This window comes from Ambystoma mexicanum, chromosome 2q (assembly GCF_040938575.1).
Source record: "Ambystoma mexicanum isolate Mex_15411 chromosome 2q, UKY_AmexF1_1, whole genome shotgun sequence".
NCBI lineage: Eukaryota > Metazoa > Chordata > Amphibia > Caudata > Ambystomatidae > Ambystoma > Ambystoma mexicanum.
In genome coordinates, this window is record NC_090924.1 from 446908147 (window position 1) to 447052325 (window position 144179).

The 144179-nt window shown below is 45.7% G+C and overlaps 1 protein-coding gene across 2 annotated transcripts; it reads left to right on the plus strand.

Moving 5' to 3' along the window:
* Positions 1-5760: 5760 nt before the first annotated feature.
* On the plus strand, positions 5761-104397 carry LOC138569500 (myosin-4-like). Of its 2 annotated transcripts, none has more exons than XM_069647529.1 (40): positions 5761-5857; positions 52924-53139; positions 54423-54566; positions 57941-58097; positions 58179-58206; positions 58300-58417; positions 58514-58606; positions 59839-59902; positions 67630-67728; positions 67921-68024; positions 68123-68261; positions 69697-69815; positions 69924-70073; positions 70154-70324; positions 70420-70732; positions 70826-70896; positions 71175-71262; positions 71357-71474; positions 71633-71756; positions 72349-72485; positions 72581-72836; positions 72942-73184; positions 73291-73467; positions 73586-73731; positions 74723-74813; positions 74936-75325; positions 80676-80802; positions 83345-83463; positions 89848-90044; positions 90139-90322; positions 92729-92894; positions 96785-96909; positions 97025-97333; positions 97432-97635; positions 97724-97849; positions 98017-98187; positions 98269-98373; positions 98477-98572; positions 99308-99442; positions 104251-104397. In XM_069647529.1, the coding sequence occupies exons 2-40, from the start codon at positions 52936-52938 to the stop codon at positions 104269-104271; spliced, it is 5829 nt and encodes a 1942-aa protein (XP_069503630.1). In that variant the 5' UTR covers positions 5761-5857; positions 52924-52935; the 3' UTR covers positions 104272-104397. The 2 variants fall into 2 exon arrangements, with proteins under 2 accessions (XP_069503630.1, XP_069503631.1); XM_069647530.1 differs by having other exon boundaries at positions 52927-53139.
* The last annotated feature ends 39782 nt before the right edge of the window (positions 104398-144179 follow it).

The window sequence follows — 144179 nt, forward strand, 5'->3', positions numbered from 1 at the left end:
GTAAATGCCGACGGACAGCCATAAAAGGCGTACTTTTCGCATTGGCCAGCGCGTGTTGCCTATGAGACAGCGCAGCCTGTGCTGGCAAATGCACTTCAGAGGTCGCAGGGAAGATGCTGGCCCCAGTGCCCCGCTGGGCACGGATACACAGTGGGCCCTTTGCAGCAGGCCCTTACTGCAGAGGCTTTGCCAGAGGACTCGCGCTCTGCGGCGGAGATCTTCCCGCTCAACGCTTCTGTCGTGAGGAAACGGAATAAAGAAGCGATGGGAGCGCCATTAAATAATGGCCACTTACACGTCATCGCTTTCGAGGATCTTTTAGGCTTGCTCAAATGCCATCGCCTTTACAAATTAGAAATCGTATCCTTTGGTCTTAGCATGTGCTGGCGGGGGGGTGATATATGGCGGGCACGCCAGGATTCTCCCGAGCAGCCCCTCAGGCATGCATGGAAACATTCCCCCCTAAACCTAAAGGCCCGGCACAGCCTAAGAGTGCCTAGGCTGCACTTTCTGTCTCGAGATTAGAGTTATTAATACGCCTTAATTACAAGATGGAATCCGGCCTCTGCTGGGGGATACTGCGATGCCCGCGCTACTCTTTCCATACATAGTGGCCCAGCTGTTTTCTGATTAGAGCCCGGGTCGTATAAAAGCAGGGCAGCCGCTGCTCAAGGCCTGGGTCGCTCTGCTGGGTAAGTGTCTCTCTTCTCATCCTCTTGCATGGCTTCCCCGTGGCATGGCAGCTGAGTTATCACGCAGACCGAACAGAGCACTACTAACAACTTCTTGAAACCTGCAGGCGTCGATTGTTAATTGGCAGCATATGAGTGTGCGATAGTATTTATGGCAATTTCTTATTTCGTTCTTGCTCGCGCAGGGATGTGATTGCGGCTAAGGCCACTTAAGGGCGTGCGTGCAGCTCACACGGGTAGGCTCGGCTGCGCTGGTATTGCGCCATTGTAAAAGGCTTTTGTAAATCAGGACCTTGGCGTCTTTTGTTAGAATACTGTGCTACCCCCATTGACAACCCCATTACACCCCAACCACCTCCGCAGAGCTCTGTCTGCGCTCCACTCATCTCTTTCCAGGTGGAATGAAAATGGTGTGGGGCGGTGCGGCAGAGGTGACGCATGCATGCACAATGCGTGCAGGGCATTTGCAGAATGTGTGCAGAACATGTGCAGGACGTGTAAAGAATGCATGCAGAATAAGTGCAAACCTCTGTGTAGCCTGTCCAGACAGGGTTGGCTCAGGGCCTTTCAATTTATCAGTTAAAAATGGGACCCCGGCTGCAGGGGGAGCCCCCAGTAGCTGCCCCCCTGTTGGCAGGCTCACTATGCAGCAACATATTTCTTTGACACATTGCATTAAATGTTGCCTTTCCCGCATGCCTTGGCGGGCCCTCGGCATGCATCCAGCAGCGTTATCACCTCATTGCCCTTTACTGTGGGCTCGTCTGGATTAGCCCCTTGCTCTAAAAGAGCCGTAGCTAGATTTCCAGTGGAGCCTTTAGTGTTACAGCTCCCAGCTGACTGCCTGCCCATGATAATCTGCAGCGATTAGCCTCCTCGTTGCAATCCTTTGCATCATTATTGTGTAAACACCCTATGGAGGCCTCCGACTGATTCTCCAAACAACATATTGAAATGAGCCTCCACGAGCCCTGGGAAATGTTCAGCCGGACCCGTGTGCAGAACACGTGCAGAATGTCTGTACAATAAATATGTCCAGGGTTGCTACACAACTCTGGCAAACATTTGTTGGACTGTGTGCAGAACTTGCCCGGAATCTATGCATCCGTGATACATCTCGCATACAGGGCCCTTTCGCCAAGAAAACACATGCACATTCCATAGGTTTATACTGAAAGGGACTATTCTGGAGCTATTGGAGGAACTTTTCAGCAAATAATGTGCAGACCGCCAACACTCAGAATAATCGTTAGGTTCGCCCAGACACCCGAGTTAGAATTCTACATATTTTGCCTGTAAACTGTACTGAGAAATCTTACGAAAAGAGTACATTAGTACTTTGGAATAGGCAGATTGGCCGCTCAAGCTGCACTCACTGGCTGTGACCTCTGCCCTCACTGGCTTTAACCTCTGCCCTCACTGGCTGTGACCTCTGCCCTCACTGGCTGTGACCTCTGCACTCACTGCACTCACATGCCGCTCCGCTGTGCACGTGGAACCGTGAGAAGCCACTACGGTGTACTTGGCATGTTCTATGTTATAATAGCCCAGGAATAATATACAGGACTGAACATAATGCAGTAAATACGGCGAGGTCAAAAAAGCGACTTATATAAAACTAATTAAAGCGTCGTTAAAAAGTCAAAATCAAGTTTAAACAAATAATAATCCTGCGATGGTTAAACAGTAAACCTTGCACACATGAATCTTAAAACCATACACACTATTAGTGCAACACGGATGCATGTTCATATTATTCCTAGTTCATTTGCCATCATCTCAGCTATTGAAAGGAAACACAGAGGTGTCCCCCACATTAAGATGCGACTCTGGGCAGATATGGGGCGAATTCATTGCACGCGCCTTCGGGGCGGTAGGCCACGAGCAATCTGTTCACCCACTGAAAGGCCACATGCTGAGAATTTCTCGCCCGGAAACACATCTATCACGATGTGTGCGGCTTACATCCTAAACACCAGCACAATGTGAACAGAACATGACACAAAAGTTCCACTTGAGTCATGAGAACATCGACAAAAAGCGTTCGGAATATCGCACCCCTGTGCTGGCCCCTACACCTGCTGCACGCAAACAGATGCAGTCCAGTCTGGTGTACTCTAAGATGGGGGCCCTGGAAAGGCAGGGGCCTGTACCGCCCCTGTGCTGGCCCCCTATACCTGCCGCACGCAAACAGATGCAGTCCAGTCTGGTGTACTCTTAAGATAAAAGGCAGGAGCCTGTACCACCCCTGTGCTAGCCCCCTACACCTGCTGCACGCAAACAGATGCAGTCCAGTCTGGTGTACTCTAAGATGGGGGCCCTGGAAAGGCAGGAGCCTGACCCGCCCCTGTGCTGGCCCCCTACACCTGCTGCACGCAAACACATGCAGTCCAGTCTGGTGTACTCTAAGATGGGGGCCATGGAAAGGCAGGAGCCTGACCCGCCCCTGTGCTGCCCCCCTACACCTGCCGCACGCAAACAGATGCAGTCCAGTCTGGTGTACTCTAAGATAAAAGGCAGGAGCCAGTACCGCCCCTGTGCTGTCCCCCTACACCTGCTGCACGCAAACAGATGCAGTCCAGTCTGGTGTACTCTAAGATGGGGGCCCTGGAAAGGCAGGAGCCTGACCCTCCCCTGTGCTGGCCCCCTACACCTGCTGCACACAAACACATGCAGTCCAGTCTGGTGTACTCTCAGATGGGGGCCATGGAAAGGCAGGAGCCTGACCCGCCCCTGTGCTGGCCCCCTACACCTGCTGCACGCAAACAGATGCAGTCCAGTCTGGTGTACTCTAAGATGGGGGCCCTGGAAAGGCAGGAGCCTGTACCGCCCCTGTGCTGGCCCCTACACCTGCTGCACGCAAACAGATGCAGTCCAGTCTGGTATACTCTAAGATGGAGCCCTGGAAAGGCAGGAGCCTGTCCCGCCCCTGTGCTGGCCCCCTACACCTGCTGCACGCAAACAGATGCAGTCCAGTCTGGAGTACTCTAAGATGGGGGCCCTGGAAAGGCAGGAGCCTGTCTCCCCCCCCCCCGTGCTGGCCCCCTACACCTGCTGCACGCAAACAGATGCAGTCCAGTCTGGAGTACTCTAAGATGGGGCCCTGGAAAGGCAGGAGCCTGTACCGCCCCTGTGCTGGCCCCCTACACCTGCTGACGCAAACAGATGCAGTCCAGTCTGGTGAACTCTAAGATGGGGGCCCTGGGAAGGCAGGAGCCTGTCCCGCCCCTGTGCTGGCCCCCTACACCGGCCGCACGCAAACAGATGCAGTCCAGTCTGGTGTACTCTAAGATGGGGGCCCTGGAAAGGCAGGAGCCTGTCCCGCCCCTGTGCTGGCCCCCTACACCTGCCGCACGCAAACAGATGCAGTCCAGTCTGGTATACTCTAAGATGGGGCCCTGGAAAGGCAGGAGCCTGTACCGCCCCTCTGCTGGCCCCCTACACCTGCCGCACGCAAACAGATGCAGTCCAGTCTGGTGTACTCTAAGATGGGGGCCCTGGAAAGGCAGGAGCCTGTCCCGCCCCTGTGCTGGCCCCCTACACCTGCCGCACGCAAACAGATGCAGTCCAGTCTGGTGTACTCTAAGATAAAAGGCAGGAGCCAGTACCGCCCCTGCGCTGTCCCCCTACACCTGCTGCACGCAAACAGATGCAGTCCAGTCTGGTGTACTCTAAGATGGGGGCCCTGGAAAGGCAGGAGCCTGTCCCGCCCCTGTGCTGGCCCCCTACACCTGCCGCACGCAAACAGATGCAGTCCAGTCTGGTGTACTCTAAGATGGGGGCCCTGGAAAGGCAGGAGCCCAGGTAAGGCAAGCACGATGTTTGAGACAGGCTGGCAGACACCCCTGTATCTTTTGGCTCGGGTAAATGTGATCCTTTTAGATTTGGCGATCTTAATAGTCAGGTGGTTCTGGGAGGCAAACAGTTGAAATGTTTGATTAGTACGATAAAGATATTGAAAGTAGAAATTACTTCATTCTTATTTTACTTGTTGTGAAGCAGGGGAAATTGTGTCCAAGCAGATGTTTCTTAAAAGAGTGCATTTCAGCAGTCTGGCAGGGTCCCGCTTGCACATTCCCAGCGCCCTCTCATTTGTACTTCCCTACGTTGTAGCCCCGGATAGAATCTCAGGAGCTACAGCAAAAAGGCTAGCTAGCCCCCAGTCCCAACAGTTCTGACATCAGCGTAGCCCCTGGTCTTTTCCAGACCTAGCAACTCCCCTGCCTTGCAGAGCTTTGTGACCTCGGACGGGGCCCTGCTTTCATACGCTCTCCTATTTGTCTTTGTGACCTTGGCCCAGGGCCTTGCTTTCATACGCTCTCCTATTTGTCTTTGTGACCTTGGCCCAGGGCCCTGCTTTCATACGCTCTCCTATTTGTCTCCTTGCAGAGCTTTGTGATCTTCGGCCCGGGGCCCTGCTTTCATACGCTCTCCTATTTGTCTCCTTGCAGAGCTTTGTGACCTTGGCCCGGGGCCCTGCTTTCATGCGCTCTCCTATTTGTCTCCTTGCAGAGCTTTGTGACCTTGGTCCGGGGCCCTGCTTTCATGCGCTCTCCTATTTGTCTCCTTGCAGAGCTTTGTGACCTTGGCCCGGGGCCCTGCTTTCATGCGCTCTCCTATTTGTCTCCTTGCAGAGCTTTGTGACCTTGGCCCGGGGCCCTGCTTTTATGCGCTCTCCTATTTGTCTCCTTGCAGAGCTTTGTGACCTTGGCCCGGGGCCCTGCTTTCATACGCTTTCCTATTTGTCTCCTTGCAGAGCTTTGTGATCTTCGGCCCGGGGCCCTGCTTTCATGCGCTCTCCTATTTGTCTCCTTGCAGAGCTTTGTGACCTTGGCCCGGGGCCCTGCTTTCATGCGCTCTCCTATTTGTCTCCTTGCAGATCTTTGTGATCTTCGGCCCGGGTCCCTGCTTTCATACGCTCTCCTATTTGTCTCCTTGCAGAGCTTTGTGACCTTGGCCCGGGGCCCTGCTTTCATGTGCTCTCCTATTTGTCTCCTTGCAGAGATTTGTGACCTTGGCCCGGGGCCCTGCTTTCATGCGCTCTCCTATTTGTCTCCTTGCAGAGATTTGTGACCTTGGCCCGGGGCCCTGCTTTCATACGCTTTCCTATTTGTCTCCTTGCAGAGCTTTGTGATCTTCGGCTTGTCACCTGGGTAGTGGCATAGGTAAGTAAATACCTCTGTACTCCCCTACTACTGTGTACTGTGCTTGACATAAAAGCAAGGTTCATCAAATTATCGGGGGGGAGGCGGAGGCTCAGATCAAATGACCAATTAAAAAATAACACTAAAATGGAGAAGGGGCATGGCACAGGATGGCAGCCAACTGTTAGCAATTTGGTACATTTTTGGACAAGGCAATGCAGTTTGACGTATTACTATAGCTTTCACGCCCCTGCTGGGGGGCAGACATGGGGTTTAATGTCCCGCCAGCCCAAGCTTTGTAAGGCCAGAGCAGAGCAATGGCAGCGGCCAGGCGGAAGGAGATCAGGGACCAGACTGCAAGGCTCTGGTCCTGCAGGTAAGTTGGAGAGGGGGAAGGGGAATCAGTTGATTTGGAGGTTGGGGGGGGGGGGGCAAGGCAACGCATCCCCAGGTTAGGAAAAAAACAGCACCACCCGCGGGAAGGCCCTCGGGTGGCTGGAACAACGGGCAGGGATTGCCTATTCTCGCCCGCTTTTCCAGTTACCGGATTGGTTGGCTCACCCTCCGCGGGTGCGAATAAGTCTTTATCAATGGTGATGTGTTTAATATAACAAGTAAAGCATTAATATAAAAAGAGGTCAGAATGAGCAGCGTTTGCCCAAGATCAGAAGACTGCCTCCCGCTATACTGCTAATTGCTTCTCTTGCGATGTGCAGCAGCTACAACAAGACATTCTGGGCCTCGATTTACAAAGCCCTTTCCGATGGGCTTTTCCCATTCAAAAGTGTTTTTGGAAAACAGTCCTCTATGTTTGGATGTGAACCGTGACGAAGAAGTTGGGGAACTCAAAAAGGACTGCTTGTGTGATCTTCATCACTCTGAAAGCACACATCGTAATGCCTACTTATTCAAGGTGGATGGGTCTTCCGTGATTCAGTAACAGCTGGGGTTCAGAGTAAGCACTGCCGGCGTGCTTTCCATCCCTCTGCAGCCCGCTGGCTCAAACACAGAGCAACATTGGTTGTGCTCACCTACCTTGTTGGACCCATAGAAAGTGCTTCCCATGGTGTCCATTGGCATTCACTAAGCACTACAAGCATCGGTGGAGTAACTTTGCTGAAAATGTTGGGGGGGGGGCATGACATCTGAAGAAAAGGTGCCTCAGCCAAATGAATGGGGACAAAATGGTGTGCCATGAAAGTTGGGGGGGACAAACACCCCTGCCCCCCCCGCCCATGCAGGGAGCATGCAGCCGGTGCCGGCTCATCAGAAACGGCTGCTTGCTAGGAGCCTCTCACCGATAGCTAAACAGGTTCTTTTTCTCTACGATTTTTAGTGTGGATTTTTCCTCTTACATGCAAGTACATTTTGTGGGTCATTTAACAATGGGTGAGCGTAATAACAGAGTGTGATAGCAAGGCATGATGCTTCCATGCCTTGGTTTGGCGCTCTGACCCATTTTCAATTACTTTAAAGACGGGGTACGGGGCACAACGCGGATTTAAAATCTCTGCTGCGCTTTGCTGCTGCGCTTTGAAAGTGCAATCTGTTTTATGCTTGCATGAGGTTTTCATGCTGGTTCAAAGGAATGGATTCTTTTGGAATCCGCCTCCATTTACCACCTGCTAAAAAGGCAGGTGGCTGCCATGGGAATCCATTGTAAATGCTCTCTGCACAGGTGTACATTTCAGGCAGCATTTGCATTATATACAAAACAGAGAATACAAGGCAAGAGTAAATGGGGTTGTGCCTGCTTTACTCTTTCAAAAGGACCCTTGCCTTGCAAAAGATTGCATTGAAGAGAGTGGGGGCCCAACATCATCTAAGTGCTAACATTGGTGGTCCCTGCATGCAATTAGCACTTTTAATAAAATGGTCTCTTTATAATGTGTCTGATACCAATCACTGTCTATCTCAAGCTCTAATTTACCGCGCTCTCCTGCCGCCCATCCCCAATTTCCTGCTACCCATTCACGCCTTCTCCATTGCCAAACAGGACCTTTGCACTGCTTTTTCCATTGAGCGGCATGGACTCCCTTTATGACTCTCCCCCTTCTTCGCTCGTGACTCTCCCACTTCCTCACAGGCATCAGGATCCTCATCCTGGCCCTGGCCCCTTCTCCCTGCAGGCCAGGCTCGGACTGACCTATAGGACAATAGTAAATAAAAGTGTGTGTCCCAACAGGAAAAGGATTTAAGGAATACCAGTCCAACCAATTAACTGTATCCTGTCTCTCTATATGAGCAAATCCCTCTGAACACTCTCCTTAATAGGTGTGTAATATAAATTCTTAGTTCTAACAATCGTGCACTCTGTATTTTCCAAACCAAGGGTACATTGATTCATACACCGCATTGTATTAAGAATAATCTAGAAAAAAAATCTGTATCACAATTTATTATTTATTTATTTATCACAATTAGGGCCTCATTACAGGGTATTTTACCGGTACCGGTAAATCCTTACCGCCTTACTACGAGGTCCCTTTGCGGGTTGGGGAATTTAACGCCTGCTTTTTGCAGGCGTTAAAAACCAACCCGCAAAGGGACCCAGGGAGCTAATTACGGTACCGCAATTTGCGGTACCGTAATTAGCGCCTTCCCCATTCCCATTATGCCCTATGGGGCAAAAATGGGAATGGGGAAGGGCAATGGTGGAAGGGGGAATTACCGCCCCGCCAACCTTGGAATGGGTCGGTAATTCCCCTTTCCGCCAAGGCGCTGCCGGTATTTTACCGGCATGAACCATGGCGCTATTAGCGCCATGCTTCTCCGCCATCCGTGTAATGAGGCCCTTAGTGTTCGGAGGGATTTGCTCATATAGAGAGACAGGATACAGTTAATTGGTTGGACTGGTATTCCTTAAATCCCTTTCCTGTTGGGACACACACTTTTATTTACTTGTTACCCTTCCCAGTACTAGGCAGAGTTGGGAATCTCCCTTTCGTGTATTAACTACAGGACAATAGGGCAACGTCTGAAGGGCCAACCACACATTTTAGTGTGGGCCCGTTTTTTTGGTCACACGGGGCCAGTGTTTTTTAGCCAATCCGGTCGCGTTTAATACTGCTCTAGTTTTAACAAATGTTACTAACCAAATGTGCCTTAAAATGTGGTATTTGTAACACATTTTACTGAAACTCCCCCTTGGGTGTCAAAATGTCTGTCCGGGAAAAGGATGAGTTGCCATTTGCAATTTTGTGCCTCTTTTTCATTGGTGCCTGGGGTGATTAGATGTCCCAGTCCAACCCTGCTGAAGGCTGCCAAATTTGATCAAATATTCAAATATGCTCACTTTCCAGACAGATCAGCCTTTCGTGTAAAGCCTCTCGCGTCGTGTGTTCCTCCCATGTCCAGCGCATAAGCAAAGGGGTGGGCAAACACCTGGGGATCCCACCTGCTTGCTGCAATTTTACAACTATATTTTGTGCGCAGTTGCACTCTGAGCGGGCTTCACTTTTGGGGCATAAATACATGGCAAATAGTGGCCCACATAAACTACCACTATCACAAGTACAGCTGCCATTATTATGTAACTTTTTGAAAATCTCCTCATGCATGCCATTATTTGTTTAAATAAATTGGGCATGATTTTAAAAAAGCATTTTCAATGGGATAACGCCATAGAAAACTGCTTTGTAAATTGGCCAATTGTCTCAAACTGAGTGCAAATAACAGTAGGAACAAAATGTATTTTTTGAGGTTATGGCATTTAATTTTTGATTTGATCATTACATTTCATGACGCATGGGGCCTGACTCACAGAAGCATTTTATAATGGCGCAATCCCATTGGAAAACGCTCTGCAAATCAGGCCTCCATTGAAAGCTCAAACTACTGTCAGGAACTTGCCGTACCTGTCTTGGGGGATGATCGGGACAGCCCATGAAGGTAAGGCCGATCCTGCCTGGTAGTCATATGTCCCTGAGAAAGGAACCACTCAGGTGGTCAAACACGACCAAGGATGGATCCAGAAGATATTCAGCATTACGTCGTCGTACCGCTGGGGGCTCCGAATAGTATTTCGGTCAGATTGTTCACAGCCGAGAACACGCACGAGTCAGGAAAGCAGCAGACTGGGAGATCACAAGGAGACATTAGGAGAAACGATAGTAGAGGGAAATAGACTCAACAGTGGGCCACACCTGCCTTACCTCCGTGTTTTTCCCGGAGACTCTGGATTTTTAACCACTTCTCCGGGTCTCTGGGGAAGACCCTGGAATCTCAGGGTTTTTGATGCAGTTTCCAGGTCCCGTCCGATCCTCCATCCGATTGACTGCAAAAGACTGCTGCCGGTAGCCAATCGGGTGGAGGGGTGGGCGGGACCCGGAAACTGCATCAAAAACCGGACCCGGAAACTGCATCAAAAACCGGACAGTAGCTTCTCATCATCCGCCATCTTGTTTGGTCACTGCAGCGAGTACAAGTACCAACAACAAGAAACACGCTGAGTCCGCCGATGTTGCAGCCTGGGAAGTCTAAGGGCCTCATTACACGGTAGGCGGTAAGGGTTTACCGGTACCAGTATTTTACCGGTACCGGTAAACCCTTACCGCCTTACTACGAGGTCCCTTTGCAGGTTGGAGAATTTAACGCCTGCTTTTTGCAGGTGTTAAAAACCAACCCGCAAAGGGACCAGGGAGCTAATTACGGTACCGCAATTTGCGGTGCCGTAATTAGCACCTTCCCCATTCCCATTATGCCCTATGGGGCAAAAATGGGAATGGGGAAGGGCAATGGGGAAGGGGGAATTACTGCCCCACCAACCTTGGAATAGGGCGGTAATTCCCCTTTCCACCAAGGCGGTGCCGGTATTTTACCGGCATGGACCAAGGTGCTAATAGCACCTAGGTCCACCGCTGTCCGTGTAATGAGGCCCTAAGCATCTGATTGGCTAAACATCACGAAAGAGGTTGGTCCTCTAGTTCCCTCAATATGCCACGAACATGCTCCGCTTCCGTTTGGCTTGCGCTTTCTGTCCCGCCATCAAGCGACAATGCAGATTGGATTATTTCTTTCACTTTACTTTATCCCGATAGTGCACCTAAATACTAATTTCGTCCATAGTAGATCTTTTAAAGCTGGCAAGTCTGCGGGTGAATTTTAAATGAATAGATCTATTTTTTACCTGTACTGCACACATGTTAACGTTTTCAAAAACATGAATTGAAGAAAATATCATCTCTTGGTTTTGTGTGTGTATTGATTTTATGGCAGGCGAATGCCATTTGTCCTATGCAATTTGGGTGGTTATGAAAAGCCAATTTAATGAAATGGGCATATTTCAGGTTGAACTGCAAACGTCACATCACATTGCGTTTGTTTATTTGCCCCTGCAGTTTGCCTTATGTTTTTGACAGTTGGGCAGGTCGTGCGCGCGGAGCCGTTTGCAAATGGGGGGTTTTTAATTTTCAAATGTAAGCAGGTATGAGGGGAAGTGGGAGTGGAAGACCTGCCAAACAACCTGGAGCACGGCCCCGGATAGTGTGAGGCCTCACATCCAGTCATGGGCGTAGGACATAGGGTCATAGGGGGGATAAATCCCCCCCCACAAATTTAAGTGGGGAGGATATAATGGTATGTATCCCTCCCAGAATATGTCTGGGCTGTGCACAGTGCACTGAGTCTCTGCCACTGTCTGTACATTCCAGTTGCATCATGCAGCGTGTAAAAATACTTGAATGTGCCCAGAAGGTAAGTGTCGTATGAGCAGAGGGGCCTGTCTTGCCTCCACGGATGGTGCAGCTTTGTTTGCCAAGGTGGAATTCTCTCTGTCAGATGACAGCTTCAGCCACCTGCAATGTCATTCTGCATGGAAATCAGACATTGGAACATTCCCACTCCTCGGTGCAACTTGTTGGAAACTTTGTAAGTGTCTCTTTGACATGACCCCAAGACTCTGCCCCCCACTGCGGTGCGGCAATGAATCTCACTTCTCCAGCAGGTGTCAGTGGCGTAGTTAGCGGTCTTCCAGCAGCTTTGGAAGCCGAGCAATTGTTTCCATTCGCCTGAGAGCCCAACATCATTTAACAGCTCCATGAAACTATACAAGCAACCTGATATGCTTTTTCGTCACCCTCACAGGAAGATTTTTCTATTTTTTGATGGAGTTGGGTAAAGAAACACTGCACAGCGTAGCAACAATTTTGGCCCCATTCAACTTAGTTTCTTCTTTTATATTTATGTTCTCTCCTGGCATCATACAATTGCAACCAGTCCCAGTCACATACATTTTGTGCCCACCAGCCACAGTGCCATCAGACCACGGGAAAAAGAGATTTAAAAGGCCAAACATAGAAGAGAAACAAATACACCGCTGGGGATGCAGAGCATTTAACGTGGTGTTGGAATGAACCCGCATTCACTGTGCAAAGTAAACCGTTTTTCAAATATATTTAGGTAACCTGACTTTGAGTTGCTGACTATATATGTTCTGCGCACAATGAGTGTGTGCGGGGTGTATAGACTTTTGAGATGCACAAAAATGACTCTGCTACCTTCGGCTGTGAGTGTTATGTTATGAATATGTGTGGTACACCCCACACGCGTTTACATGACCATGTTCCCCGACATATGAGTTGCTACAGCCTTTGACCGGGAAACTATGTTTTGTGCATTTTCTGTGATACAAGACTTGGTACGTTCTATGAACCAGTCTGGAATCGCGATTACTCTAGTTGCAGGAGGACGTGTTTTACAAAAGCGAAAATTAAATCCACCCTTCAATGCTAATTAAAAGTTATAGTCCATAAAAGCTGTAAGTATATCAAACATCAAGCTGCCATATACACAAATGTTCACATTATGATTACACCTGCACATTTGGTACGTGCCGGTGCCCGGGCAAGGGACCAAACTGCACGTGCCCCTGCGCAGTGCATTGCTTCGCAGCCTGCGTTTGTCCAGTCAGTGTGGGACAGCGTGAGGGTGTGATGTATATAGGTAAAGGGTTACCTTCAAGCCTCAGAGGAGACAAGCATTGGCCGTTTGCATTGGTATTGTATACGTATCTTGCTCTTGATGCAGCGGGGAGGCACACCTGTGCGGTGTGTCCTCCCCGCCTAGGTTTCATTTATGAACCATAATTGTTTGGATAAAGAATGGAAACCTGCCGTGTCGCATAATCGCATTCTTTCTCTTACTACCCGACATAAAATTAGCAAGCAACAATTCATTATGTACCATTGAGTCCAATTCCATCGTCTATTATTCCGCCGACAAGACTGTCCCACTCGGCAGCATTACATGCTTCAGACATTCAAAGCCTTTGAGCGCTCGGGCCCGGCTTATTCTCACCAAGTACCCAGTAATGCTTCAGACATTCAAAGCCTTTGAGCGCTCGGGCCCGGCTTATTCTCACCAAGTACCCAGTAATGCTTCAGACATTCAAAGCCTTTGAGCGCTCGGGCCCGGCTTATTCTCACCAAGTACCCAGTAATGCTTCAGACATTCAAAGCCTTTGAGCGCTCGGGCCCGGCTTATTCTCACCAAGTACCCAGTAATGCTTCAGACATTCAAAAGCCTTTGAGCGCTCGGGCCCGGCTTATTCTCACCAAGTACCCAGTAATGCTTCAGACATTCAAAGCCTTTGAGCGCTCGGGCCCGGCTTATTCTCACCAAGTACCCAGTAATGCTTCAGACATTCAAAGCCTTTGAGCGCTCGGGCCCGGCTTATTCTCACCAAGTACCCAGTAATGCTTCAGACATTCAAAGCCTTTGAGCGCTCGGGCCCGGCTTATTCTCACCAAGTACCCAGTAATGCTTCAGACATTCAAAGCCTTTGAGCGCTCGGGCCCGGCTTATTCTCACCAAGTACCCAGTAATGCTTCAGACATTCAAAAGCCTTTGAGCGCTCGGGCCCGGCTTATTCTCACCAAGTACCCAGTAATGCTTCAGACATTCAAAAGCCTTTGAGCGCTCGGGCCCGGCTTATTCTCACCAAGTACCCAGTAATGCTTCAGACATTAAAAGCCTTTGAGCGCTCGGGCCCGGCTTATTCTCACCAAGTACCCAGTAATGCTTCAGACATTCAAAGCCTTTGAGCGCTCGGGCCCGGCTTATTCTCACCAAGTACCCAGTAATGCTTCAGACATTCAAAGCCTTTGAGCGCTCGGGCCCGGCTTATTCTCACCAAGTGCCCAGTAATGCTTCAGACATTCAAAAGCCTTTGAGCGCTCGGGCCCGGCTTATTCTCACCAAGTGCCCAGTAATGCTTCAGACATTCAAAGCCTTTGAGCGCTCGGGCCCGGCTTATTCTCACCAAGTACCCAGTAATGCTTCAGACATTCAAAGCCTTTGAGCGCTCGGGCCCGGCTTATTCTCACCAAGTACCCAGTAATGCTTCAGACATTCAAAGCCTTTGAGCGCTCGGGCCCGGCTTATTCTCACCAAGTACCCAGTAATGCTTCAGACATTCAAAGCCTTTGAGCGCTCGGGCCCGGCTTATTCTCACCAAGTACCCAGTAATGCTTCAGACATTCAAAAGCCTTTGAGCGCTCGGGCCCGGCTTATTCTCACCAAGTACCCAGTAATGCTTCAGACATTCAAAGCCTTTGAGCGCTCGGGCCCGGCTTATTCTCACCAAGTACCCAGTAATGCTTCAGACATTCAAAGCCTTTGAGCGCTCGGGCCCGGCTTATTCTCACCAAGTACCCAGTAATGCTTCAGACATTCAAAAGCCTTTGAGCGCTCGGGCCCGGCTTATTCTCACCAAGTACCCAGTAATGCTTCAGACATTCAAAGCCTTTGAGCGCTCGGGCCCGGCTTATTCTCACCAAGTACCCAGTAATGCTTCAGACATTCAAAGCCTTTGAGCGCTCGGGCCCGGCTTATTCTCACCAAGTACCCAGTAATGCTTCAGACATTCAAAGCCTTTGAGCGCTCGGGCCCGGCTTATTCTCACCAAGTACCCAGTAATGCTTCAGACATTCAAAGCCTTTGAGCGCTCGGGCCCGGCTTATTCTCACCAAGTACCCAGTAATGCTTCAGACATTCAAAGCCTTTGAGCGCTCGGGCCCGGCTTATTCTCACCAAGTACCCAGTAATGCTTCAGACATTCAAAGCCTTTGAGCGCTCGGGCCCGGCTTATTCTCACCAAGTGCCCAGTAATGCTTCAGACATTCAAAGCCTTTGAGCGCTCGGGCCCGGCTTATTCTCACCAAGTACCCAGTAATGCTTCAGACATTCAAAGCCTTTGAGCGCTCGGGCCCGGCTTATTCTCACCAAGTACCCAGTAATGCTTCAGACATTCAAAGCCTTTGAGCGCTCGGGCCCGGCTTACTCTCACCAAGTACCCAGTAATGCTTCAGACATTCAAAAGCCTTTGAGCGCTCGGGCCCGGCTTATTCTCACCAAGTACCCAGTAATGCTTCAGACATTCAAAGCCTTTGAGCGCTCGGGCCCGGCTTATTCTCACCAAGTACCCAGTAATGCTTCAGACCTTCAAAGCCTTTGAGCGCTCGGGCCCGGCTTATTCTCACCAAGTACCCAGTAATGCTTCAGACATTCAAAGCCTTTGAGCGCTCGGGCCCGGCTTATTCTCACCAAGTGCCCAGTAATGCTTCAGACATTCAAAGCCTTTGAGCGCTCGGGCCCGGCTTATTCTCACCAAGTACCCAGTAATGCTTCAGACATTCAAAGCCTTTGAGCGCTCGGGCCCGGCTTATTCTCACCAAGTACCCAGTAATGCTTCAGACATTCAAAGCCTTTGAGCGCTCGGGCCCGGCTTATTCTCACCAAGTACCCAGTAATGCTTTAGACATTCAAAGCCTTTGAGCGCTCGGGCCCGGCTTATTCTCACCAAGTACCCAGTAATGCTTCAGACATTCAAAGCCTTTGAGCGCTCGGGCCCGGCTTATTCTCACCAAGTACCCAGTAATGCTTCAGACATTCAAAGCCTTTGAGCGCTCGGGCCCGGCTTATTCTCACCAAGTACCCAGTATTGCTTCAGACATTCAAAGCCTTTGAGCGCTCGGGCCCGGCTTATTCTCACCAAGTACCCAGTAATGCTTTAGACATTCAAAGCCTTTGAGCGCTCGGGCCCGGCTTATTGTCACCAAGTAACCAGTAATGCTTCAGACATTCAAAGCCTTTGAGCGCTCGGGCCCGGCTTATTCTCACCAAGTACCCAGTAATGCTTCAGACATTCAAAGCCTTTGAGCGCTCGGGCCCGGCTTATTCTCACCAAGTACCCATGCACAGAGAAGCAGCTACTCTTCTCCCCCGCCTTCTCCTGCTGCCGCAAACACAGCCTCCAGTGTCGTATGCCCTGAATTTCACTTTGACTAATCAGGAGAGATTCTATGAAAGTTTTCATTGGCCTCTGTGACAGCCAAATTCAGTTTTATTAAAGGATTCATTTTTGCATTTTCTATGGACAAGTGGGTCCGTTAACATGCTGAATTTTTAGAACAAAGCTTTTATACATCCTGCAAGCGTGTTAAATGTACAAAGTCGGTATTACCTGTTGCCGTGGGAGAGGCGCAGGTAAAGCCTCAGGTTTTGCTTATCACTAACAATCAAGTTAATTAATTAGAAAGTGTAATTATAGGGGTCAAATACGGGATGTTTCATAAAATGACGCTAGCTCTTAAAAGCAGGTATGTGTGGGGCAGGATCATTCACATATCGGGCGTGCCTGACTCCGATTTTCATCCTTCTAAGGATGAGGACGTGAGTAAAAGTGAGGTGGGTAAATATTAATAGGTGAGATTTAATATTACAAGTCAGAACCTCTATGACTCTGGAGGTGCTGGGGAAGAGTCTGCCACGTGTAAGGATTTGCATTGCTCAGGCTTTCATACTTTTAAAGTATGATATGATTTGATATGACATTTATTACGTACCTGTACACAAGTGTTTCTACTAGCGCGACAAGACAAGGTAGGGAAGACAGAGGGTAGACAAATCCCCTTCTTACTAGGCCTTGTGTCATTCATATTGTGCAAGTAAGGGGAAGAGGGAGAGGAGAAGTGCCAGGGAGAAGATAACATGATAACATTAAAATCAGCACTTGGGAATTTTCATGACAGTCCAGGGCTCCTCAAAAGCCAAAAAGGCTCAGGTATAGCCATTCTTAATTTTCAGGCCAATGATTGGCCCACTTAAAGGCATTTTACTTCGAGCATCCACTGAAAGGCCATTCTAACTAAGCCATTTTAATTGTGCCTTTCATCCCTCAGTTGTTGGTGTTGAAATGTGGAGTGCTGGGAGCAGGTAAAACACACTCATGTCTCCCAATATGTGAATACTGGAAAGAAGACCCCTGGAGCTATCTTACTGGGGTTGAAACTGTACGCAGGCACACACACACACCCTGTAGCCAGGGGCCGACCTCAACCCTGGCAGTGCCCGGGCAAAACTAAATCTGTGTACACCCCTGTCTCCTCAAGGCGGCAGGGGGCACCAAATTTGGGGTTGCGCTGCCACACCAGCACAGGGCTTTTGAAATGTTGCCCTGTGCTGGTGTAGCAGCAACGCTCTATTAAAATGAAAAGCGTTGGGATGACTGGGAGTATTTGAAATCATGGTAGAGGGGCATTGGCAGAGCTATATGGATGTGTCAGCAACCAGATACCAGTTCATACTGCAGGTTAAGCAAGAGGTCCTTCGTGTAAGCCCTGTGGATCCCTCAAGACTGTTGCACTTAAAGGCAGGATACGACAGTATTGCAAAAGCTTTGCAGACGTCTCTATACTTGGAGACAGGTGGGAAGAAGCACATCGAGGGAGCATGGTGGATGTCTCAGTACATATATACTACTATGCGATATAGGCCAAGACAGAGGTGGATTGTATGAGCTCTTTGGATGTTCCATTACTGGTCGACAAGTGCATACTGCAGGCCGGGCAATACATGAAATGTGAGACCTCTGACGAGGCCTCATTACTCTGATGCAAGGTCTCCCCGAGGTCAGGCAAGATGTACATTGAGACACCTGTACACCCACAGTGTCCACTCTGTAATAGACATTGTGACAGGCGAGAGGGTGCCTTCAGTCCTACCCCAACAGTTTGATCCTAACTGCAGTACATGCTGTTCATGGCCTCTGGTATTCACTAAGCCATACTTAGAGCACAGAGGGCCTGATTTAAAAAAAATATGTAGCAAATTAAACCCTGCACATTAACGAATTGCCTTCTTCAAGACTTCCGTAATGTTGACGAAACTTTAATACGTACTGCTATTTTAATTTTGTGCTTTTATGAAAAGTCGAGTTCTTTCACTAAAACACAATAAATAAAAAATAAAAAAGCAAAGTCCCTAAGGTGTCCCCTGTCCCCCCAGATTTCATGGGTCTCCTACGCCCCTGCCAGTCAAAGATACAATTCCCTGCAATTAAGAGAAGTCTGCAATCCTTATACTTTTGATCATCTATCGGGTGGCTATTGGATATCGGATAGCATGTGTAGGCCCTTTTCCCTCAAAAGAAGCTTATGATTGGCCAGAAAGGATCAGGTGACCAGATAACAATGCGTTTTAAACCATCTACCTGGCTTTCAGTCTCTGATTCCATTTATTTCTGTATGTCGTGGGCATACCTGCCTAACCTACAGGTTTATCCCGGAGACTCAGGGTTTTCACGCTCTTCTCCGGGTCTCCGGGGAAGAGCTTGTAGTCTCTGGCTTTTCACAGTAGGCCCAGAGTTGCTGCTTCTCTGAGGCTCGGAAGGGCTGGAGCAGGCAACATTGAAGCGGCTATGGTGGCACCTGCATCCCCGAAAGGGGTGTTTTTTAAATTGTCCTTGATTTTCTAATTAAGGGTTACTTTTCTTTGTTCCTGCCAGGTGAGCACTGATCAAGGGCTTGCTAAAATGTTACAGAGATGTCTCTGCAGGACTCTACAGGCATTTCCCCCTCATTCTCTTGGAACTGGATAAAGTCTTGTATGGCTACGGGCGGGCCATACTTCTCAGGGTTTTTGATTTTCAAATGTAGGCAGCTATGCAGCGGACTAAAACACGGGAGAGAAACAAACAGGGAAGGAGGAAATGAGGGAAATGAGGGAAAACCAACTCTAGACAAGGAAGTACCTGAGCGTTGCGATGCGGCACGCAGCGGTTCAGCGTCTGCAGAAGGATTCCGAGCCGGCAAAGAGACTTGCTTGAGGAACGTACCCCATCACAAACGCTCTTTTAGGCAATGTGCTATGGTGGCCATCTTGGTATGGGCTGAGGATGGTCTTTGACAGCATTGCCTAGCAGCTATAGAATGCATCCAGGAGCGTCACAGGTATCACATGGAAACATGACAAGTACCCCCCCCCATAAACATCAATAACCATATCATTTGAAAAAGACAACAACAGAATGCATCTCACACATCACAACTTTTTAATGAAACAAATACTACAAAAATGTGTTGTTTTATATTTCAGTTGAAACATAGCATGACAAATATTACAGAAAGGTGATGGTGCTTGCAAGGGTGGGGTCCCTATAACAAAACAACAGCAAATGACATGTTGTGATCTTGGGCAAACAGTATAGTCAGAGCCATGGCAATTTCTAGCCAATTTGGTGCCCAGGATGAAACACTGGGATGCGCCCTGTCCACCCCCCCTGACTGGGGCACGTGCTTAACCTTTTCTGTGGTGGCGAGCTCAGAGGCAGCAGTCCGGGTGTGATCCTTCCTGCGCCCCATCCCGCACCCACCCGGCCAGTCACCCCTCTTCACCCGACCCAGGAAACGGGGCTGGTCAAAGCTCTTTTGTTACAGGTGGAGGAAAGGTGGGCAGTGGGAGTTTTGTTGCAGTGCAGCGTTGTGGTATTGGCCAAACAATACAATCCAAACTCTAATGCTCTACGGGGATAAAAGAAAAACAGTTGAGGCAGGAAGGTCGAGGCATTGATTGCAACATTATGATCTTGGGAAACAACATATCTTTACCTACTGTGTTGTGTCAGGAGTAAAGGAAATCAGTCAGCATTTAGAGTTGTATAGAGACATTGCAGTGCAGCCTTGTGATCTTGTGACAAAATATATTCTGAGCTTTTGTGTCCATGAGGAGGAAAGGAATGTAATCAGAACTGTAACATGTAGGGATCGGCTGGAGTGTGACTTTGTGATGTTAGGCAAACACTGTTAACTACGCTCTTGTTCTCTGTGAGAGAAAAGGGAAAGCAAGCAGCACTGGGAGGTGGAAGGATTTGTTGCAGTGCAGCCCTCCAAACAATATAGCCGGAGCACTTGTGTTCCGTAGGGAGGGACGGAAATCAACCATTGTCGAGAGGGATTTATTGCCATGCAGTTATGTGATCTTGGGCACACAGAAGGGATTCTGAGTGCTTCTAATAAATATGTTGCTCAGCATATTAAATACAACTTCTTTTAATCATCCCATTTTAGACTATAATACAAATTAAACAAATCTCAAGCGGCGGCTACTTTAAAACTGTAGCCGTATGCAATAGTTCACACGTCTTCGTTTCCTTCCACTTCTGGTCTCCCTTTTTCTCCTTCATAGCGCCTGGAGATTATATTAAAAACAGACAAAGATTAGAAAAAAGCACATTTTAACTCAATGAAAATGTTGTAGAAGTAAGTTTAGGGTCATCGGTACCGACCAGATATTGAAGAAGGTAACTGGCAAGAATGTATTTTATTTTATTTATGTGTACATTTATAGCAGCGCACAAAGCCCTGGGGCATCTAGGCGCTAGTGCAAAGTGCAATAGCACGGTCCACCAGGTGTGAGACCACACTAAGGGTTATATCTTGAAAACACAAACCGGTAAAGTCTCGCCTCATGAAACGGGGGCTACTCCAGGTATGTAGGCAAACATGACAAAATAAGTATGAGTGCACATTCTGGCAAAGCCTCGGCTCATGGTACGGGGGCTACTTCAGGTATAAGTACCTGGGGACTGCCCTTGGGTGGCAGCGGTGTGCGGTACACATCAACATTATTTAACATAACATGTAAACAGACATGGAGAGCCACGGTGGTGTGCGTGCGTAATATGACCGGCCTCCAATCTCGGTGCAGGAGGCTAAGTAGTTGCAAAGCAGTTACAGGTTAACAAGCTGCAGTGGTGTGACAGCCGTAGAAACACGTTTAGTGACAAACCTCGCTTGCATGGTCCCACCTGCTGGAACCATAATGGGCACGGTCGGCGCGCATGATCTTAACAGGCAAGCACGGGGAACAAAACAAGCAGTGTTAGAAGCTCTGAAAGTGAGGGTGTGAGATGTAGGAAACCATGTCATGGAGGGCTACAATCAAACAAAAGTTGGCAAAGCCGCACACAAAGTGACTGGGGGCTACATCAACGGTGCGCAGTGATAGCTGCAGAGTTATTAGTCAAGAAAAGTACTTTTGTGCAACTACGAAATCAGGTCATTGGGCCTCTTTAAGGGTCCAGTGGTAACTGTGCCGGTGGTACCGGCAGGTTGCCGATGGACCCGTAATGATTTACCAGCGCCTGTCTTCCCGGTAACACAACGCCAGCATTCTGGGAAGTCAGACGCTGGCAAATTATAAGTCCCCTTTCCCATAGAGTTGTTAACGGTGCCGGTGCTTCTGTGACGGCTTGCCTACCATGGCCGCTGTGCCTGGCAAGGTCGGACCTGTCAGGCACAGCAGCTCCGGCAGCAAAACCCATAGTGTGCCGGTCCAGAAACAACGGTGCCGGCACTGTTGTTTACGGACAGGCACACTTATAGTGAGGCCCAATGTCCACTTTGGTGGATAAATAGTGCGCAGAGGTGTAGTACGTGGCGAGCGCTGAGTGCTCATTGAAGGTAATTGAGGCAAATCTGCTATGCGCACACGCATCTCTCGTAGACTGGAGGAGGGCAAGGAGGAATTGGGTGGGACATGGGGGGCAGAGATTTCAAGCTCAAGAGAGTAGTGTGAGGCGATAATCGGCAGTAGGCTGCCTTACCTGCCAGGAGGAACGTTGGTGGCAGCAATACTTCTGTGATGGATAGACATGGCAACAGATGGAAGGAGGAAGCTGGGGGAAGGGCGGGCGGGCCCGCCGTGCTCCGACAGGTCCACACTGTGGGTCATAGGCCTTAAGAGTTGGCCTTGCTAAGGGGCCGGTGTCGCCTGCCTGATCACTGTGAGTGGCCCAGAAGTGTCTGTGAACCGCCAATCAGTTGTGGGAAGCTGTAAACCCTTTCAAGAAAATAGAATTTGCGGGCACATGCAGCGCTCACCTCCATCGCGGCAGCTGGTGTCGGTCGTAATCTGCAACGTTAGGCTGAGTAGTGTGGGCTCGCTTTGCTCCTCTTACCAGATCCCTACCTAAGTAATAAATCACAGACAACTTATGTGTATGGAAAAGTTGTAGGCCGTAGGCATTATATTTTCTTACAGAAAATACAACACACCAAAAATAAATACACTGCCATATGCTTTTGGGCACCTTGTGTCCAGTCCCGAAGTTGCCCAAGGCTCCTCCTGAGTCCTTGTTATCCCTGGGCCTTAGTTCCTGGGCACATGCCGCCTACGACATGTCTTGGACCGTGTACCGAAAGAGTACTCGGTGTTCCCACTTCAGCCTGCTCCTTATTTTCTTGCTTTTTTGGACCGTGTACCGAAAGAGTACTCGGCGTACCGGCTCCTGCCTGCACCCCTCTTCTTCCGCTATTATTGCAGGGTGGGTTCCTGCCCTTTCCTGGGCTTTCGTTTCTTGTGGCGCCGTTCGAACGCCCCTCCCTATGCTTTTGCGCCGTTTTCCCCCACCCCGTGCCTAAACTCCCAGACCCTCTATCGTCATGCATACATAACCATCTTTGCGATCTGCTGTTGACTGGCAACAGGCTGAATGCAGATTTAATGTCTGCTTTCGCCATCCATGCCCCTTTTCCCGCTTTCCTGACCAGTTCTACTGCCTCCTCGAAGTCTGAATATGATACTGTTGCATCGCTCTGGGCGATGCCGTCGTTCACCGAGGCCCCCGGGGGGTAGGATAGGTGGTGTATCAGCCTGTATTCCCCTTCGTCTTTTTTCAGCACCAGCCCCAGTGGAGAGTATATAAATTCTTCGAATGGTAAGGCCGTAAAGGGGCCCTCCACCCTCCCCAGTTCTACCTCTTTCCGGATCTTACTGGTCACTATATCTCTGTTCTCGGTTGCCGACTTTAGATTCCTAGGAATGTCTTGTGCTCCCTGCCCGGTAAACGGGATGTTAAAACCTTCTCTAAAGCCTTGTCTGATCTGATCTACCGTTTCATGGTCTGGGTATTTCTGGAGCCACCCTTCCATCCTCTCAATTTTTACCAGCGTGGCCCCCTTCCGCGTCTCATCGCTTCTGCCGCTTGGAGCTGCTGTCCTTGTGCACTTGGCGCTGCTGTGGTCACCCTTATATCTCTCGCACTTGTGGCTGAACTTGCACTTCCATCCCCAGCTACAGGGTACCCCCTTTTCAAAACTCCGACATTGTCCTAGTTCTGCTCGTGTTGTTCCCGTGCTCCCGCTGCCCCCCCCCCCTGTGTTGTCAGGGGCAGGCTGCTCTGCCACCCTCTCTGTGACCCATAATTTCTGCTCCGAAAACTCTGGTCTCTATTTCTGTCGTAGCTGGATTCGTACCTTCTGTTATTGTATCTATAATCCACTTTGTAATCATTCTGCCAATACTGCCTTCTCTGCTGCCCCTTTGTGCTTCACTCCTTGGAATCCCAGTTCTCCTTTAGCACATTAAATATGTAGAGATTAAAGTTTTCTTCATCCCAACCCATATCCGGAAATCAGTCCATCTCCTTTCTGAACTCGTGATCATACTCCAGCCATGCGTCACCTCCAAACGCTGCGTGTACCTTCAGCACCCTCTGCTGATAGGCCACTAATGCTACCCCGTCTTCTGGGAATTTTTGTAATATAATTGTAGACATTATGGTGAAGGCTGCCATCCAGTTGTCAAAATTCCTTACCACTGGCCCCTTTTTTAGTAAGCTTTTCTCGTCCTCCTTAATGTCCTCTGAGGGCCACATTCATCCCCCTCTTTTGACAATCTAACAATGTGAAAATATCGATCAATTCCTTCCTCCATATTTTCTCCTCTACGTTGTCATTTATGTACCAAGCCATTGCTTTCATTGACCTGCCCTGTGCATCTTTACCCATGGTTGGCCTGCCATATTTCGTCATGAGTGGCCCCCCATTTTCTGCTGCTGCCGTCGGTGCTGCCCCCGGTGGTGGGTCCCCTGACCGTGTTGGCGCCGCCGGTTGTGGGTTGGGTCCTTGCGGTGCTCCCCCTGCGTTTGGCCCTACCGGTGCACCTTGTGGTGCCGGGACTATTGGTGCCCCTTGTGGCGCCAGGACTACTGGTGCCCCTTGTGGCGCCGGGACTACTGGTGTCCCTTGCGGCGCCAGGACCGGGGTTTCCCTGGGTTCTGCCCCTGCCCCCCCCTGCCCCTCTCTGTTTCTCCCTGCTTACCACTCCTCTCCATTTTACCCAAGCCCTTAGATGATCCCTTTCTTCGTCATCACTGCTTGCTTCAGTTGAGGAACTCCCCTGCTGCTCCTCCCTGGATCCCTTCTCTCATCTGCTCTTCTTGCCATTGGTTCTGGGCGATTTACCTGAAACCGTGACGCCATTTTTTAACATTTTTACGATTTTATTCCCCACATTATTATTCACAGTACCTTTGTTTTTATCTTTTTTCTTTCTCTTGGTCTGTGCCTCTGTCTGTTCCTCCGATATCTTCGACTCCGTTCTCCCCCTCTTCTGTCCTTGCGGTACCTCGTCTTCTCCTTCGCTGCTGCTGGGCTCTATGAACAGCAGAGGTGACGTTGCCTTCGCCCTTTCTTCTTTCTGCATTATCTCCAGCACCCATTGTGCCCCATATTCCTTCTCTGCCTTTCTCGCCCATTCTGAGAATTCTTGGGCCCTTTTTACTCTTCCTTCCGCCATCCATCTCGTCTGAATTCTGTCAGCCACGCTTTCCGGCTCCTCCGCACCGTGCGTCCTCTGTTTTTTTCTGGTTTTCTACTCCCTATCTTCCTCGCCCGTCTTGTTTGTCCACGGCGAAGGTGCTTTGTTCGCTCACAGCTGGTACTTGTGGGTCGCTCCTGCTCCGGCACCACTGGGCGTTTCGTAGCCACTGCGTTTAGGTCGAAATCAGAGGAGGTGGAAATGCGTGAGCCCGCAAGAGCAAACGTTTTTCCTTCCCCTTATCCAGGCACTAAGAGCCTACCCGAGAGAGGTGAGCTCTTACCTGGTTTGTGCCGCCTCTCCTTTTCCTGGCTTACTTATACACCCCCGGCCTTTTGTTCCTTCTTGGGGGCGGCCGGGTTACCCCCCTGGCCCCTTGCTGTTATATTTCGCACCTTCCCAGGTGCTGCTTCCTGCCCTTTCCTGGGCTTTTGTTTCTTGTGGCGCCGTTCGGACGTCCCTCCCTACGCTTTTGCGCTGTTTTCCCCCACCCCGCGCCTAAACTCCCAGACCCTCTATCGTCCCGCATTTCATGCGGCCCGGGGCCTGGGCCATTCTGCTTTGCAAACTGGCAAAAGTAGGTTTTGAAGTGGAAGATATCCACTTGCCAGTGTTAAATTCGAGGCTTCACACTGAGGCTGGTGAATGACTAGAGACGATTCGGCCCTGCACCAGCCCTCTGCTCGGCCAATCCCAATGCAGGTAATGCAGGCCTTGTCTGCCATGACAAACCTGCATTACTTGTGTATTGTCCCTGCTGCCCCTCAGCACCATTTTCCCTCATGCCTCTCCTCACCATGTGCTTGTTTCACCTGTTGGTAGGCCCAGCTGATCCGTCCCTCCTTGTTCCATCAGCTCGACCTGTTTGCTCCCTCCTCCACTGTCTGTCCCTGATGCCTTCCTTTGGTTGTCTCTCTTGCTCCCTGTGTCTCTCCTTGTCCTACCCTCCGCCGTAGCACTCTCTATATTTTTACTGGCAGGCATGAGCGTCAGTCCATCTCATGCGCCCACCCGAACCTGATGTTTTCTCCACCCCATCCCCCAAATCCTTTCAGTTAACACGACCATTCGTCCATGGATGATAATGGCCACTTCGCCGAGCTGTACCATCCTGATAATGAACCACAGTCCTTAGTAAATGTAATTGCCTGAACTGTGCAGCATACATGTTTGTTGGCATTTGGATACTTTGAAGTTGCTACTTAGAATAACTTTATAAAGCTTTATTCAGTATAAAAACCTTTAGCACACAAACATTTTAAGAATCATATACATAGACACAATAAATTAGATATATACCCTAAAAACAAACCGACCCACTCCAATAAAACCAAAAAAAACACTATTACAGATATGACATCATTGTTCTCTACTATGACATCTTTTGAGGAGAGCACGCTCGCAGCCTCTTCATAGTTTCTTTTTCGTTCTTGGCTATTAGAGTGAATCAATTACCATACATCTTTGTCTCAATAGCCATTGGTCAATAAATAACGGTTTCAAAAACAGATGCCGTAATTCCAAAGTAACAGGGCAAATTAACATGTAATACATTAATGTTTCTTCAACAGATCCACACAATGGGCATAAACCAGATCTCGAAATTGACCACAAACGTGCACACCATGCAGTGTGCAATACACGTAGTCTCATTCGTACATACAAAGAACACTCATAGGGTGGATGAATTTCGTCCAGGAGGCTCTTTGAGTTTCCCATCATATCGCTACGCAAGAACTCAGGGGAATTCTTCAAAGAAGCCCTTTCATTTCCAGCTTTTCCATAGAGCTTCTCTTAGCATTTGCTTTAAGATCTGCTTTTGAGGTCTTGTCGTAATTCAAGGGATTGTCCCAGAAGGATCCTGCATCCAACATATACAGCAAATATTTTACAATGGCCAACCAACAGCAGCTTTTTGTTCCCTCCAGAAGCAAGAAGTTACTCAAAGCCTCTCGGTACATTGCCAACCCCGGCGAGGTCCAAAGTCTAACCCAGTATAACACCGGTTTGAGGGCAATCTGGTCGGCTATAGGAAAAACATTAAGGTCCATTAGAACCAGCAAAGTGGGGCCACTTTTGGGTAACAAAAGTAATTCTTTCTTAAACGTATTCTCAATGGTGGAATTGGTATAGCCCCACAGTCCCAACCCATAAAGGGCTGCTGGCAGAACTTGTTTATGATATAAAACCATAGCTGTCGAAGTTGCCCCACTGCCATGGCTAGAGAGAAAAGAATATATTCCCCCACTAGATTTCCCCAGGCTTATCTTAGCCTTGACAAGCTGTTCGGGCCATCCTCCTGATTCATGGAACCTAATCCCCAAATAGTAAAAAAAAAAGTGACTTGTTCCAACATTGTATCATCTCTTACTATTCTCATGGGGATGCTTTTCGCAAAATCAGGTTTGAAGACCATGGCCCTCATTACGACCCTGGCGGAGATCGTGGTGCAATATGCACCATGGAGCATGGTGGAAAGCTGCCGATACCGCCATGGGGGTTGGCGGATTTACCGCCCCATTCCAACCTTGGCGGGGCGGTAAATCCCCATTCCCCATTTTACCCTTCCCCATTCCCATTTTTGCCCCATAGGGTATAATGGGAGTGGGGAAGGCGTTAATTACGCCACCGTAAAATACGGTGGCGTAATTAACAACAAGGTCCCGTAGCGCCATGGATTTCTCCGCCCGGAAAAACCAGGCGGAAACCGCTCCATGGCGCTACGGGAACTCGTAGTAGGGCGGAAGGGTCCGCCGCGAATACCGCTGGCGTAAACCCACTCCGCCAGGGTCGTAATGAGGGCCCATGACTTTAGTTATTTTCACATCCAATTCCAGTTTGAGCTCACTGCTCTTGCTCCTAAAAATAGCCAGTGATGTCTCTAGCCCCTTAGGGGATGTTGCCAGAATTACTGCATCATCAGCGTAAAAAAGGGTTGGCCATCTCCAGGCCGCAATTCTGGGGGCGTCGAGAGCGCCCTTTTCCAGTGCATCTACTATGCCCTGTATATAGATTTAAAAAAGGAGGGGCGCCAAGGCACAGCCTTGGCGCACCCCTCTATACATAGCAAATTGCCTTGACTTTTCCCCCCTAATCCATAGGGCAAAGATGCCTGGGTTTTTGAATACACCATTTTGATAGGTGCGACTAATGGCACAGTGCTTTGCGTTTACTTAACACTCGCCAAAGAGCATTTCTTGTAAATGTGTCAAAAGCTGTTTTCAAATCCAAGAAAATGGCATACAACTCAGTCTTTGCCAGGATTACATATTTCTGAATTAATAAGTACAGAAGGAAAGCAATGATCCACAGTGCCTGTGCCGGCATGGAAGCCAGCTTGTGCTTTAGTAATTACCCCAACTTCATCTGCCCAGGTTTGCAATTTGGTCACAATGACCTCACCAAATATGTTCCCAACGCAGTCTAATAGTGAAATTGGGTGGTAATTCTCTGGGTGACCGCTCCCCCCTTTCTTAAATATGGGGATTATAATCACACCTCTCCAGGTCTTGGGATTTCTCCAGAGTTAATTACAGCAATTTCCTCTTTATAGAAGTTAACAAGTATCAAATCAGGACCTGCTGCTTTACCTGACTTTTGCGATCTTAAAGCATTTTGGACCTCATCTATCAAAATTTGCCAATTCCAGGTAGGGGTCAATCTATCCATGTTTTCTTCAGAAAAAATCCCTGCCTGGGTTTCCACACTTGCGTCTGGAGAAATGCCCCCACCCCACATCCGCAGGGATGCAGCATTGTTAAACCTGGTCACCATCCAGCTCACTTGATGTTAGCAGCCTCCAGAAGCCAGCACTATTTCCCTCGACTAAAGCCGTGTGCATAGCTTCCCACCGTGATTTTACATAGTCATCTCTTTTCTTGGATAGTAGGGCCTTATATTCTACTCTAAGGCCCCAAAGCCTATTCTTATCAGGGACTGCACCAGATCATGGACATGAAATCATAGCTTTCTTTGCCCTAGTACAGTGCTCACCACACAAGGCATTTACCACCGTCACCCTGTGTACAGGAGGGCGCACAGTCTTCTGACGGGCCCATAGGTCAGAGCACACCCTCTAGTACCTGTAAAACAAGATGGCTGCACCTTGAGGAGGTTGGGGTGCAGGATTCACATACTCCAACACAATTCAATAAGGACAGCACAAAAATGTGGCAAAGAGAATGTTAAGTTCATAAAGGTTTATTTCATTTCCCTGCTGACACAGCGCAGCCCTATCTGCTGTGGTCAAGTTCCCTGCCTCAAAAAGAACCCCTCTCAGCCTTACCCAGAGCTCATTGTTATAGCCAACTATGAGGAGGCAATCTGCCCCCACCGCTCCTGCTCAGTGTTAGACAACTTCATTGTTAGCATTTGCTCATTGGGCAATTAATTTTAATTGGACTAAAACCTTAAAAATGAAATACGCTCTAGCATACATTACTGACTCTTCTTTCGGTGCACTGTTCAATTATAATTTTGTACAGCTGAATTCTTCAGATAAGGGTTTCGAACTGGCACGATTTAATGTCTGGTTTCTGTCCCTTAGTCAAGTTTCTGAAAGCATGGTGTCCTCAAACGTCTCAACTTTAAAATGATCTCATCATTACACACTTTGAGCACTACTCAGTTTCTTCTTATTTTAGTCACAATTTGGTTACATGTATTTTCATCAAAGGCATTTTAGCCAGACGATTTTCTGTCTGTGTTACAGATTATCTTATTGTTCATTCATTGCCTCGCCACCATATTACATCACGGTAATGCCATTTTCGACTTTATAAACACAATGCCTTTGAATACTAGTATGTTGTAACATTATAAATACAATTTTCGCATAATTGCAACACCACATAACTCCCTTTGAATTTCTCTGTTTAGGTTTAAGTGGGGGGGCTCCTCTTCATTCAGCTGTTGATTCAATATATACGTAAGTCGGGACCTTCATTACACCTCCCTTTTAATTTATCAGCTGGGTATGCCAGAAATGGGATTCGTTTCCTACCTAACAATTCAAATTCTGCAATAACCATACTATCTGACAGGCTTTTGCTACAGATACCTCCCAGGTTATCTTTAAATGGAGCATAGACTTTTGATTGTGCTTCCCTTTCTACCCATTTGGCCCATTTCACTGTTTTTCTTGAATGGCTCTCAATAGCCAGGGGTTGGTTCATGCCCAAAGCAGGTTCTAATGGTGTTATTAAACCCCTCCCGCAAAATGTAAGTACAAGGGCATTATGATCACTCTCTCTTCTATCTACCACTTCAAAATCAAGAGCTTCAATCCAACTACTATCTGTAATAAAGATATAATAGATGCAGGACGACCTATTATAGCCGGCAAATGTTATTTTTGCTGGTCGATCGCCTAATAACCTGCCATTGCAAGCTCTTAGGTTTAAATTGGCAATAGCACAGGCTGATTCCACCGCCCACTTATGTACCTTTTTTACGGTGGGGTGGCCATAAGAGTGGGTATAGCCAAGCTATATTCTGGTCACCCCCTAATTCATCATAAGTTTTTCCTGGGCAGGCACATTGGTTCTATTACGTAGCCATTTATCCATGGGTCCCCTGAGTTCAACATGTCTTGTGAACCCGTTCCCCATGTCATTAGAGATGGTGGTACTTCGGGGGAGCTGCATGGTCAGTACGCCTGGTCCTAGTAGAGCCCATAATCTCATTGGCAAACTCCACTCTCTGAAGACGCTGTGACGGTTTTCTCCATATCAGTCTTTTTCCACGCCTTTGCTGCTGCTTAGGTGAGCATTCCAACGTGGAAATCTTGTGGCGTGCTGCCTCTATGGCGTTCTCTTCTGTTGCTGCAGTTAAGGTTAAAATATCTCTCTGTATCATTATGGGATCGGGGGAGGGTGCATTAGGCTGTTGTACTGCTGCAATAGTTGCCATATCTACCACTGATGTTGCACTATTGGAGGGCTCAATTAGTTCTCCCTCCCCTGCTATCACTTGAATCCCAATAGGGTTCTCGCTCAGTAGAATTCCCAAGTGGCTGTTAGACTCCGAGCTACAGCCCAGAATGACTTCGATTACTTTTCCAATAGTACATTTCAATTTATGATGTTCTGTTGCAGGGTTCGTGCAAAGTGTAAAGAGCGCCTCAACTTTAGAGGGAATAATATGAAGGGAACAGGGTAAAGACTCAGTTTCCAATAAAGAGCCATCATTAGAAACGACTGTCACTGATTCCATAAACGAACTTTCCTCGCCTGCGGGCACAGGACTTAAGACTAGTTCTTCTAGGTTAGGGCTGGCTGATAAATCAGCACATATGATGTTATTATAATTGGGCGGGTTTTGGCCCAATGAGCTGAGCTTCAAATTTAGACAAAAGTTTAGTAGTGAGCCATCATTGTCAATCGTAAATGAATGAGGCATGTTATTAGTCTCAAGATGAATTGTAGATTTAATAGATGGTGAAGGTGTTGACTTGTCAATGATAATCGATGGTGGTGGTGTTGCGAGTGGTAAAAAGCTGGTCATTTTCAGCTGATTTCTAGTAGTGCTGTTGGTAAAATCAAAAAGGTCTCTTATATTTTTTGAGCGTGGCTGGACCTTCAAGGTCTCAGTTTGTTTACCTGGGCTTCGGGGACGCTTGCCCGAATTGTTTGCCCCACTACAGAGTCCATAACTACGCAACCTCACATGTTTCATATTCACCGTCTATCAGATTAAGGCAAAGGATGAACCTGGGGGGTTGATTTGACCAAATGAATTAAATAAATTGGAGGTGAACTTGATTTACACGCATGAAGAATAGTGCCGCAAGAGGCTGGTCATCAAGCACCAAGCCAGCCCTAGAAAGCGAACACGGCCAGGGCAATATGGCCGCCTTGCCTCCACCCCCCTGGACTCCTGCACACAGCAGTGCTAATGGCACCTCAGTGGTCACATACAGTGGCAGACTCAAATCACACAACATCAGCACCAGCCCACTTCGGGGCGCCGGGGGTGAGAATTAAGAGGGGCAGCTTACTGCCAGTTTTTCTCAGTGTGCAGTTTGCACTCACTGAAGATCGCTGGCATCCATTGAAAAGCCCCCTATCCCAGTCCTTAACCACCTTACCGCAGCAAGGTCCTGAGACAACAGTGCCCACAGCTTTCACCTGTTTTCTGGATTTCGATGCTTCGAGCCGCTTTAAGGCCACTTCGAGACTGCTTTGAGGCCGCTTCAGGACCGCTCCAAAGCTGCTTCAAAAATGGCAAACCGCCCCACACAAGAGGCTCGTCGCCAGCATGGCTCCCCGGACAAGCCAGGAGCTAGAGGTTAGAGGAACAGACCATCAAATGACCTGCATCAAGCCGCACTGCAGAGACTCAAAGAATCAAGGCAGCCGCTTCCGACACAACCATAATCCAGTAGTAAATTCCTGTAAAAGCAAACAGTCAACTTTTGAAACGATGGCTGCTATGGCATTTTCTTTTTTTGTTAACAGGGATGGTGCAAGGAGCACAAACCTGTTTAAATAAAAAGAAAAAAGGACTACAATAAAAGTTGGCTGGCATGGAAATACAAAATGGAGTACTTTCAAATTGAAAGTACCTTTTTGCGGCCGAGTAGCAGAGGTAGATGGCTGGAGAGCAATGGATGTGAAAGAATCTTGACAGCAAGCAAGCCTATTTGCCTTCCTTTTATAAAGACCCAGGGAGCAAAGAGTAGGGTAGCCGACAGCTTACGCAGAATGTGGACTTTTATCACCTGAAACAGTCGATTAAGACCCGGTCTGGAAAGAATGGTGGTGGTAAATCCGCCACCACCGTTCTTTCCGGGCTGGCTGATTAAGAGTCCTGCAGGCGGGAGGTGTCACTCTCGCCAGGTCTGACCTGGCGGTTTTAACGCCACCCGCCTGCAGGCGGACATGGAAACACCAGCTCTGTCATAGACAGAGCCAGTGTTTCCGTGGTCCACATCCCTATGGAATGGGGATTTACTGATTTCCGCCTCCAGAATTACCGGGTCACCGGGGTTGTAATGCCCCGATGATTCGGCAATCACGGAAGTGGAATGGTAATTTCCGGCACGGTTCTCGCCGGACTCGTAATGAGGCCCATGTGTCGAGTTTGCTTATTTATTTTACTTGTAAGGCCCTCACTGCGAGAGCATTCACTTATTGGTTGAGGGTCCAGGCCAGTTGCTAATTACAAGTTGACCTAAAGATTTACACACGTGCAACCCCATAATACATGAAAAACACTCTACTCTGTTAGCTACATTTCCAAACTCCATTTTGGTGCAAGATCTTTGGCAACACTGAATCCACTGGTTTAGACCTCACCCCGTGGTTCCTCATATAGCAACATGATCATAACCAATTTCAGAATCTGAAGACCTTGCTTTTCTTACAAGATTTAGTGCTTTCTTGGAATCGTCCCTTTCAGCTGCCTCCCCAATCGCAAGGCAACATGAATTACAAGTGGCACTAGACAACTCACACACTATAGTATATAAAAACAAAACAAGACTAAACGACGAGTGCCCCAAAACAGGAATCAAGTAATGAAGACTGTTGTTGTTATAATACAACTTGTTTTGTTGTTAAACTGTTATTACATGCAACTAAGACAATGATGGCAAATTGAGATGCTAAGTATACATGCACGCTATAAATGCCAATAAAAACATTTTAAAATAAATAAATAAAAACAAAACAAGGTAGAAGCAGTTTGAGGAGTTTCTAAAAGCTGCTCCTAGTGGCTGCAGCATAGCCAAGGTGGAAGGTGTAACAATGTCAAGGTACTACGAGATAAGAAGAGACACTGAATATCAGCATGGTACTGGATGGCAAGGAGGAGGTCAAGGGTAGTGAAGGGTTATGGTCCAAGAGGTGATTAAGGCTCTGAGATTGGCCTGGGCATGGTATACCAGAAAGTGGTGAGTCCAATGTGAGTATGTGAAACTAAAGAGGGCTAACCCTTCCCGAAACAAAGTCTGTAACTTTTAATGGACAGTGAGAGAGGGGGAGGGGCTCTCCATTCATGAAGGTTTTCTCCGCAGATGTTATCTGTCCGCCAGCCTGGAACTGGGGGTGCTGGAAATGAGTGGATTTGAATATTAGCGTGAAGGACCAAGATCTGTAGTAGTGCTCTCTGAGAGCCCGCCTGTGGGGTGTCTGTATGGTGAGGTGGAGGTGGCTTGTTGAAGGTTGAACAAGGTTGGAAAGTTGTGGAATTTGGCAGGGGGCTAGAAGTAGAGGAGGTCAGCTGCCACAATAGGCCAGTTTATGGAGCACTGATGCTTCTGGGAGGGTGTTGGCCAAGTAGACATTGTACAGTATGACAGGTGGTTTAAGGTGATGTAGTGTAGTACATGGGTAAAGAGGTTGATGTTCAGGTGATGAAGTTTGAAAGTCTGAGATTCCCATCAATACTGAGATTTCCGGCCCGTGGAGAGTCTAAAGTAAGGGGCAAGTTTAGGGAGATGCGATGATTAGTAGTGAAGGATAAAGCACAGCTCAGTAACACGTAAACTGCTGGTATTTGTATCTCATTAGAACAGTGGTTCTATCTGTTTCCTATATAATGTCTCATACGTAAACAGTATACCTGGCCCTGCCTTCATGGTTACCATGTGAGTCTTACCACCTACGTCCAAGTGCATTAAATACCTCCAGTCTTGGCGTGGTGCTCATGTGTTTCATCATAATGGTGTAAATCAGGCTCCATGGGAAACCAGCAGTGCCTATCCCTGCCAAGACTCTTCCCATACCAAGTTACTTCATAAAGAAGGCTTTCGTTTTTACAAACATGCCATTTATATGGTAAACTAGCTGTTGCCCGTAGCTCCGTTCGCATGGATTTTGGGATGTGGTACAATAGTGGGTTAGGTGAGCTCACTCTGGAACAGGCCACGTAAAACTGCCCATGCGAGATGCAGTCTTCCCTTAGGTCAATCCCCGCTACCTTTAAAGTCTGCCCCTGAGATTTGTTGATGGTCATGGCAAAACCTTAAGGGAAACTGAAGTCTTTGGAATTCAAACAGATATTCTGAATGTATAAGAGGTATTCGTGGTATGAACACAGACCCCTGGCCAGAACCACTTAGCACTGTAGCCTCAATCACATTTCTGTGCACAGCATTCACTCGCAATCTGGTGCCATTACAGCGCTTGGTGGGTTGATGTTAAGCAATAATATCGCAGGTGCTCCCACTTTGAGAAGAAAGAAGTTTGTGTTGGGGAAGACCAGATGGATTTAAAGGGCCTGATTCATGGCATTTTCTGCACGGTTTCAAAGTGACTTTGCACTGGCGACACCAACCCTGATTAATGGAACTGTGCAAAGTGCAATGCAAAAATACACTTTGCACAGTTTACAGATTTGTACTCCATTTGGACTCCTCCAAAAGAATGAATAAGTATCTTATTGATTATGGCAGCGATACTGTTGTCTGGCGTTAAAATGGCACGCTCACATAAACATTCTGTAGATTTCTCCATTAGATTTTTTATGTCAGGGTACATTTTGGATGTGAGGTCTGCTAGGGATTTGACGACTGTGCCTAGGTCGGAAGGGATGACAATTTTGCTCTCAAATATGGGATACTCTCTGTTACCAATTTTAAGAAACAGTTCAGACACTTACTTTATCATGAAGATTTAAAATGTGAATTTTTACTTTTCGAACATGTTCGGTTTGTGAGATATGGGTATCCTTAAATAAAAATGCACCCCCTTTTCCACCTCCCTTAACTGGATTTGATTTTCAGAAAATGGTAAAACACGTGTTTCTCTATTTTTGAAGAAGAATCCAAATACCAATTTTCATGTCTCTGTAACATCTTTGGTTTTTGAGATATAGGTATCCTAAAAAAAAAGTTTCACCCCCTTAGGAATGGAATTTCCCAAATCCTTCCTTAGCGGATGCCTATGTCATGAAAACAATGTACTTTCCAAAATTCACGTTCCTAAGTTAAACGGTTGGAGCTGTGCATTGATGAGTCAGTCAGTCTGGACTTCTTTTTTAATATATTATAGGGCAGCGGTCGCCGCCCTATAGTTAAGGTGAGTCGGCCTACCGTAGGAACCCCTCAAAATTCTATTGTTAATAACTTTTGATTTGAGTAACAGATTTGACTGAGTTTTCGAAAGTCATTACGGTCTTGCGGGTCCCCCTGACTGCAAAGTTACACAAAGATTTGTTAAAAAATAAAAATGTTATTAAGAAGGCAAAAATAAAATTCTCCAAAAAGTGCGCCCTATTGTTAATTCATTTTCCCATAGACAAACAAGGTACATTTTTGCCAAAGTGCACAGCCCAAACCGCTGGACGGATTTGGACCATGTCCAAAACAACTTGGGCACGAAGCGTTGACTCGCGATCCATGTATGGTTTGGGGTTATTCCGTGCAGTAGTTATTTAAATATTTGGAGGAGAAGAGGGTGCCACTTCTCAAAAATAGAAAGCTATACCTCAGGATTTTCCCAAAACTGGGTGTTTTTAGAAATGAAACAGCCGCCGTCTTGTTTTTCTCTTGATGCGAGAGATAACCGTGGCTATAACCGAGGATATGGCAAAATAAAATGAAGGAAAAAAGCCATTTTCAGGTCAAAAAAACAACATGCAAATGCCATTAGGCTAGAGGTGGGAGGGTGGCTAGAGGGCACCAAGTGAAATATGGGCATTGGAGGGGGTCTAGGAACTGAGTTTGCAACACAAAGCTTTCTGTAACCTCGGCTATACCCTTCGAATAGCTGACATCTCAACTCAAACTGTGTCACAGAAACAGCAGCGTGTGTTGTGGTGATAAAGGGACAGGGCAGGGGAGGCGAGGAGGCTATCTGGGAAGTGGGGGAGCTGGCACAGATGAGAGGGGCACTTGATGAGGGCCTTAGGGGGCAGGAAAGCATTTTGTTTGTTGCCCCTTTTTTTCTGACATTCGTGGCTATATTCAGGGCTACAAAGGACTATGGATAGCCGCGGGTAAGAGTAGTTCTCGGGGGTGAAAAAACACTGGCAATGGCCAAAGACACAATTGTCATCCAAGTCTCCCATCCATGCAGTAATCAGCACAGACCCTGCTTAGCTTCAAAATGAGAAAGGGGCCAGTGTCCCATGTTGCAGGATAAATGAGCCAAAGTTACAAGACCACTTAGAGAAACGGGCCGGCCCTTTTCTTGCTTTGAATTAAGCAGGGTTGGTCCCGCTTTGAAGCTCCGTTGACTGCATGGATGGGTGACCGGGGGGCCACATTTTCTTTTTTTTTTTTAAACGTGCTACTGTCAGTCCTTGAAAGTTTTGCACTCATAGACCATTTTTTGCCTTTTGCTGTACTGTATTCCGGTATTTGTAGTGTCCCAGTCAATAATAATTAAAAAAAAAACAATAGATATTTTTACAGCAACAATTGGTTTCCCATCCCTTTAGTATCTGGAATGAACCCTGCTTAGCTTCAAAATGAGGAAGGGGACAGCCCCCTAAGCCATGTTGCCTAATAAATGAGCCCATTTTACAAGACCACTTAGAGAAACGTGGCCTAATGGGGCTGGATGCTTCCTCGCTTTGAAACTAAGCAGGTTCGGTCCTGGTTACTGCATGGATGTGAGACAGTCCACAGTCCCAAATGTTGTGTGTTTTCTTAGTTTTAAATGTCTCATAACACACGGCATCCACATTATTTTGTTTTAAACCGTGCTACTGTCAGTCCCTCAAAGCTTTGCACTCAGAGACCATTTTTATTGCCTTTTGCTGCATTGCATTCTGGAATTTGTAGTCTCACAGTCAAGATAGGGTAATAATGCCACAATTGTACACTTTTCGACTAACATAGTTCTATAAGGATTTATATATTTGAGTGACACTATGTTATGTGTACTTTTCAAGTTAGCTTTATAAAGCAGAGTATTGCTGAAAGCCAGGCATAGGGGTGAGCAGAGGAAATGATCAGGGGGCAAGTAAGTCATGAGTATTTGCCTACGATGTGGCAAGAGAGTTTGTAATCCTGGACACTGTTGCAGTTATTCTCCCGATTGTGGCTGCGTTTCAGGGCACAAGTAAAGGACACATGTGGGTGAAGAGCGTAACTTTTTTTCAACGGGCGATCGCAACACATGTTTTTTTTTAGGCTGGCAAGCTTGCTCAAGTATTTGGCTACCAGGATTTTACTTGTGGTGTCATGTTCCCAGTGCAGACGCTTACCCACAAGACCACAAGCACTTGTTTCGGGTTGGGATTTTGTTTACCAGGGAATATTTCATAACAGATTCCTGGGTTTAAAAGGTCAGCACCTTTTATACTTTGCCAGCATATTTATTGGAATATTTCTGCTATTTTGTCTTGTGCCCCTTCTTCTAAGGGGAAGGTCAAATGCACTACATTTATATATTTCACTTTAAGATATATGTTCACTTCCTATGCATATATTCGTGGGTGCCAGCTTTTGATTTTCGTTATGGGTGCAGAAAGTACTGGGCATATGTTATTCTTGCAGCCCATCATTTTTCTCCATGTCTGTGCTGCTTAAATGAAGTTAGTTGGAGTCGTGCGATGCATCACAACAGTCACCAAGAAACCGGCCCATGTGTGGTCCATAGCAAATAATTTACTCTAAAAAAACTTGCCTAAAAACATTGTGAGTTCTCAAATCTTGCAATGTTTTATACATGATAATACCACAGTTAAAACAGGACAAAATCAGTTTGTGATTAACGTCTTTGAGCGATGGGTTGCAGGTGTTTTAAAATATAGAGTGGCCGTGCCCACCAGCCATGGACGAAGGCCATGGCTGGTGGTCTGGGAACGCTCTAAAAATGTATGGAATAACAAAACCCTTGAAATTCAAGGAAAAGGGTTTAGTTGCATGGATGTTAAGGTGAGCAATACATTGTAACAAAACCTTTGATAATTAAGGAAAAATCTTTAATTGCAGGGACATGAAGGTGAGACCCTTACGCAACAAAACCCCTGAAATTCAGCTAAAGCCACCTTAACTGTGCGCCCCGTGTTGCACAGCCTATGACCACAATAATGACATCACAGATCACTTCACTGATGACATCACTTATTACATGCTGTACGAGAACACTGATGACAATACAAATCACATCATTGATGACATCACTGGTGACAACACTAATTACATTGTATGAAAAAATGAAGCAGGGTGAGGCACGCACTTCAGGTCCTGGTCAATTAAACCTGTTGCAAAAAATATATATATCTGGGTTAAATCCCAAAATGGACAAGTATTCACCAGGGTTAAATCCCATCTACTGCAAATCCCAAAGATGAATAAATATTAACAGGGTTAGATCCCTTCTGCTGCAATTCAGCTGCTCAGTATTAACAGGGTTAGATCCCATCAGCTGCAGTTCTGTTGTCTGTAGTTGTTCTCCTCCAAGCGCTTTCTTATCTCAAAAAATCATCATGGAGGCTGCGTTTCTTTAGCAGGTGTTACTGATTATTTATTTATTTATTTATTTATTCGGATTTATTTAAAGCGCACGTCAGCCCGGGGGCATCGTGGCGCTGTTACATGAATACATACATAGTCTGGTTACAATGGAAGGAAGATGGTTACAAAGCAATTTTCATTACATTCCAATTAGACTCAAAGGATTCTGGTAGCTGTAGTGAAAAAGTTTTTTCAGTTTAGGTGACCAGGGACCGACATCCCTCCAAAAGCACAAGTCCGTCCCAAGTTTGTGGGAGGGGAAGACAAGCATCTTTATGATTCTCTCTAAAGTGGGGCACAGTAACCCCGGTGCTGCTGCCTCTGGAGCCCGGGACTCCCATAGCATTAAGTGAAAAAATGAAGGAGGGCGAGGCGCGTACTCCAGGCCCTGGTCAATTAAACCTGTTGCAAAAAATATATATCTGGGTTAAATCCCAAAATGGACAAGTATTCACCAGGGTTAAATCCCATCTGCTGCAAATCCCAAAGATGAACAAATATTAACAGGGTTAGATCTCTTCTGCCGCAATTCAGTTGCTCAGTATTAACAGGGTTAGATCCCATTAGCTGCAGTTCTGTTGTCTGTAGTTGTTCTCCTCCAAGCGCTTTCTTATCGCAAATAATCATCAGGGAGGCTGTGTTTCTTTAGCAGGTGTTACTGATTAGACTCAAAGGATTCTGGTAGCTGTAATGAAAACGTTTTTTCAGTTCAGGTGACCAGGGACTGACACCCCTCCAAAAGCACAAGTCCTTCCCAAGTTTGGGGGAGGGGAGAGAACCATCTTTATGATTCTCTAAAGTGTGGCACAGTAACCCCGGTGCCGCTGCCTCTGGAGCCCGGGACTCCCATAGCATTAAGTGAAAAAATGAAGGAGGGCGAGGCGCGCACTCCAGGTCCTGGTCAATTAAACCTGTTGCAAAAAATATATATCTGGGTTAAATCCCAAAATGGACAAGTATTCACCAGGGTTAAATACCATCTGCTGCAAATCCCAAAGATGAACAAGTATTAACAGGGGTACATCCCTTCTGCTGCAATTCAGTTGCTCAGTATTGACAGGGTTAGATCCCATCAGCTGCAGTTCTGTTGTCTGTAGTTGTTCTCCTCCAAGCGCTTTCTTATCTCAAATAATCATCAGGGAGGCTGTGTTTCTTTAGCAGGTGTTACTGATTAGACTCAAAGGATTCTGGTAGCTGTAGTGAAAACGTTTTTTCAGTTCAGGTGACCAGGGACCGACACCCCTCCAAAAGCACAAGTCCTTCCCAAGTTTGGGGGAGGGGAGAGAACCATCTTTATGATTCTCTAAAGTGGGGCACAGTAACCCCGGTGCCGCTGCCTCTGGAGCCCGGGACTCCCATAGCATTAAGTGAAAAAATAAAGGAGGGTGAGGCGCGCACTCCAGGTCCTGGTCAATTAAACCTGTTGCAAAAAATATAAATATCTGGGTTAAATCCCAAAATGGACAAGTATTCACCAGGGTTAAATCCCATCTGCTGCAAATCCCAAAGATGAACAAATATTAACAGGGTTAGATCCCTTCTGCTTCACCCTCCTTCATTTTATCACTAATTACATTGTATATAACTGATTGCATCAATAATGGAATTGGACATAACATCATTTATAAGTTAGCTCATGAAAACTTTAATTACCTTAATGACAATTTAGGCCGTGGACTTATACCCTCCTCTATTTAACTTGGACCTTTGAATCTGTCAACTTATCCTACTTCAATTTAATTACAACTCTTTATTCTTGCCCCCCCCCCCCGCCAACATCTTTCCACACTACCTGCAATACTGGATCCCCCTTGCAGCAGGCTATATTTTATTCCCTGGCCATAACTGACTTTCCACATGAAATCTCTCTGGCACTCATTCTCTGGATTGCCAATGCCAACCCCTCCACGTGTTCCGTTGTTGACCCATTTGCCTGCAGACCATCATGAATTTGCATCTCTCACTTGTTCCTACCCTTCCTCTCTATTTAGGTTCTCTCTTTCCCTGGGAATTTTTCCAGCCTGCTTCAAGGTAACAACTTTCCTACAAACCTAAAAAAGTAATGGGCGGATCCCAAAAATACTGCTACCTACCTGCTTGTATCTCAACTCCCTCACTTTTCTGAACTCCTTAAACAGCTTCTTTGTAATAGGATCTCTTCCTTTCAGGACACTAACATCTTTTGTCCTTTACTAGTCAATCTCTACTCCTCCACCCTCATCCAATTGATCACCTCATCGGGGTTCTCATAACACCTCTTTTCAGACTGCATGCAAATCCTCTTCTATTTCCTTTCTTGGATTCCTGAATTCTCTACCCACATATCTGCATGGCTCTCTGTGACACAGAACTGGGTGGCACTTGTTGTCAAGAGCTTAACTCCCCCAAAATTGAAGAGATTGTCAGAACTTGTGTAACTTTGCCAGGCATCTCTCATGAATCTGGGAAGATGTGCCACAACTACAAAAAAAGAGGGTTGCCTTCCCCCCCTTTTTAACTACTTAAGGTATAAGGACTGTCTTCCTCCCCAGAGGACATGATGCGCCCCCTCAGCTAATTAGCAGGATACGGCTCAGAAGCAGGATAGTATGCTGGGTAAACCTCTGGGAATCCTATGGCCTTCTCTCAGAGGTTGGATTGTCTGAGCACCGTTGAATCACAGGGCCTGATAGACGTTACGGAGGATAAGGGGTTTGGACAAAATAGATAGGTGCCATTCAGGAACTGGCACAGCTTTAAAGAGCTTGCTAGATCCACAAAGTGAAATGAATATAACAAGAAGGTAAATACCTAAAGATTACAGAAATGATCAGGCTGGATTCCTCATCCATTAGGAAGTTTGTGAGACAGGTTTGTGTGGGTTGTGGGTCTTCTTATGATCGCAAAACAAACAGGAGAGCCAGAAGTGTCCAACGTTCTGTGTCTAGACGTGCACGTCAGACATTTTGGACTGGGCTCTCTAGGGGAAATCCAGCAGCCAACTTAGAATGGGATGCCTCTCGCATTATGAACATCAGGAGCTGAGTCCTGCCGCCATAATGTATCTGCAGGTCCAGCAGGGCTGCCACTGGTGGCCCGGTAGAAGTGGGGCATGTCTCCAGGGGCTGAAGTCCCAACGTTGATCTTCCAGTCTCTAATGCCCCCTCTCTCCTTCCTTTACGATCTAATTTCCTCCTGATTTACTCTGCCCCTCCCTTAAGGTTTAAAACCTTTGGTCCTATTCAATAACAAAATTAACCTTCAACACTTTATTATTTCGACCTCAACTGCAGCTAGGATTACCCTCATCATCATCATCATCATCAAAATGTTTATTTCGGAAATGTACAAAACCTTCCATAAAAACAGTACAAATCCAGAATAATATAAATAACAATAAATATGCCATAAAAATCACCTATTTTAAAAACAAGATCACAGTAACATCAACTCATGAGAAACAACCATTTAAAACCAAACCATATTTCATGACATAGTCCCAAACAAACATTTTCTGATATAAAGTGCCTTTTTTTAAATACAATAAGAAAGTCCACCCAAAACTTGGGGAATCAGCCCAAAGTAAAAACATCAGTGCAGGTCGATATTGCACAAAACCCAGACCATGTAGCAGAGGGCAGAACAAAGAGCCACTCGCACTCTCGTTTGCCGGGCAGAAAAATAAGAGATGAGCGAGATCCTCATGTTGGGCATCACACAGAAAGCAAGACTGATTACCATACTCCCCTGACCAAGAAGCCACCACAGCCCTTAACAGAATACAGTCAAACCTTGCCCTTGGTAGAATGACTTGGTCCACTGGCGACTCAGCCCATAATAAGTATTTCTGTATGCCAGGAGACATAATGGTCATCAGCCTTCTATTCTTAGGTTGGTTTCACCAATTCCAGACTCTCTCTCCTTAGGCCTACATGATCACCGAAGCAGCCAGCCAGCAATCCTATCTTCCCTTGTAATATAACATTAGGGGGCAGGTACAAGTGTATGGTGCTGAGTTCCAACGTGTGTTTCTCTTGAGACTCCAATGCACCCCCCTCTCCTTCATTCACTATCTAATTTCCTCCCAATTTACTCTGCCCCTCCCTTAAGGCGTGCAACCTTTGGTCCAATTCAATAACAACCCTAACCTTCAGCACTTTATTATTTCTGCCTCAACTGCTGCTAGGATTAACCTGCTCCTTATCAGGTACTTCAGCATCCTCCTCACCTACACTGCCACCAAAACCCTCATACTGACCCTGGTAATCAGCCACCTTGACTTCTGTGCCAACATCACCATTAGCCCCGCTTCATACTCCTTCTGCCTGCTGGATAAAGCACTCCATTTTGCCACCTATGACTTATATAATATTCCCCACTCTTCTCATATCTCTAAACACTGCTTCCATGCCGGCTGGCCTTCCAGGAAGAACTGGCCCCTCTTCAAATAAAGAAGCAAAATAAAAAAATACAGGGGAGTGTGAAAGGAAGGACTAATAGGTAGAGCAGGAGGTGGAGAGAGATGCATTGATGGAGAGTGGGAAGAGGTGAGGGGCATCTGGAGAGAGAGGGGATAAGAACAAGCATTGGCAATGATAGGAGTTTTGTGTAGGTATTGGAAAGGCATTTGCCAGCCACTGACATAGTGGTATTAACTGGCCATTGATAGTAGCAGTTGCAAAGTAGTGCAAGTACCTGGCCATCTAATAGCAGTGCTTGGCAAATGCATGATACGTATAAACAAACCAAAACTGTTGGCTTTGCCAATGCTTGTTTTTAACAGGACTTCAGTGAAGGACACACATAGTGCTTATAAAATGATTTGCTGAAGGAAGACCTGTTTAAGACATTTTCATTACGCCAGTAGTGCTTTTACAGCTCCAATTAGCCATTAACTCTCAGAAGATTGCTTTGAAAAAGTCCTGGCAGGCACTTCGAGCACACATTTTGATTGTGATCATGTTAAAGCGAGCTCAAAGATATCCCAGGAGGATGTGTTTTGAGTGGGGAGGGGCAGGAGTGGGTGGGAATAGGCATAGGGGCATGGGCATGGGCCATGGGCAGCCAATGGGTGGGTAAATAACCAAACAACACCTACAAGCATTGTGTCCCTTCTCTTAGTCTCCAGCTCTGATTTGGTCTCATACTGGTTCGTTCTCATGTTTTAATTAAAGGAGAGTTCCGGGACTTTTTTTTTATTGTCCCTACGGGTCGGCCATGTGTTTGTAAGCATAAATCGGTAGATCGTAGGAAACTTTCCTATGGACCTTACCCGACTTTTCGCCCCTTATCGCACTCGAAATCAGCCTCCATTTTGTGATAATCCTATCATTCCGCCGCATCGACCTGGCTCACCTGCCTTTGCGGCACTAAATCAAATCCCCCGCCCCTGAAACAGACTTTATCAAAACATTCATATTCCCCGCCTCTATCCGTGACGTGACTGTGCTGCGTAGGCAAACGCGCCCAGGCGTCTTCTACGCGACTCCACACAGACCCCGGAAATCAACACAGATCAGCTCACAATACAGCGCACCACAATTCGGAATATGAAACTGTACTTTGAAATCAAACCGCAAGATTGTAAATGTGGTAAAGTACATTTATTTGACATCAAATGTTTAGAGAATATTCAGCGATTTGCATTTTTATTTGCTCATGTTCCAAAAAGTTCGTATTGAGGAACGCGATGGTCCTTTGCTGTACACAGGGTCTTAGAGCATCTCACAATACAGCACCACAATTCGGAATGTGAAACCGTGGTTTAAAAGCAAACGGCAAGATTGTACATTTGGCAAAGTACGTTTATTGGACATCAAATGTTTAGAGAATATTCAGCGATTTGCATTTTTCTTTGCTCTCGATCCAAATTAGTTCGTCTTGAGGGAAGCGATGTTCGTGTGCAGTACACAGGGTGTTGGTTTACGATAAAAATAAGCTCTTCTGTCGCACTGATAATCGCATGGCTGTTCCAACAACGAGGCGCTAGGCCACCACAATGGTAGGTATGTTGCATCTAACCGTTAGTACCGCGTAAGGGCATACTTGTACTTGGCGATCGTCCCATAAAATGGTCAGGGTGGTAACGTTGTTCACGCGGAGAAGCAACTGGCGGCTGTAGAAGCCGTCCGCCGGTGTCTGGTACTCGTGACACAGACAGTAGTGAATGATGTACCTAAAAACATAAAAAATGAAATTAGTCTCACCATCAGATCCTTATTAAAATTATTCATTTCATAGCGAGGACAGCGCTACTGGGTGTACACAAGTGTTTAAAGGCGTGGCGAGGCATGGAGGGGGGGGGGAGTGCAGGTGGAGAGTGGAAGGGCCCAGGACTGAGGTCGCAGACAGTGGACCAGTTGTAGCAGGGGAGAGGGAGAGAGAAAGCAGAAGCAAAGAGGAAGGTTTTGAGGTGCTTCAGTAAAAGCAGATGTTTCTCCTCAAGATAGTGCGCGGTAGAAAACAATATGCCACATAGAACGAACAAGTACAACTGAACCCGTCTTTAAAGCCACTGTATAGTAATGAAATTGCGGTATAAACTCATCAAAAGTTACTTACATTATATTTGCATTTTCCATTGTGTCTCTGTGTAGGGCAGACCCGAAACACCACTCCTTCTTTGCCGACGTTACTTCTTCTAATGAACGTGGCTCATCGTTTCGTTTCTGAAATTTTATTCATTATCTTTTCTTAGTCTTTCAGGATGGTCCCGGCCTGTCAAGGTCAAATCACAATAGAACCTTATATTGGGTCGTGGGCCGTTCCGCCACCCGAGCAAAACATCAAAGCAGCTGACCTTCACTTTGAGCGAGCACACATTTCTAGTTAGCTGCAGTTAGTTTTAGGGACATCTTGTCTGCGTGCCTTTTTTTTTATTGTCCCTATGGGTCGGCCATGTTTTTGCAATACGGAAACATTCTATAATTTTTGTAAAAATGATTTATATTACTGTTTGGTTTAATTGCAATGGGCCTGCAACATGAGGAGACTCGAGAGAACAGACAATCAAATTACAATCATTTAAACCGTGATGTGTATTTCTCAATGAGCTCTGCTTTAGGTGGACATGGAACAGAGGCAATGTTGGGTGGCAATGCAGTTGTCCCCTGCATAGGTTCGTTCACCACTCCATGTATGTGCCTATCGAGGACATCTACGATAAGTCTCTCAATAAACTCATATTGCATATCCTCAAACACTGGTTTGATCACCCATTGTTTACTTCTTTTAGTGAAGGCCTTATTGTAGCGAAGCGTCCCTAAAGTTCCGGTCGTCCTACTTTGTTGACGGCCAACATTATGGTTATGTGCCAAGACCGCTAAAAGAGTCCGATTTATCATGCCTTCCATGCCAAAATGCAATCTTTTGGGCCTGTACTTGAGGCACATATTGTGGAACACCTCCAAATCTCCTGTGTGGCAGAATTCCGTGAGTCCCCTCAAAGCTTTTGTTATAGTTTTATCAAATACAATCTTTTCAATGGCTTTGTGAGTGGGTGATGAAGGAATCAACCACTTCTTCTTCCGTGCCTCCTCTGTGGACAAATGGCCATGTTCACATTTGTGGAAATGCTCATTTGTCGACCATCGATGTACGTTGCTACAGTGCAACATTACTGACCGCCATTTTTCCAGTAGAATTTCCAACGACCCTTCACATGTTTTTGAGCTCCACCAAAGATGGTTGCTGATTGACTTGGACCACTGTGAAATACCTTGCAATTCTTTTTTTTTACCTGCAGCAGACAATTTTTTATTGATTGATTTTGCAAGATGCCAAACGTCAAATTGGTGATTTATATTTTTGTACTGTTCTCTCATTGTCTTGGCAATTGAAACGTGTCTGTCCGTGGCTATCAGGTCGATCACCATTCCCCGCGATTGTAGTTCTTGCAATGATGCTACAAAGCCAACTTTCTCCATGGCCACTGAGGATGTACTTTGTGACACCTGCACGACCACCGAACTCACAATTTTCTTACTTTCCATGTCCTGAAAGTGGTAGGTGCAGTACTTGGCTGAAAATCCTGGGCTGTCGCACTGTCCATCACCGGCTAGCCTGAAGCGTTTGCCCGCGAATGTACTTTCCATTGACATTTTTTCCATTCTCCAAGCTTCGCTGATGGCTGGAAATAGATAATCGGTTTGGTATTTGTAGAACTGACTTTTCGCAATGAAATGGATTCCCACAAACTGAAAGAAATACTGTAACTTTTTAAAACTTGAACCACTAAAAAGTGCGGCCGCTGCACAAAGTAGATTGCCTGCTGGCAGTTGCCCCAGCATGGGTTGTGCAGACCATGCGAACGGATGATATTGTGTACAGGTGGCATGTATTTTAAGGTTAGTGCCTCGAATTGCACGAGTCACATTAATCAATGGCTCCCCACATACTTCCCCACCAACCGAATGCCCACATTTCATCATCATAATAATATCCATCAAACAGCTATCGAATACAATGAATTTGGCCTCTTTCCTTATACTTTCACTCTGCATCCCAGCTGGTTCGGCCTGTAACGTTGAGGACATGTCACTCGCATGAAAGGTACAATCTCTGATATCGTCTTCCGCTATGCTGAGTGATATTGATGGTGTTTCATTGTCGTCCACGTCATTCTCTTCCATTGCAACATCTGTTCCTTGTCCGGAGATGGGAGAAAAAAACAATGTCTTCAACTTTCGCGCGCTCTTATTTTTTGCGGGTGTGGATTCTGTGAATTGATCTCCGACTGCATCCAAACTACCAGGAGGACATTCACTATCAATGGCTGGTGGTGGTATAGCTCCGTTGTCAATCACTTCATATTCTTCCCATTGGCACGATGCATCTCCAGTCTCAAGTCCCTGCCAAAAGGTTTGACAAGCAACATCTCTCGTTCGCTTCACTGTCTGTGTAGATTTAGTTCTTACACCCACTCGCAACTAGAGGACAGATTAGAAAAGGGATGTTCAGTTTAAACACAACTTACAGTATTGAACTATTGACAGTGAAAGACAACATAATATAGTGAACAGGACACTAACCTTCTTTTGCTTTCTTTTCTTTGAAACTTTCTTGCCTCGAACTTCAACATCTGGACGCTGTTGCTCCGACTCGTGTGTGCATGTCTCCACTTCCTCTCGCGCTGCAACGACTATATTTTCATGATAAGCACATCCATCACTCACTGAGGCTCCATCGACTCCCTGAAACATAGAACTTTCATTAGTATGTATAATAATATTGAAAACACAAAATGTACTTGGGGACCAATACCCATACGTACATCTCAATAGCAAAACACGAATGAACGCATTGTGTAGAACATTCAAACGACAATAGTTCACGCATTGTTGATCTAGTTAGATTGAACTGTCAAGATCCATACCTCGGGCTCCGCATAGACTTCCATTGATGATATTATTGAAGATGACGCTTCAGCAACTCCCTGAAACACAGTAATTGCATTAGTATGCTTTTCTATTTTGTTAAAAAGAACATAAACTTTGAGCAGGCGTCAACGGCTCATCTAAATAGACCTGCACAAATGATCAGTTGTCTAAAATAAATAATGGATATGTAAATATGATTCGATTTGCTCGATCGTTGGAAGTGTCACCACCCAGAGATCTGCATCAACTACTAGGGGTGATGTTCTTGTAGAAGAAGCTCCGTCATCTCCCTGAAACATAGTACTTGCGTTAATAAAGAAGGAAGTATAGCGGATGTAATCACGTCATATGATTTCGCTTGATCGAACTGTCAGTATCCATACCTCGAAATGCATAAGAACATCAAGGGACGATGTAACTGCGGTGCACACTTCTGCAAGCTGTTGCGCCGACCCGTAACTGCATGCTCCCCCTTCTACTTGGACTAATGCTCCATCGACTCCCTGAAACATAGGACTTTCATTAGTAATGAACACAATATTGAAAAAAGAAGACAAATAGGAGGGCGACGACAGAAGGACATATCAATGGCTAAAAACGAAAGAAACGTACCTCGAGCATCTGAGTGACATCTACGGTTGTCGTCAATGCGTTGGACTCCTCAGCATCTCCCTGAAAGACAGTACTTGCATTATTTTGGATAACAATAATTATAACTGAAAACAAAGACTAGAGGACGAGTACAAGGGTGTACCATTAGGTAAAATAATTACACGATCAATTAAAACTATTGATTTACATGCCTAAAACAAGTCAGTGTCAGAATAGCTAAGTAAGATTACCCGATAGGCGCTTGAAGTGGCTGATGACTGCAATAACGACACGGATGGAGAATCTTCCGCCTTCATATTGAGTGGATACATAAATGGGGAAATTATTGTTAGCTACTGCTACACACTACCGCAAGGCCGAGAACTAGATCCGTAAACTTGACTCACCAGTGGAGGCATGTGGACGAATAGAGTGGGAATAGCGGTTGAGAGCAATTTTCGCCTCGCTCGCGGTGTTTTCTTCTTTATTAGCAATGATGTGGAGTACATGTCTGGGCTAAAGTGCCTGCTGCAGATGCGGTATCGATCACCCCTCTTGTCCGCAAAGACTTCTAGGACTCTACTTTCTAGCTCAGAGGCTGGATATCCGCAATATCGGACCCATCCTCTTATCTGATCTATTGTCTTAGGGAAAACATGCATTATAGTACCTTCAGATTTGTTATGGGTCTTCGAAGGGCAACCGCCAATGGAACAGGCAGGCATTATGGAAAGTTCTGAAAAGTAAAGATCAACAATTCTCTATGAATACCAATGTGTTAAAACAGTAAATGACACATAAAAGGTTCAATGCAAGGTCCGTTTTGGTTCTTGGAACTATACACGTTATTCACATGCGGATAAGTATTTCAATAACTTTCAAAAAATAGAAAAAGTAATTTGACTAAACTCAGAACATGTGACTAGTTCCTTGCATGTACTGTCGTGAACGAAAAGAAAACATGGATGCAATTTGATGACTACTAGCAAATAGATATAAATTAAAAAATTGGACGCAAAATGATTATGGTACATGGACTTACCTTGACGAACAAACAGTTAGATGCAGGGATCAGAGTAGTTTCTTGTCGTAGAACAGGGAGCAGTTCACAGGTTGCAAACTGACGAGTTTGCTCAAAGTGGTCACGGAAGTTCACAGAGACGAAGAGCAGATAACCAGCACCTTCACGGGTTGACTAGCAAAGCGCAAAGAAGTTCTCATTAGAAATATGAGGTGGGTTATAAAGAATTCGAACCAGGGGTGTGTTTGTGAATGAATGACGTGTATATGTCGTGGCATTATGTGGATTGCAGGGGGCCGTCCAGCGTGAGGGGGATGCTTGGCAGGAGACACGGGGTCTGGAGGTAGACATGGGAACAACAAACCCATGCTCTATAGACCACTTTGAAGTGTACATGGTCTTTGGCACCTCTTGGCCTTTATCGCTCCCTGACAGCTCCACTTGCCAGCAGCTCAAGTACCCCGGTGCGAACTGCCTTTGATAGGGCGGGGGGTGGATCGGGGCGGTGGTCGTGCAGACAAGACACAGGAAGACTCGTGAATGGAGACACACTTATGTGGATTGCAGGGGGCCGTCCAGCGTGAGGGGGATGCTTGGCAGGAGACACGGGGTCTGGAGGTAGACATGGGAACAACAAACCCATGCTCTATAGACCACTTTGAAGTGTACATGGTCTTTGGCACCTCTTGGCCTTTATCGCTCCCTGACAGCTCCACTTGCCAGCAGCTCAAGTACCCCGGTGCGAACTGCCTTTGATAGGGCGGGGGGTGGATCGGGGCGGTGGTCGTGCAGACAAGACACAGGAAGACTCGTGAATGGAGACACACTTATGTGGATTGCAGGGGGCCGTCCAGCGTGAGGGGGATGCTTGGCAGGAGACACGGGGTCTGGAGGTAGACATGGGAACAACAAACCCATGCTCTATAGACCACTTTGAAGTGTACATGGTCTTTGGCACCTCTTGGCCTTTATCGCTCCCTGACAGCTCCACTTGCCAGCAGCTCAAGTACCCCGGTGCGAACTGCCTTTGATAGGGCGGGGGGTGGATCGGGGCGGTGGTCGTGCAGACAAGACCCGTTTGCCGCAGGGCCTCACCAAGGAGAGGCCATCTAACTGAATGTAAGAGGATGGCTGCAGGATCTACTACATGGAAGGCAGGGGGGTGAGTTTATAAATACCTCACCCTCCCAGGAGAATATACACTAGATTCATTTAAAAAATCAAAACAACCATTGTTAAAATATATGTTGGGCTTTATTTTAGATTTTAATTAAACATAAATAATAAACATTACACATTGTAAAGTTGAGGTTGCAGCACATCGAGGGAAAATCCGCGGTATTGTCCACTGTCACTGGGGAAATGTTGTCTAATGGCAAGTACCGCACAGGCAGGTATTACTCTCCGAACGCGGTGTCCGAGCCTCCCGTGAAGCCACCAAGTGAAGCAACGATAGGCCACCAGCCTGTACCACCTGTGAAAAAAAAAGATGCAAACTGTATTAAACTGACCAAACTTTCTTATCAATGTCGATTCAGGTAACACATGTCATTTTTCTTAGAAAAAAATTATATCTAGAAAATGCACTATATGGAACCAATTTACATGCGTTCCAATGATATGTAAATGTAATTTTATATGTGGGAGACGACCATGAAATAGTGGTGGCATCACTGACATCACAAACAGAGTATACTTACTCGTTACTCGGATTACGCGGACGAACAGTGCCACGAAGTTCGTGCATAAGCACCATCATCATCCTCAACACTGTCCGTGAGAGGCAGGCTTCCCTGAACTCTGGCAGCTCGGTGATGCATTGCGGACTTTGCTCGCCTTCCTGCTGACTTTGCTCGCTTTCCGAAATGTAGGCCAAGCACCCGGAATTTTCACGGCAGCAGCAGTTCTCCTCCTCAGTTGGCATTAGCTCGCACCGATTGCACGTGCACCAGGTGGAGACGCCGTCCATGCGACATGGTCCAGGCTCTTCATCCGTTGACTGGTCCTCCCAACTGCCGTCCGAATCCCCATCGTTTTCGCGTGCTTGCCTTTCCAGTAGTTCTTCCTCGGTGTACTCGGGCTCGTACATATACGGCATTATTGTGGCCATTGTGCGGTAAAGATAGTAAAATAATTTATAGCGGTGGTACTGGTATCTGTTCACACGGGCTACAAGCGGCGAAGGTAGCTGACCAGAGCACTGAAACGAGTCACAGAATACTCAAAGTAACACAGAGAGAGGAATGGAATCGAAAATCTGCTGCTGTATGTTGTGAAACGGTCTGTTTATACTTATTGGGGAAAGAGGCGTCCTGCCATTTCCATGGCAACACGTCAATAGCTGAGGCGCAGCGATTGTTGACACGAGACGTGCTTGAAATGGGCAGTACGCGTCTGCTGATGTCAGGCTCAGGGGCGGGGGATTTGATTTAGTGCCGCAAAGGCAGGTGAGCCAGGTCGATGCGGCGGAATGATAGGATTATCACAAAATGGAGGCTGATTTCGAGTGCGATAAGGGGCGAAAAGTCGGGTAAGGTCCATAGGAAAGTTTCCTACGATCTACCGATTTATGCTTACAAACACATGGCCGACCCGTAGGGACAATAAAAAAAAAGTCCCGGAACTCTCCTTTAACTTTGCATGCTCAAGTCACCCTACGTCTTCTGGTGGTGTGGGGCATTTAGTATTTTGAAGCCTGAGAGCTCTATCACCCATTGACAGTGTGGGTATGCAAAAGGGAATCGCGAGACAGCCGATATAGTGAGAGTTTAATCCATGGGCAGTCTCTTGAGGTGAAGCATTGACCAATCACACTTTTCTTTATTTCTAGTAGACTGCAAAGATGTCCTCAGACGCGGAGATGGCGGTGTTTGGGGAGGCCGCACAATACCTGCGCAAGTCTGAAAAGGAGCGATTGGAAGCCCAGAGCAAGCCCTTTGATGCCAAGAACACGTGCTTTGTGACAGACCCCAAGGAGCTGTACGTGAAAGGCCTGATCTCAGCTCGAGAGGGAGGAAAAGTGACAGTGAAGACCGATGATGGCAGGGTAAATATAACTGCTGATCACACAGTGTTCAAAGTAGAAATCCAGGAGTACCCGTACCCGCACAGTGATATCTGTGGTATGAGCTATAAATGGTTACTGTGTGTGTGCGCGCATGGGTGATTGTGTATAGTTGGAGTCAGTGGTCGAATTCGGTGGGAGCGGTTGGGACTGGTGCTCCTCTACTTTAAAAAAAAAGTGTTACTGTTCCTATACTTTTTTTTAAAGAAAAAAGAAAGGTTGGTTAGAGAGGACGAAGGTCAACCAGTCCAGAGCCAGGTCCGTGATGCCAAGGGTATCACAGAGCCGATTTATAAGGGTGGCATGATTGACTGTCTCAAAGGCAGAGGAGAGGTCAAGAAGGATGAGAATGGAAGGAGAGTTGGAATCTAAATTAGAGAACAAGTCTTCACGGGTGTTCAGGAGTGCAGTTTCCGTGCCACTGGCTGCTCTGGAGCCAGACTGGTGGTTGTGGAGACAACCAACAGAGCTAGAGTGGTGGATAAAATGGGAAATGGCCAGGGGTGCAGGGTTTGTAGTCTGATGAATAAGGGATTGCGCAGTGAGGTCGTTAGGTGCGATGCGCTCCACAATAAATAAATAAATAAATTCATGACATATATGCCTATGCACCTGGTAGAGTTTGAGTATTTGTGGCGCTGCAATAATCGTAGAGATATGACATGCCATTTATTTATTAGTCTCGGGAGGATAGCTCAGGGGCAACACGCTCGTCTTGGAAGCAAGAGGATGGGAGCAACACAGGTTCCATCCCCAGGGTCCGTGCTTAGAACCCTCTGGGTATTAAGCATGTTACAAATAACCCATTACGATTACGATTATCATTCGGAATGGATGGAGGGGAAGTTCATGGTGAGACAGAGGGAGTAGTTGAATATTTCAGAGCGCAGTTCAGCATATAAGGAAATCTAGGTGCCATTGCAACTGACATGGCTGAGATGTTTCAGTATTATCTGTACTGTCCCATTAAAAAAGAAGCACCAGTGTTGGCTTATTAAAATTAGAGCATTCCGTTTGAGAAGTATTGGTAATACTTCATTAGTAGTTACAACAGCCCTAGCTAAAAGTGTCTGTTTAGTCTCATCATAAGTAAGAAACCTACTGAGATAAACCAAACCCTCACTTTAGGACCAAGAAGCTAAGGTATTCTGAGCCTGGCAGTACCTGTGTTGAGACATCACAGGACCACACTTTGATTCAGATACAGCCCTCTTATCTACCTGTGTCCCGCTTACTCAGGGTTACCTTTTTTCTCTTCTTTCTAGACTGTGACGGTGAAGGAAGATCAGGTCTTCCCACAGAACCCACCGAAGTTTGATAAAATTGAAGATATGGCCATGTTGACCCATCTGAACGAAGCCTCTGTGCTGTACAACCTTGCCGAGCGATACGCGGCCTGGATGATCTACGTAAGTATTTGATAACTAGACGTAAAGACCACATCTGAGGACATGAACCATGTGTTCGCCTGACAATCTTCCACACATACTGCACCTGCAAGAAAGAGCTGAATCCTGACCATGGACCGGGGAACCATAGAACGACATAGAGAAGATAGCGTGTTATGAGATGATAAAGAGCAGCACGTGAGCCTATCGGTGCTACAGAGTGTCCAGAAGTCAACATGTGGGTGAAATACATAAACATAATATACAGAAACAGAGTATATCTGCAACCTGCAGAACAGTTCATCTATAAAAGTGTTCAAGATGCCAAATGGGGAGCGATAGATTTGTCCTAAGGCTTATGACAGCTGATGCTACGCTCTAGGGAGCTCATTTTCATTGAGCACGTAACGTAACTGAAAGGTGAAAAATCCTTGCAGACGGCTGTTTTACGCCTTTCCTTCATGTCACGTCTCATTTGTATGCATTTGTATGGCTGAGAGGAGTGGCAGGTCGTAACCTGCGATTCTTCCAACCCCTTCCTCTCCTCCATACAAATAATACAGCATTTGTGCTGGCATGGATTTTCACTCTGGCGCAAATGCTGTGGATTCCTATGGAGTACCAGACAACAAAAGAAGATAACATTTGGATGAATTGGAAAATTGGACTAGGACAACCAAGTCCCTCAGTGTTTCTTGACCTCTTTATGCCTCTTACAAAACCTACAATTTGGTGCTACTTAACACCTGGATCTTGCAGGTAGTGAAAATAATGGTGCACAACCTTCACAGGGAACACACATAGGATATAAAGTGCAGACAATATTCACATCAACTAAATGGGAGTTCTGCAAATGTTATATTAAGCAGGTAATCCAACTGACAATGATTCTACGGAAAGGTTCACATAAACATTCTATATTCCATTCTCTAGAACAAACAGTGGTCTCTGTTGACTGTTTTCACACAAAGACACACTTTGCCGACACTGCAGGGGGTAAATTGGGTAAATCAAGTAGGTATGTGCTGACAGTGTCTCCTGAGAGTCTACTATGTGTGTTCCCGCTGATCTTTGCAACAGCGAACCTCTCTCTAGTTAAATATCTAAGGGTCGAAACCTATGTGCTTTGTGAATTATTGTTTGTGAATCTGAACTGTCATGTTTTGGTAACCATGTCCAATTAGACACATGTTCTCTTGTTTATGTTTAATACGTGTACTTTTCACAATAGTTATTTTTCATTAGGATTTTTCCAGTACACTGTGTTTGTTTTAGAAGCAATTTCACCTTTAGGGGTGCCATTATACTTTCTTAATCTTGTATTGTCAATTGTGAAAACCAACTAAATTTTTCAAATATAACTAACTGAGCTTACTCCTCAGCTTGTCTATGTGTTTCCTTTTGGACAACTTACGGATTTTATGATTTATCCGATCAGTGATAGTGGGGATCTCCAATTAGGTCTTCATTAATATGACCAGCATGGGGAAGACCCCTTGGTAGCAGTACTCAATTTTTGTTCATTGTCGGCATGTGAGCAGAGGCCTGGGTAAAGAGGATGGCCATCGCCAGCAACCGTCTGCCCCGGGACCCAAGGGGGCAGGTGGGGACTAAGCTTCTGTGCCTGCCCGTGTTAAGCCAGAGTCCAGGTGGGGCAGCGAGAAGCTGTCTTAAGCCAAATGTGTAGCATGAGGTCCCCAGGAGCCATCCTCTAGCTCAAGAGTGTAGAGTGACCATGGAGGGATGGTAAAGGGGCCTTGCTCGGGCTGTTCGCATCAGGGGTCTGTGTTGTGACTCGCTTGATGGTGGGGTGTGTAGTCGAAGTAATGCCTCACTATCTGGGGCTTTGCAGGGAGAACCTGATGAAGAAAGAAGTTGATACTTATCTGTTATATAGTTTTACAAAATATTATTCCCCCATTGGGGCTAAATCATATCCTGGTATCTTTGATTATTTGGTCTGGGGACGTTTAATGGGAGCACAAGACGTAGCTCAACTCTTGCTGAATAGCTTTATTGGGGCCTTCTTCATGCTGCAGGTTTCCTAACACTCTCTTCCTTTGGATCTGGGCTATGGTGCAAAGTGTGCCCTGTCCTGCCTGGGAGTGAGAGCTCAGTGACGGCCAGGCCAGGGTAAAACACACCAGGGCTACATTTGTCATCTACCACCAGACACTGAGGCCCACAATTACAGAATTTAATTCAGGATCAGGATTGCCCATAGATAGAAGCAGATCTTCATTGCTGGACGTTTGATTTCAACAGTTGCTGGCAGGAATGCACCTGCCACTTTGTGACTGCCATGTCGCCAAGCATTTAAAATAAGCCTGATTTTAAGGCCCGTAGCCGGTTGATTAAGTGCCGGTGTTCTACGTTTCTCCTAATAATCCCCTTTTCGGACAGAATCTAGGACTGTCTCGAGTGTGAGTACCCTTTTGTCGGTTTTTGTAAATTCTACATACTTTGCCCCCACTCACACCTGCACACAGGGGCTCCCCTATTGTTTGTTACATTTACTTTAGCAACCACGGTTGCCTAGGTTGTGCATTTAAAATAAGCCTGATTTTAAGGCCCGTAGCCGGTTGATTAAGTGCCGGTGTTCTACGTTTCTCCTAATAATCCCCTTTTCGGACAGAATCTAGGACTGTCTCGAGTGTGAGTACCCTTTTGTCGGTTTTTGAAAATTCTACATACTTTGCCCCCACTCACACCTGCACACAGGGGCTCCCCTATTGTTTGTTACATTTACTTTAGCAACCACGATTGCTTAGGTTGTGCATTTAAAATAAGCCTGATTTTAAGGCCGTAGTCGGTTGATTAAGTGCCGGTATTCTACGTTTCTCCTAATCATCCCCTTTTCGGACAGAATCTAGGACTGTCTCGAGTGTGAGTACCCTTTTGTCGGTTTTTGTAAATTCTTCCAAGCCAAAAGGCAGCTGTGTCAGTAGACAGAGCAGCAAAGTCACATGTGTGCACTTTTCTGGGCTAGCATGGGGCATTCTGAAAAGAGGGTCTGATTAGCAGACCTCAGTTTTACAGACAAAGCATGATTTTATTAACACATACCAAAAATCTCAGGCCTTTCTTCCCTCACAGATGGCATTCTGCCATAGTGACCCACTTGGAACCCCCTGCAGAGATGCTAGAATCCTATTACCCAAGGGTCTTTGGTTGGCAAGGATATATAGGATACATGCAAGGAGGAATGAAGTAGCATTACCATATAGCAATATGTCAGTTGAAGACTGTGCTAGTGATAATGGTGACAGTGACTGTGTACTCACACAGCCCTTGCAAGGATGACCACTCTTCAATTAACCCAGGAGATGATATATTTTGCAAATGGGGCGGCTCTTCTGGTATTGTTTCCTTTAATAGCCCTATTTTCATTTCAGACCTACTCTGGCCTGTTCTGTGCCACTGTGAACCCCTACAAGTGGCTGCCAGTATACAACGCAGAGGTGGTCGCAGCCTACAGAGGCAAGAAGCGCCAGGAGGCCCCACCTCACATCTTCTCCATCTCTGATAACGCCTATCAGTTCATGCTGACAGGTAAAAGTTTACTCTGTTCTTTGATTTGAAAATGCGTTGTTTTGTGACTTGGTTATTGATAGCAATTTTTCTTCATGGCAGACCGAGAAAATCAGTCCGTCCTGATCACGTGAGTGCTGAAGAATTGGTGGCTCTGCGCTTGATTTTGCAGGGGGCATGCTCCAGCGTATGTATAATGCAATGTATCCCTTTACCTCACTAGTGGAGAATCCGGTGCCGGAAAGACTGTGAACACCAAGCGTGTCATCCAGTACTTTGCAACAATTGCAGTGTCTGGTGATAAGAAAAAGGATGCTCCCGTCACAAGCGGCAAGATGCAGGTTTGTTGATGCTCTTCAGTTCACTTTTTACATATACTGCCTGTAGTGAATTTTACTTTAGGATAGTTCGATGACAGTGAACTTTGTCTCTACCAGGGAACACTGGAAGACCAAATCATCCAGGCCAACCCGCTGCTGGAAGCCTTCGGTAATGCCAAGACTCTGAGGAACGACAACTCTTCTCGCTTCGTAAGTATATCGAGTAACTCTTTTCAATTCTGGCTGGAGAGAGTATAAGCTCTCTGCCAGAGTGCTTCAAGCAGTATGTAGACAGCCTCCAGTGTGAACCATATATTGAGTGATGCAGAAAGAATGCATCATGGTGAATGCTCTGTTATAGTGGTCTCCATTTTGTAGACGATAGTGCAACTGTGCAAATTGGGGAGAGGGTGGTCAAATGTTTTTAAGAGCTTCTTTTGCTTTCATTTTGCCCGGTAAGTTAGATGTGTTTCCACTTGTGTAGAGCATCACATCGTGGTTAAGGAATATAATAACTAGGTTCCTAATCTATAACAATCGGGTACTATGTGATGTAGAGAGTGCCTTTCATTGGGCCATTGAATCTTAACTAAAGCAATATGCTTGCTAGGGCATGCCTAACAATATTCTTCTTCAATCCTATGCGTTTGTTCCATGATAATGTTTCTATTCAGTGTACATTTTGCTTGTGTGTAACAACTTTGAACTGTGGCATATGACAATATATTTTAGGCAATTAATCACTGTTTTAAATTATCAAGAACCATTTCTGCTGGGAGATTAGTGCCCTTGCAAGACAGCGTAATTGTTTCCATGACATTATACACATTTTCTTGGGTGGAGTTGGGGAAAGGGACCCCCAGGGGAGTGCATCGCTTTTGTTAAAATAGCCTGTGATATTTCTTGACAGTGTGGTGAACTGAACTAAGTAGACTAAATTGTTATATGTAGAGTACTAATTATGAACTATGTCAAAATTAAGCTGACCAGGTTTATTCTCACACCACTGCCCATCCACTGAACTCTCCGCACTTCGTCCTTTGTTTTCCATTATGCGTGAAAATATAGCATGATTTAGAGAAAGAAACCTAATTGAAACAACAGGGCTTCGTGGGGAATAACAGGAGACCTGCCTGATTGCAAGAGCATGCATGATAGCTGCTGGTCAGAGAAATGAAAAACTCAATAGGACTGATGGACAAACAGTAAGGGTAGGGCTTTGAGAATGGTCTTTAATGGTAAATATTACATAACAAGTACTGACAAAACCAATTGGTCTGGCTTTGCAAATGTAAAGGGTAATCCTTTTTTGTCCAGAGGCTTTACAAACAAAATACCCTCTACATTTACAAATCCAGACCCATTGGCTTTGCCAATGCTTGTTTTCTTTACAGTTCCCCCCTGAAAACCCAAAGTCACTGTATCTTCTGTTTACTTTCTAGGGCAAATTTATCAGAATCCATTTTGGAACCACAGGAAAGCTGGCTTCTGCAGACATTGAAACATGTAAGAGTCACATCACAATTAAAACATTTCAATTGTATATGCACAATATAGATCCGTGCTTCTTGGTATTTATTAGTCACTAAATTGTCACAGTTGTGGCCTTTTAGCGCAGGGAGCCACTCAGTAGTGCACTGCCACACCTAACTGGGGTACCCTGTAGAGCGTTGTCTGAAACATTTAATATATTGAATTCACAATCACAATTATTGCAACAGTAAAAGTCTTTCCTGAGGCCGTTCGGTCCTTTTTGAAATAGTGTACAGGCGGAAGCCATATGTAGAAGGTTCTATGTTGTTAGATCACCACGAATATTTTCAGATAGTTTTTTGGCTGAAATGTGTTTTCTCTAAAAAACTCATCTAATATGTTTTATATATTTCGAGGGTCCCACACAAACCCCACCACCTATTATTTTCTCTCTATTCCCCACCCCTACCCATTATATACCCTTATTACCCGACCTATATTTTTTATTTAAAATGTTTTGGCAAAAAACTCATCAGAAAATATATTGGCGATGTAACAACGTCGTACCATGTAGAACTGTGGGATACGGCATGATGTGGCTATGTTGGTTGTGCGATGGTTTGAAAAATGGTTTGAAAACGTGTAAAGTGAGAACTCAGACTCAGGGGCGGATGAGCGAGTGAAAACCAGGCAACAGGTAAGGCAGCGTGTTGCTTCTGATCCGGCTTTGGTCAGTGGATTGTCACCGATTGTGGACGGGCCTAAGAAAGGTATGTTGCCTTGGAAACAAAGCCGTCTTGTCTTCTCAGTAAAAAAAGCACATGTGCAGGACCAGCCCCAAGCACCAGCCATACAAGAAATCACTTCTATTGATCTGGTACACGATGAAGGGGATTCTGGCAATACACTGACGGAGGCTTTATTCAACCCAGACCTAGAACAGAGCCTACCTGTGGCGGATAGGCCCCAGGGGGAACAGAGTCAGCACACCTTGCCGAGTGACCTAGGGGGAAATATATACCTGCAAAACCCTTTAAAGGCAGGGTCGTCCACACAGGGGTCTCATTCTATGGAAATGCCGGGTGAGGCAGAATCCTCGGAAGGGGGGCTAGATATGCACAAGGAGAATCTGGTTGTGGAACAGCCCCATGCTGTGAGCCAAACAGGTATGGCTATGGAAGCAAAGGTAGAAGGGTCAGTTTCTTATGATTCAGCCCCATCCATGAACAAGGAAGACCTGAATGAGCAACAAGGGACTCTACTCTGCAGCAGACAATCAGAGAAAACTAGGGAAAATCTGGAAATTATATCAACTCAGAAGGCGGTGATCACAGAATTTCCAACTACAGAGAACGAACTGCCTCAGAGGTATCCTGCCACTCTGGAGAAATCTCTCAGCCCACGACAAATCCATTTAAGCTCTGGAAGCAGTTTCATCGATATGGATTTAAGTGTCAATGTCTGCGGGGAGCACAGGCCCGGTTCTTTGCAGGAAACCTACCCTCAAAGTGCTTGCTTGGACAGGACCTGTGAAACCCTTAGTAATACTAGCCTCGCTTCCAAATTAATCCAGGATATCTCAAACCTCACGGGCAAAATAATGAGAGAAAAAAGGAGAAGTTTATCGTTCATCAAGGATAAACTAGCTGCGATTGATGGTGAAGTGGATCCTGCAGATCAGTTTCCTTCGAACTCTTCACAAATAGGGGGTAATCTGCATCAAACCCCAGGAATTAGACAGAGGGATTACAGAAACCAAGCCTCCCACAGGGAAGCGAAAAAGGCCCACAAGCTGGGCATAGATGACATCGGCTTGGAAAAAACAAGTGATCCATGCTCAAAGGGAAGGCAGGAAGACCTAGCTCACATCCAAAATGTGGTGATGGCATCACTAAACATCACGCTTGCTCCCTTTTTGAAACTCTATGAGACTCTAAATGAAACTTTGCAGCTATTACACCTATCAACAGTAAAAACTGAGATAGGGATGGGTGAAATAGTTAATTTCACGAAGCAATTGGACATGAGATTACAAAAAGAGTCGGACCTCTCACATCAATGGCAAAATCGCCTATGTGATTTGGCGCGTCAGGAGTCCAATGATAAGCAACTACTGATGGAAGCCATACTGGACGATCACAAATGGATAAGAAAATTGAATCAGCAATCCGCCTTAAAATCAGAACCAAAGCGAAGCCCTATAATGGACAGGGACCTGGTAGATCCTAGGAGGAAAGACCTGGAAGACCGGAGAAGGGCAGACCAGGAAATAGCCAAGACAAAGGAAAAAGTTGGCGGTCCCTTAGTATTAGGGAAGGGCATAAAGACGTCTAAACCCACTAATCCGGACTGTATCTTGATAGTAGAGCATGAGGAGGCAAAATCAAGCTTTGCGATCTTCAAAGAACTCCCACAGCAACTGGGAAAAAACTGCACTATGACAAAAGACCCTCCCCACAAAGACCAGAAAGAAACAGGTCAAAAGAGAGCAAAAAAACAGGTATGCAAGCGTAAGGCTAATGGATCAAGAGCCTTCTTAAGAAACATCAATCTGCCTATCGAGGACCCGGAAGAGCCATTATCTAAGAAGCCCAGGAGAGAAATTAACCTGTTGAGTGTATCGAAGGAAAAAGATGTGCAGACGACACCTCAATCTGGGGAGTCGGTCCTGCAAAAGAAAAACGGCCGGGACACAAGTGGCTGTCTGAGTGATCTCATTGAAATAATTGAGGAAACCAGAGAGGAAGAGATGTGGGACGACATTAGCTTATCAGAATGGCAAGAAATTGATAAGCAGTTAAATGATGTCCCGACAGGAAAAGAATCAAGAACAAAGGAAGAGCAGCGAATGAATAAGCTCACTGGGAAAATAAGGAAAAACGAAAATGATAAACAAAGACAGAATCGTTTGCATGACCGCAAAGACGAACATCGGGATGCCATAAGGTACACACGGGACAGGCATCAAGTAAGTAGATCCCAGCGATGGTCAGAACAACGAGACCGAGTCCCAAAAGAAGAGAAGGAAAACGCTAAAAGGAGGCCACGGGACAACTACCGAGAAAATTGATCTCATCGTTGGTCTAAATCGCCGTGTAAATCCCGTGACAACAGGGCAAAAGATCTCAAAGGAAAAAAGATTGACACTAAAACCCAAGAACTACGATCAATCCAAACGGACAAGAAAAGGAGCCCGAATAATGCAACAAAAAGATGGGACTTATTAAAACAAATAGAAGCCAGAAGAATGTCTAGACGTCAGACAAGTATAGGGAATCTTTCGAGAAAGATCCCAAGATACAGGAGTCCTGAAAAGTCAAGGACAAAAGTTCAGCAAGGGAAGAGATGGGACACCCCAGTTGAGCATGAACATTTCCACACACTGAAACTGGAAAGGACCTGGAGAGACAGACGAAGGATAGTGCTGAATAGGAACAGGGTGATGTCAATACTTAAAGATCTACCAGTAAGTCGGAAAATCCACACTGATGACGTGGCAATTGTGGAATTCATTGTTGAAGAAAAGCCGGACGTGGTCCTACTACATTTGACTACAAGAAAATTGAAAGATAGCTTACTGGATGTAAAGAATAATCTGAAGTCCTGGGGATATAGACTTACTGACCCAGATATTAAAAGTACCTGGAGAGAGGCAAATACCAACAGACCTGTCGATGATAGGGGGGAAAAAATTATAAAAACCCGAGAAAGGAAACCCATTAACACGCGACAAGAAGAGAGATCGAAGCAAAAGTTAAAGACCAGGCAAGATCGCGTGGATACAAGGGACCGCAGCCCAGAACCAGTGCCTAAAATAAACAGCACCCAGAGGTCAATAGATAACCAACTAATAAATCTGAGATTTACAGTTGATAACTCTAGTAACTCAAATATGAAGACAAAACGGGCAGGAGTCAGTAATCAGACACTGACAAAAGTGGAGAGTCGAGGACTGACGCCCAGTATCAATCCAGAAAAAAAGCGACAATAGACCGACTACATTGGAGCAGGAACCAAATCCCTCTTAGCCTCATGGAACACACGGGGATTTGTCCACCTATATTCGGGAGAAAGTAACTTCCTTGAGAAATATGAAATAATTTGCATACAAGAGAGCTGGATTAGAACAACTCCCGTGTGTGAAGGTTACTTGGTCTATATGAATCCGGCACAGAAAGGACCTTTGGGAAGACCCCGGGCGGGGCTTATAACCTTAGTGAAGGATGATTGTCAACTCCAAGTCTTAGACCATCTGACGCCAAATCCGCTGCTCCAAATACTTAAAATAGTGAAAAACAGAGGACGGTATGAAAAGAGACTCCTGTTAATAAACACATACTGGAATGTCTCTGAACTAGCTACGGAGAATTATCTATCGGACTTGACGGTGGCTCTTGATGTCTCAATGCGAGAAGACAAGGATCAACTGATTATCATATGCGGGGACCTGAATATTAAATTGCTGGATAAAAATGGCTTGTTACAAAGAAGACACAATCTCCCGAACAATGAAAAACGATGGCTGGTAGAAATGGACATTCGAGAGTTGTCAATGTTGAATGGTCAAACAGCAGGTGATATTCCGGGAGCAGACACCTGGTTTGTGAACTCAACGAAAGCCTGCTTGGATTGTTGCTTTGTAGCAAGAAATACACTGCCTTGGATAAACTCCTTTAAAGTTGTCCCACAGACTCGTAGCGATCATGCTCTCCTTGAAATTGAATTACTCTGGAAAACGGAAGAGCCGGAACATCAAATCATCCCCGAAATGGAACTATCATGGGGACGTAACAGGCTGAAAATCAAAGCAAGGTCAATTCCTCAACTAGCAGTCCGGCTTACTCATAACTTTGAAGTTAACCACGAAACGGCGGAATATGGCTGCCTATTAAAGGAGTTTGAGATCAAAAAGGGATTAAACAAAAAAAAAGATTTTACGAGGAATCACGCATATAGCAAAATCCTGGTGGAAAAAAGAAGGGAATATCGTGCAGATTTGAGATATCTCCAGAAAAGCAGCCACATTAACAAAGAGGAACGTATAAGACACTGTAAACAGTCTTATAAAAATTGGTTAAAATCCACTAGGATTTGGCGAGCACAAGCAGATGCCGAGAAAATGATGGCAGCAATAACTACATCTAACTCTAGGTCCCTGTGGGAGATAATCAATGAAGGGGATGATTTTCAGTCAGCCTTGACAGCCAGTAATGTCTCAAAAAAGGACTCGGTAAAGTTTTACAGTGACCTCTTTCATGAGAAAAGCCCAATAAAGACCAAGAAAAGTTCAGGGAACGAATGGCGTATTGAAATAGACAGGGATGACATTCTAACAAGAATTCAAAAATTGAGTTCATCGCGAGCTGCCGGTCCAGACGGCATCTCGAATTTAATGCTGAAGGAAAACAAGGAAGAGTGGGCGGATTTTATCCTGGTATTATTCCAGCAGATATTAAAAACAAGATCAATCCCACAATCTTGGAAAGAGGCCTTAATTGTACCCATATATAAAAAAGGAGATCGTAACAACCCAAGGAATTACAGGCCCATCGCCCTCCTAGATTCCATAGGGAAACTGTTCTGTTCTATCTTGCTAAGAGATCTCAAAAAGTGGGCAATTAGGGAAGGGATTTTGGACAAAAGACAAACAGCTTTCATGAGTGGCGTCGGAACATCATTGAATCTATTCATTTTGAACATGCTAAAGATGCGGGCGCTAAAACAAAAAAGGAATATTTACCTGGGCTTCATTGATCTCGAACAGGCCTTTGATGGGATCTGTCGAGAACTGCTTTGGTCCAAACTCAGGAAATGGAACTGCCCGCAAGATCTGCTACAGGCCATTCAGGAACTGTACACTAACACCTCAGTTCAGATAGTGGTCTCAAAAGGAGGAGATCTGACAGAGAAAATCTTAACCACCAAGGGCATAAAGCAAGGGTGCGCCCTGGCACCTTTCCTATTTGCTTTGTACCTAGAAGACATGAAAGAATCACAGGAACACATTTGTGCATTCCCCCCAGTATTTCAGGAGGAAGCCCTCTCATGGATCATCTATGCGGACGACGTGGTATTTATGGACCAAACTCCCATAGGTCTGCAAAGATGCATGGTGGAATTCAAGTCTTACTTAAGCAAAAACCATCTGTCGGTCAACGTAAAAAAATCCATGGTCCTAATAATGCAGTCGGCACGAGGTCCTAATAACGGGAAAAATAAAAAGGGCTTTACATGGTCATTGGATAATCAACCTCTGCAAATAGTTGATTCAATAGTTTATCTGGGGGTCAGAATAAATAAAAACATCAACGAGCAGGGCCAATTAAACTTTATCAAAGAAAAGCTGATGAAACTCTCTAATCAAGCTAGAGCCATGCATCGACGCTACGGAACCTATTCAATGATGCCACTAATTATATTCTACAAGCAAAAAGTAGTGGCAAGTATAACATACGGAGCTGAATCATTGTTAAATCTTCACTGGAAAACGTGGGCAGTTCTAGAGGCTTTTTTCTGGAGAAGGGTACTTAGGCTTCCGAATTGTCTCCCTGCATCGATAATAAGACATGAGTTGAGATTACAATCAATGGAGTCAATAGTGCTGTGGAAGACCCTCTCGCTATTTCGGAAATGTATTCTTGATAAACCTCCTATTTCATTCGAACTACTAGCGAACAAAGAGGTAATCAATGCAGATCCGCATTTCAATGCTTGGAAACAGAACTGCTTTGAAATTCTGGAACATCAGCATATCAAAATGGATACACTAATAGATAACCCCGAGAAAGCAAAGAAAAAAATACGAGAAAATGATTGGATAACCACTGACAATCTAAAGAGGGAGAACACAAAGTGTTATTATATCACCTGGGAGCGCAAGGCACTGAATGATCCTCCACCATATCTTCGAAGATTTCCCTCCTCAAAATACAGGGATCTCTTGATGAGAGTCAGATTTAACATCCTGCCAACAAGAGAAGTGCAATATTTAAGAAAACAAATTCTAAAGGAAGCTGCTAGTTGCCGCTTCTGCAATGCTCCGGACATCTTGGAATCAGTAAAACATTGGATGTTTTCTTGTCCGGCTTTAATCACCCGAAGGAACTTATACCTAGGAGATTGGGTGGATAACATAAATATATTGACAGATGAGGATTATTGGGAACGAGTTTTGACGGTCCAAAAACTTGGTCCGACCCTGGAAGTACTACGATTCATAGAATCGATATTAAAAGGTATCGAGGGTAATAATGATGCAGTGGAAGAGGAGGTTGAATCCTCGTAAGAACGGTGGGGTCTGGATAAGGACATTGACTATTTCCTGACTATTTCCTGGGCATTTGTTAAAGGTTGAAAATTTATTTAACCAATAAAACATAAAAAAAAAAAAAACAACGTGTATAATGCCACTGGGAAGTTAGGTGATGCTGTGCAAGAGGACGAAAATGCTTGTTGGGTAGAAGTGTGCTTGGTACCCAGACAATTTTTTGCCAATGGTTGGCTCTGTCTTTCTTTCCTTGTAACAAATGAAGTGCAGATGATAACAAAGAAATGAAATAGAGGGAATTGTGTCATTCATTTCTTGCAGACCTGCTTGAAAAGTGCAGTTTACCAAATTTGTAAACCATGATTTTCATGCAATGCTACCCAGAGAATTGTTTGCCAATTGTTGGCTCTGTCTTTCTTTCCTTGTAACAAATGAAGTGCAGATGATAACAAAGAAATAAAATAGAGGGAATTGTGTCATCCATTTCTTGCAGACCTGCTTGAAAAGTCCAGAGTGACTTTCCAGCTTTCAGCAGAGAGGAGCTACCACATCTTCTATCAGATGATGACCAACAAGAAGCCTGAGCTCATTGGTAATGAATGAGATTGTCTGTTTCTTTCTCTAGGATGGAGCTCCTCTAGGCAGGAGGAACGGCTGCACCGTTCATGATCCGCCCTCACCCGCCTTGCGGCATGCTTACCCTTGTAGTGGCATTGATCTTCTGATTTCTTTACAGGAACCTACTTGTCAGAATTAACAATGCACATTGTTTCCTCCAACTCAGAAATGCTTCTCATTACCACCAACCCATATGACTTCCCATCCATCAGCCAGGGGGAGATTGTGGTCAAGAGCATCGATGATTCAGAGGAGCTGATGGCGACTGACGTAAGTGATCAGAGAAAATGTTCCAAAGAACATAAGACCTACACAATCATGTTTCTGATTCCCTGCTAACAACTGTGCTGTGTTCCCTGTTACCGCAGGAGGCCATTGATATCCTGGGCTTCAACCAAGATGAGAAGATCGGCATCTACAAGATGACGGGCGCAGTGATGCACCACGGAAACATGAAATTCAAGCAGAAGCAGCGTGAGGAGCAGGCTGAGCCAGACGGCACAGAAGGTGACATACACAATGCAACTACCGGTGGAAAAAGTGACATATGAACACACATTTGCCTAATGTAGACAGACAAGTACACCAGATGAGCTAGCAATGAGCTTGTGTTTCTTCCGATGCATTGACCCGGTAAGAGAGATGACCCTGACAACTGAATCACTATATAAAAAAGTGGAATGCCGTAATGGTTCACATTAAATTAATTAAGCTGCTATGCACACTTTTCCAAAATCCACATTTCTGTGTTATAGACTTTTTCGAGTATATATTGATGTGTTTGATGAAAGGTTATTTATAACACGCTTAATACTCATAGGTTTCTAAGCGTGGACCAAGGGATCAAACCTGTGATGCTCAGTGTCGTCTTGCTTCCAAGGCAAGCACGTTGCCCCTGAGCTATCCTTCCAGAGGGTCTTCGAGTAGGACAGCATATTGTCTCTGTCACATCTCAAGAGCCCTCGCCCACAGCCCAGCTGTCTCTAGCTCCAATCCCTGAGAATAATAGTTTGTGCAGATTTTCGCCACGTCCACTAAGTAAATAACTCCAATTTAGGTTCAAATTTATTTTGTGCAGATATTCTGAAATCATGAAATATATTTTTCTATCAAGGACTGGGCTGGATACCCATTAGGAGAGACTGTACATCAAGATTTTGAACTGAATCCTGTTACCCACTGGCAGAGGAATGAAAGGTTGTCAAAGTGACAAGCAGGGGAGTTGCTAGGTCTGGAAAAGACCTGGGGCTACGCTGATGTCGGAACTGTTGGGACTGGGGGCTAGCTAATCTTTTGGCTGTAGCTCCTGAGATTCTATCCAGGGCTACAACCAAAGGAACAGGGGCTATAGCCCCCTTAGCCCCCCCTAGCAACGCCCCTGGTGACAAGACCCCGTTCCTTTCTCACACCAAGAGGCAAACAGCCAGTGTGGATACATACAACCCGTGCACCCTCATACAGGCCCCTCATCAGCCTCCAAGCTGAAGTAAATAGATATATACCTGTCGTATCTAGTTATGACATTTGCTTTGCGAGAGAGAGAGAGAGAAAGAGAGAGAGAGAGAGAGAGAGAGAGAGAGAGAGAGAGAGAGAGAGAGAATGCGAGTATGTGTGATCTGCAGGTCTTGGGTTAAGTTCCCAGTTAAAACTCGGCCTTTCATTAGTCTGTCAATAGAATGATGAAAGTTACTACCACTAAGCAGAGCAATAGTAACACGTGTTATCACAACACCAATAGACTAGCCCTGTTCCTATATGAAAACAGGAGATATTATTATTATTATTATTATTGAGTTCTCATCGTTTCTGGTTTATCTGACACTGAATTATTAAGCATGTATCCTCTATGACATGTGCATTTTCCATGTTCAATACACGCAAAGCAAATTTGAGTAATGTTCAGAAGACAAACCCTTCTCTTAAATGTCATTACATTCTACAGTCGCCGACAAAATCGCTTACCTGATGGGTCTGAACTCAGCCGACCTGCTGAAAGCGCTGTGCTACCCCCGAGTGAAGGTCGGCAATGAATACGTTACCAAGGGGCAGACAGTGCAGCAGGTACCAAAGAGTGGCATCGTTTGTACAGCATGTGCATCTTATTTGGTACTCCAAAACACGCCTGCAATAGGGAGCATTGCTTAAAGTCTTTACCTTTTGCCTTTATAGGTCTACAATGCCATCGGTGCGCTCTGCAAGTCTGTGTATGAGAAGCTCTTCTTGTGGATGGTGATTCGTATCAATCAACAGCTGGACACCAAACAAGCCCGACAGTACTACATTGGTGTCCTGGATATTGCCGGCTTTGAGATCTTTGATGTAAGTGTATGTGGTGGACACTGTAGTTGAGTCTTGAAATCACTACATTTACTCCTAGTGAGCAATTCTGCTGTCTTTAGTTCAACAGCTTGGAGCAGCTGTGCATCAACTTCACCAATGAGAAACTGCAACAGTTCTTCAACCACCACATGTTCGTCCTAGAACAAGAGGAATACAAGAAGGAAGGCATTGAGTGGGAGTTCATTGACTTCGGCATGGATCTGGCTGCTTGCATTGAGCTTATTGAGAAGGTGGGTCATAGTCTGAATAAACTCTTAATCTATGCATTCATACTACCAGGGTTAGTTATTAAGTTAATGTATAATTCATTTCCTTTTTTTTCTAGCCAATGGGAATTTTCTCCATCCTTGAAGAAGAGTGCATGTTTCCAAAAGCTACAGACACATCCTTCAAGAACAAGCTGTATGACCAGCATCTGGGCAAGTGTAAGAACTTTGAGAAACCCAAGCCAGGCAAAGGAAAGGCAGAGGCCCATTTTTCCCTGTTGCACTACGCTGGCACAGTAGATTACAATATTTCCGGCTGGTTGGACAAGAACAAGGACCCACTGAATGAAACAGTCATTCAGCTGTATCAGAAGTCATCAGTCAAGCTGTTGGCATTCCTGTATAGCAGTTATTCTTGCAGTGGTGATGCAGGTAATTATTGGCTGGATTATGTTAGCAAAATACCATGTCCTTTGCCATTTTGCTCATGCCATGTGATCATATGATCCTTTCTTAAAATTGCAGAGGTTGGAGCTGCAAAAGGTGGAAAGAAGAAGAAGGGCTCTTCCTTTCAGACAGTATCTGCCTTGTTCAGAGTAAGTTCACAGAGTAAATTATATTTTGAAATAGGATTCTCTGGAGCCTATTTTATATATTTATTTTAAAAAAAAATAATAAGCCACAGAAAGTCCTATTTCAAAATGTAATTAATCTTTAACAACATCATGTTACATGTTTAGAGACTGCCAAGCATGCTAAATGTATTCATACGTGGTCTGATGTTTACTTGTTGTCTACCAATGCAATTGATGGCATGTGTTGGCACACTGCCTTCATGTGGGGGACTTACGTGGTTTGGTGTTCCTCTTTACAGGAAAACCTAAACAAGCTGATGACTAACCTGAGGAGCACTCACCCCCATTTTGTGCGTTGTCTTATTCCCAATGAGACAAAAACCCCAGGTACAGTATCTAAGGAAGACTTCTAATGTTAACAAAATGTTAGACCTTAAGATCAAATAAATAATGGACTTTGCTTGCTACTTTTTGCATTCAGGTGTTATGGACAATCATCTACTGATCCACCAGCTGAGATGCAATGGTGTGTTAGAAGGCATTCGAATTTGCAGGAAAGGTTTCCCAAGCAGGATCCTGTACGGTGATTTCAAACAGAGGTAAATATCTCATAGTACCTTCCTATTAATGAAACCACAATCTACGGGACAGGTATTATTCAAAAATAGTTATTAATGCAATTCAAAATAAAAATGTTCCTTTTGTTCTGGCTCTCTTTTGACCTGTGAGGCAATACTGAAGCAGCTATTTGTTTTAGATACAAGGTTCTCAATGCCAGCGCTATTCCTGAAGGGCAGTTTATAGACAGCAAGAAGGCTTGTGAGAAGCTGCTGGGATCCATTGATGTTGATCATACACAGTATAAATTCGGACACACAAAGGTAAAAATAGCAGTTCCCAGTGTAATTAACATATATGCAAAACACAAGAAAGCATAATCTGAAATCAAGAGCTTAAAAGGCCTCCTAAAATGGGCAGTACACAAATATTAGTTTGATAGAAAAGTTTGTATATACAAAGTTGGTGCCATAGCATTTGCATTAAAGTTTTATGAATGTTGGTAATGAGGTTTATGTTTTTCACTTTAAAAACAATGTGCATATGTAATATCGAGGACAAAATGTGACTATAGGGCCTGACACCTATGAAGACTTTCAAATTATGAACTATATTTTTGAATCGAAACTCCTTTTCAAATATGTCTTTGCTTTTCAAGCATGATAATAGAAATGCCATCTGTCACACTAGGGTTTTGAAATTCTTCTTCAGCACAAGGAAGCACATTGTTGACAGGGACATCTATATAAATAATGAAACATATCCAATGATAACATGTTTACAATTTCAATTAAACTATTTTATCAAGTTTAAAGTATGTGCATATATCATATTACAATGTCATTATTCTTAGTAAAAATGCTAATTTTAATAGAATCACTTGAAAATATTCAAAGGAATTTTCTCTTATTTAAGGTCTTCTTCAAAGCTGGTCTACTAGGTACCTTAGAAGAGATGAGAGATGACAAACTGGCAGAGCTTATTACCCGCACACAGGCTCTTTGCAGAGGTTTCCTCATGAGAGTAGAATTCCAAAAGATGATGGAACGGAGGTACTACATGGATTCAATGACCAGTAACATATACATTCATTATTGACATGCACTATCTTCAATGGTGACCTCTTTCCGACTTCTACCTTGTACAGAGATGCCATATTTGTCCTCCAGTACAATGTCCGATCATTCATGAATGTGAAACACTGGCCATGGATGAAGCTTTACTTTAAGATTAAACCTCTTCTGAGGAGTGCTGAGACGGAAAAGGAGATGGCAAACATGAAAGAGGAATTTGGAAAAACAAAGGATGCTCTGGCAAAATCTGAAGCAAGGAAGAAGGAACTGGAGGAGAAAGTGGTTGCTCTTCTGCAGGAGAAGAATGATCTTCTCCTCCAATGCCAGTCGGTAAGAAAAGAGAAGCAAACAAAAATCTATACAGTACATAATATAGATGATACCACAAAGTAAACCTATACACAGTTAACTAATGTGCATTGCATATTTCATTAGGAAAGTGAAACCATTGCAGATGCAGAGGAAAGATGTGAAGGTCTCATCAAAAACAAAATTCAACTTGAGGGTAAAATCAAAGAACTGTTAGAGAGACTTGAAGATGAGGAGGAAAGTAACGCTGAATTGACCGCCAAGAAGAGGAAACTGGAGGATGAGTGCTCCGAGCTAAAGAAAGATATTGATGATGTTGAGCTCACTCTAGCCAAAGTAGAGAAGGAAAAGCATGCCACAGAAAACAAGGTAAGTTGTAAAAGCAAATCATCAAGTCATCTAATTATGGAAAACCTAAAATGTAGATTAGAGATGTAATTATGATCTATGCATCTTTCATAAATTGTGATTACAGGTGAAAAACCTTACAGAAGAATTGGCGTCTCTAGAGGAAAACATCACAAAGATTTCTAAGGAGAAGAAGGCCCTTCAGGAGGCACATCAGCAGACCATGGATGACCTCCAGGCAGAAGAAGATAAAGTCAACGCACTGACAAAAGCCAAAACGAAGCTGGAACAGCAAGTGGATGATGTAAATACTTGTCAAAATACAGATATTTGGTTTAATAGCATAACTTAATAAGATTGATAATTTGATCATATGTTGCATAGTTCTTTGTACATCATGTCTACTTGATTTTCAACATCAGCTTGAAGGCTCTTTGGAACAAGAAAAAAAACTTCGAATGGACATGGAAAGGGCAAAAAGGAAGTTGGAAGGTGACCTGAAGCTGTCCCAGGAAACCGTAATGGATCTGGAGAATGAGAAACAGCAAAGTGATGAAAAACTGAAGAAGTTAGTGTCTATTTTAAATACAAATGATTTAGTTCAATTATTTTGTCAACAAAGTTCTAACAGTCATGTACCAATGATACCTTTGATGCAACAGCAAATACATGTTTGTTGACATTAGCATGTTTGGATACTTCAACCCTTATCGCAGGCAGATTGTTGATAATTGTCCAATATTCAAAGAGAATCATTCTGGGCTCAATTTCAAAGTTAGAATGCTGGAAAATAGTAGCAGTGGTAGGAAGAAGCTGGCTGTAGTATTTTATCTAATGTCAAGAAAAAAATATATCATCTCAGATTGACTTGACAGCCTCGCTCACGTTTATCTTTAGTTAGTTAGATATATGTAAAGCACTGTGGGCACGGAGGCAAATGAAAAAACAGCAGTAAAACTCAGATAAAAACATCAATAAAATATACAATACCAACCAAATAAAATAAAATATAAGAGTACGATAAAAGGAATTAAAACAGAGGCAGAACAGCTAAAAAAAGAGAAAACAAGCAAAAAGGTAAAATCAGGAAGTGGACGCAGGAATGTGCAATTTAGGTAAAATAAACGGTTTTCAGACGCGAGAGAGGACTCGAATCGCATATGATAGGGGAGACCATTCCACAGATGATGGAACAATAAAATTGAAGGACTGTCTGCCAGCTCCCTCAAGCTTAACTTGTGGTACTGCTACCAAATTGCTATGACTAGATCTGAGCACCCGTGTATAATGCTTCAGGCATAGTCTCTGCTTAAGATAAGCTAGGCTCCTTCAAAACATTGATTCATAGCCAGTAGTCAGAAGCCTAAATTGTACGTACTCCCTTACTGGCAACCAATGCAATACCTTTCTGGCAGCCATAACATGGGCTCAGCACTTTAGACCGACTACTATCATGGCAGCATTGTTTTGTCATTTGATATCTAGCCTATTAAGTGGCATTGTACCCGGTATGTCTTAAAATACATGTTACCATATCTTTCTTTCCATTTTTAATTTAGGAAAGATTTTGAAATTAGCCAACTGCACAGCAGGATTGAGGATGAGCAAACGCTTGGAGCCCAGATACAGAAGAAAATCAAAGAATTGCAGGTACGGATTGCAGTGTCTACATTTGTACATATGCAGATATTTAATGGTTTAGGGGCACATTTCTAGTTGGTGTAATCCTGTTATAATATGTAAACACAAACATGTGCATCACTTCGTACCAGGCTCGAATTGAAGAACTGGAGGAGGAAACTGAAGCTGAGCGTGCAGCTCGTGGCAAGGTTGAGAAGCAGCGGTCCGATCTCTCAAGGGAACTGGAAGAAATCAGTGAAAGGCTGGAAGAAGCTGGTGGAGCCACTTCAGTCCAGATTGAAATGAATAAGAAGCGTGAAGCAGAGTTCCAGAAATTGAGACGAGATCTAGAGGATTACACTCTGCAGCACGAAGCTACCGCTGCCGCACTGCGTAAGAAGCATGCTGACAGCGTCGCAGAACTTGGGGAACAGATTGATAACCTGCAGCGGGTCAAACAGAAGCTGGAGAAAGAGAAGAGCGAATTCAGGATGGAAATCGATGACCTTTCCAGCAACATGGAGAATGTTTCCAAGTCCAAGGTAAGCAGCTTTAAAGAAAAACGATTTGAATGCTATCTATATTTATCCAAGTCCAAGGTAAGCAGTTTTGAATAAAAAAAAATGGAATATACATACAATATTTATACTTAGATACTCCACAATGCCTTGCTGATATGGCTCAGAAATTGAGGTGAACCTCCAGCAATGGCTACTAGGAGGCATTGTGAATGTGTGACCTGGCCCAAAAGGATTACCTACTTTCAAATTTCAGGTGAACGAGTTTTTAAAGCTTTTTTAATCCCACCATCCCTTTCTTGGTGTATTGCATACATGCCCCAATGCTCCAATCACAAGGCTGTCAGGACTACACTGCACTGATGATGCCTAATAAGGGTGAAGCCAGGTATGTGGTTGTCTTGAACACCTTGCAAAATGTCTGTCCTGGGATGATTATGCTATAAATAAAGTAGCACTGCCCTCTAAAGCAAAGACAATTTCCTTGAGAACACACCTCATTCATTTGCATACCCACAATGCCTTGCTGATGTGGCTCAAAACTGCAGGTGATCTTCCAGCAATGGAATGTGTGACTTGACTCAAATGGACTATCCAACTTATATATATATATATATATATATATATATATATATACACACATATATATATATATATATATATATATATATATATCAATGAAAAAACGTTGTTAAAGGGACATTATGGTTAAGTTGCACTAATAAAAACCTATGAAATTCCGTTAAAAAAAGTTGTTAAAAGGACGTTATGGTTACAAGTAAAATCGAAAACCTCCTGAAATTTGCCAGTTATGGTAAGATAAGCAATCATAACTCGCGCCACTGCTAAGACTAACACCCAGGACATTAAAGATGACATCACAAATATCATTGAATTTCATAGGTTTTTATTAGTCCAACTTAACCATAACGTCCCTTTAACAACGTTATTACAGGGAATTTCATGAGTTTTTACCAGTGCATGCTATTTTCCTACAACTTACTAATATCACACTTAACAAATATAACAATATTTGTGTCCAATTTACAAAGTGTCACCTTAAAACTCTGCCATTTCCCACCTTCTAGAATCATTTTTAACACTTATATACACTTTTTGCAACTATTTCAACTAGTTTTGCATCCGTAGATGTCTACGAACATCTGACTTCATTGCGGACCTTCCTGACAGTGCCACATGACCATACGCTAGCGCGTGGCATGATGACGTGTCCGAGATCCGGTACGCACTTCACAATAAGATCTGTCCTTCACAGACAGTTCGTAACGGCATTTTCTACTGATCTAGGAACTTTCAACTTCAAAATTTCCCTTGCATACCTCCTACACCTTTTCGCACTCATTATCCATTACCAATCTAGTACAGAGTACATACTTGGAAGAATTTTATCAAAACTGCTATTTATTTTAAAAATTGCATCAGTTATTGCCATCCTTCCTCCCAAGAGCCACCACCACCACCAGCTGGAGGACCTTCACAACATAAAAAGCACAGTACTTTCAAAGACAATAAAGAGGACAAAGAAGGTGAGGTAGAGGAAGTGCCTACTTCTAGCATCAAGATCAAATCATGGGTGTGTTAGTTATTTGCTACTGTTGGGAGTGTACCAAAGGCTAAAGCTACCAAAGTGAAATGCACTGAGTCAGACTACCTGGACAGTACTCCTACAAGACCACCTCCAGGCGCCGCCACACCAAATCCAATGACCGCAATGCTCTCAGAAAGGTTGTTCCTTTCTCAGTAAGTAGTAAGCTGTCTTCCTCCACCTCATCATCTTTAACAAATACTGTAACCACACAGCCTGATGTCTGCGGGCATTGGTGCATTATAAATTAATTAATTAATAAGGAGGGCTACAGACCATTATCGTCCATTGCAGCCCTGAAATGGGGGATAAAGGCCATTAGCACCCCTGGTTCCCAAAGCGGGAACCCAGGTTGCTAAAACATAGATTTTTCTTCCCATAGCGGGACGCCACAGGCGTCCCGCTGTAAAATGTAAGGATTATTCTTCCTACAGCGGGATGCCACCGGCGTCCCGCTGTAGGAAGGAAAATCCTTTTCCAAGACAGCCAACATGGAAAGAGAAGGCGGGGCTCCGTACACAGCCCCTCTTCCCTTGCCATGGCAGCCTGCAAAACCCTATGAACATATTACCACAAGCACTTTTTTTCCCTTTCAAACCTATCCTACCTTCGAATAACTTTACCACATAGCCGGTCCCAGGTAGACATAGCCACTTTAACACCATTTTCCGTCCCTAGCGGTCATGGTCAGTAGCCAGATTGTCCACGTCATGACCTTATGCCATAACTCAGACAATCTGGCAAATGCCCTCGGCCACAGGCTATACCTCAGTCACCAAATGTATATGACCATTTTTTGTACCTACATTATTACACTTGTCAAAAAATAAAACACGGGCACATTTGCAAAACCATGCTTTAATGTCCTTGCCAATGCTCCTCACGAGTTTGCTCAAAACCCGCCCATGTTTTTTTTTTAAAAGTGTCAAAATAAATGTACATACAATGGTCATATAACTTAGCCCCCACTTGACAAAATCCATTCAGTCTTTACACAAACTATGAAGGTTGGGTCTATAATCTTTCTCAAAACTTTTGTCCACAATCGTCAAATAGCAACAAAGTTCTAAGCCATCTAAAAATGTTGAAACCTCCACTGTAATTTCGCCCTCTCTTGAGAAAATCCCACCAAACTTTAGAAAACCATTTTTATCGAGATCCAAAATCGTTTTGCCAAATGTTGTGCAGATTCGGCAAATGACACTATGCCTTTACAATATTTGGGGACCCCCCCTCTAATTTTGCCCCCTCATGACAGAATCCCACAAAACTTTGCAAAACCATTCAGGATTAGTCCTAGAATAAAATTGCAAAATTACATGCAGTTTCACTGAGTGGCGCAAAAGTTCAAAGCCATCCAAAACCTGCTTTTTCCCAACACTGTAATGCAGAAATAGGAATTGTTGGGGGAAAATGGGAAATGGTTAAGTTATTTAATTGATTGTTCAAATAGCTATTTAGTTTGTTAGGCCATGGAGCCAGTTAATGCGTTGTGATTGTAAGCTTTGGCCTGTCACATTAAAGCGACCTTTTCCACTTTTAAATGAGTCTGGGTTTTTGTGCAGTAAGCCAAAAATAGGTACAGATGTCCTAGGACATCTGAAGTGTCAGCGAACACCACAGGACTGCCCCAGGACATCTGGAGTGTTTGCAGACTTTCGGGGGGTGAAACAACCCATTTTTTGGCTTCTTATGGCCATAAACAATCCAATCCTCATCCCCCACACATCCCCAGAGATTGTTTGTTGAGTTTGACAAGTGAAATGCTGCTTTTTAAAAAAATGTTTTCACTGTGCTGTCCCAAAAAGTCAGCGAATCCAAGATGGCAGGCGTTTCAGGAAAACCGACGCATCTCACGTTTTCCCACCAGCCAATCAGCCAGCGTGCCCCGATGTCGCGGACAGAACAGTCAATCAGAGGCCAGTCCGCAGACCGAACAGGGAAGTGAGTCTGCAGAGTGGACATAGATATCACTCATTTTTTTGACTTACATTTTTGTCTTGGATGGATTTACACCAAATTAACAAAACCACACTTTCGGGACCAAGCCGCCGCTCCTGCTGCAAATTTGGTGAAAATCCGTCCAGCGGTTTGGGCTGTAGGCGTGAGCAAAGTTTTTTCCCATTATGTCTATGGGAAAAAAATACATTTTGGGACCCCCCCTATAACTTTGCCCCCCCTTGGCCAAACCTCACCAAACATTGCAAAAAAATTCAGAGTATACTTTTTTTGCAAAGTTTGGTGAGGATTCGTCCAGGGGGAGCAAAGTTATAAGCCACCCAAAAAGTGCTCTTCCTATCGGTTTAGCAACTTAACCATAACTACGTGGCCGCTAGCGCATGCCATGTAATGAGGCAAAAGGGAAAGTAATTGCTTTCTCTCCCAGGGGGGATAGCACGCAGTAGGACAAAGTCGAACGCCAGCAGATATTTCCTTTCTACTAATTCACCAAAAGCAAGGCCATAATGTGAAAGTAGGAAAGTTCATTTGAGCCAAGCAACACATTCCACAACACCAAGGCATTGTGGTTATGCAAATTAACTCAAATGCAAACCTTTATCTCCAGGAAATTGTCTTTGTCTATGGGGGCAGTGCTATTTTATACACAGCTTTAAGACAGACATTTTGCAAGGCTGTCAGGACAACTACATATCTGTTTTCACCCTTATTAGGGATCATCGGTGCAGTGTAGTCCTGACAGCCTTGTGGTTGGAGCATTTGGCCATGTTTTCCCAACACCAAGAAAGCTAGGGTGGGCTTAAAAAGGTCCAAATATATTCTCTCACACACACACACACACACACACACACACACACACACACACACACACACACACACACACACACACACACACACACACACACACACACACACACACACACACACACACACACACACACACACACACACACACACACACACACACACACACACACACACACACACACACACACACACACACACACACACACACACACACACACACACACACACACACACACACACACACACACACACACACACACACACACACACACACACACACACTTTTAAATCATTTAAATGCTTCAACTCATTAATCAACATTTGAGAAAAGATGATTTAATTGCGGAGCTTTGCTGACAGAAATGCATTCTACTTGCCAATAGCTTGGGCAACAGATATTGTACCCGTCTTTGTATTATTTGTTTAGTTAGGAGCAGGTGCTTTGTAATTTCCAGTGTTGTAACTCATGGGGGTCACAGTACAAGTGTATTCAAAGTAATTATATTGTTTCAATATTGTAGACATACGGTATGATGTCTACACGTTTTTCAGGAGCTATCTCTGTTTAAGTTTTGAAGAAAAATTCAATGCAGGTAAAACATTTCAAATATATATCCATTCGTTTCTATTTTGCACGGGTTCTGCCTGTTCCTAAATGACCATCAAACATGACTGCCAATTGACAGTCATTGAGGAACAGGTGAAACCCTTGACGAGCAGAAATAGATCGAGATGAAGTTGGAACATTTATAAAGCATAATTTTTCTGCAAAATGCACGCACAGATATTTGATGTCCTGATGAGGCACTTGAGCGAGAAACATGTGTAGGCATTAAGTTGAGTTTTTTTGTTTACAATATTACAACATTGCTACCACATTGAATAATGTGCTTTGTGAATAAATGTCCATTGTGAAATTTTGTTACATAGCAACCATGCCACAACCAGATTGACACCCCTCCTAATCAGAGCCCATCACTGATCTTAATTATTGTTCAACAGGCCAATCTTGAGAAGACGAGCCGGATACTGGAGGACCAACTCAGCGAGCTTAAAACAAAGACGGATGAATACCAGCGGCTTCTCGGTGATCTCACAAACCAAAGGGCTCGCTTGCAAACGGAAAATGGTATGCACACTACGCTTTTACTGTTCGTCTGAAGATACATACACCATTAAATAACTGTAAACAGCAGTAGGAGTTCATTTGAATAATGGGGTTCCTATTCACATAACAAGCATCTAATCGAAGGCATGCCGTCCTCGAATCTTTCACATTTCTGACTTGATTTTAGCATAGATGGAAATACTTCACTTTTACTTTATGTTAGACAATGTGGCTTAATGACAATACCACATCTCGATCGCGACGTAGCCGCATTTTAGACATCCAGTACTTGCGATCAGTTTACGGTCATCCAATTAAACAGGAGATCTTGTAGTCTTTTAAAAGTATATAAGAAAATGGTGGGGTATACTGGGTTCTGCTGCGCTTAGGAAACCAAATGTCTGTCGTGGACTACTGCTCCGACAGGTGCCTATAGGTATCCCACTAACCTATATACTTTCAACATAAAACATTGTAGCACCTCCTAGCTTTTTGTTGGATTCAATTGATGATGTAAAGTAGCAGTTTCAGTAGTTTTCAATGTCATCCCATAGATGCCAAAAATGTCATTGTTTCAAATCCATAACATGTTTTATTGGTAATAGCCTCCTCCTGAATCTTCTTCCTTCCACTCTGCAACCTCCCCAGCTAATAGAGATTAGGGCAGCAAGACTTATCCTTGGCCTCAAGTCCAGGGACTGTATCTCTCCTGCCCTAAAAAGTCTTCTCTGGCTCCCGGTTGCTTCACAGATTAAATTCAAATCCCACTGTATCATTCACAAGGCTGTCTGGGGCCAGGGACCACCCTATCTGCAACTCTCTCTTACTAAATATTCCCCAGGCACCAACTCTTTGTGCGTAAAGCATTTCGCTAAACAGAGGGCAGTAGGTTGATCTCTTTCCTCAGCTTTGAAACAGCCTCCCCCTCCCTCTTCGTCTTGAGCAGGACTTTCTTAAATTCTGGAAGCTCCTAAAGACTTTCCTCTTTTCCTACCCCCCAACCCCCACTCTCCACTGCTAATTTCACAGTTGCGTGTTTGGTGTTCAGGGCCCTTATACATCCTCAGGGCCCTGACCTCCCACACACCGAATCCCCCCTGCTTCCGTTTATACTTAGCACTTGCCTCAGCTCACTCTCCACCCTGGAGACTTGCACTTTCCTTAAATTGCACTTCACTTGTTGCTCACCCTTGAGCACCACAGCACCTATCCCATTCCCCCTCCCTTCTGCATTTGCACATTCTGTACACTCACAACGCACAGTGGGTTTGTCTGCCCCCTCACACTGTATTTAATATATGTATGTATTTCAATCGTTTTCACATCCCCTTGCCCCCTCCCTGTTGCCCTGTGGGCACTTTGAAATAGTATTTACTTCCTGCATAAGTGCCAAACAAGCAAACAATAAGTAAATAAATATTAGGTCAAAAGACCTTTTTTAAAAAAAAAACGAAAAAGAAACGATTTAGAAAGACTGCTCTGTGACCGCACAGTGTGGTCTTTCTAAATCAAACTGTCAGCCCCTGCGACGCACACAAGTTCGCGCGGAGGCTGACAGGCACGCTAGGACCCGGAAGAGCCGTCGGGGGAGAACGGGTGTTTGTGTGTTGCATGTTTGAGTTTGTGTGTGTGTCTTGAATGCTTGTGTTTGTGAGTGGGTTGTGTGTTTGCGTTTTGGTGCGGGAGAGTCTTCGGTCGGAGGCAGGCAGCAGGGCTGAGGGAGGAGAATTCATAGGGGGTGAAACCCTTGATTTGGAAGAAATCCCACAAGAGAGAGTGGGGTGTGTAGGAATTTCATTTTATTTATTTTTGTAGGCTGCCTAAAATGGGCCAGAAAAAAAAATCGGTCTTTTTGTTAGGCTACCTAAAAAAAATCTAAAAAAAGACATAGAAACGTTTTATTCCATAGTCCAATACCAAGAAAAGAAAAGAAAAAATGGGACATCCCACAAATGCTACATAGGAGGTGCCATATTGTTTTATGTATTTTAAAAGTAGTCTATACCAAAACTCCTGCAATATAAAGGCCACGCAAGGATTTTCCAAACGTTGCTTTTGAACTCCACATTGCAAGAGCTAGCTCAGGGTGGCTTGGCAGTCTGTCTATCCTCTCTATTTCCCATAGGATGCCAGTGGACTCAGAGATTTTCCTTGATCTCGTTTTTGGCCACTGCAGAATGTCCGTCCTGTGTGTAGTGTTTTGACCTCTTGCTAGCTACTGCTCCGGCATGCCATGGAGGTGGTGCTCTCTGCAGCCTTAAGACTCCGTGGCCATACAGTGGCTTTGGGTGCCTTGGGCTCGGAGGAGGCATCAGCGAAACAGATGGATGGGCCGACTGCCACAGAAGGCACCTGGCACTGACGCTAACCCTTTGGGTGCCACAAGGTAGTGTGATGACGAGTAAAGAAGTGCCAGCCAGATGCATGGGGGCAAAGGAAAGACAGCTTGCGCACAGACAACAACTGTTTAGTCAACAGACATAAAGATATAGAAACATTTCGAATTTAGAAACCCGCCCTAAGGGCCTAAGTAAATGTACGTGTGATTTCACCCTACCTTCAGGTGAGCTGTGCCGCCACCTTGATGAGAAGGAGTCCTTGGTGTCTCAGCTGGCAAGAGGAAAACAGGCCTTCACTCAGCAAACCGAAGAACTCAAGAGGCAGCTTGAAGAGGAGACCAAGGTGAGAGGCTTTGGTCATCTCAGAGTCACAGATTTTCCATTTTGGTCTGGTGCAGAATGGAATGGAGTTGGCTGCCGAAAAATGGCCACCCCTTGACCTCTTATTTATTTATTTTATTTTTTACATTTGCACAAAGCAGCCCTGGGGCATCATGGCACTGTTGCAAGCAGGCTTACTTAGTTACAAGAAGAGAACAGAAAGGGGGGAGGGAACAGGGGAAACAAAAAGAAACTGCCTGACTGTGGTTCGTGGTTACAGTGAACCTGATAGCAATAACGGTAACAATGAATACAATAGTGTAGGGAGGGAGGGGGGACTCATAGGAGCAGATATTACAAAAAGGCCGGATGGAGAAGGTCAGTAGGATACGAGACTGTTGCCGAAAGTTGTTGTGGGCAGGGGTGGGTTAGTTGAAGAGCATAGTTTTTAGGGTTTTCCGGAAGGACATGTGTGAGGTCTCTGCACTGAGGGTGTTTGGTAAGGCATTCCATTGCTTAGGAGCAATGTGAAGGAAGCTGGAGCCTCCTGATTTGACCCTTTTTATTGTGGGATGTCCGGCTGGTTGGCGTGACAAGCTCTCTTTGGTTGGGATGAGGTGGCTCGACAATTTTCACAGACAGGTAGGGGGGGCTGCAAGGTGTGTGTGTGCTAACAAACATCTGATACGAGGAAAATGCACTTACCTCGAACATTGATTACTCAATAGGCCAGATTCACATGCTTTAGAATTCTTCCTTCTAGAGAGGGAGGGCCCCACAACCTTTTATCCAAACCTTTTGAAGCTTTCACGTTTTATAGCGCCTCTCATATAACAGAGACACTTAGCATGTTGTGCCTCAGGGGCACTGCCCCTTAGTGAAGGCGTTCCAGAAATCCTGCGAAGGCAACAATGCCAAAATGCAGTGAATCATCTGTTTCACTTCAGGGTTGTGTTTGTCTGGACACTCCACACCACACCTCCTAAGCAGGGGGGGTTGGAAGGGTCGCACATGAGTCTGAAGGTGATATTCATGCTGGGGAACCATTGTCACAGGTAAGTAACCCTTCTCTAGCAAGGGATTACCCCAATTTAATTACTAAACAGTAATAAGAACCCGACAGAAGGGCTCGTAGAGGTCATGTCTATCGGAACAATTTCACAAAGATTTGCCCTCCCCCATGAGAAATAGCAACAGTGTCTGAAACCTGACAGTAATGCCTGCACAAAGTGTGAACCCACTTCCACGTGGCAGAATTATACGTTTGAGTAAACGTGGTGTTCCACGTCCGAGCTACTATTACCACTGCGCTTCCCTTTTCCAAAGGCCAGTAGATCATGACCCGTTCATGTTTTAGTAACTCAGCTGAATGTATGCTGTAATCACCCCCAATATGTTCGGTTCAGAGACTCGCTTCCACCGCATTGGATTAGCATAGACCACAAAGTGCTGATCAATTTGTTTCTGTCCTGATAGAATCGCAAAGCATTGTTGATACGATATGATATTATAGAGTATTAATAACGCGCTTAATACCCAGAGTTTTCTAAGTGCGGATTATGGGACTGAACCTATGTTGATCTGTGTCGTCTTGCTTCCAAGGCGAGCATGTTGCCTCTGAGCTATCCTCCTGAGACAAGATACTCAAAGGACAACGAGCTTCAGCCTCCTACCATATAATGCAGCTTCAGAAAGAAGACAAGGAGATTAACCTCCTGAGTGGTATGGAATTCCGAAACCATTAATGAGCGGAAAGCCAAGGGAAAGCTTTACAGAGCATGACTCCTGAACAGACAAGGCTTGAACCTCGCCCTTCCTGTGAGACACTGTGATTGTACTTCTTTCATCTCATACCTTTGTAAGGGTACAGATGTTGCTGATAGAAACCTTAAGAACCCCCTCCACTCTCGCCATTCCGATGGGTGGAAAGCTACAGTGAAAACTCCAGTTAACTTTTTGTAAGAGAAAGTGGTCAAATTCCATACCTAACACTTTGAAAGTCTGTCCATTCGTTTGCAGGTCCAAATACTCTATACTTAATATTTTTGAAGTAATAACTCCACCAAAAAAATAAATGTCTCAATAGTAAGGCAGGGAGAGCTCAGGGCTCACATTGTCCTCTGCTTTGGTCTATGCCTCTTGGTGCTCATGCTGCGGCTAAATCCTCGAAGTGGGTGTCAGTCATTGGAGAGCTTGTACCCACACTAAGAAGAATGCACGCTGGACCCCTAAAAGGTCCTCCGAACATCTTTTCCTTCCCTAAAGCAACCACCCTGGTGGCATTGCTTTCCACCCAGGTGCCATGGATGGTAAATACACATTCCTGGGCTCCAGAGAGCACCCGTCAGGACTTTACGCACAGGCCCACGATCTACCCTATGTCTCTGCCAACTAAGTTCACCATATCCACACAGGATATGATATGATAGTTGGATAACTGAACTTGCGCTTTAAACAGCATTCCGGGGCTCAAGTCGAGGGTACACGCAGGGGGACGGAGTCCACGCACTTTTTTCACAGGGTGGACTCAGCCCTCCACCCCCCCAGCTAAAATGAGAAACATTGAATGTCCTCTTTGAATTAATGAATTAACACCGACCTCGGGGATCGAAATGCAGTTGTCAGGTTTGCAAGCCGGAAACTTCACTGCACTATATAACCTGATGAAAAATAACTAACGACTAAAGGTGAAATGACTGCACTATATAACCTGATGAAAAATAACAAACGACTAAAGGTGAAATGACTGCACTATATAATCTGATGAAAAATAACAAACGACTAACGGTGAAATGACTGCACTATATAACGTGATGAAAAATAACTAACGACTAAAGGTGAAATGACTGCACTATATAACCTGATGAAAAATAACAAACGACTAAAGGTGAAATGACTGCACTATATAATCTGATGAAAAATAACAAACGACTAACGGTGAAATGACTGCACTATATAACGTGATGAAAAATAACTAACGACTAAAGGTGAAATGACTGCACTATATAACCTGATGAAAAATAACTAACGACTAAAGGTGAAATGACTGCACTATATAACCTGATGAAAAATAACAAACGACTAACGGTGAAATGACTGCACTATATAACCTGATGAAAAATAACTAACGACTAAAGGTGAAATGACTGCACTATATAACCTGATGAAAAATAACAAGCGACTAAAGGTGAAATGTCCCATTTCGATACTACAAATCACAGGGAAAACATTAGTGTGGATTCTTGGATATTAAAACAAGCACACTTTTTAACGTTTTCAAAAACACTTTTAGATGAAAATATCCTCTCTTGGTTCTTTGTGTGTGTTGATTTTATGGAAGGCAAATGCCATTCGTCCCGGCCAATTTGGGTGGTTATGCAAAGCCAGTTTAAAGAAATGTGCATATTTCAACTTAATATGTTAATTTCTGGTGACGTCACATCCCATTGCGTTTGTTGATGAGTCCCCCCACTTTCATTTTTAGGACTTGACCCCTGCAGCATTCACACCATCCCCATGAATCATACAGGGTGGAATTGAACCAAATGAGGCAGTCGGTCCCATAACGTTCTTTCGTCATGGACCAGAATAGCAATACAAGATGATGCTCCAGCAAACATTTGTTATTTGTGGGGACTTTTCTACAGCGCCATCTCTCTCCACTAGGGCATCCTAGCACCATGGTGCTTTGACCAGCAGTTAATTCACTGTATCTAACGGATAGTAGAGAGAGGTTCCAATGTCTGCCCACTGTGTCAATGCTGTATTCTCCTTGACCGTTAACCAAGGAATTGCCTCCTGTAGTGAGTTCACTTAGTTTAATGGCCGAGGCTATGCAATCCATGTGGGATTGAACTCGTAGAATGATACACAGGTAGGTTTCATTTCCATGGTTCAGTGCTTTTTCTTTGGGTGTGGTGTTGGCCGGTGTTACGTGTCAAGTGATAGACAACACTTGCGGCCCAACCACAGCCAGAGCAGTAGTTTGAATAGCAGCACACACAGGAAAGGTGATGAAAGAGTCAGAGCTCGCACTGCCTGTCTTTCTATGGGGAAAGGAGGATGAAGATGTTCATCCTTAAGGCCTCAGGCATCATTTACACAACATGTCTGCACCCAGAAGAGGTTACTTGGCTTTTGCATCTGTTTTTCCTGTCTTGGTGTTGCAAAGCTCTCTAATACACTGGGTCTCTGGCATTGAGAACGAGAAAACACTTGACATCAAAGGAGGGGCGTTCAGCTTTCAAGGCCTGCTGGACATTGTGAGGAGAAGCGACGAGCTTGTCAATGCTGACATGGTGAATCATTTCTAGGTGGGCAACCCATAGGGACCTCAGGACCATTAGGGGCTATGACCACCATGGCTTCTGCCTTCCTTTCTAAGGTGTAAAGATTCATCTGTTTTAGGGAAGGTCTTGGTGCTCTATCTGCGAGAGGCGAGAGGCCATGCGTAAGCCATGAAGGGGTCAGCAAAATATGAGGATCCTTTTTCCAAGAAGAGTAATGAGACTAATCCCTGTCAGCCACTTGCAGCATTGCCCTTGGAGCTCCAGGAGGGATATAGTCAGGTACATTTTACAGTGATCGGTAAAGTCCCCAGGTGTTACTATCCTAAACAATGCTCTAGCTTTCGAAGAATTGTCCCACGGTCTGCACGGGCTTGGACAACCAAAGGCTAGACAGGTTTTCACTCCGCAGCAAAACAAATTACAAATGTCAAGGACCTGCAAACACAGGAATGGAAAATGCAGCCGACAATTGGCTTTAGTGGAAGAAAAGGAAAGATTGGCAAAAGCTATGAGAAAAATATATCAAAACAAAACTATGTAACTAGGCAAAGATTGAAACAACTCTAAAATATTGGCAAAACTCCCAGTCTTCAGACAGCCACATGCACAACATGTTCTGCATGGGGTATCACGTAAAAAAAAGAATCAGAAAAAACCGAGGCCGAAAAGATCGATTTGTTTTGGCCGAAGTTTTGTGGGATTTTCATACTGCTTAAAAAAAAAAAAGATGGTAGGTTTGGTAAGGGTATAAACAAATGCTCGGGCATGCGGGGGCTTGCTGAGGGTCTCTCCACACTTCAAAAAAGGGTGGGAAAAATAGTGATCTGATCAAAAAAATCTTTTTTTCGGCCTCGTTTTTTTCTCAATATTTTTATGTCGATCTGCTGTATTGCGGGACCCTTTTGGGGCTTTTTTTAATTGTATACTATGAAAGGTTTTTGTAAACCATAACACAATAAAAACAAAATGGTGGGACCCTTCTTCATAGTTCTGACTTTCCATCTTAAAGAGGTGGTGCTCATGTGGCACACAGTGAAAGGCGCCCTAAGTATGAATGTTAATAGTGACGCATTATGGCTGTCCGATAACATGTCAAGTTTCAGGGCTGGATAAAATGTTCTGCGATCCTCTCCTGTGGTGAAGATTCATAAAGCTCGAAAGCCTGAGGAAGCTTCCAGGCGGAAGAATCAGCATTCCCGTGGTGTGGTCTTCCGGGTTACTGGACACATGGATTTTAAGGAGAGGCCGCTTTTGCAGGCGGTGTCTTCCGGTCCCATAACATCGCATCCAAAAAGACATAACCAGGAAAAGGCATGAAGGTTGGGGCGGGGGCTCTAAATGCATCATGCCTCCTCCCCCGTTCGTATACACTCTTTCACGTAGCCTTTTGGTATAAACATTGATTTATGATTGCACATGTGCAGGTTACAGGTGGTTTGATTGGTGTAACATGCTTCAGTGGCCCTCATTACGACCCTGGCGGAGAACCATGGTGCAATTTGCACCATGATCCATGGCGCAAAGCTGCCAACTCCGCCATGGGGGTTGGCGGACTTACCGCCCCATTCCGACCTTGGCGGGGCGGTAAGTCCCCAATCCCCATTTACCCTTCCCCATTCCCATTTTTGCCCCATAGGGTATAATGGGAGTGGGGAAGGCGTTAATTACGCCACCGTAAATTACGGTGGCGTAATTAACAACAAGTCCCGTAGCGCCATGGATTTTCCCACCCGGAAAAAGCAGGCGAAAAAAGCACCATGGCGCTACGGGAACTCGTAGTAAGGCGGAAAGGTACGCCATGCATTACGCCGGCGTAAACCCCTTTCCGCAAGGGTCGTAATGAGGGCCAGTGTCAGTTACTAGGCCCTCTTTTAGCACACACTAAATTCCTATCTGTCTGTTAAATTGAACAGTTGCAGGGACACATTGTTGAAAGGCCTCATGTGAATCACAGCAATTGGAATAAAATGTACATTTTTGTAAAGTCAACATTACTCTGGGCGTCTGGCATACCTTCTTAGGAAAGGTATTATTTTAATGTGTATATGTAGTCATGACATCTTCACTGTACATCTAAAAAGATGTTAAAAATGTATGCTTTTCTAATTGTTTTGCAGGCCAAGAATGCCTTGGCACATGCCTTACAATCCGCCAGACATGACTGTGATTTGCTCCGTGAGCAATATGAGGAGGAACAAGAAGCCAAGGCCGAGCTCCAACGTGCTATGTCCAAAGCCAATGGGGAAGTTGCTCAATGGAGGACCAAGTATGAGACTGACGCCATTCAGCGCACAGAGGAACTGGAAGAGGCCAAGTATGTCATGCTCCATAAATGGGAAGAACACGGTTATATTATTGATCGCGTTATTAGACTTAAATCTGACTCCATGTTTCTTCTTCCATAATAGAAAGAAGCTTGTTCAGAGACGGCAGGAAGCTGAGGAACAGGTCGAGGCCGTGAATTCCAAGTGTGCATCACTGGACAAGACCAAGCAGAGACTTCAATGTGAAGTGGAGGACCTCATGCTTGACGTGGAGAGGGCGAACAGCACTGCGGCAGCTCTGGACAAAAAGCAGAGGAACTTCGATAAGGTAATTTATGAGGCAACAGATATAGAAGTGTGAATTGAAATGGAGTAATCTGAGAAGTCGGTGGGGACCTCATGGTTATGAGAGCCACATGCTGTCACAGGATTCTAGCTCCGTCAATGTATTCCAAATCTACACATCCTTATATAGACACCCCAGACACCCGCGCATTATTGTATCCAAAATTCTATGACATACTAGCAAAGTTCTTTCAGGATAGTCCTGCACAGAAGAGTGACACATTTACCAAAGTATTAATATACAGCCAAAGGCACGACAGGACAACTGAGATTTCAAGTGAGATTTGAAATTTGAAATTCTGGTGGGAGGAGGTGACTCAGAAGCATAAAAATACGAAATCAGAAACCCCAAGCACCAACAGGGCCAAAATGTGATGATCTACAAGACAGGAAGCCACGGCATGAGCTGAGAGGAGAAATATGGTCGACGAAGGCATTCGTATTTCTAAGAAAGGCCAAGTTCATAATCTCATGCCTAAACAAGTCTTCCCTTTTAATGGCAATGGAACAGGAATTAAAGCCCACACAAGAATCCCACAGTATTTGTATTGGAACTTGAGGATCAATGCACTCCTTGCCCACATCACTGTCCTTCCAAGCCAGGCAATGATGTTGAGGCTGCTGCAATCAATGCAGCAAAGTTCTCCGTCGCCCATCTTTACTATATGCTCCGCTGCCCCGCTTGCCACCTCTGTCACCAAATTTGGCATATTTGCATATGCACCCCCTGAGTCACATCCTCTCTCTCCAAGAGTGGCTTATTTCAATGCGCTGACACCTAGCTTCAGGGCGCAAGTCGCAGGTACACGTGGGTGGGCAGAGTCCACCCACTTTTTTCAGAGGGTGGAGTCAGTCCCCCCCAGCTAAAATGAGAAACATTGAAAGTCTTCCTTGAACTTAGGAATTAATGCCGACCTCAAGGCTCAAACCGTGGTCGTCAGGTGGTCGTTAGGTTTGTAGGCTGGACACTTCACCACTGCACTATATAACCTGATGCAAAATAGCAAACAACTAAAGGTGAAATGGCCCATTTCGGTACTGCATGATCCAGGGAAAACATTTGTATTGGTTCTTGGAGTTAAAACATGCACACCTTTTAACGTTTTCAAAAACATGATTAGAAGAAAATACCCTCTCTTTACTTTGTGTGTATGTTGATTTTATGAAAGGCAAATGTCATTCATCCTGTGCAATTTGGGTGGTTATGCAAAGCCAATGTGATGAAATTTGCATATTTCACCTGGATATGCTAATTTCTGGCGACGTCACATTCCATTGCGTTTGTTGATGAGTCCCCCCACTTTTATTTATAGGACTAAACCCCTGCCTTGCTAGCACCCTCTCGCCACATGTGTGGTTGTATGTAGGAGGTTGTCAGCAGACTCCACTCATAGAGCGTCAATATCCCCCCTTCCCTCCTCCACCTCCTCACCTGTTGAATCAGAGTCTTCTTCAATAGGGCTGAGAGTTAGATGTGCTCTGTAGTCCTTTTCTTTTTTTCTTTGTTGTGTATGTCTCTCACAAGAAGAAGCCACAGTGAGAGCGATAGAAACGCCCATACCGTGACCGCCTCCAAGGAGGGACTGGAAAGGGGAAAAAAGCCAAGTGTAGGCAAACAAACCCTGGTGAATCACAAAGGCAGGTGGGTGTCCTGATAGAGGTTGGACTAGCAGATATCAGCAACGGGATGCGGAGAAGGTATAACAGAAAAACAGGAAGAGTAGTGAAATACAAGAGCTCCTACTCCAGGTAAGCGGATAACTGCAGGCAAACAGGACGGTATAACAAAAGAAAATGAAAGGTAATAGAGAGAGAGAGAAAAAAGGGGGGTCCACCCGAGTGGACGAGGAGGGGAAAGAAGAAAGAGAGAGGAAAAGCTCAGCGGAGCAGAATAACAGCATATAGCAAACCGCAGCAGCAAAGGAAAACACAGCTGACCGGGAAGGGTTGCAACACACAGAACAGAGGATAGGGCGTGGCTAAGTAACGCTATGTTCACTTGAGTGGAAAAAGACTGGACCGCTAAGTGGACATAGCGCGGAAAACGTGACAGGAATTAGGAAGTGTGTAATCGGAATCGGGGCACAGACGCCAGGGAGGAATGCACCGCATGACAGAGGTGGCTAAACAAGTTTCTCTCTCAAGGGGTTGCTTGTACCCACTCAGGCCAGAACCTGTCTTGCATGATCAGCCTGCTTGGACATTTTGGGCAGCGTCTGTAGAAAAGTATGCAGAGATGCAAGACCCCGATCATCAAGATTACACAATGTGGTCTTGTTCTGAGGTTCTCTTGAATCAATCCATATACTTTTGAGTATTTACTGTCATTGAGTAATTGGGGGTTTTCAATCTCCAGGCCATACTCATCAATTAAATTGTTTCTGAACAGGTCCTCGCAGATTGGAAGCAAAAGTATGAAGAAGAACAGGCAGAGCTTGAGGCAACTCAGAAGGACGCCCGTTCCCTCAGCACAGAACTCTTTAAGATGAAGAACGCGTATGAAGAGTCTCTGGACCATCTTGAAACCCTGAAGCGTGAAAACAAGAACCTGCAACGTAAGTTTCTAAATTCTGTCATTGTGGGCCCCCAGAGTGGTAAATTATCCCTTTGCGTTTCCTCTATCAAAATGACACAGGTACATTTTAATACATTTTTGAGCAATTATTTTCTCACATTTTTCAACTGAATAATGTCCTTAAATACAGATATCAATTTGACAATGTTAGTGTAACTCCTCTTACCCATATACACAAACGGAAACATTTTTTATCCCAGGAGATTTCTTTTTAATTTTTCAGATTTTTATCGTATCACTGGTACAAGACCTGATATATTTTTTTTTAAATGAAGTTTATTGATATTTCAAAGGAATATTCTATATCATGGCCGACACAATGAAAAATAGACTGAAGGGAATAGAGGACTATCGACATAAATAGCATTGCTGCGTCAAGCAAAAACCGTCCAACTATCATTATACATACTTGCCATTAAATATCTAACAATCTCAACATGATAGTCACAAGAAGGAGACAACAAGCCAACACTCGACAAGTGGCCACCAGAGACAAACTAACAAAACAGGATAGTGGAGACTAACAAGAAAAGAAATAAAAATCCACGCACACTTAGGTCCAGCCTTTCATTATATGGCTCCATAAACTCACTCTACATCTCGTCAGAATGCTCCTTGCCATCTGGCCCCTTAAAACATCCGTTCCACAAATGTTGCCAGCTTCCGCATATGCTCCAACTTATCTTCCCAACTGGACTTTTTCCATCATATCCACATCTTCAAAATCTTTGTGTGGCGATCAGCAGTCTCCATCAGTCCGAAGGCTGGCATCTTGGCAGGTGTCTAGTACAGACAGAAATCTATTTTCTGATGCATGAATCTCAAGGAAAGGCCCAGTACCCCATCCATCCCTGCACTCAGAGCCTCAGTCCACCTATCATTTGACATTTCAATACCCGGGCCATTTACCCAACGCTATTTTATTGTTCACAAATTATCCTCTACCTATGCCCTGCTCAAGAGGGAGGGGAGTGTGTCAGCATTCCAACCTTTAACCCTAACAAGGACCACAGAGATCTATCTTCTCTAATACAAGCTTCGCTCGTTATATTTGAAGTGGTGGGCTTCCGTACAAATATACGTTGTCATCTTTGTTCCTAAGCCAGTCTGTAAAGATCCCCAATGTATATTTTGAGGTATGGAGGGATACCCTTCTATAGAGCCCTTGGGTCCTTACAGATTAGTGAATGAACAGATCAAGTCTCATTACCTGCTCTTACAGTTCCACCTAGGTCCGGACCCCAATGGCATCATGTTGTAAAAGAAGGTGAACTGGGCGCAACTTAAATGTTGGTGAACCAGCTCCCGTCAGCAAAGACCAAAACTGCCCCACTGTACAGTTCTAATCATCAGAACCCAGGAAACCAGAGGTTTCTTGCCCACTCCCCAGAAAAAACATTTAAGAGATGTATAGAGTGCTTAACAGTCCTTTGTGCCCACAGATACTGGTAACGTGTGTAGTCGGTAGGGTATTTTAGGTAAATTACACATCTTATTTATGTTAACCTTGTCCTAGAGAGATTCAGTTTATCTCAACAACAAAAATCCTTACTTAACTCCAAGACCAATCCCTCAGTGATGTACAATAGCTTTTCCCAGTGTCCCTCTCAATATGGATAACAAAATGTGTAGCACCTTCTTTTGACCACTTGCTTCCCAAAATTCGCCAAATGTGCCCTATGGCGATTCACAAATAATGGTAGAGCTTCTAATTTAACTGAGCAAACTTGTCTTCAATTTGAAAGGTTGCGAGATGATGCTATGCAATAGGATACTTGCGCAGCATCTTTTAAAGTCTGGAACAACCTTAGAAAGTAGTCCCCAACACCAAGCACCAACCCACACATTCAAATGTTTTTTCTGCATCCCAGGGAATAGCCGCTGTCCAGAGCGCTGCCCTGATGCCGTCCATCCAGAACATGCTACTGTGAACCCTATTTGGGGTGTGTGTGCACAACAGATCCCACACAGTCACTCAACCTTTCTGCTAAAACGTTAGCTAAGATTTTGACATCAACATCTACAAGGTACATTGGTCTGTAATGCCCACGTTCCACAGGACCAAGCCGCGGCTCAGCGACCTTCACAATAACAGCCACCTTTATTGAGTTTCAAGTTTAAAAGGTGAAATAGAACAGGGGCCTCTGAACCCTCAAACATCTTATAGAACTCAACAGTAAGACCATATAAGCCCAGGGAATTCCCAGAATTGATAGTCTAAATGGCCTAAGAGGCCTCATAGGGCAAAGCCTGGGTCTTGTGCCTCAACCTCTCCATGCAACCCAGGTGGGGCTGATTCAAGCCCTCAAACAAGAACTCCAGTTCTCTCACTTCAAGTTCATTGCTACTCTTAAACAGTTGGTGAAAATATTCTAGAATGTGTCACCTCTCCTGCCGACCACACACCAATGGCCCCAATAAACTTCTGCTGTCTCTCCTTCCTCAACCTGTCGGCCAACACCCTCCCAATCTGGGCACTCTGTTCCCAGAACAACCGTTGAGTGGAAAGAGCAGTCTTCTCCACCTGCCTCTAAACTGCAGAATTCAGTTGGCATTTGATACCAGTCAGTAAGTGCTCGTCGTCATAGAAGCAAAGGACTCCTGAGTCTTCTCTAGATCATCAAGTTAGCCGTGTATTTGTTTTTCTTTTGTCACCTTCTTCGGCCTTTCGACTTATGAATTTGCCTCCCATAGTCTCCTTGAAAAGTGCGAGATCATATCTACCAGAACAGAGTTCTGATTCTCATGCAAAAATAATCATTTAAACCACCACCTCTGAAAACTAGTCAACCGCAAAAATATAGGACAGGCATCTCCTATTTTCTATTCCTCGTCAAGCCAGGCAATTCTGTGCTTACGAACATCAGAGCATGGTTCAAAGTGACTAGTTCATTGATGCTCACGTCAGACACCACATCAATTACACTCATGAGATACCGGATACTAAGAAGTGGTCAAGTTTGGAATAGGAGACCTGGACACCTGAGTGAAGTGTGTATTCACATTTACTCTAGCAGAGAGCCCTCCATACATCAATCAACTCATGGGTTCAAGAAAATCACGCAGGGCCTCCCCACATCTTCATTTTTGGGATCCACCATCTAATCACGTCTTGTTAACTCTTATGTCCATCACCAAATTAGAATCCTCTCCAGCTGTATGATTGCTTGTCCCAATCCTACTTAAGACCTATTGGAATTTGCCCTAAAAGGGTGCATGCCACAGCTCAAGCCATATACGCTTCCAAAAAGGTCAATAGCACGTTCTTAATAGATAGTTGCCAGAAAATGTTGCAATCTTCTGGTCCTTTACGTCATCACCCACCTGGTAACTATGGGTCTTTTGCAATAGTATTCAGATTCATCTAGACATAGTCACACTTCCAATTGAAGTAGACACCCCATACTTTGGGAGATGCATCTCTTGTAGGAGGACACAATTGGCACCTGCCCAACCTCTTGGGGACCTTCTTGCGCGTGACTGGTCAGTTAGTATCATAAGAGCCCCTCCCCCCATAAGAAGTTGTAGCAGAGATGAGATATTTACCACCTTAAGGGATCAGCCCATGTCAGACAGGGCATCAGCAATTTCCAACTCACTTGTTGTAACTCCCCCAATCAGGTACATCTTTGCTCAACTGTACCAGAAAACTCAGGAAGTCCAAACACTTGAAAACTGAACTACGATACGTAACATTCAAGACAGACGCAGACAGATACAAATACGGATACACCAAGATTGGCATATCACAGGCCTGCCATGCCCCACCGAGTACCACCACCTAAATCCAATGGTGCATTTCTACAGGGTAAAACAACGTCAAACAATCCTGTTGTAAAAATTGAATATCAACCTTCTTTCTTCAAACAGAGGAGATCACAGATCTTACTGAACAGATTAAAGAGGGTGGAAAGTCATTGCATGACATGGAGAAAGCCAAGAAGCAGGTTGAACAGGAAAGGGGCGAATTTCAGGCAGCCCTGGAGGAAGCTGAAGTGAGTAAGGGAAGCACGTGAAATATGGGCTGAGGTATTCTACTGGACTCATACGACACTAATATTACACAATTGAAAATGCCTTTTAAACACATTTTATTCTGTTAAATAAAAGGGCTCGTTGGAACATGAGGAGGCCAAGACCCTGCGCATTCAGCTGGAGTTGAACCAAGTGAAGTCCGAAGTGGACAGGAAAGTTGCCGAAAAGGATGAGGAAATTGAGCAGCTGAAGAGGAACAACCAGAGAGCTGTGGATTCCCTGCAGAGCACATTAGACTCTGAGATCAGGAGCAGGAATGATGCTCTGAGGCTGAAGAAGAAAATGGAAGGGGATCTAAATGAAATAGAGATTCAGCTCAGCCATGCCAACCGCCAAGCTGCAGAAGCACAGAAGCAGCTTAGAAATGTGCAAGCTCAACTCAAGGTACTGTTATCTGTACCTTGTCTGCTTTTGTCTGTGATCTCTTTCGACTCTTGAGCAAAAAGTTAATTGATGCAGCAAACCTTTACTTTTGCCAAAAGGAAGCACAAATCCACCTGGATGATGCAACTAGAGGACAGGAGGAGCTGAAGGAGCAGTTGGGTGCTAGTGAACGCAGGAGCAACCTACAGCAGGCAGAGCTTGAGGAGATGAGGGTCACCCTGGAACAGACGGAACGATCTCGCAAAGTTGCTGAACATGAACTTCTGGATGCAAGTGAACGTCTGCAGCTTCTGCATTCACAGGTAGGAGCGCTGTTGTGATGTAACAGAAAAGTGCAACTTGCGAAAACAAAATCATTTAAATGCACGCTACGGATATCTTTGCTTTTAGAACACAAGTCTCATCAACACCAAGAAGAAGCTTGAGAGCGACAGCTCCCAGCTCCAGAGTGAAATGGAGGAAGCCGTCCAGGAAGCCAGGAATGCTGAAGAAAAGGCCAAGAAGGCCATCACTGATGTAGGTTTAACAGCCGTGCCGTTTGTGAGTGGGATAGAGAGTCAAATTTACATCAGATCTTTGCACAGTGTGTTAGTTTGTCCCCTGGGCACCTGTGTCTTTTTCCTCCTTAGTGAATCAGGCTAAAAGCTCATTTGAATTTGAACACATTTTTTCATTTTTACAAGGCTGCCGTGATGGCCGAAGAGCTGAAGAAGGAGCAGGACACAAGTGCCCATCTTGAGAGGATGAAGAAGAACCTGGAACAGACTGTGAAGGACCTGCAGCATCGTCTGGATGAGGCTGAGCAGCTAGCAATGAAGGGAGGCAAGAAGCAGCTCCAGAAACTGGAGAGTAGGGTGAGTCGCGATCTGTAGTGCTTGATCTGGGTATGTGTGGGTGTGAAGCAGTATGCTCATGGAAGTCATCCCATTTTACAGCTCCATGAACTAGAAAATGAGCTGGATGCAGAGCAAAGGCGTGGAGTAGAAGCCGTTAAGAGCATGCGCAAGTATGAAAGGCGGTTTAAAGAGCTGTCCTATCAGGTACAAGCTTAATGAAGCAGAAATCAGAGTGCCATTTCACTTTCCTGGGTTGGACTTCTTGACTCTGCTGGTAATTATGATGTGTTTTCCATTTACTTTGTAGTCTGAAGAAGATAAGAAGGTTGTCCTGAGACTTCAGGATCTGGTCGACCAACTGCAGCTGAAGGTCAAAGCCTACAAGAGACAGTTGGAAGAATCTGTGAGTATAACAGCATTAAGGTGCACAGGGGATGTAAACACCACCGAGTGGGCAGGACAAATAATCACGATGCACCGCCGCAGTCTGGCATGGTGGTACCACTCTGTGGCCTTCTGATATGATAGGTTATTTATAATGGCTTAATAACCAGAGGTTTCTAAGCGCGGACACGGGGATCGAACCTGTGTTGCTCTGTGTCATCTTGTTTCTGAGGCAAGCACGTTGCCCCTGAGCTATCCTCCTGAGACATTCTGCTAACCCTGCATCCCTCATTGCGTAGGTCATCCTCACCTGCATGTTTATTGGACTAGAGCAAATGTGCTTTTTATTCTGAAAAAGTTGCTACTTACCAGTAGACCTTTCATATATTTCTTTTTCCAATATAGTGTGATAGTTGCGTGCTTCCTGCGGAGGGGATGTGCTTATCACTATAAATGCACAAGTGTGATGCTTTCAGACACTGGGACATGATGAAAAAATCTGATAAATGTGCTTTGTAGAAACAATGCTTCCAGGCCCAGTCTGTCTAAGTGGACCCCTCCAAGTGGAGGAAGAGACAGGCAAGAAGGAAAAGGAACACACTCTGCTTCATCCTGCTCCTATTGCAACAGCTGGCGATGATTAGGGCCTTGGGAAGCTGGAGAGAGCCATCCATAAGATGGCCTACTGAAGAGGATCCGCCGGTGAGGAAGAGCAAAATGTATGTTGGCCAACCTTTCCTACTCTATGTTGCAGGAGGACCAGGCAAACGGCCACCTCTCTAGATTCCGCAAGGTGCAGCACGAGCTTGAGGAAGCAGAAGAGCGGGCCGACATTGCGGAATCTCAAGTCAACAAGCTCCGAGTTAAGAGTCGCGACAGTGCCAGTAAGGTAAGTGCTGCTTGGATGGTATTCACTTGATATTGCCTGTTCTCTTCTTCTCAGATGCTTCCCTTCCCACCTTCAACACTTGCTGCCATGCAAATATAAGCGCCACAGAGCTCACGTGGAGTAAGAAAGACAATACTCAACCAAGTGATGCACAGTGGCCTTTAGTTTAACTGTAAGCTCATTTGTCTTTAAAGCTGAGATTTGGGAGCACAACACTGGAGCCATTTTGACTGTTTTCTTTCACTTTTTTCTGTCATTGTTTAAATACCTTGTTATAAATCAATTTACCTAACTAATACCTGTGCATCTGAACCTATCTGATATATGTAGCATCATTCTGTCATATTAATGAACTAGCGTACAGGTCCATATATACGGGCCACTGTGCAGGTTTTCAGTAATACAGTAGGAACACTGTATATCCTAAGGCAACAGCTCCCTCTAGCGGAGCATTCTGTGAATTCGGGCAGCCTCTACTGCGCATGACGGCATTAGACAAACATACACCTGACCTTTTATATTATTGTTTTATGATACTGGGTGGACGGTAAAATGTATAATTTGTCCACATTCATACCTCTAAGAATGACATTTTTATAACTATCCATCACGGTCTACACCCGGCCAAGTCATGAACACAACCTGTAATTACCAACTGCATTGAAACATGGTTCTACGTCTATTCGTAGACACATTTTTAAACGTGTGCACATTGTTTGTGCACTTTTGGTTGATATGATTTCTACCAGTTTCTTTTGTTTAATGGGGGTCCTGATCCCATGCTTCCCCTTTAGGCCAGAACCAGTCACCAACCCCCACTCGCCTACCCCCACATGCACATTTACATATCGACATAAATGTATATGTAGTTGTCCGATTTCGACCAAAAGTGCACAAACAAATTGCACACTTTTAAACTGGTGTCTCCAAAAAGACGTATTACGCGAAACGCATCTCTAGTGCGCCATCACATATCCGCCTTTCAGGAAAACGTATCCTCTACTTCCCATACAATATGGAGCTGGGGTTTCTCTCCAATGACAGCGCCCTCTAATATTATTTGGTGAATGATAACTCTGTGGACTATTCCTAAACCGTCAGTAGCCTTCCTAAAATACGCCCCATCAGACCCACTTATTTTCCCAACCTTGTAATGCATCCCCCAGCCAAACACGCCATGCTGCTTCCTGCCATACTGCCGTTACAACGTAACAATGTTAGTCACCCTATATGGGGCCACAAACACTTTTGGCAAATTTGAACTCAGCTTCCTAAAGAGAGGATGAGTCTTATTGGGGCATGACTCACTTGTTTAAAGGAATTCCACAAAATGCGTTCAGTTGCCAAGAGCACATGACAACCCTCCCCCCCAAGTCATCTTCATGCACAAGCCAAGAATAACAGCACCTTCATGTGTTAATGTGTTATCACTGAGGGCATTAAACCATGAGGCCCAATCCTTGCAGCAGTGTGGCCAGCAATGGAGTCTGTCAGAGGGATAGTTGGCTGTCTGCAAGCATGCAGCAGGCAGTGGCTGAAAAGCACTCCAAGGCACAGCCACGAACTGTAACGTGTAACTAAGCTTACTTGAGGCCCACCAAGAGGTAGAGGCAGTGCCACAGGCATTTAAACAGGAGGCAGTGAATTCTCACACTCTGGTTCGATAGTTCTGGACCATGCGCTGCCAGACATCAAAAAACATGCACTGAAGGTCGGGGCCAGCTTCCGTTCTCTTACCTTTACCACATCAGCAGCAAATGCATTCTGAGGTCTCGTGCTCATCATGTGTCTCTATAGCCCTCTGAATGGGGAGTGTTTTGTGGTTAATCAATGCGTAGGGGACCTTTAGACATTCTAGAGAAATCCACAATCTACTATCCGAGTTTTACCAGCAAACCACATACCACAATGAGTATATGGGATCCCTTGGGAATCTACTTAAATTGGTATCATCATTATAATATCAATGTGCAGGTTTTACAACACGCCAAGCGGTGTGTTTTTGTTCTTTTTACTACCATCCCTTTACAGGTACAGTAAATAGGGTATGGGGTGCAATCCTTTCTGGGAGAACACCGTTTTGGCAAGCGGGTAAGGGGAGTGGAGCATGGGTATGTGTGATGCAATGTAAGTAAACCACTGGCACTTACGAGATGCTCCCGCAACCTCACAAAAGAACGCCTCCTACTTATCCACTCCACTCACCATGCTCTCATCCAAGGCTCCTTACACAGTGACCCAACCAACCTGGTCAACACTTACAATACTTCCATTCTATCAGCCATGCTTACCATCACCCCACTTAAAGCTCGCAAACCTACCACGCACATAAACTTGTGGTTTATGCTGGATCTCCAGGATGTGAGAGCCAAAAAACGTGCCTTCGAAAACAGTTGGCGCAAATCCCCATCTGTAACCAACAAAGACAACTTCCTTAACTTCTCCAAGGAATACAAAAAAAGCCATCCTCACCGCTAAAGCATATGCACTCTCAAACAGAATCCTCAAAGCTCAGTCCCACTCTTGTGAGCTATTTTCCATTTTATGGGAGTAAGAAACCCTGTGTCCCCGCCTCCAATTGCTCCAAACATCCAAGATGCCCTTTCCAACAAAATTGTCTCGCTTCAGGAACAAATTAAGAAAAAGCAATCAATCATCCTCACCAAGGCCAACTTGACTCATCGCTATTCCCCCACCGCTACCCCAACCTCACTCACCTACCCGCTTCAATTTCCACTGCATCACAGAATTGGAAACCTCTAATCTCATCGCTGGCCTGAAACCATTGCGCTGTCAGGGAGACACTTGCCCTGCCCCTCTCATTAAGGATTGTGAGGAACCCCTCATTGCTATCATTACTGCTTTCATCAACTCCTCAGTTACCAACAGATTGGTCCCCCATACCCTCAAGGAAGCCTGGATCTTCCCTCTCCTCAAGAATGTTTCTCTAGACCCCATCTCTCCTACAAACTACTGACCTATAAACACTGTTCCTTCCCTTCTACAATTTCTGGACCATTCCGCCTGTACTCAAATTCAATCTTACCTTTAATTCCACCACATAGTCGGCCCAAGACTACCCGGCTTCAACCCTGGTCATGGCACAGAATCAGCCCTACTTGACCTCAAAAAACAACTAGATGAAATTCGTGATGCAGGCAACCTCAGCCTCCTCCTCCTACTGGACCTCTCAGCTTCCTTTGACTTGGTCAATCACCAAACTCTCTGCCACCACCTCGCCACAGCTGCCAACTTCACCCAGCTGGCCGTCAAATGGATATCCTCCTTCTTCACAGAAAGAACTGCCTGTGTCCACGCAGGAAATGCAGCAGCCCTCCCAGCTCCTGTCCTCTGTGGTGTCCCACAAGGATCCTGTGTCTCCCTAACCTCTTTTCGACCATCTCGACTCCCTGGGTATCTCATTCACAAACTACGCTGATGATACTCAAATCCTCATTCCCTTTCAGGCAACCACAAACAAGGCTCCAGCAACATTAACATCATCTACGACATCATCCAAGTTTGAATGGCTTCTGACCAACTCTGAACGATGACAAGAGAGAAATATTGATTGTCGGACCCCCATACCACCTCGCAAAACTGGACCCAGCATACTACTCATTTACACTTGATGCCTGCACCATCTCAGTCTGCCCTAGTGGTAAAACGCTTGGCGTCTACCTGGACTCAAGCCTCAGCATGACCCGGACGTCAACTCCATTGCATCATCAGCGGCCCACACCACTAAACTCCTGAATGGTACTAAACACCTAATCTTCTCACATGACTGCCTCACTATAGCAAGAGCCACTATCGGCTCCCTAATCCATTATTGCAACTCCCTCCTAGCAGGCCCCACAGAACAGAACCTTTGTAATTTCCAGACTATCCAGAACAATACCATCCGGGACACCATGGACCTGTCTAAATGTGATGACGTTGCAGCTCTCCGAAGAGCTGCTCACTAGCTTCCAGTCAAAGAACGCAAAAACATTAAAGTCCTTTCAATCACTCACCACTGTCTTTGCAACACAGCGCCTCCTTACCCCTCACAAAGATTCAACAAGTACACCTCTACCAGACCCACAAGATCCATATACAGCCATAGACTAATGACATCGCACTTCAAACGCCCAAGAGCTGGGGAATCCAGTTTTCCAGTCATCACCTCCCGCATCTGGAATAACCTCCTACCCCATATTCATTCTGAACCCTCTTGCTGGCTATTCAGGAAGCAATTAAAGATCAGCCTGTTCCAATTACTGTAATGCTTTGACACTATTATGCTATGTAACCCTCTGCATTTTCCTTTCCTTGCTCCCTCTTCCCTTTACCCTGCTTTTTTCCATCCTCTAACCAGCGCCTCGATGGCTGTGAGTTTTTGTGCACTTTTCAAATGCAAAAATGAAATAATGAATTAATTATTTAAGCCACCCCCCTCAACAACAAGACCATGCAAGCATTTCTGTTAGCCCTCACACCCTTTTTAAAGCACCCATTTCTATTAAACCACACCTCTGCGCCAGCAAGACCACACCTCTGCCACTAGATCATGCTTACTGCACTTGAAAACAGCTAGTAGATACACTCCTATACAAACCATCCCCTTGACCGCAACTCAAGAGATGACATGTTTCCCAATCAAGCTTATGATGCTCAGCCGTTCATCGAACCAGCTGTTCTGTTACAAGTGTTAGCCGTAGGAGTCTATAATCCAGAAGGTGATCCTCAGGGCTTGGAAACATGCTAATGTTGAAGTTTCAATGAATCAACTCATTCTCATGGCTTTTATCCCCACTATATTTCAGAAACCGGAGAGGGAAGAGTGAACACAAACTCCACATGATGTGATGCGACGAAGCAAGCAAGTACCAGAAGAAAGTAGCAAGCAGAATGCGTGTTTCCTTTTACAAAAATCATTATGGTCACTGTATCGGAATAAAGTACTGAAAATACCTTGGAAGTCTGGATAAGTTCTTGCCGCACTCAGGCACTGAAGAAAATGTTGACCTGAAAATGTGCAACATCACAGAATGCGATACCAGAAAGTAGCCATTGTCGTTTTTTGGAAACCTACATGAATATATCTAAGAGTACACAATAAAACAATTGTACTCACACTATGGCTATGTAGCCTCTCCACATCACTTCTGTATGCATCGCTCCTCTCGTTCGGACACACTCATGAGGAGAAACCATAACAATAATAGTGAGCACAGGGAGTCTTGATTCTATTAAATACACGGAGGTGAGCATTATCCCTCTGCTACGACGTTCTGCTCTGCTGGGAGATATTCCGCTGCAATCGCTATGTTCCTCTCTAGGCAGTAATGCCAGAAGTCATTTGCCAACATAATGCTCGCCTCTGGTCTTGACATAGAATCAGTGCACATATACACTGCATGCTTACATATTAATCTTCTATAGTTGCAGTTAAATGTGTGACTATTACACAACTAAACTGCATTCAATGATCAACTGCAGAAGGAACATGAGTTGGGTAGTTGAGATATTTTTATGAAAAGTTATGTTATGCTTTTGAGATTCATAACCCACCATTGCCATTTACATGGTCTCCAGGCGCTCAGGCAGATCTAAAAAGGAAGGAGGGTTCGGGGAGGATTAGTTAGTGGGGCGTAGAGGGGGCGCGCAAGAAATGTTTTGCTTTGCTGTTGGTAGCTTCAGTTTGGAAAAATCTGTCACTGTGTGCTGAGTTTGTGCCTATATGCCACGGGGTTTGTGGTGTTTTCGTCTGTGGGTCTGCATGGGATTGTTTTGTGTGTCTGTGGTGTAGTTCTGGAGATTTTGTGTTATGATTGAGTCAGATGTCGTGGGGCTGTGTGATTTCAAGTTGCAGGTGTGATAGAGGTAGGTGTGTGTTGTATTTGGTGCTTGGGCAGTGTGTTTGTCAGAAAATTGGAAGGTTTTAGTAGGGCTAATGTGAGAAAGGTCTGAGTGTCCTTGTAGGCTACTTTCTTTTCTTTAGGTTGAAATTCCATTATATGGTGCTTAGCGATATTGTGAATTATTTTTGTTGGGCTTGCCCAGTTCAAATCTGGGTAGGCCAGTTCAGCTGAGTCCGTTTTTATGGTGCTATGGTTCGCAGTGTCTCTCCTTGTATCAAGGTTGGGTGGTTATCTTCAATAGTACTTTATGTTCAGATTGGTGAGTTAAAGAGCAAAGTGTTTAGTAGTTTTCTGAATTCTAGGTGTTGTTCTGTTGTTCAGAGTTCCTTGGGGAGTGAGTTGCAGAGTTTTGCTGAGATTCACAAGAAGGCTGATTGTTGCTGTGGTTCAAGGCAGATGTCTTTGCTGGATATCTCTGCTGCGTTCTGTATTCACTGTCCTTTTTTGGTGAGGTAGTCTGGCATTCCAAGTAAATGCTTTTGACGTAGTGTATCCTTGACATGGCGAGGGAGATGACAGCAAATGTTCTGTGTGGGAAGGTGAGGAAGAGTAATATCCATTTGATTGTGCGTAGATGGAAGAACCGTTTCTTTACTACTGCATTTATTTGTGGTTCCAGTGTTAGTTTGTTGTCCATAAACATTCTGAGATTATTGACTACTTTGGTAAGTTCCAGACGGTTTCCCCTTTCGTTAGGCCATGTGATGTGATGCTGGTTCGATAGGTTAGTGCTTGTGATCATGATTTCTGTTTTATCCGGGTTGAGTTTAAGGCTGTTGGTGCTCATCCACACGTTTATTTGTGTGAGGTAGTTGGTTCGGGTTTGGTCTAGTTCTCCAGAGGTATTGACTTCATAGTGTGATTTCTGTGTCGTCTGCATTGTTGTAGCAAGTGAGTTTATAACTTGTGATGAGTTTGATGAGTGCGGTGATGTAGATGTTGAAGATTAATGGCAAGAGGGATGAGCCTTGTGAAACCCCACCGGTTGGTGTGTATGGTGTGGTGCCAAGGTCCACTTGTATCATCCAACCAGAGACCTACATTCTGTAGATAAACTATTGCTGGTTATTCCATGCTCCAAACTTGTCTCCAGAGGGGATAGGAGATTTTGACTTTTTGGACTTAAGCTCTGGAACCAACTCCCATTGTAAATTAGAGTTTGCCAGTCATTGGGTCAGTTTAGAAAGGTGCTAAAAACCCACTTGTTTAAGTAGGCAGTTCAACGTAGAATCATCATGATGCTCAGCTCTACTGTCGCATCTAGCGGCTTTGACCATCTGTGCCTGGATACAGTTGAGTCTGTCTTGGAGCGCGATATAAATAATCAAAATCAAATGAGATAAAGACGGTTAGCCAGATTAGTTCTGATCTTTCTGTTAGAAATGACTTTAACCATAGGAAAGCCATGCTGCTGATCCCAATGTCCTGGAGCCTGTTAGTGAGGGTTTAGTTGTGGACTGTGTCTAAGCTGCTGAAACATCTATTAGTATTAGTGCTGAAGTCATTTTGGTGCTAGTGTTAGTTTTTAGGTCGTCCCAATTGGATAGTAGTGCTGATTCTGTTCCTCTCAAGGGTCTGAAATTGACCTGTACCTTGTCTGTTACCTCGTTGCTTTCTACAAGTTCCATGATTTATTCATATACGTAGGTTTCCAGGAGTTTTGCCGGGTAAGGCATGTTTGAGATAGGCCGATAGTTGGTTAGGCCTTCTGCGTTTACTGAGAATATTTTCAGGAGTGGTTTAATGTATGCCGCTTTCATACTTTGCTGCAATGCTCTTGTTGCCAGTGAATGGTTCATGAGGCTCCTGGAAGCATACTGCAGGTGTCTCTTGCATTAGGATGAACTGGTAGATGTCTGGTGGGCAGGTGTCTGCTGGTGATCCTGCTTTGTTGCTTTGATTCACTAGGTTGGCACATTTTTCTGTTGAAATTAGTGTGAAGTAGTTAAGTTTGTTTAGTTAGATCAGGAGTTGGCTGGTTGGTGTAGCTGTTGTTAGTGTTCTTGGGCACCCTCTTTGTGAGTTGTTGGATGTTTATGATTTTGTTTTTCAAGTGAGTTGCAAGGTCGCCAGACATTTTTGGGAGGGTGTGGGTGTTTTGCTGCAGGATGTCAGGTTTCTTAGCTCGTTGATGATGCGGAACATCTCTTGCTGGGTGTTTCTTGTTTTTGCGATGCATTCGGCATAGTATACATTTTGCTTTGAGGATTTCGGCTTTATATAGTCTTATCTGTTTCTTGTATGTGAGTTTGTCCTGCTGGTCATAGTTTTTCCTCCACGCTTGTTCCAGTTTCCTGTTTATGTTCTTCAGGGCTCTGAGGTGGGGTGTGAACCATCTAGCTGTCATTTACTTTTGCGAAGCAGTGAAAAGCTTTTTTGGTGGACTAGCAATATATTTGTGTTGCTGTGTGCGAACGATATATTTTTATTGACATTTTTGTCATTTCTTTGGAGCAATAAAGAAGTTTAAAACATGAAATATGGTCTATTGGTGTTGGCCTAGAGTATAAACAAGTCATTGGTTCTCTAGATGATCGAGTTGAGTTTACACAAGGCTACAGTGGGTGTGCCCTTCTCATTAAATACTCAAAATCCAGGGTGCACCACATTTTATTATCTGGAGCAATTTTTTCTCTAGTCCCAGAGCCTTGATGGTGAATAGGTGTATATGTGAATGGGTGCACATGGGTGCTTGTGGCACATGTGGGAAAATCACACTGCACTTCTAACCTTTCTGCTTTCTACATTACAGAAACATGTTTTGGTCCTTAATGCAGCACGAATAGGTAAACCCTGACATTCCTACAGTGCATTTACTAAGGGTTTTTTCCTCTTTTGCATGGCTTTGCTCACCATGCAAATGGGGCGATTCTCATTGTCCTATATCATACTCCCATTACAGAAAATGCGCTATGACAAAATACCTATCGGGATGGTGTTAGAAGGTCCAGCCTTCAGGTACTGATGTCTGTTCTGCTACCCTTAAACATAGGGGCTTAGGGAGGGGACCACAAGTGGTTCTGTATGTAAACCTAGGCAACGGGCTTAACGGGCACACAGAATAACCTTGTGTCAGGGAAACCCTGTGTAATGGTGGTCAGGGGACTATTAACAGCCTCCCGATCTACATACAAGAGGAACTGGGCCCTGGAAATTCCCTGCACCAAGAACAGAACACGCAGCCATAGGACAAAGTTCAACTGTCTTTATTGCACCTTCAAATGACAGGGATTGCAACATGAACAATGTAACATTATCCATGCTTCCTCTCAGTGTCTAGGCTATTGTAAGCTGGTTTTGTTAGTGCGTGACATCACAAAATGTGTAACATTTCAAAAACCTAACAAGGGATGGGATTGGTTAGTGAGGTGAACTACATATATTTTCTATAAGGGATAGTATATTCATTGAGTAAACCACATCTGGTGACTCCTCCTGAAACCACCTCCATAAATATCAAATGCAAAGTTACAGGTTAGTGAAAGGTGGTTGGCCAATGGAACATAGTGTAACCTTACCGTGGATGGTGAAAAGGTATTGGACAGAAAGGGTCTTCTGAGCCTTGGACAGATACCAGGCCAAGTGCAACAACTCAAGGTAGTGTGAACGACCGTGAAGGTGCTGCATATTCCCAATAAGATACTTTCTCCGATATCCTAGGCTGTGAGATGGAACATTTGCCTTTAAACCTGTGTAAAATTTGTATCCCTCTGCCTTAAGTTTGATGGGAACAGCCATCTCTATCTGGTTCGAATGAATAGGCATTGTCTGGCAGGTGCATATCATGTGTGTGAGTACCACAAAATGCCTCTTGCCTGTAATTTTGAGGATTTTTAGCTTCGGTTTCTTGCAGATGCCCTGTCCTTTCTGCTAATTTTGAAACTTACCTTCTCTCTGTGTACCATGCTATCTGTGCATGGTAACCATACTGGGAGCATGTCCTGCCAACTTAGACTGGATCAGCCTGTCGGCTTTCTCTGTGTCTCAAACCCTCAAAGCTTCTCCCATCCACTCCAATGTGCCTGTGGCATCCATCTTTATTCATGCGGCTGTCCCTGTAGCTGCGTTAAGCATCAGCAAGCCGTTCATATGTATTATTGTGCGTCTTGCGGTTTTGTGCTCAGCAAAAATGTATACGTGTGTCAGTCCTCTAACTATGTGAGTCATAAGCATATCCTTCATGTCTATCAGCAATACCCAAACATTCTGCGTAGCTTCATGCAGGGATGTGTATGTGCTTCATGTCTAACGTATCTGTGTCATGATGTCAGTCGTGACATCATCTGCTCTGTGTGGCTTTAGTCAGTTGACTTGCTCTATTGATTGCAGGCTTGCCTCTTCGGTGATGTCCTCTGGGTATGGTCTGTATGGCTGTCTGAGTGAATAACGTCTCTCACACCTGCGCTACATCAACAATGAAGGAGAGGAGGCGGCCACGAGCGATGTACATCTCTTGTTTCTCTATTGATGTGCTGAGAGCGGGATGGGTGAAGTGAGGGCTATGTTTATGACCCCCTCTTCACCTGCATCATGCCTTTGTGACCACTATCCTTTTGAGAGCCAAGGAGCCCCAGACAGAGGAATCTCACAAAACCCCTCAGTTTGGTGGATAAGATCACAGCTGTTTGAGCCTGAACCTGCGTACCTGACTGCAGCAAAGTGTTCATATTTCATTCTAATGTACACTGACTGTAAGCACATGTCTGGGGAAAATTAGCAAGCAGTGTAATAAGAAGAAATCGAAGATAAATGTCCACTACTTGTTTATCAAGAGAATCTCTTCCTTAGAACTTCTTTGTCCCATACAGAAAACCCATTTTATATGTTTGCCATGATGGAACTGTATTTTGAATATCTATTGTAGGTTTTCTTTATGGAGAAAGCAATAGGATCACATTGGGCTCTGATAAGGTGATGATCTTGTTACCTTGCAAATATGATGTAGACTAGCAGACACACAGAAGGAAAGGTTCAGATGTGGCCACTGACAGGCGGTGGCGATATTCCAGCGCTGACTTGAGAAAACATTTCTTTTTGCAGTATTAATGACTTTGCATGTAGGGTAAACATTTGCTGTTATGAATTTTGAGATGAAACAGAAGTAGAGTTTCACATGACCTCTAACATGGCTGCCAACTGTTTATCCTTTAACGGAACATGCAGAATTGTGTACAAATGCAGAGCACAGTAAATTCAGCACTGTTGATGCTAAAATCTGAGGTGAACTTCCAAATCAGACATTAAGAAAAGGTCTGTATCACCATGTACCTCTGCCTTGCAACATAGATCCCGTATCTGTTAAGTTATGGTTCCTGGTCCATGGTTGCATTGTTTGATGTGTCATGTTTTAGTCATTAATCTGGCCAACGTAGTAATTGCTTGTTCTTATCTTGCAGCAAGAGGTTTTAGGAGGAAATCGCCCTCAACAGCTCTGGGCAGTACATCACAGCTAGTGTATGTTATGGGGCCTGCCCATATTGTAGACTTGCCTAGTAGCCTTTGTTTGCTCGAACCTTGACATGTGTTTCCTTCTATGCAGGCAAGAATGTCATGCTATGAATATTCATAATGTAACCAAATTCAGGCAAGGCTTCCCCATATTTAGCAACATGAATTGGCTTGTCTTGAAGAAACACATCTTGAATCAGAGGGGCTGAATTATGCTATCAAAAGGAAACCATTTTGTGTGAGTGGCTTTGAAAATGGCTCTGAAGAACGTGATTTTCATTTTGCAGGATAAGGTAGGATTTCTTCCATTTACTTGACAAACTGTAACAGGGTCAGAGACCTGGCCCTGTCAAAAAGGAATGGGGACCCCACTCATCCTGGGGCAGGAGGCTTACCAGGATATTTACTACAGCCAATTGTACCCCAGAGATGGGGTGTGGGAGTTTCAAGGGTCCCAGGCTCTGTCCCTTCTACTTTTGCCTGGCTAAGTGAACTGAATACCACCTTTTCATACCCCATACCTGGGATGCCCAATGCTGGCCAGTCCTTTTGTCCCCTGGGAATACATTACCCGGAAGGCCTGGTGAGTGGAGAAAAGAGTGAACAACCCAACCGCAAGAGAGCCGGAGAGGAACTGCAAGACCATGGAGCAAACTGCACATCAACCCGGAAATCCAGATGATTTATGTAACCGGGACTGTAAAATTCATAATACCTTCAGCAGGGCCGCAAAGTGGTTGGCACATAAAAGTGGCAAGCTAGACACTCTGTATCATCATGTTAAGAACCATGGAAGTGACGATACCTTTGGCAAGCCGCCATCTTCAAACAACGGCGGGCATACTATTATGAAATTGACTATACTTTGAGCATGCCACCTTTACCAAACACCAGTGGACTGTCGTACGAAAAGGAGGCAGGGCTTAAATCCCTTTATATGTGTTTGTATACATGTAAACCAGCTCTGGGGAGAAGGAAGCCAGCAGTTGGCCTGGGGAACCAGCTGAGGAAGAAAACCAAGGGAAAGTGGAGGATAAAAAGGGGCAAAGGAAAACCTGTCAATGTAGGTTATTTGAGTGAGGTCAAGGGAAGAGAAGGCAGACCAAAATTCCAAGTGGAGGAAGGACAGTGCAGAGGAGTGCAGAGGGTTGCTTGAAGTGTGTGCAAGTTGAGGTATTAGTTGGTGGAAGAAAATGGTACTTGGGTGTGAGAGTGTGTGCAAGGTGAGTGAGTGAGACTGATAGAGGGAGGATAGGGGATGAAGGAGATTGAAGGGTGACTGGGAGATTGAATGGAAGGTGGCGGTGGTATAAGATATGGGTGGAGTGTAGTGCAGTAGAGCAGCGAGGGGAGAGTAGGGGAGTGAGGAGAGTAGTAGAGCAGAGAGGGGAGAGCAATGGATTGGGGAGAGAGCAATGAAGAGGGGAGAGTAGTTAAGTGGAGAGTGGAGAGTAGTAGAGTGCAGTGTAGTAGAGTGCAAAGGAGAGAGTAGTAGAGCAGAGAGGGGGAGTGGTGTCAGAGAGCAAAGAAGAGTAGGAGAAGAAAGGAGGACACTGGAGGGAAAGCAATAGGACGAGAGGCGGAGAGAGGAGAGTGGGAGGAAGAGAGAAGGCAGGGAAAGGCAGGATAGAATACCGGGGTGCGGAGTACAAGAGCGTGCAAGAAAAAGATCATGGGTCATTGAAAGGCACCTCTTCTTACTAGCATTCCTATTGTCGGACTCAGGTTATTCACGAAGGATAAGGTGTGTAAGGGTGCAGAAGTACGAGTCTGCCACATTGGTGGCATGCTTGTTTGCAAAGACTTTTATTATAAAAGGAAAGAAAAGGAACAACCTATCTTGCCCTATTTCTAATGGCTCTGTCAGGGTGTCTGTAAAGTAAAATGTCCAGCGTCCTGTGTCCAAACCTATATCTCTCCCTTACACTAAACTAAGAAAAACTGTGCATCTTCTTGATCCAGAAGGTGGCTTCTTTCATCCTGAATACAGCCCTTTTCAAGTTCGGTTTGTAATATGAAATACAATGTGTGACTTAAACACAGTTACCAAGTATCCATGGGAGCGGGGGTCACTCCCCTTGCTCTTACTCCAAAGAATAATGTTGAATCTGGCTCACTATCCTGCCAGATTTAACTGTAGCCTTTTATCAGAAAAAGTATTCTCCTTATCTCAGGGGGAAGCATCTTCCCCTTTGTTCCTTTCTTCAACTGAAAACTGTAGCACCAGGTTTGGTGCACTATCCTGCCAAACCTGACGATTGAACTAGGAATCCCAGAAAATGCCTTTTCTTGCACAATGGGTCCTCGGCCCCTTCCTTGAACTCCTTCCACTTTTCCTCTTTCACGTGGGACCCACAGATCCCTCTGGGGTATCTCGGGATCTCCCAGACTTGTTTTGCAACTGCTCTTTCTTTTGTGTCGGTCCACAAGACCTTTTCCATCTTCTCTGAATTGCTCTGGGTCTCAGCCCATTGATTATATGTTTCCTCACTCTCATGTGGGTCCCTGACCTATGTGTTCTGTTTCTGTGGGTTTGACCCACCAACTCCATACGGGTCCCAGACCCTGGTGTGTTGTCTTTGTGTATTTAATACCCCATGCTTAGTTAATGTCCAACTGAAGAGACCAGGTGTACTCTTCTGCCTGGTCCTGTTCCACATGGGGGACTTCATGTAGTTCGTTTCTGCTTTTGTTTCTTTCCGGTTTCCAGTCTGTTTACTTTGGTTGTCCCTCTGTGACTCACTTAGGTACCAGACCCCTTGGTATTGACTTCCATAGACCCTTGGTTTACTCCTCTGCCAAGTGTTGAGTGGTGCATTAAATGTCAATGTCTTTCTCTTTCTCTTGGGGTACTTGACCCTTATATCATCAGCTTTAGTTCAGACGGGGTCTCTTACCCTTTCTAGACTGCCTTTGTTTGGTTCCGAGCCCCTCTCGTGGACCCATGCAGCACCTATACCTTTTTTCTAGGCTACGGCTCTGTGGCGTCCTACTTGGGCTTCACCGACTCTCTGGGCGACCCTCCAATTCTCTCTTCTCTGCTCTCACTGTCGTCTGCATCCTTGCTTTGCTTTCCATAGGTCGGGCTGCACTGCTTCATTCCAGTAGGCATCCCAAATCTTGGGCTCTCTTCTGTTTCTCGTGGTCTTGCTGTTCTTGGCAGCACCCTTTTGGACAGCATCTCCACTCCGCTATCCTCCCGTTCTTCAGCGTCTTCCCAAGTCTCTGCAACGGCGGCATTCAAACTTCGCTCACAGTTCCTCTGGGGCAGGCTTCACAACTGGGTTAGTCCTTCTATGTTGTACTGTGGATAACCAATAGGCAGTCTCCAGCAACTAGACTACTCAACCTGGCTCCTGTAGGTATTCTACATTGCTCCATCTTTCCTCCTCATTACAGTACTGAACTGATGATCCTCATAGAGTTCAGTATTACTCTTCTACATCTCAGCGTTTTTTTGAGACTTGGCTTCCTCAACCCTACATAGATAGATAGAAGTTTGAGGAATTATAGGGTACCTAGTGACGTTAAAGGAAGGAGGGGACAGTAATTAAGGAGGGGAATACCATGTTCTTCAAAGGGGATTGTCACTAGTCCATGGAGGATTTCCATTCCCATCAGATCCACCCGTTGGGTACCACACCCAGGGGGACTATCGGGTAGCAGTTTTACCTCCCTGTCCTCGTGGAAAGGTGCCTCACCCATGGAAGCAGTGACAATACCCTGGGATTCGTCACAGGTGTTTGTCTTTAGGTCATCACAACCAGGCAGTCAGTTAACAGAGCAGAGGTTACTGATCTCTAGTGACCACATTGGGGACCAGAGACATATGGGCTCAGTTGCGAACAACGCAGGGGAGACAAGAAAGAGAGAGGGACGACTTATAGGGCTCCCCTTCTCAACCATTACAATAAAAACCATGGAACGGTGTTCTTGAGGCCATCAGTGACAAAGTCCAAACTGTGCAATAGTTGGGCCATTTTCAGGAAACCATATTTTAGTGACTGTTTCACGTATTACTTAATGAGTCAGCCTCCCGCAACAGAATGTACATACATTCCTTCACTTCAAAGCGGTCTGACCACCACCATCAGACAAGTTATGAAAACATGGCAGATTTGAGCCTTGTAGAAGATCAGGACTTTTCATTATATTTTACATTCTTCTCTTTCTGGGAACTTGGTAAAATAGACTCATACCAGAAGGAGGCTGCATCCCTAGGTCTTTCTTCCTAACCAAAAGTGATGGGAATATACAATACAGTCATGGGGCCTCATTACGACCCTGGCGCTAATGGGTTAATGGCGCCGTAAAAGGCTGCGGCGCCGTTAAACAATTAGCGCCTGATTACGAGGTCCCTTTGCGGGACCCGACCTTAACGGCTGGTCTACACCAGTCGTTAAAGTAGGGACCCGCAAAGGGAACTTGGTGCTAAGTATGGTACTGCAATTTGCGGTACCGTACTTAGCGCCTTCCCCATTCCCATTGAGCCCTATGGGGCAAAAATGGGAATGGGGAAGGGCCATGGAGGAAGGGGGAATTACCGCCCCGCCAACCTTGTAATGGGATGGTAATTCCCCCTTTCTCCATGGCGGAGTCGTTAAGTTACCCGCATGGACCATGGTGCTATTAGCACCATGGTTTTCCACCTGGGTCGTAATGAGGCCCATAGGGCCCATTCACCATGGCCGGGGGCCGCCATGGTGAATGGCGGAATTACCACCCCATTCCAAGGTTGGCGGGGCGGTAATTCCCCATTCACCATGGGCCCTTCCCCATTCCCATTTTTGCTCCATAGGGCTCAATGGGAATGGGGAAGGCGCTAAGTACGGCGCCACAAATTGTGGCACCGTACTTAGCACCAAGGTCCCTTTGTGGCACCCTACTTTAACGGCTGGTAAAACCAGCCGTTAAGGTTGGGTCCCGCAAAGGGACCTCGTAATTAGTCGCTAAGTGTTTAACGGCGCCACAGCCTTTTACGGCGCCGTTAAACACTTAGCGCCTGGGTCATAATGAGGCCCATGGTCTTCATTAGGGAAAAGTTCTATTACCCCTTTTTTTAAGTTGTGGGTACTTTTTTGTCTTAGAAGGAGATGTGTGATGGAATTGCTGTTTTACTAGTGTAATTTTCAAGAGTTTGGAAATATTGTAAATACTGTGAGCATGAGTCATAGCTTGTGCTTTCAAATGGCCCTTGGGGATCTTTGCCTGCCAACAAGGGGTGTGCTTTGTGGGCGTGCATGAGAGAGAAATTATAAATTACTCACCATAGTGACAAATGACCTCTTAGTCCTTAGTCCCCTTTCCTCCATACTGCATGGGCATCCCTTCCTAGGGACGGAAGACTGACCCTTTTTCACCAGAAAAAACCTTCTTCCCCTTAAATTTAGAGGTGCGCGGGGATGCAGCCCTGGGAGCATGCGCTACCCTGACTCCACCCACAGGGCGCCACACATCAGACCCCGTTCACGCATCAACAATATTTAACATTGCCTAATGACACCAGTATTATTAGGGGAAGGATGGTGGGACTGCATGGTCGATTACAACTGAATGTAGCACCAGGATGGAGAGGAGACCCTCCTTAAGAAAACAGATTCCTTATCCTTGTGAAAAGTAGTGTAGGGCTCTGAGGCCACCAGAGCCTTTATCTCACTGACTCTGCGAGCCGAGGTGAGCCCCACCAACAGGGCTGTCTTAATGGTGACTAGCCTGATGTCTGCGGACGCCATTGGCTCGAAAAACTTGTGCGCCAAGGCGCCCAACACTACATTGAGGGCCTTTTGCTGGGCGGGTAGAGTCTGGCGAGGCCCATCAAATGTCTCTTGATTATCGGGTTGGATGAGGAGAAGGCCTCCTCCTCCAAATTTCTGTAGGCTTCTACAGCCGCCAAATACGTGCAGCATGTGTCCACCTGCACACCCGAGTGAGCGAGGTGCGCAGAGAAGGAGAGCATGTCATCCAACATGCACGTAAGGGGGTCGATCACCTGAGAGTCCGCCCAGTGACAAAACCTAGTCCATTTACTCTTGTATTGGCTCCTGGTAGCCTTGCTCCTGGCACCCTGAATGATCTCTAGATTAGCCTGTGACAGGTGCTTCAGCGTGACCTGCCAGGAACCACGCTGCTAGGGCTGACCCTTCCCCCGTCTTGCGCCAGCTGAGGAGCTTGACCCAACGGAAGGTGAATGGGTGGTCTGTTCGATAGGTTGAGAAGCTCCAAGAAAAATTTGAATTTTTGGAACATTTGCAATGCGTACACAACAAACTGAATTGTGTCCTGGCGCAGATGGTACCAAATCATGAGGAGAAAGAACGGCAGCCCAAAAGAATAACGTCAGAGCAGACAAAACGAGACAGAAACCCACAATCACCCAATGTACTTAAAAAGGTATGTTTTTAAACCTTCTCTAAAGCTCAACAAGGAATGTGCCTGTCTCAGACTCAATGGAACTCTATTCCATAGTCTGGGTCCAATCGCTGAAAAACACTGATCTCCTCTTGATAAACAATTCGTCCTAGGAATGACAAGAAGGAGTTGGTCATCAGACCTAAGAGCCTGAGTAGGTCAATACTGTTTCAGTTTGTTTATCAGGTAGACTGGTGCCAACCCAGACAAACATTTGTAGACCAAACAGCCAATCTTAATCCGGTCTTCCACCGCCAACCAATGTAGTGATCGAAGTAGACCAGAAATGTGAGTATTCTTGGCTACATCGAAAACCAACCTTACTCTTGCGTTTTACGCTTTTTGGAGACGAGAAATCTGTTTGCTCGGTGCCCCAGCCAAAAGTCCATTGCAGTAATCAAGGTTGAAATTAACCAATGCCTCGACCACAACAGCATGATCAGTAGCAGGAACATAAGATAGTGCTTGGCGCAGAAAGCAGATGTTGTAGAAAACAGACTGGACCTTGGCTGAGACCTGGGCATTACATCCTAGGTCATTCTGCCAGATACAGACTACGTTCTTTACTTTGTGGAATACTTAAGGCTGGCTCCCAAAAACTGGGGTGGAGGGGGACATTTATATTTATCTCAATCAAGGAGGTGCTTAGGCCCAAACAGGATCACCTTTGTTTTTTTAGGGTTTAATTGTAGCCAGTTTTCTTCCATCCATATTCCTATTTCCTCTAAGCACCTACTAACCAGGGCAAGAGCTTCCTCCACATCATCGAGCCTAATGTATAGCTGGGTGTCGTCAGCATAGGAATGAAATCCGAGATTATATTTTTCCAAGATATTCATTAAAGCACAGAGATAAATGTTAAAAAGAAGAGGGGAACGAGCCGATCCCTGTGGCACACCACAGCACTGAAGGAGGATCTCTGAAAGAAAACCTCCAACCTGGACGCACTGCTGACGAGCAGTGAGAAATGATATGAACCACTGTAACACACAGGGTTCCACATTTACAAGATCTTTCAGACGGTCCAACAAAATGGCATGGTCTACCGTGTCAAACGTTGCTGAAAGGTTGAGCATTACAAGCAGGAAGAGCATGCCTTCATCTGCAGCCTGCATCATCTCGTCCCAAACCGCCATCAGTGCCGTCTCCGTCCATGAAGGGGATGAGCAAGCAATGATCCTCGACATAATCCTGCAACTGTTTGGTGACTACCTTTTCCAGGACTTTACCTGGCCAAGGAAGACCAACAATTGGGCGATAAATGCCGTAGTCCTCAGGGTCCAAACCAACCTTTTTCAACAACTGGAGACAACTGATAGTTTCAGGGCATCAGGAACTAATCCCTGGGTAAGTAAAAGGTTAACAAACTTGGACATTAAGGGGGTGAGTTCCAGAGAAAGTCGTTTAGCAACTAAAGCAGGAATTGGAAAGAAATAATCATTTGTGGGTTTCAATTCGGACAAAAGAGCCGTGATATCACCAGCTGAAACTTGCTTAAAACTGAACTGGGTTGCTGCTCTGAGATTTTCTCTAGATTGGCTAGCAGCCTCGCATTGGAGGGCTTTATCTAGATTTCTGTGAAGCTTAATATTATTTTGAATATTCAGAATGTTATCTCAGAAAAAAATGTTTAGGCCATTAGCATGGGTCAGCAATTGTTTTAAATACTTTTTGGGGATGGTTTATTGCTGTTGTGATTGTAGTTGATAGAAAATTTGAGTTAGCTGTAAACAATGCTTTACTATGGTTAGTTAATGCTTTGCTCGCTAACATAGAGTGTTCAATTAATTTTGAGTGATACCATCGGTTTACATGGTATTTATGTTCTTTTTTTAACTCCAGAAGGTCTCTGGTATACCAGGTTTTAGAAGACTTTTTGATGGCCATGTTTTTCAAAGGTTCATATTTTGTACATATATGACTCATAGCTTGGGTGCCTTCTTGAAAGAGAGTGTCACAGTCATTAAGCTGAATACACTTATTCAGAATTGTGCTAAATTCCATCCCAGGTATAGCATCCAAATCTTTTTTTTTCCGCACAGGTATAGTACTGGCAGAGGTTTGGGTGGGGTCCTTGCATTGTTCTGTCTTGATATGAAACACCCTAAGATAGTGATCTGTCCAGTGGATAGGGAATGTGTGAACCATACTAGTCCATTTTCCTCTTGCTAACACTAAATCAAGACGATGGGGGTTATTACGAGTTTGGAGGTAGCAATGATGCTATTAGCACCATGGCTGCCTCCAAACTCGTGTCCGGGTTCCTTGAATGGGGACTTACCGGGTCATTCCAACCTTGGAGGACCTGGTAAGTCCCCATTCAAAATACCCATCCCCATTCCCATTCAAGCCCCCATAGGGCTCAATGGGAATGGGGAGGGAGCTAATAACGGGCCCGTTATTAGATCCCTGGTCCCTTAGCGGCTCCAGCTATGGACCACTGGTTGTACCAGCCGGCCTTAGTGGGACCGGCTAAGGGACCTCGTAATGCGGCGGTAAGGGGTTAACGGCACCGGCATCCTTACCGGCGCTGTTAACCCCTTACCGCCAGCCTCGTAATGAGACCCACTGACCCTTTATATGAGAGGGAGCAGAGGCTATGGAACCATGGTCTCACCGGCCTCCACGGAGCTATCAGAATGATGTTGAGGTGGCAAGACTCCTTTATCTTGCAAATCACCCTTTGTACCGTAAGGCGTATGCTATCATGCCGTTCCAGTGTATCTGGAATATGTCGCCCAGGGCGCTGGGGCCTGGTCCCTGCCAGGACGCAAACTGATGGCACTTCTTTTTGTCCCAGGAGGCGAGAAAAGATCCACCTGAGGAGGCCCCCATCTGCTGGAGATCTCCTGCAGGTTGTTCAGTTGCCACCCGTAATTGCCTGCCCCCAGTCTGCTGAGCCTGTCCGCTTCCAGGTTGGACTCCCCCGGAGGGTGGATGGCCCTCAGGTAGATGTTGTTCTACAGGGCCCATTGCCACATGCAGATCGCTAGGCTGCATAGTGGAGGAGACCTGGTCCCACCCTGCTTGTTGATATAGTACATGCTGGTGGAGTTGTCGTCTGAATGAGGATGACTTTGCTCCCAAAGAGAGATAGGTAAGCTTTAGCGCTAACAAGATGGCCTTCGGCTCCAGTCAGTTAATATGGGACGCCTGCTCCTGCCGGGTCCAGACCCCATGGACAGTGAGGCTGTCCAGAGTGGCCCCCCCAGACTTCCAGCGAGGTATACGTTGTAATCGTGACCTGCAGAGTCGGCTGCCGGAAGGGTTTACCCGTCCATAGGTTGCCGTCCCTGGACCACCATGTGAGGTCCGAGTGGAGAGAAGGAGGAATTCTGACCAGCTCTGCTTGGGAGCCCCGCTTCTGATTCCAAGATGCTGCAAAGTGCAGCTGTAATTTCCTCATCCTGAGTCTTGTTTGGGGTACGGCCAGTTGGACCACTCCAATGAGACCTAACAGCTGCTGGTACCACCAGGCCGAAGTCACTTGTCGGGTGAGGAAGTGAGTAGAGGCCCTCTTGATGGCCGCGCTCTTGTCCTCCAAGTGGAAAACTCTCGGAGCTCGTGCCCCTGTGCCCCATATGAAGCCCAGAAATATCAGTATCTGTGTAGATTGCAGCAGAGACTTCCTGAGGTTGAGTGAAAATCCCAGGTCGTGGAGCGTGCTCATAAGGGCTGAGGAAGTGTGGTGCACCGCCTCCGGAGATTGAGGCCGAAGTGTAGCACCTTGTATTGGAAATGGCAGCCCATGATCCTGGACCGCAGGAAGGAACGATATGGCTATTAAAAAGGGATGTGGAGATATGCGTCCTTCAGATCCAGGTAGCACATCCAGTCTCCCTTGCAAAATGTCTCCGCAATGAGTGCTGGCGTAACCATCTTGAATTTTTGAAGAGGGAGGGAGAGGTTGAGGGTGGAAAGGTCCAGCACAACTATCAGGCCAGCCTGGTTCTTCTTCTGTATGGCGAAAATCCTGGAAAAGAAACCCAATATTCGCTTGGAGGCTGGGACTTCTTCCACTGCCCGGCTCCCGGCGAACGACCAAATCTTCGCCAATAGAGTTGCTGTTAGGCTGAATCCAGTGCAGTTCCCTTAGGGAGCACTACGCCAGATTAGGACTACAGGTGAGAGCAATAAATCCCATTTGGTATCAGTCTGTACCACAAATTGGCCTCATTACACAGACGGCGGTAAGGGTTAACGGTCACCGTTAATGGTACCGGTGACCGTTAACCCTTACCGCCTTACTACGAGGTCCCTTTGCGGGTTGGAGAATTTAACGCCTGCTTTTTGCAGGCGTTAAAAACCAACCCGCAAAGGGACCAGGGAGCTAATTACGGTACCGCAATTTGCGGTGCCGTAATTAGCACCTTCCCCATTCCCATTATGCCCTATGGGGCACAAATGGGAATGGGGAAGGGCAATGGGGTAAGGGGGAATTACCGCCCCACCAACCTTGGAATAGGGCGGTAATTCCCCTTTCCACCAAGGCGGTGCCGGTATTTTACCGGCATGGACCAAGGTGCTAATAGCACCTTGGTCCACCGCCGTCCGTGTAATGAGGCCCTTAGTTGGCAGCTGTGGCTGAGCAGTCAGACTTATCTCAAGAGGGAGATGAGCAGTATTCAGGGTTTACACAATAGGTCTACTGTACCATGGCACAACCATGGCACAAGGAAACACTGACCAAAGCTTGGTATTAAAAAGAAGTTATATATTTATTTTGTACACTTCTAATAAAACACAGGTATCACAGTCCTCAAGCAAGTTAAATTAAGTCAAATGAAAAATATACACACTCCCAAGTTGTATTGTAGACCAAGTGAACCAGAGTGAAAACTGAGCAAAATGGCACAGTGAAAACTACACACAAGGGATCTTCTAACAATTCCTCACAAGGGAGGGAAAACACAAGTTGTCTAGAAATAGTTTCTCATACACCCTAGCAACACTTCCCATCAGTTTGTGAACCATTTTAGCAAGACAGTGCATCAGTATAGACAATACTTAAAATGAAAACTGAGCAAAATGGCATTTCACAATGTTTAATCATGGGAAGGAAAGGGTAGTTAAAAGAAATAGGTGCACCAACACAGTTCTCAGTGAGAATCAATCTAAAGAAAGCAGATCTAACAAATGTGACCAGAGTCAGTAGGCCTGTGCCAGAGTCAGTGGTACAGGGCAAGGGCCCAGGAGCAAAATGTTCTTGCAGCTGCAGTCAAGTCTTCGGTTAACAAATTTGAAAAGGTGGTTGCAGAAGTTGAAAAGACAATGTTAAGAGAGGGGGGCGGCCAACCCAACAGGTAGGTAAAGGATTTAAAACACCTTTAGCACTACCGTGAAGAAAGGGCAGCCTGGCGGAACAATGTACCTTAAAATTAAGAGGTGGCTCCTGCGGTGGTGGTTGTTCCTGGTAGTTCCTGTAGTTCGAGTGATCCAGCAGAGGAAGACGAGGCTCTCGTCGTGGAGGAAAGTTCGAGTTACTGCACTACCCAGGGATGAAACCAGCTGCGGTGCTGCCCGACGAATAAAAGGTACGCTCCTTTAAATCACGGTCTGGGTGGACTGGTGCCTGGCTATCCGGCCTCCGAGTACAGGGTTTCGGGAGATGCGACCAAGGCAGGTCCGAGAAGGTGATTGGCAAACTGGTTGGCCCCACCAGCTCAAGGGAAGAAGGCTCTTGCAGATGAAGATCTTCTCTCGTCATGTGGAGAAAAGTGGTGAGACGCTGCAGCAGGGCTTCAACGGTGGTTCAGTCGTTGCAGATGTCTTTGGCTTCCCTCCTCTTCGGCTTCTTAGTTCCAGTGGCGACGTCTTGCTCTTCCAGCCCTCAGGACCCTGCTTTTATGCAAAAAGATCCCCATTCATACAGCCTAGCTGTCACTCACACAGTGGAGTGGTCATCTTGGCGGGAGACCCTCCAGCCTATTAGGATAGAGTGCGACATGGGTTGCCGAGGCAACCCTGTCCAAGAGTCCTACTCCCGCTCCCACAAAATGGACCCACCCCAGACTCAGTGGCGCCGAAAGGAGGGCTTCTCGGTAGAAGCCCGCCAAAAGGACGAACAAAGGATCCCCAACCTGGGTTAGGAGTTTAGAGAATGACACGAGAAAGCAGTTATATTAAGGTTCTGGCAAATAAAACCTACCGGAGCAAAGTTAATATTAAAATGCACCGGCGGTATGTTAGAGGCTGTCAGAAAATGTGGTAGCCTCGAACAATGGGAAAATCCCATATGGAAATATTTGCGATTGAATATTTATGGTAGTAACCACTGCCACCAGCCAGAAACATTTGAGAGAGGGACTGTAGGGTACCCTCTCGAAAATGAACATAGGGGAAAAACTATTAACCCCTTCTAGTACCTCCATAGTAAGATGGGTTGTACTGGTTTAGTTCATAGGATTTGACTAGTAAAGTCAATGAGGATTTTACATGCCCTGGGAGACAGTAGTCAGTCCCAGGGTATGGAGTCTATGTTTGGGGGTCGCTACAACACCCCTGTGTCACAGCACTGAGGGTGCTGTGTGACACATGTGAATAAAGATGGTTACTATGGGGTTGATAAAGATCCCATAGGCATTAAACACAAAAATAGCCTGGAACACACATAGCAAAAATGCCTACGAGTGGGAAAAAGAGTCTCACTCTTAGCAGGTAAAAAGAAACAAACCCTTCAAATCCAGCAAAGCTGCTGGGGGACTCTATAGGTAAGGGAAATTAGCCATAAAATGAGAATTCTCCCTAACACTCACCAGCCCCCACCCCAGACTAAGGCACAGGAGGATCTAATCCACTCCTGGATAAGTCTCTTACCTCTAGTCGGTTATAAACATCCTAGAGAGACCATCAGCATTTTGGTGGTAACATCCTGACCTGTGCTCAATGGTAAAATCAAACCCTTGGAGGCAGATTGACCATTTTAGCAGTTTGGGGTTTTCCCCTTTCATTTGCATTCACCATCTCCATGATGAAAGTATATCCATACAAGTATGGTCTAAACCTCTTCAAAGCCCACACAATGGCAAAACATTCTCTCTCAATAGTTGCCCACCTTGTTTCAGGTTCCTTCAGTTTCCTACTGATGAAGCAAATGGGGTGTTCCCTACCTTTCTCATCCAGTTGACTGAGTACTGCACCTATACCTATATTGGAAGATTCTGTTTGTACAATGAAGGGTTGGTGGTAGTCAGGAGCTCTGAGAACTGGAGCTTGACAAAAGGCTTTCTTCAGGCTTTGAAAGGCCTGATTGCACTCCTCATTCAATTTGATCTTTTTAGGGAATTTAGGAGAAGAGATTACATTCAGTGGAGAAGCTATGGATCAATAGTTTTCCATGAAATTCCTGTAATACCCAGTGAGGCCTAGGAAGGCTCTCAGCTGGGTTTGATTAGAAGGGGTTGTCCAATTTTGCACAGCTTCAATCTTGCTGAGCAAAGGCCTTATTTCACCACCTCCTACCTCATGCCCAAGGTAGACCACTTTACTCTAACCAAATTGACATTTGCTTGCCTTTATGGTCAGATGGGCCTGTTCCAGAGCCTGCAAAACATATCCTAGGTGGCCAACATGTTCTTTCCAAGTAGGGCTGAACACTGCAATGTCATCCAAGCATGCCGTGCAGAAGTCCTCCATCCCATTCAGAACCTGATTAACCATCCTTTGGAATGTAGCAGGTGCATTCTTTAATCCAAAAGGCATAACCTTACATTGGTATAAGCCAGCTGGGGTGGAGAATGCAGTTTTCTCCTTGGCATGGTCAATCAGGGCTATTTGCCAATAGCCTGACGTGAGAGCAAATGTTCTGAGGAACTTGGCTGAACCAAGTCTATCCACCAGCTCATCTGTCCTTGGCAAAGGATGGGCATAAGTCTTAGTGACTGCCTTTAGAGCTCTATAGTCCACGCAGAATCTCAACCTCTTGGATCCTGCCTTTGGTACTAACACAACTGGGCTAGACCATGGACTAGTAGAGGGCTCAATTACCCCGAGATCAAACATCTTGTTGACCTCTCCTTTGATGTGGGTTCTTACGTTTTCTGACATCCTGTAGCCCCTGCTTTTGACAGGTAAACAGTCACCAGTTTGAATATCATGCTGGCCTCAAGGGGTCAAGCCTGGTGCTAGAGAAAAAAGGGAGGCAAATTGATTCAACAAAACTTTGCGCTCTTCCTGTTGCCCATGTGTCAGATTAGAAGAGAGATGAACTCCTTCTAATTTCTCATCCAAAGGTTTGCCTCTGAGGAGGTCGGGTAGAGATTCACTCTCCTCCTCCTCTTGAGCGTAAGCTAGAAGCAAAGCTCCCAGTTCTGGTCTTGAGACATAAGCTTTTAGACGGTTGATGTGAAAGACTCTAGGAGCCTCCTTAGTATTGCCTAAATCCACCAGATAGTTCACCTCTCCGAGTTTCCCCACAACCTTGAAGGGTGCCATCCATTTGTCCTGCAGGGCCCTCTTCCTTGTTGGGACCATAACAAGAACTAGCTGGTCTTGAGCGAACTCAACCATGTTGGCCTTCTGGTCATACCAATGCTTGACCAGAGCCTGACCTGCTTTCAAGTTATCACTTGCCTCAGCCATCATGTGTGACATTCTCCTCCGGAGTCTATCACATAGTCAGTGACTCTGACTGGCGTGGGGGAAGGAGCACTCTCCAACCCCTCCTTGATCAGGGACTTCTCTATATGCAAAGAGGAGGCATGGCAGTAGAAGATCACACTTTTTCTTTAGAGGGCCTTCTAAAGCTCCTATCATGCTCTTCATGGTTCTGTTAAACCTTTCTACCAACCCATTTGTCTGAGGGTGCTATGCTGTTGAGAACTTGTAGGTAACTCCACAGTTTTTCCACATGGCCTTCATGTAGTGGGTCATAAAATTTGACCCCCTGTCGGATATTATCTGCTTAGGAAACCCAACCCTGGTAAAAATACCAAGGAGGGCCTTAGCTACAGCCGGAGCTGTAACAGTCTTCATAGGAATTGCTTCAGGGAACCTAGTAGCATGGTCTACTACAACAAGTATAAACCTGTTGCCTGAAGAAGTTGGAGGATCAAGGGGATCAACAAAGTCGATTCCTACCCTCTCAAATGGTACTCCCACCACAGGGAGAGGCACTAGAGGTGCCACATTCTTGGAGCCACTTTTACCAGAGGTTTGGCAAGTGTGGCAACTCTTGCAATACTTATCTACCTCAGCCCCCATTTTAGGCCAATAAAAGTAGAGAGAGAGAGCCTTTTCTTGGTCTTCTTGAAGCTCAAGTGACCAGCCAAAGGTATCTCATGGGCTAGTTGCAAGAATTGGAGTCGGTTTGCTTGGGGTACTACAAGTCTTTTGTAGTCCCCAGGGAGTGACTCTGTTGGTTCACCATAGAAGAGGTCATCTTCCCAGTGTAACCTGTACTTCCCCAGCTCTTGCCCTTCAAGCTGAGAAGCTGCCTGGTGGCGAAGACCTTCCAGAGTTGGACATTCTCTTTGTCCCTTACTGAAGTCTGCCCTTTGGGGTCCACCTTCTGCCAGTAAAGACTGCAGCTCAGGATGGTCCACAGGGTCAAGATCTCCAATGAGTTCCTGACCTCCTACTAGATCTGAATCTTCAGGCTCTAGTTCAACCACACAGGGTTGTACCTCACTCTCAGCCTCAGCTGGAGGAGGAATCACAGGTGTGATTTTTGACAACCTAGGAGATTTCCTGGTTGGCAGCAATGGAGTGCCTTCTGCTGGTTTCTTCTTTGAAGCCTTGGGTTTCCCCTTTGCTTTTGGTTGCTTTGAAATAGCAGTTAGTAACTCCAGTGGAGTAGGAGCGATTTCTTTTTCTATCATCTCCTCAGGAGGGCCCCTCAAGGTCTTCTCCCTTGCAGGTCTGGTAAGCCCCTGTAATCTCTTATTACGAGGTCTGGGAGTACTTGACACTACTCCCAGGTCTTTCAGATCATTGCCCAAAAGCACCCTTCCTGGTACTTCAGATTGTACACTCACAGGTATCCTGACAGTCATTTCATTGCACTGGATGAGAGCTGGTAATTGGGGAAGCATCTGCACAGGCCCTCCAGCTAACTTGGTGAGGCGTTTGGGTGCCTTAGCAACATCCTCCAACTTGAAAAAAGATTTGCCCACCACAGTTATGCTGGCCCCAGTGTCTCTAATGGCAGGGGTTTCCTGACCATTTACTAGGACAATGGGCCTCATTACACGGTAGGCGGTAGGGATTTAACGTTCCCAGTAATGGAATACCGGTAACGCTAAATCCCCATCCAAATTATGACCTTGCTCACTGCTATTTGCGGCACCGCTAAGTACGGTGCCACTAATAGCAGCCAGTCCGCGTGCGTGCGACCCTCGCGTCCATAATTTATGCCATGCTGCTATTAGCACATCATCACAAGCGAGGCGGACGTGCCAATAGCGGCATGGAAAAGCACCCAAAACCCCTCACCAGCATGGCGCTAATGCCGCCATCGCGAACCACCCGTTAAAAGAACTGTGCAGTGTTACCACCTGCCACAGGTGGCCACAATCAGCACAGGTGTAGGCAATGGAGACTGTGGCTGCTCAAAAGGAGCACACCACACCCCTTCCCACACCCCTCCATACACCAAGATGGTTCCAATACTAGCAGCATTACATGACCTGGAGGACCTGATTGCAGCGCAGCTGCAACAACAACAGGCAGCAGAGAGGAGACGCAGGAGGATGAGGAGGGCAAGACAGGCACAGCAAGCACCACCACAGCACCTAATCATACCACAGAGGCACCCACCAATTCCCAGGATCAGAACCAGTCCATTTAACCTAACACCTGAGCAGATACACACCCTGTACCGTCTGGACCGGGATACCATCACCAGCATCGTGGACATGATACACCACAACATTTTGAGCCTCATAGACATCAGAACTGCCATCCCACCTCTACTGAAGGTGGTGACTGCGCTCCACTTCCTGGCCACAGGCACCTACCAGCATACAGTGGGGCAGATGCATGGCATCTCCCAACCAGTATTCTCACGCACACTGAACCAGGTAGGCGATGCCCTCCTGAAGCATGCACCCGAACACATATGCATGCCACGGACTGCCCAGGAGATTGCAAACACCAAAGTCGGTTTCTATTCACTGGCAGGCATCCCAAGTTGCATCGGGGCCATCGACTGTACACATGTGGAATTGGTCGTCCCACATCACAATGAAGTAGTGTACCGAAACAGGAAGCAACTCCACTCCATCAATGTCCAAATGGTATGTGACGCCAACAAGATAATCATACATTGCTGTGCCAGATTTCCAGGATCAACCCATGATTCCATGGTCCTGCGGAACTCAACTATCCCCCGCTACATGGAGCGACAAACGGGACAACGTTCGTGGCTACTTGGTGAGTAGCAGGCTAAGCACATGGCAGTGTGCTTGGGGGGGAGAGAGATAGATACTCCAACTGGGTGTGCGTGGGGGGGAGAGATAGATACTCCAACTGGGTGTGCGTGGGGGGGAGAGATAGATACTCCAACTGGGTGTGCGTGGGGGGAGAGATAGATACTCCAACTGGGTGTAGCCTGTAGTCCGTCGCCCAAATGCACATACAGATGTAAGCCAATGTGCATCTGGGAGGTCCGCAACGTACTTGAGATGAACGGACATGCAAGTATATGCTACACAACACAGATGACAATCCAAGCCTAGAAACATCAAACATCAAACCACATCCACACTGCACAACATTCCACAGCACAAAATACACAAATGTCATCCATGCCGTCAACATAGTCATGCTGAATTCGTACAGCACGACATCAACAATGCAATGTGCCCTCCAATGCATGCCAAGGGATACCCCCTAGCCATAGCAATGCACCACGAACCCATAGCACCACTGAAGTGATGCCTATCAGCATGGCAACGTCAATGTTGGAAGGGCAGTACACCAACAGTGTGGTACCAAATCTGTCTGGGCACAGGGACACCTAAGACCTGGCCTCACACAGGACATGTCAATTATTGCAGTTACACAGACCATTTGCGTGTATGCTGTTGATTGTGTACTTGAATCTCAATGCCAAGTCAATGTTTGTGAAATGAACAGGCCACAATTGAGGTGAACAGTAACAGGACCCCATACCTTCCACCATATAGGTGATGCCGGCTATCCCCTGACGAGGTGGCTCCTCACACCTGTACGGAACCCACAGAACAGGCACGAAGAGGAATACAATCGTGCACACACCTGTACCCACATTGTGATCGAGCAGACTTTTGGACTTTTGAAGTCACGGTTTAGGTGCATTAGCAGGTCTGGTGGCGCTCTCCTGTATGGCCATGAGAAGGTGGCCAAGATCACCATGGCATGTGTCATCCTGCACAATATGTGTATCAGACGGAATGTACCACTTCCCCCTGACGTTGAAATAGAAGCACCTGATGAGGATGATGATGGTGATTGGGATGGAGGTGAAGGGGATGCAGGTCATGCAAGAGGGGATGGCCAGGAGGGACGTGCTGTGAGACTGCATCTGATCAACCAAATATTCTGAGTAACATGTTCTCGTACTGTCCCCTGGATATGGCTAGTAATGCACTGGTGTCTGTTTGTGAGCTCACAATGGACCCTGGCGTCAATAAAGTACACATACATAATGAAGGAGTCCAGGCCTGTGTTTTGCTCAAACACCAGTGTATTTATGAACTTAAACAGAAAAATGTGTATGTCCCCAAACATTAAACCACCCTTCGCCCCACCCCCCACAACAGTCCCATCACACCCTTCCCCCCACCCCCCACAACAGTCCCATCACACCCTTCCCCCCACCCCCCACAACAGTCCCATCACACCCTTACCCCCACCCCCACAACAGTCCCTCATGTGTCTTCCACAATGTATGCGTCCAGGCAGGCATGCAGAGGCATGAACATTAACTCCCTATTGGTCATTGCCAAAACCAGCATTGGGAGGCTGCCTGGAGGTGCGCCTGGTGGTGCGTGCGGAGCGTCGGGGTGGGCTTGACTGCCGCGAACTTGCGGACGAAGAAGGGGCAGACTGTCCAGGTGGTGGTGGTGGGAATTGGCGGTCCATAACATCCGCAATACGTGTGAGGACCTCGCGAACTCGGATGAGCTCCCCACACAGCCTTTCTGTGCATGCCTCCATCCCCTTCCTGGACTGCCTGGATGTCTCCGCTATCTCCTCCCTGGGATGGGCAGCCTCCTCCACGTGCTGCCCAACTAGCACAGTGAGACCCTGTTCCCGCTGGCTGATGCTGGCCAGGTCAAGGGCAGTGTCGGGCTCTGGTGGTGTGGCTGGTGTGCATTGTGATGCAGGCAGGTGAACAGATGGAGGCACCCGGGGGCTACTGAAAGTTCCCATGGTCTCATCACCAGTGACGTTGGAGCCAGGTGTGTGTGGTGGTGATGGCTGGGGAGTTCCAGGGGGGCTTGGAGTGTGCATGCCCAGGTCGAATTCTGTTGGGTCCTCCACAACTGATAATGGAGCAGTGGCTGCCGCCTCTCCTGCCGAACTGGCTGCAGCTGATGGTGGTCCCTCGGTGGCTGTGATCGGTGGTGGTGAGTGGACCTCCGGAGGTGGGGCAGTTGGCTTTGGTGTGGCCTTGGCAGTGGCGCTCGACCAATGTTTGATACTCTGCAAATGGAGCCTTGTGCCTTTTCCCCTGGATGTTGTGGGGGTGTCCTCTATGAGCTGTGGCCTTTTTTTCTTCTGCGCAGGGGGTGCCTGGGATGCATTCCCACCATCGCCACTGTCTGTATGTGACCCTGTCGGTGACAAGAAGGGGGATGGCATTGGTTACGGTTCGATGTACTTAATGCAGGATACATCATCAATGCAGTTGTGGGCATTTGGACTTCATTGTGAAGGATGCAGGTGATGTGTCAGTTCAGTGGCTCATCCATGCAGTGTTGTGTGTGGCACTTGGGTCTGTTGATGTGTGCATGTGTGTGTGTTTGGGTCTGGCACTGACGTGGGCAGGGTGGGATGCATGCGTGGCTGTTTGCCCATCCATGAGGTGATTCTGGGCTGACATTTGCGGGGACCAGTACATTCACATTGCATGCTTTCATTGGTACACTTACCTCCATCCGAAGTGCCTGCCACGCCATGCTCCATCCTACCGACTCCCTCGATGCATTCAACTCCTATGAAGTTGGCACATGTCTCCTCCCATTCTTTTAGTTTAATTGACGACCCCGAACCACCTGCTGTGGCAATGTTGTGATTTTCTGCCAAGATCATTCTGACCCGGAGTCTAAGGTCATCCCATCTTTTCCGGCACTCACGTAAATTGCGGGTGCTGGTGCCCACAGCACTTACTTTCAGTGCCACCTCCTCCCAGATTGCTTTTTTTTGGAGGAGTGTCTCCCGCCGCATGTCGTTTGCGAAGACCACTGCAGCATTTTCAGATAGGGTCTGTGTAAGCATTAGTAGCTCCTCAGTCGAAAACTTTTCTTTCCGCTGGCGGTCAGTTGTTTTTTTGAGAGCCTTGGGCATGGTAAGGGTGTTCCAGATATTTTCCAACAGCAAAGTACTACAAAAAGGTCCAGGGGGCAGAGGATGGCAATGGATTGTGTTTTTAAAGATGGCTGCCGTGCTCTTTCCCTTTCCTGTGCGATGGCGCTGTTTCCGGTTCCGCTATTTAACAGTCACCGCTATTAGCGGTGACTGCTATTTGCATGTTGCGTCAAGGCGGAGATGCTATCTGCACTGTCGTCGAAGCCGGTAAGGGACTATTGGGGGAGTTTAGCGGCATGGCAGTTGGGGCATTACCGGCATGGCGCGATGCTCGTGTCCACGTACTCGTAATGGTATGCTATTAGCGCCCTCATGCGAGGGCGGACACGTTAAGGGCGCCATGCCGGTAATTTGCGATTTTTAGCATGCAACGTGTAATGAGGCCCAATGTCTTTATAATACTCTTTAGAATTAGGAGGGATAGAATAATACACATCTAAATTCTATTGTTCCCACAACCCTAGAGATACTAAAGATACACTAGCTGAGACTCCAATGGGATCATCAGCTAGTAGTTGAAAGTTTCCACTGACCATATGTACTTCCTCCTCTGGAGCGAAGGCTAAGGAGACAGTGTGGACCCCTGAAGGTTTACCCTTACATCTGGGATCCCCTTTCACATGATCAGTAGAGCCACATAAATAACATTTCCCAAATGTCTTTATGAATGGTGGCTTGTTCTGACCTCCTTCTCGTCTGGGACCAGAAGGTACACTAGCCTGATTTGGTTTCCCTAGTGGCTTACCCTTAGAATTTTGTTTGGGGCCCTCTTTGGAATTGGAATTATTTGAATTTTCTTTGTTGTCTTTCTTTGGCTGCTTTCCCTCATCCTTTTTCTGAGTTACCCCTGAATCCTTGTGAGTGGCCCTGTTGGCAACCTACAAGTCAGCAGCCTTAGCTAGTTTCTTAGAATCTAATTCTTTTGAATCAGCCAAGTGCTGTCTGAGCTCAGGAGAGCAGGCATCATAGCTAGACTCCATCATGACAAGATTTCTCATTCCTTCATAAGTGTTAACTCTATAACCCTTAATCCATCCCTCTAGGTTCTTCAAACACTCATTCACCCAAGTAGCCCAAGGGGTACTATCATGCTTTTTGAGGGTCCTAAACCTCTTAAGGTACTGGGAAGGAGTCTTCCCAAATCTAGCTATCAAAGCTAGCTTTACACATTCATAATCCATCCTATCCACCTCCCCAAACTCCATTACCACATCAGATGCAACAGGGGGGAGCCTAGAGAATAACCGGGGGATCAACTGATTCCCTGTGATATCCTGGAGCCCATGATTATATTCACACATAGCAAGCCAATCTAATACATCCAACTTAGGTTCATACATACCCACAATCTCTTTAGGCATCCAGGGTCTTTTTGGACTGGAAGATCTAGAAGATTCGGGGAGAGAAGCATTTTCCAAAGACAATTTCTTCATCTCAAGCTCATGGTTGAGCTCCATTTCTTTGAGCCTTAGTTCTTGATGTCTCTGTTCAGTTTGGGCACTAATTCTTTTGAATTCAAGTTCAAGTCTCAAATTTTCTAGTGAGATAAATTCAGGACTTAATGTGGGACCTGGTAAGGGTCCAGTAGCCACAGGCTGAGGCCTTTGAGCAGGCAGAGGACCAGAGGGGGTGGCATTGTTATCCTCCTCTTCCTCATCTGTCTCAACAATAACATCTTCAACATTATTTATTTATTTATTACATTTATATAGCGCGCAAGCAGCCCAGGGGCATTGTGGCGCTCATTACTGTTTGCTACATTTGCTGGGGTAGTGGGCACTACAGCACCACTATCCAGACTTTGTTTCTCTAACAGTCTATCAATCATTTCTTGTTTCTTGCCTTTGACAGGAAGACCTTTCTGTCTACACAGATCCCTTAAATAATCAGCAGTATTAGTAAGGAGGGTCTCCTGGCTGTAACTTTCCATAATTTTGACTTTTGTTTAAAATAAACTTGTTGTGATAGTTGGCCTTGTGGTTATTTGAACCAAAGCACTAGCAGAACTCTAAAATGTAAATCCAATACTTTTATCCTCACCGCTGTACACCAGTGTTAGTCAGAATCCAGTGCAGTTCCCTTCGGGAGCACTACACCAGATTAGGACTACAGGTGAGAGCAATAAATCCCCTTTGGTATCAGTCTGTACCACAAAGTTTTAATTGGTAGCTTTGGCTGAGCAGTCAGACTTATCTCAAGAGGGAGATGAGCAGTATTCAGGGTTTACACAATAGGTCTACTGCACCACAGCACAAGGAAACACTGACCAAAGCTTGGTACTAAAAAGTAGTTATATATTTATTTTATACACTTCTAATAAAACACAGGTATCACAGTCCTCAAGCAAGTTAAATTAAGTCAAAGAAAAAATATACACACTCCCAAGTTGAATTGTAGACCAAGTGAACCAAAGTGAAAACTGAGCAAAACGGCACAGTGAAAACTACACACAAGGAATCCTCTAACAATACCTCAAAAGGGAGGGAAAACACAAGTTATCTAGAAATAGTTTCTCATACACCCTAGCAACACTTCCCATCAGTTTGTGAGCCAGTTTAGAAAGACAGTGCATCAGACTAGACAATACTTAAACTGAAAACGGAGCAAAATGGCATTTCACAATGTTTAATCATGGGAAGGAAAGGGTAGTTAAAAGAAATAGGTGCACCAACACAGTTCTCAGTGAGAATCAATCTAAAGAAAGCAGATCTAACAAATGTGACCAGAGTCAGTAGGCCTGTGCCAGAGTCAGTGGTACAGGGCAAGGGCCCAGGAGCAAAATGTTCTTGTAGCTGCAGTCAAGTCTTTGGTTAACAAATTTGAAAAGGTGGTTGCAGAAGTTGAAAAGACAATGTTAAGAGAGGGGGCGGCAAACCCAACAGGTAGGTAAAGGATTTAAAACACCTTTAGCACTACCGCGAAGAAAGGGCACCTGGCAGAACAATGTACCTTAAAATGAAGAGGTGGCTCCTGCTGTGGCAGTTGTTCCTGGTAGTTCCTGCAGTTTGGGTGATCCAGCAGAGGAAGAGAGGCTCTCGTCGTGGAGGAAGGTTCGAGTTACTGCACTACCCAGGGGTGAAACCAGCCGCGGTGCTGCCCGATGAATAAAAGGTACGCTCCTTTAAATCGCGGTCCGGGTGGACTGGTGCCTGGCTATCCGGCCTCCGAGTACAGGGTACAGGAGATTCGCCTAAGACAGGTCCGGGAAGGTGATTGGCAAACTGGTTGGCCCCACCAGCTCAAGGGAAGAAGGCTCTTGCAGGTGAAGATCTTCTCTAGTCGTATGGAGAAAAGTAGTGAGACGCTGCAGCAGGGTTTCACCAGTGGTTCAGTCGTTGCAGATGTCTTTGGCTTCTCTCCTCTTCGGCTTCTTAGTTCCAGTGGCGACGTCTTGCTCTTCCAGTCCTCAGGACCCTGCGTTTATGCAAAAAGATCCCCATTCATACAGCCTAGCTGTCATTCACACAGTGGAGTGGTCATCTTGGCGGGAGACCCTCCAGCCTATCAGGATAGAGTGTGACATGGGTTGCTGAGGCAACCCTGTCCAGGGGTCCTACACCCCCTCCCACACAATGGACCCACCCCATACTCAGTGGCGCCGAATGGAGGGCTTCTCGGTAGAAGCCCGTCAAAAGGACGAACAAAGGATCCCCGATCTGGGTTAGGAGTTTAGAGAATGACACGAGAAAGAAGTTATATTAAAGCTCTGGCAAATAAAACCTACCGGAGCAAAGTTAATATTACAATACACCGGCGGTGTTAGAGGCGGTCAGAAAACGTGGTACCCTCGAACAATGGGAAAATCCCATAGGGAAATATTTGCGGTCGAATATTTATGGTAGTAACCACTGCCACCAGCCAGAAACTTTTGAGAGAGCGACTGTAGGGTACCCTCTCGAAAATGAACATAGGAGAAATACTATTAACCCCTTCCAGTACCTCCATGGTAAGATGGGTTGTACTGGTTTAGTTCATAGGATTTGACTAGTAAAGTCAATGGGAACTTTACATGCCCTGGGAGACAGTAGTCAGTCCCAGGGTATGGAGTCTATGTTTGGGGGTAGCTACGACACCCCTGTGTCACTGCACTGAGGGTGCTGTGTGACACATGTGAATAAAGTTGGTTCCTATGGGGTTGAGAAAGATCCCATAGGCATTAAACACAAAAAAGGCCTAGAACACACATACCAAAAATGCCTAAGAGTGGGAAAAAGAGTCTCACTCTTAGCAGGTAAAAAGAAACAAACCCTTCACTCCAGCAAAGCTGCTGGGGGACTCTATCAGTAAGGGAAATTAGCCATAAAATGAGAATTCTCCCTAACAGTTGCTTTCCCAATCTGTGGTAGTGGAGGAGAGTAGAGGAAGGGATCGGTATGCGGTACCCCTTGGATACTATATAGAGGATCCAGGGGTCCGCGAAATACTGATGGCAGAACTGTGCCTGAAGGGCAAGCCTGCCCCCCACCGGAGACACATGGACCCTAAGGGGCACGTCATGCCTTTTTTCCCTCTGAGGCTGCTGCGGAAAAAGCCCTTTCCCCCCCCCCCTTTTGCTGTTTGTGCCGGTGTTGACTCGATGAACGGTCAGGCTGCCTGGACCTCTGCTCTTGGAAGCCGCGGAACCCTCCAAACGTCCGCCCCTTGTCGGAGCGTTGATGTGACTGGGTGTACGCCTTGGGCGTAGCCTTCGTAAGGATAGATAAATACTTTGCAGGTTTGCGAACTGTTTTTCTTTTTATCTAGCTCCTATAAAGTGGTGGAGTGAAAGAGTCGCCACCCTCGAACAGAAGGTCCAATATGCATTCCTGGATGTCTGGATTGAATTTAGTAGCCCGGAGCCTGGCCGTCCTTCTCATGTCTGTGGCGATGCATATGGCCCGGCCAGAGGTGTCGATGTCAGCCACGGTGGCCTACATGATGTCTTGCGCCACCATTTTAGTCTCTGCCAGTCCCGCCTTGAAACGTGACTGGCTCTGCACCAGAAGTTCTGGAAGGAAGTCGGCTATTTCCTGCCAAAGACTCTGCTTAACGGATGCCAGCATGGCATTCGCGTTGGCCTGACAAAGATGCAGCGAAGCGTTGGAATAAAGCTTCTTCCCGCACGCCTCCAAGATCTTCTCCTCATTGCCTATCAGCGCCGAGGACGAGGTGGTCGTGGACGACTGAGGCAATGAATAGAGTGACGCTGCAGCAATCAAAGAAGAGTGTGGTTGAGGGTGGGCCGACAACAAGAGTCTATCGCCTTCTATTTGCCTGTACTTAGCGTCCAGGCGTCGATTGACCAGCTGGACTAAGTGTAGGTTGAGCCACCCCTTTTTAGACAAGGCAACAATGTCCTTTTGCATCGGATCCCCGTCCTAGCCGAGGGGCGTAGAGTGAGGACCTCAGCAAGTACCCCTGCCTCTGGTTGCTCAACTTCGGGCTGAGGAAGGCCAAGGCATTTATCCAGCCCTGCAAGTCATTCGTGGAAGGCCTTGGATGGTGAAGGTGTGTTGGGGTCTTCTTCCTCGTCTGTGTCCAACTGGGCATCCGGCTGGTCCGTCGCAGGTGCAGGGGTGCTGGGCGCCGAGCTCTGGGGTGTGGAGACCATAGCTGGAGGCTGCAGCCGAGGCTCGTACGGAACCGTCTGAACTGTGGGTGGCAGGGGAGCCGGAATTGAAGGAGCTGGTGCGGGCAGCGACGGCTGCTCAGGGGCCTGCGGCCCTGGAGCAATACCATGGGCAGCGGGGCCGGTGGGAGCATGTCCCTCATAGCATCCCTGAGGATGGTCCCCATCTGAGGAGATCTCATGAGGGTGAGGAACTTTTCAAAGAACCTGTCCTCACAGGCCAGTGGGGTGGCAGATGATATTGATGGGATCGCGGACGGCTGCTGGGGCCAGTGCATATTCAGTCTATATGGTTGCAGAGGGATAAGCTGCAGATGGATAAGCTGTAGGCCACGTACCTGGTTGACCCCAGTCCCACCTTGTAACTCATTCATCCACCTGCACCATTCCTCAGGGAGGTATCGGAAGAGTGGCCATCTTGTTTGGCACGTCGGCCATCTTGTCGAGCTGCATGCCACATGCCAAAATCGTGGTGCTTGCCTCACTGGGCCCAGCCTCCTCCAGGACTCTTTTCCCAGTGGAGCATGAGACCTGCCCTGCACCTCAGGCTGAGGCCTGGTAGGCGTGTCACCCTCGGAAAAGTCGGCAGTAGTGCTGCGTGTATGTGCCCCCTCAGCCATGATGCTGGTACAAGGGCTTAGCACCTTGGGTGTACGCCCGGTATAAGAACCTTCTGGTCCCTCAGCACTGTCTTCAGGAGAGTCTATGGACCCCTTGGCTTGGCAGCGGGTAGCTGAAATAGCCTCGGTACTCCTGCTGGTAAGAGAACCTGAGAAGTTCCTCCCGCTCTGGTGTTTCCTTGGAAAGGTGTCGCCCTTGAGGGGTGTGCTGGAAAAGAGCGGCCCTACCATGGGCCTTGATTGATGCTTGACAAAGTCCTTCAGGTCCTCTGGAGGTGACCTCCCGAAGAGCTCCCTCCACCTAGCCAGTCTATTCTTCAGGGCACGTGAGGAGAGTGCATCACACGTGGTACAATCTTCCCATCCATGGTCGGGGCCAAGGCAGCCGAGGCAAAGAGCGTGGGGATCTGATGTAGGGAAGAGCCCCTCGCAAGCTTGACACCTGCTGAAGCCCGCTGAAGTCGATACGCACCAGGGAGGAGCGTGGCGCCAGAGAACCGAGTACCTGATTGACAAAAGAAGACAAAAAGCCAGAAGAAAATATCCAGGAAAGAGCGAGTGGTATTACATGGCCGAAGCCAAACCCAGGAGTGCCAGTGAAATCGGCCTGTTCCCATTGATGCGGAAAAGGGGACTGAGGTATGGTGCCGGTGGGCGGAGTCAGAGTAGCTCATGCTCCCAGGGCCGCACCGCTGTGTGCCTCCAAATTTAAAGGGGAAGATGTTTTTTTCTGGTGAAAAACGTTCCGTCTCCCGTCCCTAAGAAGAGACCCCCATGCAGAATGGAGGAAAGGGGATAGGGCATAAGAGTATGTTAATGTGACGTCTATGGATCCACAGCACTTCTGCCACTGCACTGCTTGCATGAAATGAAGAAGGAGCATGTCTGACCTCTTGCTGATAATGGTGTGGTTGTGGTGACCGATGAGGAGCTGGAATTCATTGGTGTAATGAGTGGGATACCTTTAAGGTGCCCGCTGAACGGGTTTCCTCCGGTCCAAGGCATCATAAATTAATGTAACATGCTGTACATATTCGGTTTATCTTTTAATGTTCTTGACATCAAAAAGGCAAATCAAAAGCTCTTTGATTGTTTCTGATCTCAGGACCAAGACCCCAAACCTTGCCACCCAACTTCATGGGCACTGTATGCAACATGCCAAGTAGCTAAGTGAGGGGGATACATCAATGTTCAAATTATCCTACGACCAGACATTCACCCTCTTCCACAAATGCGTTAGTCTGGTACTGCTTCTATGCAAGATTTCTGAAAATCATCTCAGAATTTTTCCCATAAACCTCCTGTCATTGGTGAGCACTGTACAACTCAAAAGACAAGGGCACCACTGGAGCATATACTTTCACCTGCCTGCTCCAAGCACCTACCCCTCTATCAGGAGACTACAAGGAGCTTGATATCCTACTTGTTTCCCTCTGCCTTGCTGCTGCTAGAATAATACTATTCACTTGTACGTGGCCCAAAAACAACTTTGCACTTCTCCCCTGGAAAGAATAACACAGCTTGATGGAACAAAAGCGTAATTACCACCTTGGCCTAACCAAGACAACTACCATAATGTAATGGGAGATCCTATAACCAGAGGCAGACCCCACCATCCATCCCAAAAAGAAAATAATAGATCACTAAGTACTACAAGAATGCTCCTTAGCCTACACTGCTGCTCTGTGCAGACGCTGCAAGAAGGAAGTGAAATCAACAAGAGAAGCTTGTGTCATTAGATTGACAATATAGGGAATCTACCATGTAAACATATTCATCTAAACACAATGAACCCCTTACCACTTGGATAGTACCCCATAGACTGACATGTGTTAGATGTTCTAAAACTATCATATAAACAAAACATGTGAAAGTATACCACTGTGTGTGTGTGTGTGTGTGTTATTATCCTATCAAAATCATTCATGCATTGTTACACAGACATACAAAAACTGTGACTTTCACCGTTTCCATTCCTCTTTCTGCTTCTTTTAAAAATTCTTCAATATTCCTAACATGTTTCAGCTTGCACTTTGTGAAGAGATTTCTTCAAGGGGTTGTGTTGTAATGGGTGGTGGAAATCAGCTGACTTTGAGTGTGACTGACAATGTTATATAACTATGAGTGTAATAGTACAGGGGTAGTACTAGTAGTTCTTAATCCCACACTACGTCACTAAATGGAAATGTAGCATACCTGAACAATAGGTCAGAACTAGGACATTTCACTTGCACACATGTTCATTGCTGTCTCTCTTTGTGTTCTGGGTTGACCAGCCAGTAATAGAAGGAATAATTATAAACACTATCTCCATCTTTGAGGAAGTCTGAATAATATATTGATGTCTTTAAAGGTGAGCTATCTCTTACGTGTGTCTTTTTTATGGTGCAAGGGTTTTCTTTTGGTGTCTTTGCCTTAAAGATATGAGCGCATACTTGGACTAATTGAGGTGCATGGTTGAAGGATTTTACGCTGTTTATCACATGGGTGAACCTAATGTTCCAAGCCACTTTGTAGTGTTAGTTGTAAAATCCTCCCTTCTGATTCTTTCTTATCTGGTGATTGTCAGTGAATCGTATAGAGACAAGAAACTGGTGGATTAATGTGCTCCTTCAATATAGTAAGAGGAAGGTATTTTAAGTATAGAGTGCAGTACCTCTGGTGATCGGTCAAAGTCGACCGGAATGATGTGACTAAGGTGGTTCAAATAAGCTAGGATCCCACAATGTGGCGTTAAGACCTGATCCAGCGGGCCGGATCGCGTGTTATGGCCATTAGCACCCCAGGTTACCAAAGTGGCAAAAGGGGGTGCTAAAAAAAAGGTTTTTCATTCCTACAATATGACGCACTCAGCGTCCCGCTTTAGGAAGGAAAAACCTTTACCAACATGGCCGCCATGGAAAGAGAAGGCAGAGCTCTGTATGGAGCACCTCTTCCCTTTCCAGTGCTGCCGCAGCCGCAATGAAGTAAGTTTGGGGGCGAAGGGGATTAAAAATATTAAAAAGGGGAATAGAGGGTTATGGGGGGAATATGGTGGCAGGGAAGCGGGCCGTCAGGCGGCTTGGAACTCGGGCTTACACCAAAGGTTCAAGCCTGCTTTCCTAGCCACCTGATTGGCTGGCTCACCCTTGTCTGGTGCTAATGGATACACTATCAGTCTGTCTGTGTGGCGCTTGGTACAAGACTGGATGGTCAAAGGCACCATATCTAGGCTGGCTTTATTCTATAAATGTGTAGGGACATCGTGAACAATAAATGTTTACTCATGGTAAGCATGTTACCATGTCTAACAAAGGTAGTCAGTGTGATTGTCCTCTTTCGGTGTACATATAATTCCCCAAGTATGTATATTTACTTGTAGGCAACTGTCAGCTGTAAAGGCTATTATCATAATATGGGGCTACCGTTGTTTTGCATCCTCACTGAAATCTCTGTCTGTCCACTGAACCTCCTCATTCAGGCCTTTTTCTTGACTTTGCGCCATGTAAATAAGCATGTGTTGTGTTCCCATTTGAACAATTTCTTGGCTGCATTTACCTTTTTCTTCATTATTAGGGGCACTGTTAGTTTGATGTCATCCTCATTATCGTCATTTTCAACATAATGGCCTCATTCCGAGATTGGAGGTAGTAATAACAATATCGGCACCGGTATGGTTCAATGGGGATTTACCGGTGTAGTCTGACCTTTGCGGGACCGGTAAGTCTCCATTGAAAAAGCCATTCCTCATTCCCACTTGAGCCCCCATAGGGCTCAATGGGAATGGAGAAGATGCTAATAACGGTACCGCAAGGGTCCTCGTAGTAGGGCTGCAAGGGATTACCGGCACCGGTCTCCTTACCGGTGCCCGGTATCCCTTACCGCCCTACTCGGAATGAGGCCCAATGAGTCACCAAAGCAGTTCCTAGGAATTTGTTACATATGCAGCTTTTATGCTCAATAATGCCCCATAATCTTTAGGTAACTCCACAGATCAGGGATTGGGTCAATGTCGCTGGTGTTTCTGTGTTTGTCTTCACAAGTCTGTTCTGAATGTTCATACTTTTTCTGGTGATCATTTTGATTTTGACAGACAGTTTGGTGAATATACTTACACACGCTAGCCTTTTTTGGGTTTGTCTACCCTGCCCTCAGGTAGGGTTTCTCTGTAATCGTTGCGTGCCTTTTGCCCACTTATTTTGGATAACTTTTCTCTGTCAGTTTGATAGTCACTTTCTATGCTTTGTCACAAATGGCACAATAATCACTACAAATCGCAAAGATGAATCGAGGGTTTTCATTTTCCTTTGTGTGGGGTATAAGGCTTAAGGTTGTACCTCTCTCTCTCTTCTCTTATTATGACCCTCCTCTGTAACCCTGGCGGCACCAACACTGGTTAGTGCTACCAGATGTTGACCCCTACTTTATAAAAGCTGGCTGGTGCTACGATGATCCAAGTCCCAACTGTCTAAACTCCCTCCGGGACAACCTAACTGTCCCTACTGTAGCCAAATATTAGTGATCTAATGGGGATTTCGAGTGGTACCTTACAAATACACTGTCTGATTCAGCCTTCTCTTTACACATCCACTCTCACTCAACTCTTTCGTCTTGTCCACTCTGCCTCACTCTTCCCACCATTCTTCTATTCCTTCAATGTTCTCACTCCACCTAGGTCTTGCCTCCACCCCTTGATCTTACCCCTCATTCCACTACTCTGCTACTCCCTTCTCTGCACTATCTCTCTCTCCTCCACACCACTACTCCATCCTCCACACTCCTATTTTCCCCTCCACACTACTTCTCCCTTCTTCACTCTACTACTCCCTATTCCACACTACTACTCCGACATCTGCACTACTATTCCCTCCTCCACACAGTCACTCTCCTTACACCGAGTATTCCTTCACTTCACAATCACTCATTACCATACTTTAACTAAACACCACACACAATAATTAAACACCACACACAATCACACAGCAGAACTACTTTCACTCCTTAGCCAGCACCTCACCTGTTTCCCAAATCTCCTGCACACTCCACTGCTCCCTCTGTCGTCCTGTTGGTCTCTTGGCAGTCCTCAACCTCTGACCGACCCTGGAAATGCACACTTCCACCTTCCAACCTCCTGTTTATATACCCCTCGTTTGACTGTATTGGATAAATCTCCCTGACTAATCTGCCCCTCTCCTCATACTGAAGATGGCGGCTCAGTTAGGCCCATGTACATGTTCCTGTTCCAGGACCGTACTCCATGCGGTCTTCTGGTAAGTCTCTTAGGATTTGGGGGATGGGTCCTTCTCCCCTTTTGATTCCCAGGAGTGCTTTGGGGTTTTTGCACAAGCTTGTTTCCGTTGTTTGGGAGCTCCATGAGGTCTGCGGTGGTGCCTTGTTGGGAGGCGGGTTGTCTCTCTTATTAATTTTTTGTGGCGCGTCTGTAGACTTGTGGAATCTGGATTGCATTTTACTCTCTGCGACTGTTCACTGTGTGATGACTTCTTCAGAGTCATCACACAATCCCAGCCTAGGGTCTCCTCCCATGTGGCCAGGGAAAGGCAGCCGCTACTAGATCCTGACCCTAGGGGTGGTGTTAAGAGGGAGGATCACATGGGAGGAAAAGGCTATCAAGGGGATGTGTTGACTCCATCAGGCGAGACGCGGTATACCTCCTATTTCGAGGATGTGGTTCCCATGGTGCCTGAATGTTTAATGGCATATTGTCATAGTCAGGCCTCCTCTCCCAAAGGTATTAAGAATAAGAACTCTCTTTGTACTTATTGAATTAATGCATATGTGAGACAGCAAGTAAATATTACTACTTTTAGTAGTAATGATTCTTAATGGGGTTCAAGTCACAGACTTGAGAGAAAATCTATATGTTCTTTAAAATCTTCTCTTAAACATCCCCTAAACAATGTGGATTAAAGGAAGTTATAACTCCTAGCAGCATTATAGACGAAATGACCCCATAATGCTCCTAGTACTGAGACGAGAAAGAGAGATCAAGAGTTTCCAAAGCGTGAGGTGCGGTCTAGTTGTTCTGATGATCCACACCTGAGCGGGTGCTTTAAACATTTAAAGTCCTGTCAAGTACGGGCCAGGCGGAATCAGCAGAGCAAACAGCAGGGGAAGCAGAAGAAGCTGCAGAATGAAGCAGGCACTGAGGCTGCCACTATAGTGACACCGGAACTCCATGCAGACAGCCTGGAGGAGGTCAGAATCTTTAAAGTATGCATATGATGCATAGCTGGAAG

Coding starts and splice junctions, on each gene's coding strand:
- LOC138569500 (XM_069647529.1), top strand. CDS start 52,936: ATGTCCTCAGACGCGGAGATGGCGGTGTTTGGGGAGGCCGCACAATAC. Junction 72,837..72,941: donor TTCTCCTCCAATGCCAGTCG/GTAAGAAAAGAG, acceptor ATATTTCATTAG/GAAAGTGAAACCATTGCAGA. Junction 99,443..104,250: donor GTCGCGACAGTGCCAGTAAG/GTAAGTGCTGCT, acceptor ACTATATTTCAG/AAACCGGAGAGGGAAGAGTG.